This window comes from Vulpes lagopus, chromosome 24, assembly GCF_018345385.1.
Source record: "Vulpes lagopus strain Blue_001 chromosome 24, ASM1834538v1, whole genome shotgun sequence".
Taxonomy (NCBI): domain Eukaryota; kingdom Metazoa; phylum Chordata; class Mammalia; order Carnivora; family Canidae; genus Vulpes; species Vulpes lagopus.
Window position 1 is genome coordinate 8,174,114 of NC_054847.1, and position 132,529 is coordinate 8,306,642.

Consider the following 132,529-nt stretch of genomic DNA (forward strand, 5'->3'; position numbering starts at 1 on the left):
TATTAAAAAAATGAAAATACGCCCAAAATGAAATGAAAGTCATTTGCTCCCCACCCCCATGATAGCAAACCAAGACCTAAATATAGTTTCAACCTATTCCAGAGCTTGAACTTTTAATAATCTACAATTTCCTGATTGGCATAGGTGAGGTTATCTGTGTGGTAAAAACCCTGCCAATCCCTCTGCCCCCCTGCAACTGCTAAACAAGGTGCTCTGGCCTGAAACAATCTTTTCTTTCTTTTTGTTAATAACTCCCTGCCCCACCCTCCTTCTTATAAAGACCTTCCATTTTGTGCCACTCCTCTCAGCTCCCCTCCACTTTCTTGATGGGATGCTACTCAATTCACGAATCAATGAAGTCACCTAGAGGGACACCTGGGTGGCTCAGTGGTTTAGCGTCTGCCTTTGGCTCAGATCATGATCCTGAGGTCCTGGGACTGAGTTCCGCATTGGGGTCCCCATAGGGAGTCTGTTTCTCCTTCTGCCTGTGTCTCTGCCGGAATAAATAAATAAAATCTTTCAAGAAAAAAATAAAGCCAATTAGATCTTCAAATTTGTTCTGTTGAATTTTCACCTTTGGCAGTACATACCACATTTTATTTATCTATTCATCCATCAACATACTTGAGTCACCTCCACCTCTGAGCTATTGTGAATAGTGCTGCTGTGAACTGTGAAGTATCTTTTCAAGACCCTACTCTTAATTCTTTTGAGTAAAATTATTAATTTTTATAGCTTAATAATGGAATTGTGGTCATGTTACTAAAACAAAGCTCTAATCTCTTAGAGACACAATCTCAAGTATTTATGGGAGAAACTGTTAGCTAGGATGCAGTAGGAAGTCACTCAAATAGAAGAGGGCAGAAAGCTACTGGCAGTAGAGAGGAGGGGAAGGATCAAAGCCAGGAATGAATGTGTTTTGTTTTGCAAGGCCAGCAGTTCCAGCCAAGGAGACTTCCAACTAGGTGTTCCACTTGACATCCCCTTGCTAGACAGATCTTGCCTGAGAGCCCTGTAGGTGAGCCAATTTGAGCCAGACTGGAGCTGAGGACTTGCACAGAAGCCCCCCAGAGCTGACTTGAAGTTACCTTTAGCTCATTATAATACTAAGATCTCCTCCTACGGATGAAGCTTTCCATCATTTTATGATGTAATGCACTAGCGTGTTGACACACCACCCATATGCAACTGAACCAAGAGTGCCTGTGGGAGCTCCCGCTCCCTAAGACACTGCATAGAAGCTTCCTGCGACACAGGAGACAGAGCTTTGAGAGCTATCTCCCTGTCTCCTTCACGAGTAATCAAAAGTTCTTTGCTTCCACCACTTCCTTGGGTATGTTCAATTTGGTGCAACCCAAGCTGTGAACCCCCTGAGTTAGTTACATAATGATACAAGAGGTTAGATTTGCATTAAATCCAGCAGAGGTGCTAGAGGGTAAAGCTGAAACAAAATTGGACAATGATAATAATTGAAATTGGGTGATGGGTAGGTGAGAGCTCACCAGCCTACTCTCTACTTTTATGTTTGCTGGTAACTTTTCATTAAAAGAAAAGTTTAGGGAAGACTGGGTGGCTCGGCAGTTGAGCGTCTGCCTTCGGCTCAGGGCATGATCCTGGAGACCCGGGATTGAGCCCCACATTGGGCTCCCTGCATGGAGTCTGCTTCTCCCTCTGCCTGTGTCTCTGCCTCTCTCTCTCTCTGTGTCCCTCATGCATAAATAAATAAAATCTTTAAAAAAAAATTTAAAAACAGATATGGAAATGGATGTAGAGATATATATTTATAGCAAAATAAAACACAAACTAAATGTAGATAATAGGGGTTTGTTAAATAAGTTATGATACATTCATATTACAGAACACACAAAACAGCCTTTTAAAATAATTTTATTGAGTATATGTTACTTACAGGGATAGATATTTACAATATATTGTAAAATATTAAAAAGCAAGTCTATTAAAATTATGTGCAGTGTGTTTCCACTTTTGTTCAAAACAGCAAACATAAAGAAGGCTGTCCCAAAATGTTACCAAACTGAGTAGTGGGATAAAGGGTAATCTTTTCCCTTGTCTACTGGCATTTCCTAATTTTTCTATCATGAGCATGAATCACTTGCTTAGTGAAAAATATTTTTGGTTTTTCTGTTGTTTTTTTTTAAGATGTATTTATTCGTTTGAGAGAGAGAGAGAGGGCAGGGGGAAAGAGAGAGAGAGAGAGGCAGAGAAGCAAATGACCTGCTGAGAGTGGAAGCCTGCCTCGGGGCTCCATCTCACGACCCTGAGATCATGACCTGAGCTGAAATCAAGAGTCACACACCCGACCAACTGAGCCACGCAGGCGCTCCTAGTGAAAAATATTTTTAAAAGAAGGTGTTATACCTGCATTCATAGCCACCTTGGCAATTTCATCAGCTTCTCCCAGGTATGAGTGTGTGTGAATGTATGTCTGAGTGTATGGTTGCGAGTGTGTGAATGTGTCTGAGAGTGTGTATGCATGTTTCGAGACTCCTTAAGTGTCTAATAAATAAAATCAATGGATGGTGTTTGGGTGACAACTACATTTCTAACCAATGGATTATTCATTTGTGCATAAATAATCTCATTAGGAAGTGTCAGCAAATCAAGTCATATTTCTGAGGCAGGCAGATCAATCCCTCCCTCAGTTAAGACCCTTTGGTCAGTCACATACCTTAATCTCAGAAGAACCTGAGTCTAGTGAAAGTGTGTTCCACAGACCCCTGAGGGGTTGTGAGGACAAAACCACTTTTCAGCATAATATTAAAATATTGTTTGCCTTCTCACACGCATTTCATCATGAGCATACAGTGAAGTTTTCCAGAGGCTGCATGAACATGACCTCACAACAGATTTAATATATAGGCAGGGGTAGGAATCCAGCTGTCCTGGAGGAAGCCCCCCTTAAATAGATTTGCAAATGGGCTTACTGTTGCTATTTTTCAATGAATTAATAAATATTTTTTAAACATCTCGGTTTTAAAGTCTAATTTTAGTAAATATCCACAAATATATAATCCACGGAAACATAATCTCTTTGGAGTCCTCAACAATTTTTTTTAAAGTGTAAAGGGGTTCTAAAACCAAAAGTTTTTGAGAGCCATTGTCTTTTTTTTTCTTTTTCTTTTTTTTTTTTTTTTGAGAGCCATTGTCTTAAATGAACAAATAACACAAAAGAAAAGATTTCTTAATAAGAAATCAAGGTTATGTCACAGGACACAATGGTGGGGCTAGATAGCTTCAGGATGGGACTGCTGATCAGAACAGCCAATCAGTGATTAGAGGGCTGGAACTGCCAGTCCCAGCCCAATTTCTGGGGAGGAAGGGGCTGGAGATGGAGTTTAGTCATCAATGGCCCATGATTTGATCACTTGTGCTTGCCTCATGAAAACTAGATAACATCCCCTCAGCCATGGGGTCCAGCAGCTTACAGACTGGGAAACTCATGGAAGTGCCCGGAGGGTGATGCTCCTGGAGAAGGCACAGAAGCTCCGCACGCACCCCTACTCCTTGCCTGATATACCTCTTCCATATGGTTTTTCCTGAGGGGTCGCTCCTTTATGATAAAACAGTGAGTGTTAAATAAAGTGTTTTCCTGGGGCACCTGGGTGGCTCAGTGCTTGAGCGTCCACCTTTGGCTCAGGTCATGATCCCGGGGTCCTGGGATCAAGTCCCACGTCGGCTTCCCAGCAGGGAAACTGCTTCTCCCTCTGCCTGTGTCTCTGCTTCTCTATGTCTCTTATGAATAAAATTTTTTAAAGTGTTTTCCTGTGAGTCATTCTAGCAAATTCTAAAACCTACGAAGGAGGTTGGAAGAACCCCCAAATTATAGACAGAAGTACGCTGGTCCCTGGGGCTTGCAACTGGTATCTGAAATGCAGACAGTGGACTGAGCCCTTACCCTGTGGAGTCTGCGCCAACTCTGGAAGTTAGTGCCAGAATCGAATCGAACTGTTAGATACCTGGTTGGTGTTGGAGGATTGCAGAACTGGTGGGAGAATAAAGCAAATGTGGTGTCAGGAATGGGGTCACCCGACTGTATAACCCCGGGGAACTATCCCAAGGCCTGGCCTACAGTGAAGGAAGTGGCTGGCCGAGGAGGAAGCCTGGTGCTGGGGCACTGAGCCTGGCCTGGCCCTGCAAGCTCTGCTACACCAGACCAGGCTCATGGCCTCTCTGGGCCTCCTGTGTGCAGTGAAGAATTGAGGCCCATAATCTCCAAAGCCTCTTCACATCGAAACCAGGTTAGTGCCAGTCTACAATTTGATAAAGCCTCCGAACCCAGGTCATTGTTAATAATGCTTGATCAATTGTTGGCAAAAATCCATTTTTGAAAAAAAAAAATTAGCAACAGTTCTTAAAACCACACTTTTTAAAGAACTGCATTCAGTTAGGGGAATTTTTTTCTTCTAAATAGGCTCAGATTCAGTTAAGTGTCTACTGGGTTTTCTTTTTTCCAGGGCAAGCTCCCTTATTTGCTGCCCAGCCATAAATCCAACCTTCTAATTTGGGTATTAATTTGTCATCCCTCCCCACTGTGGTTCCCAAGGCTTTGGAGCCCAGAGTCATTTGTGACTTTAACGAAGGAACCATTGCTCCTTCTCTCCTGGATCATTAATAAAGAGGCTCCGGCAGGTGGGGATCCACGGCTGCCTCTCCCCCGCTTGATGGATGACCGCTGATCTTTGCCCTTTGCTGCCGCCCCTCTAAATTTCTCACCCACACGAGCATACTCCTGCTGGAGCCAACGAAGCCATCATTTTTCAGGCAGCTTCGAGGAGAGGCTCGCCTTCCCAGCCACACACTTTCTCTGCACCTGTGCTCACGAGAGCTTCCATCACTCACGCACCTCCTCTCCCCCACAACATCCCTCTGTCCTTCCCTCTAACTTCTGATGGTGTAAATGCAGGCGGTAACTGGCCGGTTTGGAGAAATCCGTGTGCCAGCTTGCACTGACACCCACTGCATTCTCCTTCCTTCGTCTGATGGTAAAACCGCACTCAAGGGGCCCCCTTACTGGAGCTCTGGGTCTCCCAGCCTTTCCAAGTGACCCCTGCGGCAGCAAGGACCAGGGACAGCAGCTCCTGAGTTCCCACAGATGGGGAGGGACACAGGACTAAGTGTGAGATCAGGTGCGATAATAACCAGCACCCGAGACTCAACCCTGTCATGTTTTCATGCCACAGCTCAGAGTAGCAAGGGAGAGGTCAGCAGAGGATAACCAGGCTGGGGCGTTCAGAGAAGACTTCTCATGTCTGATGTAGTTTTAAAATACAGGTGAGGTCGGGTGGGGTGAGATCCAGAGCCGACGGCCAAGAAAGAATTCTTGAGATGTCTTTCGTGCAAAATGATGGTTTTATGAAAGCCTGGGGACAGGATCCATGGGCAGGAAGAGCTGCTGCCCCAGGAATGTGAGGGGTGGCTGATTGTATACTTGGAAGTTGGGGGAGGTAAGGAAAAGGGGAGTTTCAATAGGATTTTCATATGTTCTCTTTTTAAAGATTTTATTTATTTATCCATGAGAGACAGAGACACAGGCAGGGGGAGAAGCAGGCTCCATGCAGGGAGCCTAACATGGGAATTGATCCTGGGTCTCCCTGATCATGCCCTGGGCTGAAGGCAGCACTAACCCACAGAGCCAGCCGGGCTGCCTGGATTTCCATATGTTAAAGAAGACTCCTGGGGTACTTGGAGGCCTTGCCTTTGCCTAGTTGAGGTTGTTCTTCCCTCTAAGCAAGGCACTAACAGTAAGACAGCTGGGAGCTTCCCAGGGAACGTGACACTCTACCCCCTTCAAGTATCTGTCAGTGGGCTGCAGGTTATAGGGACATTTCATTGTATCTACATTTCTTTCTAGAAGCTGGGTTATTGATAAAAATGCTTGGTTCTTGAAAATTAGTAAGACATTTGTAAACTGAGGGAGACTCCTGTCTTGCAGGATCGTGATCTCTAAGTTAGCTGTTTGTTTTTCTTTTCCTTAGCTTTAGGACAGCCAAGATGCCTGAGGAACCTCACACGTATCCCACCCGGGGGTGTGAGGGGGGAGAGGTTGTTGTATGTCAGCTTCTGCTTTGTCCTCAGCTGTCCTTCTGTTCCTTCATCAGGTCTGCCTGGGTTCCCTACGGGAGGCCTCCTCAGGTAATGGCCAAGGTGTTCATCTGCCCAAAGTGAGCTTCTACCCACCTGCTGGAAGACCAGGGGTTGGGGAGGCTTAACAAGACTCTTACAACCCAAATATTGTCACCCTAAAGCTCCGGCCTATTCAGCTCAGGGGGTTGCCAATGGGGAGGCACATCCCCGGGCCTAACATCCCGGTTCTGGGAGCCGTCCCCATGTATCCCAACCAATGTGAGTTGGCTCCTTAGTAAGTTCCAGGTAGAGACCACATACACCACATGGAGTTTTCACACAAAGCAAACTTTATTTGCAGCAAATAAGGAAATAAAGAGGAATAGCTTCCAAAGCTGGGTCGGAGAGCAGCGTCTTTATTTAGGGTTTAGGATGAATACTCAGAAAGGGGAGCTTTGTCTTGGCACATAACTGTGGGCGGACAGTAGGGTACATGTACTTAGAATGCTTTGAATGTTAATAGAGCTCATGCTCCTCCTGGGGCGAGGCTTTAACATTATCACGAAGCAGAGGCAGCTGTCACGGTAACAGTTAAGGGGAAGGAGTTATGGGCTTGCTCCCCCTACAAACCAGGCGGGGTCTTGGGCTTGTTATCCAGGGTTAGGAATGTAGGGTCCTGCCTACTTTTGAAACAACACCAAGAGTTTTTGTGTTTTGTTTTTTGTTTTAATTTGATTGGCATATTTATTTTTTTATTGGAGTTCAATTTGCCAACATATAGCATATCACCCAGTGCTCATCCTGTCAAGGGCCCCCCTCAGTGCCCATCACCCAGTCACCCCAATCCCCTGGCCACCTCCCTTTCACTACCCTTTGTTCATTTCCCAGAATTAGGAGTCTCTCATTTTCTGTCTCCCTCACTGATATTTCCCATTTTCTCTCCTTTCCCTTTTATACCCTTTCACTATTTTTTATTTTCCCCAAATGAATGAGACCATATAATGTTTGTTCTTCTCTGTGGACTTATTTCACTCAGCATAATACCCTCCAGTTCCATCCACGTTGACACAAATGGTGGGTATTCATCATTTCTAATGGCTGAGTAATATTCCATTGTATACGTAGATCACATCTTCTTTTTTTTTTTAATTTTTATTTATTTATGATAGTCACAGAGAGAGAGAGAGAGAGAGAGAGAGAGAGAGGCAGAGACACAGGCAGAGGGAGAAGCAGGCTCCATGCACCGGGAGCCCGACGTGGGATTCGATCCTGGGTCTCCAGGATCACGCCCTTGGCCAAAGGCAGGCGCTAAACCGCTGCGCCACCCAGGGATCCCAGATCACATCTTCTTTATCCATTCATGTGTTGATGGACACCAAGGCTTATTCCACAGTTTGGCTATTGTGGACATTGCTGCTAGAAACATCGGGGTGCAGGTGTCCCGGCGTTTCACTGCATCTGTATCTATGGGGTAAATCCCCAGCAGTGCAATGGCTGGGTCATAGGGCAGATCTATTTTTAACTCTTTGAGGAAAACCCAGAATTTTTAACCATTCATTATTTTGTCTCTGGTGTGGTTAGGCTATTTCCTGGCCTGGTAGAGACTGTGAATTGTTACACTCCCTTTGTTCCCTTAAAATCCGTAAATACTTAGGTTTTTTGCATTTCTCTAATTCTGACACCTCCTCAGGAAGTTCTGCAAGAAGCGTGCTTAGGCAAGTAGAGCCTTAGGACACAAATCATGGGAAATGGCTGGGGTCTATTTTGTGTCACAAAACCTATATCTTGACTTTAATGGGGGACCCTCACTCTTTCTGCTTAGAATCTGCTCACCACCAGCTCCACCAGTGGCACAGACTATAAGGTAATGACTACATACAGCACATACCTAGCAACACTGCAACCTGGGTTCGCACAATATGTAATCTCCTCAGTTTGAGGCCCTAGGGGAGTCTGAGCACAACAGATATAATCATCCCAGAGGGCAGGAGGAGGGACTGCCCCATGTTCAAAGCTGGGCCTCCAGGAACCCAGGCATACACAGGTAAGCATGCATGTGCACGTGCACACACACACACACACACACACACACTAGCTGGGTTAGGTGCCTGCCACTGCACTCCCATAGTATGATCTGTTCACTTGTCCAACACCCCTCCTCACTCCCACAATCCTCACCCCAGATGCTGTCAGCCTCTGGAGGGCAGAGATATGTAACGTTCACACCTGGATCCCAGCCTTCCCCACAGCCTGGCTCGAAGCAGGAGTCTGGAATGCTGCTGAGGTGAAGGGAGGCGTGGGGGGAAGGGGGTGGTGCACGGTGCCTCGGCCCCCTTGAATGTCTTCCCTGGGCGGAAGCACAACACATGCCAGCAGCACAGAGCTGGGTGCTCCTTCTTCATGGATCCAACAGCATGGGCGGGGGTTTGGGGGGCCGCATATTGGCAAGGGCAGCCCAGGCTCTGAGGACAGACACAGCTGGTCCATTCCTGAGATGAGTTGCTGACCCTTCAAGCCTTCGCTTTCTTAGCTGTAAAGCAGAGGTAATATGATGACTTTCAGGGTTCTTAGCAGGAGGTGAGAGCACCAAGTCCCATGCCTGGCAGGTAGTAAATTCCCAATGAGTGGCATTTGTCGTTGTCACTTTAATTCTATCCTGGAACATACAACCTGTAAAGTCCTATTCCATCATCCAATGCACAGTATACAATTCCATCCTCATCCCTCTGACCAGTTACCTGAGGGACAAATTGGACCTTTTCAGATGCTCTGGAAGTACGTGAAACTTATGGTTGCCAGATTCACCAATAAAAACAGGATACCCAGTCACCTTTGAACGTCAGATAAATGGTAAATACATGTTTAGTGTATCTCAAATATTTCAGGGAACATACTTAGACTAAAAAAGTTGTCATTGTTTATCTGATACTCAGAGCTAAGTGAGCACCCTACATTTTATCTATCAATCCTGGTGAAGCTCTCATTTGATGGGATCTGATCTTTGCCAGGCCAATTGCACCTTATTTTGAAGGCTCTGATCCTTTCTCCATGACAAGAGCGTTCTGAAGCTATGGTGAGAGATTTCCCAACTCTTTTGTAGCTGGCACAGGGAGGAATCAAAGTGCATTAGAGTATAAACAAGAAACTTCCATTTCCCTGGTACCTGCCACTTGCTGAGCTCACTCACAACCTCACCCACATTCCCGCTGGGGAGCAGCTCCCATAATGACATCACAGCTGGACTCCAGGATTCTGTGGTCATTTTCAGTTAATTAAAGCAATCTCATTCTGGCTTTTAAGGCTCAGTCCTATTCATTTTAGAACTTGAGTCTCATTTTCAATTCAAAGAACTCCCCGCCCTCCAGCACAGGCCATGTTCATAGGTCTTGCAGCTGGGAAGCAGGGGCGTAGGGTGGAGGTGTTGACTCACCCCCTACTTCCCAATGTTTGCCCTTCAGGTTTGAGTGAGAGAAAGAAGGAAAACAGGTGTCCCCTGCAGGACTGCCCTGGGAGGCTGTGGCCCTCTCCCAGAGTGTAATGCCGCTCCAATTAGGAGGCGTGGTGCCCCATGTGAGAGGCACCCATCGCCCAGCTGAACCCCAACTATGAGCCTCCCTTCACATTCCTCTCTGACAGTGCTTCTGGCTCATGCTACAGAGGTCCTGGCCAGCCAAGCCCCTTCCATCTGCTCTCCGTGGGGCCTGTGACACAGCTCCTATTTCTCTGGGGTACTTGAAGGGGGTGGAGTTTGCCCCATGCCCACAGGCTGCCCTCACCAAGCTCAGGTCTCAATATTCTGCAGCATCAGACACTACTGTGGGTCAGGTTCCCCAGAAGTAGACTCACAAATGAGCATTTGTGAACAAGTGTATTATTGAGAAATGCTCCCAGGGGCAACCTGTTACAGAAGACGGGGGAAGACAGGCAGGGAAGGGGAACAGTCAAGAAAGGATCTGATTTCATCTTGTAGAAGAAACTCTAGGTCCAGCAAATTATGGTTTTGTCAACCAAGGCTGACCCACTACCCATATTATGTGACCTGTGAGCTAAGATTTTTTTTTAATATAAAATGTAAAAACCTTCAGCCTCAATAGATTTTGTCTCTTGACCCGTAAAGCATAAAGTAGTTACTATCTAGCCCTTCATGGAAAAAGTTTGCTGATTTCCTGGATACTGCATAGCCTTTGGTTGGATCCTGGTTTGACAAACTGCAAAATGCTTTTAGGGGATAATTAGGAAATTTTTACCATGAACTGGTGTTAAGTGATATTAGAAAACTTGTTGGAGATGTATGCTTAATTATTTAGGGTTGAAATATTGTGATGATTGTAATTTGCTTTAAATACTTCAGTAAAGCAAATGAGGCACATATGGTAAAATGTTAATGATTGTTAAGTCTAGGTGATGGATGTCATTACACCGTTCTCATTACTATGCTTGAAATTTTTATAATTAAAACTTATGAAATTAATATACATCTTCCTCTTTTTCACTTTCCATATCTAAACCATTGCCCAAGTCCTGGCTATTTCACTCTCTACATGGCTTGCAAATTTGTCCCTCTCCATCCCAGCTACTGGACTTTAAGCCCAGGCCTTCCTCAAAGATCACAGGGTAGGGGCGCCTGGGTGTCTCAGTCAGTTAAGCATGTGCCTTGGGATCAGGTCATGATCCAGGGGTCCTGGGACCGAGCCCAGTGTGGACTGGATGAGCTCCCTGTTCAGAGGAGAGTCTGCTTCTCCCTCTGCCCTTCCCTCTGCTCGTGGCCTCTCTCTCACTCACTCTCTTTCACTCTTACTCTCTCTCTCAAATAAATAAATAAAATCTTTAAAAAGAGAGAGAGAGAGAGAGACCACATAGTGGTACAGAATCATTGTACATGGGAATAAAACAACAAACAGACCCATATATATAATTCCTTCTTTCAGCAAATACAATTGGCCCTTGAACAGTGCAGGAGATGGGGCACTGACCACCCTCCCTTAGCAGTCAAAAATCCATGTATACTTTTTAACTCCCCAAAAACCTAACTACTAGTAAGCCTACTGTTGACCAAAAGCCTTAGTAATAACAGAGTCGATTAACACATGTTTATGTATTCTATCCTGTATTCTTGCAATAAAGGCAGAGAAAAGAGAATGTTATTAAGAAAATCATAAGGAAGAGGAAATACATTTACAGTACTGTACTGTATTTATCAAATAAAATCCACATGTAAGTGGGCCTGTGCTGTTCAAACCGTGTTGATTGAGGGCCAACTGTATTCATTCAGTGCCCGCTCCCTGTCAGGGACTGTACTCGGCCCTGGGGAGGCAGCAGTGAGTCCCCATGGCCGTGCCCTCCCAGACAATCTCCAGGCCTCAGAAATTCCCCACTGATCACCACTCATCACACCAGCTGTTCGTGATGATGTCACCAAACCATCAAGAAAGGGTTTGGGAGAGCCTGGGTGGCTCATTTGGGTAAGTAGCTGACTTGATTTCCACTCAGGTCATGATCTTCAGGTCGTGGGATCAAGCCCCACATCCAGCTCCACACTTAGTGGGGAGTCTGCTTGGGATTCTCTCTCTCCCTCTGCCCCTGCCTATGCGCTCGTGCTCTCTCTCTTTCTCTGGAATAAATAAATAAATTTTTTAAAAAAGAAATCTTGGAATTATGCCTAGAATCTCTCATGTAAAAAGACAGGAGCTTGTATTACCCACTCCAGAAAGATATCCATGACATCATTCTTCATTCTTTTTTTTAACTTCAGCTACTGAGAGTGGTGCTTTGCCACTGCCCTGAACGGCTGTTCTCAGGGGTCACTCTGCTGGGGCTGAGATCTCGGGCTTCCCTCTGTGTCGCCCAGTGCATATACCCAGTGGTGTGCTGGAAGCTTTACAAACCAGCTCTCCAGAAAGGAAAGAAAAAGCTCTGATTTGTACATTTGCCAATTTCTGTGGCATAGGTACTCCCATTCACACCAAAGTACCAATGTGATGTCTCTGAACACAAAACTAGGGAGAGGTACACAGCAGCCCATTAGCAGGATTTCTATGACACAACAGTTACAACAGCTGGAAATCATCTCAAGAGCGGACTAATAGCAAAATATAGTAAAATAATTAGAAAGCAATGAGGTTTTTTTCAGTATGGTTTACCTTTTAAAAATATAGTTTATGTCATTAACGTTTACATAATTTAATTTTTAACACTGGCTCAATTTAACAACAACTTGCTTCCAAAATTCCTGAAAATGTAACAACTGGCTCTCATGGTACAAGCCTCTCCAGCCCCTTCTGCTCCAACCAGGGCATCAACCCAATGCTTTGGGGTGGAATTGACCTGGGGCTGAGTTCACTTGAATTAAGTCATCCAGGCACAGCCTGGGTGGCTCAGCAGTTTGATGCCTGCCTTCAGTCCAGGGCCTGATCCTGGAGACCCGGGATCAAGTCCCACGTCAGGCTCCCTGCGTGGATCCTGCTTCTCCCTCTGCCTGTGTCTCTGCCTCTCTCTCTCTCTCTCTCTCTCTCTCTCTGTCTTTCATGAATAAATAAATAAAATATTTTTTTAAAAAGTCATCCAAATGCAGCACCTCAGCCTCCCCATCTGAGCCAGCCTGAGGAGTGGCAACAGCAACTTGCCACCTGAGCACCCGGGTGACTTCCCCACACGCGTGTCCTTACCCCCTCATCTGCAGCCATGGGTGGCGCCCCACCACCTTTCAGGGCTGTGCGAAGGAACTGCCAGGGTAACATGCGGGAGCTATGCAGAGACCAGCACTTCTGCTATAATGCGTTCCTAAAAAATCATGGGTTCTGCAAAATTGCACACTAAAATGGCTTTTTTAAAACACGGTTTATGAGAAAAACAGGATTCAGAGACGACAGACCACTCCAAACCTAGGAGTCGTTGTAACCAGAGCACTAATAAAAACAATAAGAGCCTAATAAAAATACCCGTGGTGTTAAATCCCCAGCTGCATGAGCACGCAGGATCAGTGCTCATGGAACCCTTAAGCCCTGGGGCTTGAGCTTCATTCGTCCTTGGAGAAATGGGTCCTTGCCAGCATCTGCTCCCAGTAAAGACTATTTGCATCAGAATTAAAAGTCTGATCCAGGGTATAGGCTGTTTGGCCCACCATTTCTTTACATATGCGGAAACGTCTTCCAGTTTTGCATGGCACTCACAGCTTCATTAGCTTTGTGGAAAGTGTGGGTTCTTCAAGCCACCAAACCAGCCATTATCTGCACTAAAGGAAGCCCTTCTGTGGGATTTTCATAAAGAAGAGGAGATGGAAGTTCTCTTTCATGGTGGAGGCTCTCTTTCATTGTAAGAAAGCTTGCCCCATCCACCTCCACGAGTCTTCAACCCTTAACCTACCAAGAAAGATCAAGTACAAGCCCACACATTGTACTGACATCGTTCTATTTACCAAGCTCCCTCTACTAACTCACATCACAGAAATAGTTGCTGAAGCACTGCTTGCTTCAGTGATGGCTTAGAAATAAATAGTTAATCAGTGGCGCCTGGCTGGTTCAGATGGTAGACATGCAACTCTTGATCTCAGGGTCACGAGTTCAAGCCCCACACTGGGCATGGAGCGTACTTTAAAATAGGAAAGAAAAGGGGTACCTGGGTGGCTCAGTGGTTCAACTCAGGGCATGATCCCGGAGTCCTGGGATGGAGTCCCGCATTAGGCTCCCCACAGGGAACCTGCTTCTCCCTCTGCCTATGTCTCTCCCTCTGTCTCTCATGAATAAATAAATAAAATCTTTAAAAAAAATAAAAATAAAGTAAGCAAGTAAGTTAATCAGAATAAAAACCATTCCCCTCCTCAAAAGCCCACAATTCCTACTGAGCCCTCCAGTGGAGGTGGGCTGGGGCTTTAGGATTATGGAACCTACAACATAGCCTTCTTTACTTAGCAAGATTCATTCCTCATTACGCAAACCTATATTTAGGATAGCGCATTTCTTCAGGGTAAACACTTTCTCTGCACCTGTTTGGCATAAAGAAAGAGAAATGAGTCATTCATTTCCAAGAGGCCGCTCAGCACCATGTACCATTTCCAAACCCACACACATACACACTTACACAACCCTTCCCAAGCTATAGTTCTTCACCTGACCAGGAAAAGTCATAAAATCAAAACAAAAAGACCCAAACTTCAAATCCTTAAGAAATAATAAAAATCCCCAATGCCCTTCAGGGGGGTTTCCAGTTGTTGACCATTTCCATTTTGTAAAACCCTCTCTCCTCATTACCAATTCAATTTAACAAATGTTGGTTGAATAATTACTATGTCCAGCCCTGTGCAAGAAGCTAGAAATCCAGGGAAGAAATTCTGTTTAGAGAGATGGGAATTTCTAAAATTCAATTCAGAAAGACTGCATTAACTTCTTTTTTTTTCAACTTTGGCTACTCAAAGTGGTGAGCAACCCGGGATGTTCTCCCAAGGGCTTGGACCTGCATTTTCCTCTTTTCAAAGATAAGAGGGGAGACAGGCATAGAAATGAATCACTGTGCAACTATAAAAGAGCAACATCCAAAAATATTTATAGGTAGAGAAGTAGGACAGAGAAGGGACAAATTTACTCTCGTGGTCAGGTCTGAGAGGCCAGGGATGCCTTCCTAGAGAAGGTGATATTTGAGAGGGGTTTTGAAGGATGCATAGGAGTTTCCCAGTTGACCTGAGATTGCCAGGCCATTACAAGTAAAAAGAATTACAAGCACTAGAGAGATGACCTAGAGGGCCATTGAAAGAACTTTCAACAAGCCTCCTCAGAGGAAGAATCCCCAGGTGCTTTAAAGCAGGGCCTCTCAACCTCAGCACTCTTTAACATTTTACACTAGATAATTCAGGAGGGGGTCTGAGGGTTGTGCTGTGCATTGTAGGATATTTAGCAGCATTCCTGGCCTCTATTCACTAGATGCCATTAACACTGACCCACAAATTGGAACAACCACAGATGTCCCCAGACATTGCCAAATGTCCCCGAGAGAACAAAATCGTCCCAGGCTGAGAATCACTGCTCCAGACATTATTCCTACTATGACACTGGCATAGAAACTTGGGCAGAGGCGATGCTGTGGAAAAGTAGAACTGATAACCTCTTCAATGGCCACACACCTGTGGCTTTCCAAGCAGTTCATAGGCCAGGTGAGGAGCTGGCCCACCGGCTCTGGCTGTCTTCACTGGGTCAGGGAAATTGACCGAGTTGTGCATATCAAGGACAGGCACTGAGGCCAAGACAGGCCAAGGTACTGGGACTCCCGGACCACAGCTTCCTCTCGGCCCTCCTCCCACCACATCAAACCCCCCGAGTACCTGCAAACAACTCCATTTAAGAAAAACAGTTGTTTAGGGGAGCTGCCAGGGAATTGCAGCGTGGGGGCCAGACGTTAAACTTGCCATCCAGGTGTCCCCAGCAGCTCTGTGCTCTCTGAGTAATGATGGTAACTGCCCTGGGCAGTGGCACCGCCTTCAGAAAGCTCGATGTAAGGAGAAACAGCCTCATTATTTCAGGGGCTCATCTCCATCTCTCGTGGGGCAACTGGGGTCCTTCTGCATAACCTATCAGGGCACAGTTCTCAGCCAAGCATTGGGAAGAAGTGAGTGGCCCTGGCTGGCAGCAGGAGAAGGGACAGAGGCCTGCAGATGAGCCAGCTCATCTTGATTCTGAAGAGTCCTGGATCAAGCTGCAAGGATTCCAGGTCCACCTGACCCAAGTGATCCAGTTTGATTCGTGTGGCTGTAACTCTGGGGCCCCGGTGCCGCCAGCCCTGTGTTTCCTCTCAATCTACCACACCCAAAGCTCTCCCCAGCTACAAATACCACTTACAGTTCCTGGAGCGCCCCACATCCCCACACCTTTGCTGGCACTGATTCCTCCTGACCACTGTTCCTACTTACCTCTACATCTGTCTGCCGAACACCACAGGGCCTAAGGACTCCATCCAGAGACCCAGCCTCTCTTGGCCACTTCCTTCAGGCAAAATTGTCCCTTCCCACCACTCCCTGAGAGTAAACAAGACTCCTTGTTTACCATCTTCTCCTGCGAAGACTGTGAGCCTCTGAGGGCCAGGTCTTCCTCCTCCTGACTGCAGGAACGAGCACAGTGCAGGCTACAGAACAGGTGCTCTGGTGTTTGCTGAATGGAAGAAATCACTACATTTCACTGTGCCTCTCTGACTCCACGGGGAAACAAGAAGGGTATGGTCCTATCCATGCCAAAGCTGGCCCTCATGTGTCTGTGTGTGTGTGTCTGTCTGTCTGTCTGTGTGTTTATCTGTGCATGTGGCTCCTCCCAGCTTCTGCTGCATCCAGAGTTCCTACTCTCCTCCAGGGCCAATATAAGTAAGTGACTCTTTCTACCTGAGGAGTGAATGGCTAACAGCACACATGTCCTCACCCCAGGGAAGAGAAGCATCCTCCTAGAGCCTCCAGCACCTTCACCCAGAGGTGTCAGAGGTGTATGTGAAATGTGGGGTTCTCTGGACTGAAAGCAAGGTCTGGCTGGCTGCCACTTACTATTTCCTACCTTATTACAGAGAGTGAACAGGCTGCTTCCTGCAGCAGACAGGATCTGGACATATGTTAATAGCCTTGGGAAGAAAAGTACAGCTGTTTTTTCTGAGAACTTGGAGTGTTGGGGCACGAAGTCAGCAACTGTCAAATGATGAATGTTGAATGCTCCTTCTAAGAGCCTATCGAAGACTCAAGAGAATGTGAGACTTGCCCTTGAGTGACTGGTGAAATGGCAGCACATGTTTGAAAGATTTTCTGTGAGAGTTAGGTTCAGGGGATCCCTGGGTGGTGCAGCGGTTTGGCGCCTGCCTTTGGCCCAGGGCGCAATCCTGGAGACCCGGGATCAAATCCCACGTTGGGCTCCCAGTGCATGGAGCCTGCTTCTCCCTCTGCCTATGTCTCTGCCTCTCTCTCTCTCTCTCTCTCTGTGTGTGACTATCATAAATAAAATAAAAATTTAAAAAAAAAAAAAGATAATTAGGTTCAGGTGGTGAACAATCTACAGATGTAATGGTTTATATTTGAGGGATTTTTTTTTAAATAATTGATCCCCCCCTCTCTCTCTATTCTCATTACAAGAAATTTTGAATGAGAAGTATAGAGCTCCTTTGTAGGGCTGACATCCCTGGGAAGGAGACAACAGAAATAAGGCAAAAGGTCTAGTAATAACTCAGGACCTAGTGTCAGAGCAAAACTGATGAACGCTATGGCAGGGATTTCAAAGTGGCGCCTGGACTCAGCAACTTCTATGTATTCCATTGGTTCATACTTCCATGAGGTCAGGGACCCCATGTGTCTTAGTCATCACCAGCATTGCACCTCCTTATACTTAGTAGTTAATTCCTCAATGCTATGTGAGTGTCTACCTGTTTCATCTATAACTAAAGCCATCTCTGGCCGTAAGCTATGAGACATGGTGGAGGATGGACAGTGTGAGCAGTCTGCTAGTGGTGGGCCAACTTATCATGAATGGTCCTTGGCTCCTCCAGACCTAGTAGCTTCAGACATGGACACTTCCGAAAGGGTTTGTTAAGGCTGCCTGCTGATGCTCTGCCCCTCAAGATCAGAACCAAGGACAAAGTTCTGATAGGCAAAGAAGTAGGAAAAGAATATTCCAAACTGTGAAAGGGGACCATATCTATGCTTATAGTAGGACTACTCAAAATCAACAACACCCTTTTCCAAAGTTTTTTTAAGATTGTATTTATTTATTCATAAGACACACACACACACACACACACACACACATACATACAGAGAGAGAGAGAGGCAGAGACATAGGCAGAGGGAGAAGCAGGCCCCCTTGGGCAGCCTGATGTGGGACTCAATCCCAGGACCCTGGGATCACGACCTGAGCCAAAGGCAAATGTTCAACCACTGAGCCACCCAGGTTCCCCCCTTCCCCTGGGAATTCATAATCACAAACTTTCTTTCCCACAGATGTGGGGCTCAAATTTATACAACTTTAGTTGGTTCAGAAACACCCAAGGTAAAAAATAATAATAATAACTCAAAAATTGGTTCTTAGCTAACGATGCCCTAGGGGACTTAGGAGATGCAAATGCTCTGGAGTTGGATATATTATTAGAAAACCAAGTATTATAAACATGACCATTCCCTCCAAATGAATTCATTGATTCAATGTAATACTAATCAAACCCATAGCAGGTGTTTTTCTGAAAATTGATAAGCTGATTCTAAAATGCATATGGAGACAAACCATGACAGACTCTTTACAGGAAACAAACTGAGGGTTGCTGGAGGAGAGGTGGGTGGGGAATGGGTAACTGGGTGATAGGAATTAAGGAGGGCATGTGATGTGATGAGCACTGGGTGTCATACACAACTGATGAATTACTGAACTCTACATCTGAAACTAATGATGAAACTAATGATCTGTTGGCTAACTGAATTTAAATAAATTTTTAAAATCATATAGAATGCAAAGAGCAAAAACACTTTTGAAAAAGAAGACCAAAGCTGGAGGTCTTACACTATAGATATCAAGACCCTTTATAAAGCCATAGCACTTAAGACAGTGCTATATTGGCACAAGAATAGACCAATGGGGAAGCATAGAAAGCCCAGAAATAGACCTTCACAAATACAGTTGATGCCACAACTTATGGCAAAGATGGCACAGCAGTGCAAAATAATGCTTAACCCCTACCTCACACCATACCAAAAAAGCAATTCCAAATGGATTGTAGATCTCATTTGTAAAAGGTCAAACAACATTTCTAGTTAATAATATAGGAAAATGTCTTCATGACTTTGGAGTAAGCAAAGATTTTATAAGCAGGACACAAAAAACACCAACAACCATTAAGGGGGAAATTAATAAATTGGACTACATTACATTAAGAATTTCTGTTAAAAAGAGAAAAAAGTAAACCACAGAGTAGAAAATATTTGTAATGCAGTTATCTCTCAAAGTATTCATGTCTAGAATACGTAAGACATAAACAACTACCTCACGAAAGAGGATAGTTAAATGCCAATAAACACATGAAAAACTGCTAAACTCATTAGTATTGGGGGAAATACAAATTAAAACCACAGTGCAATTCCACTAATCACCCCTAAGAATGGCTAAAATGAGAAAGACAGACAATACCACCTTTTGGTAGGATAGGGAGCAAATGGAGCTCTTATAAGTCATTGGTCGGAGTGTGAAATGATGCAGCCACTTTGGAAGGCTGACAGTGTCCGCCAAGTCTGAACATATGTACCCCCCATACTCCAGCAATGCCACTCTCAGGTGTATGTCCAGCAAAAGTACTTTATCTGTGTCACAAGGATATGTACAAAAACATACATAGTGGTACTACTTGTGGCAGCCAAAACCAAGAACAAAAAAGAAGCATGACATGTCCACCAACTGTAGAGCAAACAGATCCATTGTGATCTAGTCCCACAATGGACTGCTCCCCAGCAGTGAAAATGCACACTATTGCTGCATGCGGTGGCACAGACGAATCCCACAAGATAATGTTGTATGACAACACTACACACCAAAGGGTACACACTGTATGAGTCCACGTATCCAAAGTTCAAAAACAAGCAAAATGAATTTGTGTCGTTAGAAGGCAGAATATTACTCACCTTTGGGAAGTAGTGACTACAAGAGATTATGGAGGAGATTATGGAAAGCTAATAATGCTTCTATCTCTTGATTTATGTGGTGATTACACACAGATCAAGAGTTTATTTTTTGAAGATTTATTAAGCTATATACTTATAAATTTGCTTTTTGGTATGACATTACACTCTCACAAAAAGTCCATTTAACAAAACTGTTTAAATCTTTTTGGAGAGATATGCCCTTGACCCATCACACACGGGATTGCCATAAACAAAACTCTTATAGTAAAGATCATTTGAGAATCCAAAGTTTTAAATCACACAAGGCAAGGACTTGCTCTGAGTAAGAGTCAGAAAATGACGAAGAAATCCCCCCAAAAAGGCAGGATTAGACTTCTTAGAACCTCAGATAATGGATAGAGATTATGAAATGCTAGGCCTGTGGTTCTTAAATTGTGGTCCCGGCCCAGCAGCATTCAGCATTACCTGAGAACTTGTCAGAGATGCAATCTTCCAACTGCTTCGCCAAATCTCACAGTGGGTTATCCAATACCTTATCCTGCTTTCCTGCTTTATGAGTGAATCTCACCTCCCAAAAAAGCTGGTAAGCTTCTAGACAGCAAGGGCCAAGTCAGCACGAACACAGCCATAGGGATCCAGGCTGGGGTGTCGCCTGGACAGAGCTATGGTCCCACCTTCTCAACAATCGTTGGCTGGTTACATGGGGATAGTTGGCTTGAATGTGTCCCCCAAAGACTGTGATCCAGTCTCCATCACTAAACCCCAAGAACCCAGCAGAGCTGGAAGAGATGAAGTCAAACAGGTCCCAGCCCCATCATTTGTGCCCTGTGACAACTGCTATGCCTTACATCCTCAGGGGTGGAACGGGATTCACCCTGGAATTGCCTCATAGGTTGAAGTAAGTTCAAAAAAATTGTATTTTTTTAAAGATTTTATTTTTAAGTAATCTCTACACCTAATATGGGGCTTGAACTTTCAAGCCTGAGATCAAGAGTCCCATGCTCCTCTGACTGAGCCAGCCAGGTGCCTCTGAAATTGTATTTTAAAAGCACCTATGGGATGCCTGGGTGGTTCAGCAGTTGAGCGTCTGCCTTTAGCTCAGGTCGTGATCCCGGGGTCCTGGGATCGAGTCCCATATCAGGCTCCCTGCGAGGAGCCTGCTTTTCCCTCTGCCTATGTCTCTGCCTTTCTCTCTCTCTCTCTCTCTCTCTCTCTCTCTCAGGAATAAATAAATAAAATCTTAAAAAGAAAAAAAGAGCCTAGCACAATGCTTGATCTGTAGTAAGCACTCAATAAATGTTAACAATTACTGATAAGAATTATTAGGAGTTCAATAAATGTGTTATTGTTGCTGCCACTACTGGATAGGAACAAATTAAAGAATATATCTGAAGGAGCAAACTTCCACAGGAATCAATAAAGATCACCCTTAAAGAAATATTTGAGCAGCCCTAGCACTATACCAAATGGGGACTTGATACAAATTAGAAAAAGTGTCCCCCAAGACACTTTATGGCCTTCTACCAGAAGATTGGTATAGTAACTCCCCAGATCTGCAATTCTTAGATTTCCACAACTGCTGTGTTTCACTCTGCACACAGTAGGTGGGACCACTGCAGGGGGTTCACAGTCCTGAGAAAGAGGTCAGAGTCCCTGGGAGTGGTGCTCCAGCCAGGCTGCCCACACCAACAAGAAGCACCAGGCACACAGAGAGAGAGAAAGAGCAGTTACCAAAGGATCAGTCCACCTATCTGTACAAGATTTTGTGTTGTTCTATTTGGATTATGTAACTTCAAGGGAGAAAAAACAAAAAAAACAAAAAAAAGGAAATGCAGGTGTCACTCTGTATATGTAGAATGTTCTTACCAATATTTTATACATTTAAAATCTCCTTAGGAAAAAAAATAAAAATAAAAATAAATCTCCTTAGGAAAAAAAAATTAAAAATAAAAAATAAAAAAATAAAATCTCCTTAGGAAAGTAGAAGCAGGGGATCCCTGAGTGGCTGAGGGGTTTAGTGCCTGCCTTCGGCCCAGGGATCAGGGTCCCACGTCAGGCTCCCTGCATGGAGCCTGCTTCTCCCTCTGCCTGTGTCTCTGTCTCTGTCTCTCTCTCTGGGTCTCTCATGAATGGATAAATCTTAAAAAAAAAAAAAAAAGTAGCTGCACCATTTAAAAAGAAAAAAGAAAAAGGAAAGTAGAAGCAGAGAATTTCTGGTTCTGGGAAAAATGGTGAAATAAGCTAATACAAAATCCTTCTGCCACAAAGTCATAGAAATTCTAGATAAACTAATACGAAAAATATATTTTTAATCAACTATTTTTTAATTTTCCCCATAAGTCAGATAAAACAGTAATTAGAAATCTCACTCCCAAATGGCACTTGGGAGGAAATACATTGATGAGAGAGAAGTAACAACCCAGAGGAGCAGGACTGGAAAGCTATGCCCTGAGCTGATGGGAAAAACATCCACCACGCAGGCAGAGGTAAGCGGCTGGCACCCATTTCCTTCCTCTCTGCTACACCCACATAATGAGGCCTCCTTATCTTTTCTCAGTGGCCAGGTTATAAATAGAGCTCAGTTTGGGTGAGCAAGGGAAAATGGATTGACATAGATCATCTGCAAATTTCCCAAGCTGGCCCAGCTGTCATTCTGCAAACTGCCCACCTCTCCCAGCCATGGAATGTGGCTTTAACAAATATTATTTCTACCAAAAGCAAAATTGGCAGCCACATACAGAGGGAAGCTTAAAGACCTCCCTGCACACCAACCCCCCGCCCCCCAAAGTCTCTTCCACTAGCCAACTGCAGCCTGAAATTACACCAACAAAGACTCATTGTTAGGAGTTAAGCATTTCAAAGGCAAATGGAAGCGGGAGAGCAGGGTTGGTTGGGGAGGTCTTCACAGTCTCTGGGTTCCACAGAAGCAGAGAGGGGAGGGTCATGAGGGGGGCCAAGGGGCCGCTGGGAGCCAATTCCGCAAGCTTGACTGCCTGACCCAGGTCTGTGGACGCAGACACCCTCTGGAAACCCTTGAGGCTGAGAGCCAGGGAGAGGCGTGTGAAGTCAAGGCTCAGAGTAAATCAGCAAAGAGAAAATTAAGAGGATCAATAAAAGAGTTTAATGAAACATAAACAGGTTCAGGGAGGGCTTAAATAAATTCGCGGTCAATCCATAGCAGGTTGTTAAGGAACATCCCTGACTCTTGGAGTTTGATGTTGCGGAAAACACCCGCATCCTCCTTGCGGGAGCTCTGGGAGCTCTGCCAAGGGCTGCATTCCTGGCCTGAGCTGCAGATACAGGAAGGGGGGATTTTCTCATTAATTCGTAATCAGGGGTCCAGAATGGAGGGTGAGAGGATGTCCCAAAAACTCTTGCAAGGCCAGCAACAGGCCACAGCCCAGGAGGCAGAGGGCAGACGGGACAGACATGCAGGACCTCATCTGTCCCAGGCACTTCCACCGTCCCAGCTCAGCAACCCCTCCCAGAGGGATACAGGAACCTGAGGTCACTGCTGTGCCATGACCCAGAAGTGCCCCCTCAGGAACTCTGCCTACCCCATACCGCTTGTCCTCTGATGCAAAGCCCCATGTTGACAGAGGAGCAGGGTGCCCCGCCAGTAGGTCCATGCTGGGGAGAAGGGTAAAGCCCCTCTGCTTTTGTGCTTCCTCAAACTACCAAGTCCTTGCCTCTCTTGTTTCCCAGCATCTCCAGAGTCTCCAAGACTCTGCTCAGAGGGGAGAAACCAGGCCCCAATGTGACAGCTTGCACCTGACTGTCTCGGACTCTCCTGCCACCCCCACCCTTCTCCCAGGTGGAAGGAAAAAGCCGTCCGTGTCTGCCTGGCTGGCTGAAGCTCTTCTAGCAAATCCTCCACCCTCACCAGAGCAGCAAGGCTCAGAGCCAACCACGCTAGACGGGAAAGGCATTCTCCCTTCACCAAAGAGGAAACGCTTTGGGCTGAGGCCACAGCGCTGGGCTCGAAATATGAAGCCGTAGGAAAGAAACTAGTGAACACAGCCCTGTCACATTCTCCCATAGTAAACTGTGTAGCCCACAACAGACATTTATGCCTTTGGCTTCCAAGAAAATGGGAGTGGAGCCTGCCCAGACAGTATGCTCTGGGGTTGGCTGGGTCCATGTGGACACTAGGTGAAGTTCCTATCTCTCTCTCTCTGTCTCTCTGTCTCTCTGTCTCTCTCTCTTTTTAGGATTTATTTACTCATGAGAGACACAGAGAGAGAGAGACCAGAGTCCTGATTCCCCTAGGCTGACCAAGTCAGGAGACAGCATGATCCCTCACCACACCCGCTCCACTGGGCCTTGGCTTCCACACTAACTGACATCCTCTTTCCAGCACAATCTGGAGCCCCAGTCAATCCTCCAAACATGCTCCCTCTGGCTCAGGTTACCATATACATAGCCAGCATTTCCTTTCTTCTTTGAGAAGAAATCCAGACCTGAAAATATTCCAAGGCTTTGCAGAGCTCTTTGAAAACTTTGTCCCCACTTTCCTCCTCCTGGTGACTCCCCAGTATCTGCACCAGCACGTCTTCCCCCTCCCGGGCCCCTGTTCTGGTCTCACGATGGCCGGACTCTCCAATTGCAGTCCAGGGTAGCAAGCAGCTCACAGGGCACATAAAAACTTCCCTAGCTTTTTAGGGATCCCTGACAAGACTCTCAAATAAAATGGGTATATAGTGGGCAGCCTCAGTTCATCCACGTGCAATCCTGAAGCTTTTTTCTTTATACTGTCCAGTAGAAATTCTGCTTTCTGAGTACCCAGCTCCTCCATAGTATTAGAAGGGCTCCCTGCGGGAAGAGGGTGGAGGAGGGAAGAGAGCTTGGTCTTCCCAAATAAATGTGTCTTTGGCCCTTCTGATCATTTCTCAGCCAGTGCTGGCTGCAGCAGTGCAATTTCAGGTAAATATGATCACAGATAGATATGGCTTTGCTCACTGATAATATGTTCAAGTCTGCATCTCAGCACTCAGGCGGAGGGCTGCAACCAGGCACTGCAAGCCCACCCTCAGGGAGGGGGTGCCGTGCCTCCCCCGGGCCTCTGCTAGAATGTGCGCTCCTGTACTTCCTGCGGTGAAGGACTTTTCTCTCCCAGGGCAGCCTACAGGCTCCTCTCTTAGCTAACCTCCAGATACTTTATGGTGGAAGCATGGAACCTCCCAGGTCCTTTCATGGCCCTCCCAGAACCAAGAGATGCTGGTGGAAGGCTGCCTCGCCCTCCTCAGGACGGTGAACCCCATTACAGGTCTCCATGCCCCCGCTTCCCGGGACACCTACAGTCGGCACCAGCCATTGGAAACAGACACCTGGCCCATGACCCCAAGTCACCCTCAAACCTCACAATCTCACAGGTAAATCTCTTGAGGCCTCTCTTCCCAAACACACACACACACACACACACAGCTTGGCTGGAATTAGGAACGAGGAGAGGCAAACAGCCCTGGCCCATAAAAAAAAGGAGGTCAAAGGAATGGTCACTGCCATTCTAATTCTGCCCCACTCCCTCCTGGGCTCCTACTCCCTCACTGTGGTCCTCAAAGGCAAAGGAGAAGAGCACTGTAGGAGGAGTCCTTTGGAACACTGTGGCTTCTCAGACAGAGCATGCTGGACTCGGGGCCTCTCCCTCTGTGCACCCCCACCCTGCCTGTGCATGCGCGGGCTCACTCTCTCTGTGTCAAATAAGTAAATAAAATATTTTTTTTTAAATGGAGTGTTCACCCTTTCTCTGGATGGTGGCCAAGGAAGGTCAAATGGCAGCAGAAAGAAGCGAGGAATACCAAAGGGATGCGGTGGGGACAAGGAATGGAGGCAGCACTTACTTCCCCAAAACCTGAGAGCTTGGTTTCCTCTGGATCCAGACACCTATGGACTTGGGCATAAGCAACAAGACACCACCTCGCTCGTAATGAGAGCAGTAGTGTGCGGAGCTTCTGCAGCTGAATCCTGGCTTCTAATCAGACCCACGCACCAGTGTGGAATGTTCCAGCAAGTTAGATAACTGTGGAACCTCCATGTCCTCATCTGTGAAATGGGGATAAGCAGAACCCAGCCCACAGAGTCGATGAAACCTCTAAATGAAGAGACGTATGTACAGAACTTAGCACAGAAAGTGGCATTTACTAAGTGGACAGCGACAGCCATCATCCACTTGGTCAGAGAGAGGACAAAGAGCCCCATCATTCTTCCTGCCTCTTGACAAACCTGCCCCTGCCTGAACGGCCCTGTAGTGGTACAGGAACAGGGCTGGCCAGCTGGAGAAGCTGTGTGGGAAGCTGGACTGTTTGTTTTCTCATCCCTTCGGTTAATATTCCACTTGTCTGCAAGAAGTAGGAAAAGGATTGCTTTAGAGGACTGCACTGCCCTTTCTGCCTCTTCCTTTGCCGCAAGGAAACTTCTGGTCTTTGAAAGGCAGGCTTTGTGTCATTCTCCAATTCATTTCCTTAGGGATTCACCCAGTTTTGGGGGGTAGTCTCACCAAACATCTGAAGATTTCCATTTCCTTTATTGCTTTGCCTCTTCCTCCTCTGTTTTTCATATTCCTTGCCTCTTTTCATGTCTAGCTAAAGTGAAGATTTGAGTCTTATTAACAGTCTGAACCTCCACCTCCACAGAGCATCTGGGTGTCAGAATATCATAACCTGGGTGTCACTCAAACCTTCTCCCTGCATCAGGCATCACTCACACGGCACCGCAGACCTGAGCCATGGTCGGTGAGAGTGAACATGAACCAGTGGTTTGCAAGGTGAGGGGTCCGGTCTTAAAGAGGTGGACAGGGACTCCAGCCAGGTCCACCACCCCCAGCCTTGATCCAGACCCAGATCTCTCCATAAGCACCCCCTGCCTAGGGGGAAGGAAGTGTTCCCTCTCTTTGGGGCCAATGCAACACCCACCGGGAGAAGGCAGCGTCTACCATGGGCATTTTTCAGTACTGTCAGTATTTTCAGACTGAGCCTGTGCCCTCAGCCATTTCTAGCCTTTTTAGCCAGGAGGCATTCCCTACCACGCACCACTACCACTCAGGTCTCCCTAAAGGCAGCCATTGGGCTCACAGGTCACAAGAAGACCTGTCCAGATGCAGCCCTACCAGACACATATGCTTAGGAGAAGACGGAAGGTTGCACTCTGCCCAGCAGCGATGGCCTTTCCAACCTCTCCAAGGCCATGTAGACCCACTCAGGAGAGGGGAAGGGAGGACAGTAAGGGAAGGAAGCAAAGAGAGAACTGAAGAGAGGCTCCTGGCAGCTAGTGTCAAAATCTGCAGGAAGTGCGGGTCCTTGCCACTCTCCACAAGCCCCAGTGGTCAGGTGGAAAGGTGGCTGACCCTGGCCTCTCCTCATGTATGCGGCCCTCCAGATCACCTTCTGCAACTCCCGGGCCCCATCTGGAGCCCCACTGGCATTTGGTCTAGTCCACAGACGTTTCTGAGGTGCCAGCACCGTGACAATCACGTCCCACCGTCCCACCGTCCCACCGCCATCACCTTTGTGCCAGTGGTGGAAGTCGGCACCCTGGAGGGCTCCTCAGCTCTGATTCTTGTCAGCAACAACCCGAGAGTGGCCAGACACGGCCTGGTGGCTGGAGGCCCTTCAGGAGGCTGGGCCTGAGTGTGAGGGCAGCAAACAGCTGGCCAAATGGGGATGTAGGGACAGAATGTGAAGGCCAGCTACTGGGCAGACCCACAGAAGGTGTGGGGAAGACCCCAGCAAAGATGCCTCCTGGGCGGGAGACTGTGCAAAGTCTCCCTTAGGAGATCCAGAATGAAACCGTGGACCACCACTACCTACTCCTCTGCCCATGACCCCTGAATTAAGAACCTTCTGGACTGAGTGGGGGGGCAGGTAAGCGAGCTCCCCTGGTGCCAGCTCGTTGGGCAAAGCAGCCAGCCAGCCCTCTGACAGGCTAGTGCAATCATTCTATTCCTTTGCTCGGTGTTATCTTGTTTGTTGGCTTGCTTGCTTTCTGTTTCCTTTCCCATTTTTGGCTTCCTCATTTACATCGTGTTCTACTAAGGATTATGTGCTTCAGAAGCTAAGGGAAGGGCCAGGAAGCTGGAGCAGCATAGGAGGTTTCAGGCTGCTCTGAAAGCGCCAGGGCCCTTCAGCAGGGTGGAATCATTTGTATCTAGCACCATCTTTGGGCCATTCCTTGGACCTGCAACTGACCGTGTATCCGTTCTACTTGCCTTCAATGTTTGAAAAGCCTTTTTCTTGACTGCTAGTTTAGGGAAAAAAGGCCAGTCTCACTTAGCCAAAAGTCTGAGTTGGAGATCATTTCTTTCTTTCTTTTTTTAAGTAGACTTCACACCCAACATGGGGCTTGAACTCATGACCCAGAGATCAAGCTGTTGCATACTCTACCAGCTGAGCCAGCCAGGCCATCCTGGAGATCATTTCTGAGTGAAACAATGTTTTAAATTTTTCAGAAGATTACAGTAACAGTTACTGGGCCAGGAAGCAGGCCCAGGACCCGGTCTAGTCTTCTAGGAAAGGGGAAGTTCTTGATGAGTAAGATGCGGTGAGTAGTTCAATCTTTGCGAACGCCTAGATGAAATCATTTTTACATGTGAAAGAAACTCTGAGTTTTGCCCTTAAGAAGAGTTCAGTGAGTCCACCTTTCCCCAGCAGCACCCTGCACAGCCTCTCACCACCCAGCACCTCCTGTCTTGGGCTCTCAGAGCAAAAGTCATGTCTTCTCACAGCTGTGCACTCCTTATGAGCCGGTGTTGGCTCTGGGCACACGTGGGGTTTCTCCTGCAAACATCCTACCTCCCATGGGAATCATGAACTCAGATGGCCAAACCCAACACTGTCATTACCAGGAATATACCCTTCAGAGAAATACACAGGTGTGAAATGCCATTGGAATACAGTTATTCATGGTCGTGTTTTTAATAGCAAAACATCGACAATAATCTAGATGCTTCTCAACAGGAGAATATAAAATGAACCATGGTACAGGACATAGCAGAGGCACTGTTCAGCACAGGACCCACGCAGGCTCAGCCTTCAAGACCTGCAGGTGGGTGAACCCCTGCTCTTCCAGGCTCCATCCAGTGGTTGGCATGGCCGCTGGAAATCAATGAGAACTTGTTGGCCAGAAAAACATGAAGAAATCCCAGAAAATTAGCAAGAGAAAAAGAAAAGAGGTTATCTGACTACCTCTCAGAGAAAGCAGAGGGACTCTAAGATCACACAACAAAAGCAGAAGCAAAAAGAAGTCCACGCAGACAAGAGAAAAATGATGAGTCTTTGGAAAGCTTAGGGGCTACTGTCAACTGGGCGCCCTACATTCTAGGATCCAGATAGAGCGAACAGTCATCACATCTGTTGTAGCGTATCCTTATGAAACTATTTTAAACTTCACCTTCCAGCCTGACTTAGTGTGATGCTATAAGCCATTCTTCAAAGAATAAAACGCTAACCATGAAAAAAACATGAGCTGTGGGACAATACATTGGAATACTAGGTAGCCATTAAAAAAAAAGAGAATAATGTAGGCAGCCCAGGTGGCTCAGCAGTTTAGCACCAGGGCATGATCCTGGAGACCCCGGATTGAGTCCCGCATCAGGCTTCCTGCACGGAGCCTGCTTCTCCCTCTGCCTCTCTCTGTTTCTCATAAATAAATAATTTTTTTAAAAAAAAGAGAATAATGTGAGAAGATCTCCAAGATATAGTGTTATATGAAAAAGATGCACATAGTAATGCTAACTAACATACAAAGGTGTGAGCACGTGTGTGTCAGGGTATGAAATGTATGCAATTGAATATTTGCAAAAGAGTACACAAGAAACCAATAACATTGGAGCCTTTGGGAAGGGGATCTGAGTGGCTGTGGACAGGAATGAGAGGGAGACTTTTGTACATTTCAACTTTTTTTTTTTTTTTTACATTTCAACTTTAAACCAGTTTTTTTAAAGATTTATTTGTTTATTTATTTGAAAGAGAGCACGAAAGGGAGGGGTAGAGGGAAAGGGAGAGAGAATCTCAAGCAGCCTCTTCACTGAGCACTGAGCCCAGTGCAGGGCTCTATCTCATGACCCTGAGACCACGACCTGAGCCGAAACCAAGAGTCACACACTTAACCGAGTGTCCCACTCAGGTGCCCTATAAACCAATTTATTTTAAATAAGTGTACTTACCTTTTGAAAAGTATTTAAAGAAATAGCTTCTGCCACATGGAGGCTGGCCAGAAGCTGGAAGGGAAGCACTCTGGCGGACTATACACAGAAAATAGAGAATATGGGCAGCCCGGGTGGCCCAGTGGTTTAGCGCTGCTTTCAGCCCACGGCGGGATCCTGGAGACCCGGAATCGAGTCCCACGTCAGGCTCCCTTCACGGAGCCTGCTTCTCCCTCTGCCCGTCTCTCTCTCTCTCTGTCTGTCATGAATAAATAAATAAAATCTAAAAAAAACCGTAGAGAATATAGTTTGTAGATAGATTAGCAAATTTCGTGCACTTCTCTGTACTCGCTTCTTTTGTTCTTCCAGGGCCTTGGTAATGTACTGTTGCACATTCCCGGCTGTGTCAGCCATGCTGCAGGATTCAGTTAGCAATACCAAAACTGCCAAGATGTGCTCTTGCCTTCAAAGAGTTCCCAGTTTCCTGAGGTCAAGAAATACATGTAACACCTTGCAGTTAAAAATTCAGATTACCGGGGTGCCTGGATGGCTCAGTTGGTTAAGCGTTGGCCTCTGGCTCAGGTCATGATCCTCAACGTCCTGGGATGGAGCCTCATGTCAGGCTCCTTGCTTAGCGGTGAGTCTGCTTCTCCGTCTGCTCTCCCTCTGCTCCTCTGCTCGTACTCACTCTCTTGCTCTCTCTCTCTCTTTCTCAAAGAAATAAAATCTTTTTTAAAAATTCAGATTATCTATTGCTATGCAATAAACTACTACCAAACTTAATGACTTCAAATAATAATTTGCTGTTATCCTCTTATATCCCAAGGGTTAACTGGGATCATCTGGTGGTTGCAGTCTGAAGCTGGCTGGATTGGAGTCATCCAAAGTTTCCCCTGGGCTGGACATTGAAGATGATGTCTTCACTCACATATCTGGCTCCACGGCTGGGTGCTGGCCCAACACCTCTCTCCAGGTAGCCCCTCCAAAAGGCTAGTTTGGCCTCCACACAGCATGGCTATCGTAGCTGGGAAAGGGCTTCTCCCAGAAGCTGAAGGACTTCTTTTAACTCAGAAGTCATGCAGAGCCTTCTGCTGTATTGGTCAAAAGCAAGTCACAGGGCCAGCCTGATTCAAAAGAAGAGGACTAGACAAGGCATGAATAATGGGAGGCCTGGTTCATTAGACGTCATCTTTGGAGAATGGCCACCACAAAACAAGATCCAGGGTACAATAGGAGCCTGGATTTGACCCTGAATGACTATCTCAGAGCTTATTCAAACTAGAGCCTTTTCATGCTTTTGGGAAAAAGTGCTTCTTGGAGGGTTATTATTCAGGACTCCAAATTTCACAGGTAGAAAAATGAGGAAACCAATTAGAAAGATTGTAAAACTTGCTCCTCACTTACCATATTAGAAAGATATTTGGCCAAAAAAAGAAACCACATCTCAGAATCAACTTTATCCAGCTCAAAACTGAGGAGCTTCTGTAATATTAAGGAAAAATCAGAAATCTCCCTGGAAGGAGACCTGGGTGGCTCAGTCATTAAGTGTCTGCCTTTGGCTCATGTCATGATCCCAGAGTCCTGGAATCAAGCCCTGCATCAGGCTCCCTATTCATGGGTTTCCTACTCACAGGGAGCCTGCTTCTCCCCTCATCCCTGATTTTGTTCTCTCTCTCTCTCTCTCTCTCTCTGAAATAAATGAATAAAAACCTTTAAAAAAGAAAGAAGAAAGAAAGGAAAGAAAGAAAGAAAGAAAGAAAGAAGAAAGAAAGAAAGAAAGAAAGAAAGAAAGAAAGTCCTTGGATGGCATATGTGGGGGAGGGGGCTTCTAAGTATTAAAGCCACCCCCCCTTCTCTCCACAAAGTGCAGATACACATACATACATCCTTTGAGAGAAGAACGGTTTTCTCAGCCTGTTCCCCACCCCAATTGCCCTGAAACAACACCATCATTCCTATGGGGTTCTTGCTCTATCTGAAATAGACCCAAATAATTAATAAGGAATTGTAAGAAATCTTTAAAATACTAGTGAGCTTCATCCTTAGACTTCATTCAGATATATGTGATATAAAAAGAATAGAATATAAATAGAAAAACATCTTAGAGAACCAATTAAAATAACATTTTTGAACAAGATTTAATGATATGAGTAGGTGATCACAATATGTTCTTAACTGAAGAAAGAAGACACACAAAACTCTCCACATTATTTATAAACACAGGTGGAAAAATTTAGTGGAAAATACACTGAAAACATTAACAGTGATTCTCTCTACTGGTAAGACTATGGGAGACTTTTACTCCCTTTTTTTAAGATTTTATTTTTAAATAATCTCTACAGCTAATGGGTGGCTCGAACTCACAACCTGAGATCAAGAGTTGAATGCTCTACCAACTGAGCCAGCAAGATGCCCCAGGAGACTTTTATTCTTTATACATTTCTATACTTTGTACAATAAATATACAGTCCTTTTATAACCAGGAAAAAATTCCACCTATGCATATGTATCTACTTTGATCTCTCCTCTCAAAATTGCTTTTCTCAATTCTCACATAAGAATTCCCCATAATTTCCCCAGTTTGAACTGACAGCTTGACCAGGAGCTGCTAGACAGCAAGCGGGATATTCTGAAGGCCTCCCCAGGCTGACAACAGTTTGGATTCTGCTCTAGTTCTTGGTATTGGTATAAAGGGAGTAAAGATGTGAGCTGCTCATGATCCTGTGGGAGGGGCTGGGGTTGAGAGGGTGGCATGGTGAGGAGAGCTGTTAAGGAGGTAACTTGAACAAAAGTCATTAGACTGCTAAGAACAGAGCCAAGGGAAAAACAGAAGACAACAGCAGAAGCATCCTTTAGGAAGCTTTGCAGTCATTCCACTCCATAGTCACTCTCTCAAAACTTGTACAATGCTGACCTCCTGCACCTCGCAATGGCATCTGTTCTTGTCATTATCAACATCATTATCACCATCGTGACATCATCACTGTCACCATTATCATCATCACCATCATTAGCATCACCACCATCACCATCATCATCACCATCATCACCAGCACTAACATCATCATCACTATCATCACCATCAACAGCAGCAGCACCATCATCATTGTCACCATTACCATCATCACACCTAGAATGTCATGCATTTAATTCCCTAACAAGCAGCTATAGAGGGATTATTGGCTCCATTTTAGAGATGAGAAAACTGAGGCTCATGGAAGTAAAGTGTCTTGCCTCACGTCAAATAGTGTAATCAATCAAACACAGAGTCTCTGGAACCACAGAGACAGCTGTTTGATTCTTAGCTCTGCTGCTTTCTGATTGTGTGACCTTGAGGTTTAAATAAAATACATGCAAAGAACTTAATCTCTCTGTGCTTTAGTCCCTTAATGTATAAAAGAGATAATAATAGCACCTACCTATATTAGTTTCCTATTGCTTCTATAACAAATTACCATAAGTGCACCAGCTTAAGACCACTCATTTTTTCTTTTATAGTTCTGAATATCAGAAGTCCGAAGATAGTCCTATGAGGCTAAGATCAAAGCATCGACAGGGCTGGTTCCTTCTGGAAACTCCAGGGAAGAATCTAAGCCTTGCCTCTTTGATCTGCTAGAGCCTGCTTCTGGCTCCTTCCTCCATCTTCAAAGCCAGTTGTGTATCCTCTTCTCTCCCTGACCTCCTGCCTCCCTCTCATAAAGGACCTTTGTGGTTACATCAAGCCCACCCAGATAACCCAGGATAATCTCCCCATAGCAAGGTCCTTGACTTCATGACATCTGCAAAGTCTCTTTTGCCATGTGAGGTAATATAATCACAGGCTCCAGAGATTAGTACGTGAACATCGTTGGGGAGCCATCATTCAGCCTAAGAAGGTTGTTAGAAGCATAAATGAGTTAATATACAGGGAACATTAGAGAACATAATTTGGCTAAATAGCTGCTGTTATTTATAAAAGTCCTATGCACACACACACACACACACACACACACACACACACACACACACTAAGTGATATAACTAAGATTGGATCCCATGCCAAAAGGAATCCCAGGATGTCATAGGAACCACAAAATCCCAAAGTGGAGTGGGGAAAATCACACGTACGGAAAAGTTTTGTTTGATTCTATAAAAACAAAACAAAACACAGCAGCACCTGTCTGGAGTCCTTAGTTAGGAAGTGCCTAGAATTTACATGTCAGTTGGTTTTGACTTCAGCCAAGAAGATAATACAAAATGCTGAACATGATCTTTGTATTACAGAAGAAACTGGGCTCTTCAGCTTTTATTGGGGTTCAGCTGTTTCCTCATGGCAGAAAGGAAATTGAGCTGTAAACATAAACAGAATCACAAATCATGTCCTCAGCTTTAATAGCAAGTAGGAGAGTTTCCTCCCATCTTTTAAAAGGACAAATAGGCTCTCATAATTTCTTCCCATCACTTGGAATTTCTGATGGTTTTAAGACTCTTAAAAAAAATGATTTGGTGCTTTAAAATATATACTATTTAGAAAGCAGCCTAGTGAAATAGAAGGAGAAGAGAATGTGTCAGAAGCCACCAGGCCTAGATTCCCATCCATGCCCTGAGCCAACACTTTCCCCAACCAAGAGTGGGCCCCTTCCTGGGCCTTAGTGCCTCACCAATAAAATGAGGGACATGAGATACCCCTCGAGTTCTGACAGATCATTCATGGGGTTGTTTCTTCTAAAAAACCTTCCCTTTTCCCCAGCCCCCCCTCTCTTTTTCTACCAGAACATAAACAGTTTCGTATTCTTTCTTCCATCCCAAGGGAGGCTCTTTATTTTGAAAACACTCATTTTTTTAAAGATTTTATTTGGGCGGGGGGTGGAGGGGAATGGGTGAAGGGCACTGAGGCGGACACTTGACAGGATGAGCACTGGGTGTTTTTCTGTATGTTGGTAAATTGAACACCAATAAAAATTAATTTAAAAAAATAATAAAATTGTGCTCTCCCCCCCAAAAAAAATAAAATAAAATAAAGATTTTATTTATTCATGAGAGACAGAGAGAGAGGCAGAGACAGAGGGAGAAGCAGGCTCCCCGCAGGGAGCCCAATGTGGGGCTTGATCCCCAGACCTGGGATCACACCCTGAGCCAAAGGCAGATGCTCAATGGCTGAGCCACCCAGGAATCCTCAAAATACTCATTATTTCTAATTTACACAATGGGTTTAGGTGGCTTGAATAGATAGCAGAAGAAATGTGAATTCAAGTTCTAGCTCTGTCATTTACTAGCTGTGTGATCTTGAACAAAATACTTAACCTCTCTATTTCCCCAACTCAAACATACATACAGATAACTCCTGCTCATCGGAATATTGTGAGGTTTAAATAAAATACATGCAAAGAACTTAGAATAATGCCTCTCGCATAGCAAGTGCTTAATAAAAACTGGCATTAGCCATTTTAATTATTATATAATGTTAGTATTCCTTTTCTTTGATAGATCTCCTAGATCCTACCTTTTGGTGATTTTAGACATTTTGGGGGTGCCAGATTGGTTCAGTTGGTTAAGCATCTGCCTTTGGCTCAGGTCATGATCCCAGGGTCTTGGGATTGAGCCCCAAGACAAGATCCCTGCTCAGTGGGGAGTCTGCTTCTTCTTCTCCCTCTCCCTCTGCCCCTCCCCTACTCCTGCTCTCTCTCACTCATGTGCTCTCTCTGTCAGATGAACAAATAAAATCTTTAAAAAAGAGAATATTCTTGGGCTCCCTGGGTGGCTCAGCTGTTTAGCACCTGCCTTCCACCCAGGGCCTGATTCTGGAGACCCGGGATCAAGTCCCATGTCAGGCTCCCTACATGGAGCCTGCTTCTCCCTCTGCCTGTGTCTCTGCCTCTCTCTCTCTCTCTCTCCCTGTGTGTGTGTGTGTGTGTGTGTCTCATGAATAAATAAATAATCTTTTTAAAAAAAGAATATTCAAATAAATAAATAAATATTTTGAAAAAGCCATTTCAAGGGTGCCTGGGTGGCTCAGTCAGTTGAGTGTCAGATTCTTGATATCATCTCAGTTCATGATCTCACAGTCATGATCTCAGGGTCATGATTTCAGTCATGAGATTGAGCCCTGCATTGGGCTCTGCACTGGGCATGCAGCCTGCTTAAGATCCTCTCTCTCTCTCTTCCTCTGCCCACCCCTCCATGCGCTATCTCTCTCTCTAAAAAAGAAAGAGAAAGAACGAGAGAAAGAAAGAAGAGAGAAAAGCCGTTTCAGAACACAGAAACTCCCATCCTAAAGCTCCTCTTCCAGAAGAAACAGAAGGAAAGCAAGATGAAGAGAAGGAGGGACAGTGGGAAGAAATATATTCAAATACTGCCACCAAATAGCCCAAGATCAAAGGGATTTAATCACAAGAAGAAAAAACACCATTAAAAGCTATAATTTTTGGCTTTCAAGAAATTATATTCATTTGAAAAGGAGCGTTGAACTTGTGTCTCCTTAAGGAGAAAAATAAACAGCTTTCTAGAGAGTTAGGAGATAATTTTACATGAAAATTGAGTTTGTTAAATGTCAGAAAAAGTAATTAGAATATTTGACTTCATCCTACAAATATGTCAGCAACTGGCCTAGAAGATTTTCACTCAATGTGCTGACAGTGAATTTGGCTACAATTGAAATGGGCAGAAAAAAGTCCCTGATGACATCCAGCCAGCAGCCAATCAAGCGGCAGAATGATGTCAGTGATCTCAGGGTGACCTGTCTAAGCAGAGCCCCACCCCCATCACCCTACCCCTGCACCACCCCCATCCCTGCCCCCCAAGTCTCTCTACTCCCCACACACACACAGACTCTCATGTGGCACTTCCCTTCCTCACAGAGGAAACCCACACTGAAAATGTTCTCTCTCTAGGCAGATTTGCATTTTATGGGTTTTTGTTTAATTTTAAAGTTAATACACGTTTATTACAATCCACATCTGATAATATGAGACTAAAAAGAATAATTTTATTTTAATCACTTGCCTCCCCCAACTCCATCCCATGAGCAAAGGGAAATGAAGTAAATATTTCAGGACCAGGAAGATACTTCTTTAGCATTACAAGCAATAACTATTTCAACCCAACTGCTCACAGCATCCATTACACTGAAATTCTAAAGCAGCACTTCCTCGAAGAAGGGTGCCCCTAGACCACGGAGGCAGAAGAGGCTCGGTTGAAAGGGAGAAGGCCAGGAAGGGAGTCTTTGCCTGCTACATCCACCTCCTGGAGATGTATAGTGAGCACTGTCATCCTAAAACCCAGAAGCTTTGCAATAAAAAAACAAAACACTTTATTTTATTTAACCAAATATCACCCAAAACATCTTGGAAATCCAGAATCCTGTGGAACACATTTTAGGCAACAGTGCATCCTAGATAAAATTGCAGGCCAAACAAGACTAATTCTTATGACAAGTATTAAATATACTTTTTCCAGATTTTTTTTAGACAATACTATACCACATGAAATGGACATCAAAATTGCGACTTTTAGAATGACAAAGAGAAGAATCACAATCTGGGCAGATGCTTTATCTACAAATTGAAAAGAATAAGCTCTAAAACTATTAGAATTAGAATTCAGTTAAGTCGATAGGATAAAAGCTAAATATTCAAAATAATGGATCTGAGATCCCTGGGTGGCTCAGCGGTTTAGCGTCTGCTTTTGGCCCAGGGCGTGATCTTGGGGTCCTGGGATCGAGTCCCGCATTGGGCTCCCTGCGGGGAGCCTGCTCTCCTTCTGCCTGTGTCTCTGCCTCTCTCTCTCTCTTTCTCTCATGAATAAATAAATAAAATCTTTAAAAAAAAAATGGATCTCCCACAGCTCAGCAACAACTAATTAGAAAAATTAAAATATTTAATCACAATAATAACTTTTAAAAATTATCTGGACATACTTTTAATTTAAAAAGGTTAACATTTCCATTAGGAAGATGAGGCTACAATTTATGAGTAATGCTCTAAAAAGGAATGCTTAAATAAAGGAACTAATAATGTGAATTTAAGTCAGGAGCCAAAGAAATTTGGAGCCAGTTGCCCTTTCCCTTGAAAAATGCTGTGCCTCTTCTTTGTGGCCTCCAGGGTTTCTCATGAAAAACATTCTGTCATTCTAATCATTTTCTCTTTTACAGATAATACCTCACCTCCCTAGCTGCTTTCAAGATTTTTCGGTTTTGTCTTTTTGTATTTAGTTTTTTTTTTTTTATGATGTGTCAGCATAGATTTCCTTGGGTTGTGCTATCTGTAATACACTCAACTTCTAGAATCTGTAGGTTTCTGTCTTTGGCCAAATTTGGAGAATTTTCAATCATTATTTTTCCAAATCTCTTTCAGCCCCCACTTTTTCCCTCTCCCCCCATGGTACAAATGTTAGATATTTTGTTACTGTTCCACAGGTCCCTAGGGTTCCTTTTGTTTCTTTTTGGTCTGTTTTCTCTCCTTTTCAGATCAATTTCTACTGTTCTGTGTTCAAGCTCACTGATTCTTTCCTCTGTCATATTTGTTCTGCTAGTGGGCACATCCAATGAGGTGGGATTTTTTATTCCAATTATTATATTTTTCAGCTCTGAAGTTTGTTGATTCTTCTTTATATCTATTTCCTTGGGAGACTTTCTAATTTTTTTGACTTTCTATTTTTCATTTGTTTCAAATATGTTTATAACTGCTTGTTGAAGCATTTTAATAGTGGCTGCTTTCAAATCTAAATTCTGTATCATCTCTGTGATGGTGTCTGTTGATTGTCTTTTCTCATTCAAGTGAAATTTTCCTGGTTCTTGGTATGAAGAATGATTCTAACTGTACCCTGACATTTGAGGTATTACCTAGAAGACTCTGGATCCTACTTAGTCTTCTTTTTTTGCAGGCAGTCACACTGTTTAGATGCAGCATGTAGGTGCAAGTGTAATGGAAGTTCCCTGCTGGACCCCAATGGCACCAACCCAGCAAAAAGTACAGCACAGACTCATACCACCTCCTCACCACCAGGTGTAGGGGAAGCTCACTGTTGCCAGGTAGGCACAGAAACCCACCAGCAACACAGAGTAGGGCTAAGGGAACTTGGAGGAGTTTTTCCCTTGGTGTTGTCTGGAATGAGGTGGGCACTATCTGGTCTTCTACCCTTTTCTCAGTCCTTTGACTAAAGTGAGTAGGCTTGCACGGGGCTTTTTCTATTCATGTCTATGGATGGTTGCTGGCTTCTCCAACTCCCTATCTGGGTGCTGGCTTCTCCAACTCCCCATCTGGGATGCATGAGAGGCAAAATGAAAACCCTAGGATCCCACTATCAAGTTATTCCTCAAGCCTCAAGATCCCTAAGTAGCCCACCTTGCCAGCTCAGGGAGGAAGACACTTACGCAGACAGCAGAGCACCCTGAACACCATGAGAAGGGAAGCCAAAAATCCTATAGGAGAGAGAGGGCCTCCACACACACAGTTAAATATACAAATTCAGACACTAACATGTCCCAGGTACCCTCAAAGACCTCTCTAAGAAAGGCTGTGGGACCTCAAAGTGAAGTCAGTCAGTCTTTTCAGAGGAAAGCACAGACTCTTTACTGACTTTTTTTCTCTCTTTTTTAAAGATTTATTGAAATATAGTTCACACGTCATACAGTTTGTTCATTTAAAGTGTAAAATTCAATTTTTTTCATATATTCATAGAGTTGTACATTTCACCAATTTTAGAATATTTTCATTACCCCCAAAGACATCTCATACCCCTTAATTATTATCCTCCAAAATATTCCCCCAAACCCCACTCCAAGAAATGACTAATTTACTTTCTGTCTCTACTTTCTGATTTGCCCATCCTAGACATTTCATATAAATGGAATCATACAATATATGGCCTTTTATGGCTGCTTTCTTTCACTTAGCATAATGTTTTCAAAATTCATCCCTGTTGTAGCAGGAGTCAGTACTTCATTCCTTTTCATGGCAGAACAATATTTCATTGTATGAATATACTACATTGTGTTTCTCCATTCATCAGTTGATGGATGGATATCTAACTCTATGTTTAACCATGTGAGAAACTGCTAGACTATATTACAAAATAGTGTACTATTTTGCATTCCCGCCAAGAATGAATGAGGGTTCCAATTTCTCCACATCCTTGGCAACACTTGTTATCATCTGTCTTTTTTATTATATCCATCCTAGTGGGTATGAAGTGGTATGTCATTGTGGTTTCAAATTGAATTTCCCTGATAGTTAATGATATCAAACATCTTTTCATGTGCTTATTAGCCTTTAGTATATCTCCTTTGGAAGAATGTCTACTCAGATATTTTGCCTATTTTTAATTGGATCATCCCTTTATTATTGAGTGGCGAGAAGTCTTTTTTTATATATTCTGGATACCAGACTATTTCAGAAGGATGATTTACAAACAGTTTTTTCCCATTTTGTGGGTTGTCTTTTCGCTTTCTTGATGGTGTCCTTTGATGCATTAAAGTCTTCCATTTTGATGGTGTCCAGTTTATTTTTTCTTCTGTTGCTTGTGCCTGTGTATCATATCTAAGAAACCACAGCCTAACTCAAGTTTGTGAATATTTGCTCCTATGTTTTTCTTCTAACAGTTTTATAGTCTTAGCTCTTACATTGAGATTCTTGATCCATTTTGAGTTAAATTCCAAATATAGTGTGAGGATCCAATTTCATTATTTTGCTTGTGGCTATCCAGGTGTCTCTGCATCATCTGTTAAAAACATTATTCTTGGGAAGCCCAGGTGGCTTAGCAGTTTAGCGCTGCCTTCAGCCCAGGGCCGGATCCTGGAGACCGGGGATCAAGTCCCATATCGGGCCCCCTGCATGAAGCCTACTTCTCCTCTGCCTGTGTCTCTGCCTCTCTCCCTCTCTGTGTGTCTGTCATGAATAAATAAATAAAATCTTTAAAAAAAAAAAAAAAGAACATTATTCTTTCCCCCATATAATTATCTTTGCACATTTGTCAGAAATCTGCTGACACAATGTCAAGCAATTTTTTTTCCTGGTTTGAGTGAAAAATCCAAACCAGAAATTGAAAGGTTTTCTGGAGAAGAAGATATTTCATTTGTGTCTTAAAAGATGAACTACAGATTAAGCTAAGAGACAGCAGGGAGAACTCACATGGGAGAATCAGAAAGAATGAAATATTGGGCTGAGGTCAAGAGCTGTGCTTTAGGATGTAAAGCGTAGAAGGCCCTAGTTCTCCCCTAAAGGTTTCATCACCAGTTTGAAAGCAGCAAAAAAGTGGTCCTCACAGAGTGTAGGAAAAAAGGAAGACAAGGAAAATGACAGAGGCCATAGCCGTTTAGATCTCCTGAGGATTCCAGATGAGAGCAAATCATCCGTCTTACCATAATCTTCCCTTATCTTCCCTTCACCTATCTTTCAGCAGTAAGCAGCCTGATGATTACTAGACAGAACTACTCCATGAGGAGTAAATAGCCTCACCTTCTAGACTGGGAACTCCCTTAGTCACCTCAACTAAAAAGGGGTTCTACTCCTGTAAAAATTAGTTTGCAGACTTCCCACAATGGCCCTTCATATTTGAGGAAGTCCCCCTGGGGGATCCGGATCAAGTCTAGTGGCTTGGTCACTTGTCATACCACCAAATACCTTCTGAGAGGTGCAGAGCCTGCTACAGGTTGAAGTCGTGTACAATCAAGCAGGCTGTGGCCAGATTGAGAACACCACTGTCCAAGAGATATCGGCTCAACCCCACAAACATTTCCCATAGATTTTCTTGTCAGGCAGCAATAGGGTTTTACAGAGAGCACACATAGCAGACCTTTGTTACATTCCCATTAGGCATGGCACCCTCTCCCACAGGCTCTCACTACCACACTGCTCCACCTTCCACAGACCTACCACCTTCATGCAACCTCACCTCCTTCCTGAAATCCATTATTTCAACATATGACCTACCCTGCCACTGGGCAGTGAAGCATGTATCCCATTCTGACTGCTCTTCTCACTGTGGGCAGCACCCCAGAAATTCTTGTGAATAAAATCTACCATGGACAAATCTAACCATTGTCTCTAAAGCCCAAGAGATCAACTAGAGCTTGACGTGACTTTCCCAGACACAGAAAAGCAAGCTATGAGAGCTGAAACTGTCCCTGAAGCCCCCTTTCCAAACATTAAAACATTTCCGACAAGAACCTTATCTCTCATAAAATAAGCATGTATTACTAGGTCCAAAAGGCCCTTCACCCCAAATTTCTCCAGCATCAGACTGAAAATGCATGCACCTGGAGTCACTAATGGTTGGGCACAAAGGCAGATGTGATTCATGAAAGCCTATTTAAATGCATGAGTAATGGAATACTATATGTCAATTATACCACCATTTAAAAAAAAATTGCATGGCCAATGGAAAATGATAGTGTAATGTAATAGGTGAACAAAAGCCAAATTTATAACAGTCCTAGTCTGAATATATCTAATGCCCTGAGGTTAAAACGGTCAATTTTATGTTATGTACATTTCACCACAATTTTTTTAAACTCCATTAAGAGATTATATATAGGGGATCCCTGGGTGGCACAGCGGTTTGGCGCCTGCCTTTGGCCCAGGGCGCAATCCTGGAGACCCGGGATCGAGTCCCACGTCGGGCTCCCGGTGCATGGAGCCTGCTTCTCCCTCTCTCTGCCTGTGTCTCTGCCTCTCTCTCTCTCTCTGTGTGTGTGACTATCATAAATAAATAAAAATTTAAAAAGAAGAAGAAAAAAATGAAGACTGGCACAGGAACAATACCATTCTCTGCCTGTCTTTAAAAAAAAAAAAAAGAGATTATATATAGTTTTGCCCTTTTCTATTTTTTTATATTTTCTATAGCAACTATATATATATATATATATATATATATATATATATATATATATATATACACTCTTAGAGGCTGAGAAAAGCCACAAGCTTTTCTGTGTCTGGGAAAGTCACGTCAAGCTCTAGTTGATCTCTTGGGCTTTAGAGACAATGGTTAGATTTGTCCATGGTAGATTTTATTCACAAGAATTTCTGGGGTGCTGCCCACAGTGAGAAGAGCAGTCAGAATGGGATACATGCTTCACTGCCCAGTGGCAGGGTAGGTCATATGTTGAAATAATGGATTTCAGGAAGGAGGTGAGGTTGCATGAAGGTGGTAGGTCTGTGGAAGGTGGAGCAGTGTGGTAGTGAGAGCCTGTGGGAGAGGGTGCCATGCCTAATGGGAATGTAACAAAGGTCTGCATATATATATATATGGTCTCTCTGTATCTACATCTATGTATCAATATATATACACATGTATTCAATATATAATATATAAATATATATGGCACACATGTACATATAAATTATATTCATATACTCTAATAAACATGTAGTACTTTATGAGCAGCAACATAATATATTCAACATACTATATTGAATACTGTGGAATGGGCATGTCCTTCAGAATAAGACAGACCTGTATTTAAATATTTGTTTCATCATTTCCAATCTTTGTTCCTTTGGTTTCTAAATCTCATTCTCCTCATCTATAAAATTGATATAATACCTATCTTGCAGATCTCTTGTGAATATAAACATAACAAATGCAAAAGCACAAACCACAGTGTCTAGCACAGAGTTGAAGACCAGCTATTGTTACTTTTTATAATGAGAAAAAATAAGCTCTATTTTTAATTGATGAATAAACAAATGTATGGTAAATGTGTATATGTTACCTGGTAATGGCTCCCACAGTCACTTCCTATTCATTAGTTCAATTACTGTCTATTGAATACTATCTGTAACATGAGGCATTGGTTGCTGAATGAATGTTCTGACACTCTTAGAGGCTGAGAAGAGAATACTCAAGGCCAGCAAGATTCAATGGAACTGGTGCGTTGTAGCCACAAGCTCTGGGGAAGGGAGAAATGAAAAGCATCTGACCAGGGAGATGAGACATCTGAGCCAGGTACCAAAGACCCTGGAGCCATTCTCAGGTGAATACTTGACTTAGCACCTAATTGGAGAGCTTTCCTTATTGCCTCTTTAGCTCATCCTTACCCCACTGGACCCAGGTTGCCAGATCCAACGTCACGGTGTACTAGTCAGGGCTGCATTTGGCTGAAAGTCACTATGTTTTTTTGCTAGGGCTGCGATAACACCAAGGACAGGGTGGTGTACACAACAAAAATTCATTTTCTGGGGCACGTGAGTGGCTCAGTCAGTTAAGCACCCGACTCTTGATTTCAGCTGAGGTCATGATCTCAGGGTTGTGAGTTGGAGCCCCACATTGGGCTCTGGGCTCAATGGGGAGTCGGCTTGAGATTCTCTCTCTTCATCTTTTCCTCCCCCTGCTCATGCTCTCTAAATTAATTAATTAATTAATCAATTAATAAAAATCTTTTTTAAAAATGCATTTTCTCACAGTTCTGGAGGCTGGAAGTACAACATGAAGGTGTCATCAGGTTTGGTTTCTTCTGAGGCCCCTCTCCTTAGCCTAAAAACGCCTGTCTTCTCAGTGTGCCCTCATATACATATTTCCTAAGTGCAGAGCCCCTGGTACCTCTCTGTGCATTCAAAGTTCCTCTTCTTATAAGGACAGCACTAAGGTTGGATTAGGCCCCCATATGACCCTTAACCTTAATTTTATCTCTAATGGTCCTATCTCCAAATATAGGCACATTCAGAGAGTTAGAATTTCAACATATGAATTTGAGGAGATACAATTCAGCCCATAACACCCACCAAAAACCTACCTTAAAATAAGGAGTTATTAAAAAAATAAATAAATAGGGAGTTATTGTCACAGGTAACAAGAAATCTAGAAGTAGTTGTTCAGGGCTACTACTCAAAAATATGATCAAGGGCCCTGCTTCTTCTGTCTTCCTGACATCCATCCCAAAGAGGTTTTCCACCTCAAGGCCACAAGATGGCCACTGCAGGAAGAAGCAGATGGTAAAGGGCCAAAAGTTATGCTGATTAGAGCATGACTCTCTTCAATATTTTCCCAGAAGCACTGCAAGGTGATTTCCACCCCCACCTTATTGGCCAGAATGTCACACAGCAACCGCTAGCTGCAAAGGAGTCTTGGAAAATGAGCCATTTTCTCCTGTGTTCATTGTTTCCCTGATGAGATTGGGTTTCCATTGCCAAAGAACAAAAGGAGAATGGCTGTGGTGTAAGGATGAGCAGTGCCTTGTGGCACCTGGGTGGGCCAGTCAGTTAAACATCCGACTCTTGGTTTGGGCTCAGGTCTTGATCTCAGGGTTGTGAGATCGAGCCTTGCATCCAGCTCCCTGCTCAGTGTGGAGTCTGTCTCTCCCACTCCCTCTGCCCCCCCCATACATAAGTAATGTATATATGTATGTATGTATGCCCCCCCATACATAAATAAATCTTTAAAAACAATAGAAATAGCAGTGCCTTCTCCAGTAAGGTGGTGAAAGTGTTCCTGCTATAAGAGTGGGCCTGGAAGTCCGGGAGGAAAAGTACTGTGTTGCTGGGGAAATACTGTGATTATTATTTGGAGAGGAAGCCAACTCCCTGTTCTGGGCATCAGCTGACATCTAGCCATTAGAGGAAGGAGGAAGCCACTACCCATAATCAGGAGGAGGTACTTAGGGATGCCTGGGTGGCTCAGTAGTTTAGCGCCTGCCTTGGGCCCAGGGCGTGACCCTGGAGTCCCACGTCCGGCTCCTTGCATGAAGCCTGCTTCTCCCTCTGCCTGTGTCTCTGTGTCTCTCGTGAATAAATAAATAAAATATTTAAAAAAAAAAGGAGGAGGTACTTAGAGCTTTCAAAGGCAATGAGAGAGGGAGGGGTGCAGCCAGAAATAGACTTTGGGGAGCAAGAGAAGAGAAAGTTAATGATAATCGGCAGCAAAGATGAGCAATTGAAATTTTATTTATTATTTTTAAAGATTTTTATTTTTAAATAATCTCCATACCCTACATGGGGCTCAAACTCACAACCCTGAGTCGCATGCACTACCAACTGAGCCAACCAGGTGCCCCAGGCTACTGAAAATTTAAAAGGAAAAGGCCTGAGGCACCTGGGTAGTGCAGTTAGTTGAGCATCTGACTCTTGGTTTCAGCTCAGGTCCTGATATCAGGGTCATGGGATCGAGCCCCTGCATCAAGCTCCATTTGGAAAGGGAGAATACAAATCCCTGGGATTCCACAAAAATGAAGGACATGTGCTGGGCTTTCACAGACCAAGGGCTGATGAAGGGCTGAGCCCAGGGGTCTGTAGGTCCCAACCATTATCCAAGCTTCATAAGGGAAGTGGCTAGAAAAGACATGATTTCTGAGTGCCTAGATGCTAGGCTCAGTCAGCTGGGCATTTGCTTTCAGCTTAGGTGGTGATCTCAGGGTCCTGGGATGGAGCCCCATGCTGGGTTCCCTATTCGGCGGAGAGTCGTCTTCTCCCTCTACCCCTCCCCCCACTCATACTTTCTCTCTCTCTCTCTCTCTCTCTCTCTCTCTCTCAGATAAATAAATAAAATATTTTTTTTAAGAAAGAAAGGACATGATTTTTTTTTCTGAGATTTCTTTTCCACTGGTACCTGACCTGGATAAAGGGTAGCCACCATATATAAAGACAACCCCAAATCTGACCTCTCCAAGTGACCTCTGTCCCAAGAGAGAATCTTCCAAGGATCTGCTTGCAGGCAACTGCCAACTTCCCTGCCAGCTGTGCACTCCCCATATCTCTTCCTTGCTCTATATTTTACATAGCATTTATCACCATCAGCCTACTATATATTTTACTTATTTATTTGCTTATTGTTTATTTCCCTCAACTCAAATAGAAGCTCCACAAGGGCAGGGATTTTCGTCTGTTTTCTTCATACTATAATCCAAGCTCCTGGCACACAGTAGATGCTCAATAAACATGTGTGAATCAGTGACATTAACTTCCAATACAGTATTCGGTGAAAGCTGGTGAAGTCTATACAATGTGTCCCTAAGGCATTTGCCTTTTAACATAGGACTCCATGAGTTTATGTAACATGCAGACTCAAATTAATTGAGTCTTTAAGTGATGGCATCTGAAACAAATTGACAGACTCATCTGGGAGATACTTAAAAGCAGACAGAACTTCCTGACCCACCTCCATCACCCCTTGGAGTCAGCTGTTTGCTCCCTAGAGGAGAGGTGTGCAGGGTGCTGAGTGAGCTGCAAGAGTAGGGTCAGCACCTGGGTCCAGCCTCCCTGCGCAGGGACCTGGCCGCTTCTCCTTCAGGGCTCATGAGCCAGCCCAGAGCTCTGGGTCAGAGCCCCTGCCTAGTGAGGGGCCACACTGTCGCTCTGGGGGAGTTTATGGCATTATTAATATGGAAATATGCAACGGAGCTGAAGCAAGCTGCTCGCCCTTTTATTAATAACAGTTATTCACAGCCCAGGAGTCAAAGGCGTTTCTGCTTGGATGCTCATTAAAACTGGCCCCATAAAGAGTAAGAGAAAGGCAATAAATCAGCGCTGAATGCAACCACCTCGTGTCCCTGGAGGTAGAGGTCTGTACCATCAGAAAGTGGGGTGACAAGCAGAGAAACTAACCTCTGTGAGATCCTGCTCACCGAGCAGTAAAGTGGACAGACAGGCCCACAGTCATCACCTCTGGTTCATCCTGGTCCCGCTCCCTGCTCCTGAGGAGGGAGATCTAGGACTAGGTCCCGTCATAGTCACATTCCCTCCAACAATGGAGGTGAGGAAAGACAGAGGGAAAATCTGGAGCCACCGCAGAAACCTAGACTCCCATAGGTCCCAGTAACGCTGGAATGAGAGGCTCCGGGTTAATGCAGGGAAGGGTGAACACAAATCCAATATGTATACACTTTCTGAGGAAAAATGGGGGGACCATTTCCTTGACCTATCTCAGAGCTGAGGAAATAAATAACACCTATGTGGACTTTACTGACAAAAATGTGTTGTCATTTATTTTTGTGATTTTTACCACATTTCACACTCCACATGTGTTGAGTCTTAACTCTTTGTGCCACCATAATGTTTATTATTATGACTACTATTTCTATTAGAAGAGATTCCTCTAATTGCCAGAAACGCCAGACAAGATTACTTAGAAAGTTAATCCAAAAACACATAAATGTTTCCAAATGATAACAGAACATGGCTCAGTTACCTATGGCTATGTAACAAAAGACCCTAAAACTTGGTGTCTTAACACAATGAATGTTATTTCTCATGATTCTGTGGGTTGCCTGGACTTGGCTTCCTGACATAGGAACTAGATCTTAAGATGACCTGTGCAGAAGCTACAAGGCCTCTGAAGGTCTGGGTCAAGGAGTTACGCTGTGTCATTCCTACCACACTCCACTGGTCAAGGTCACAGGACCAGCCCGGGTTCAACGGGAGAGGAAGCAGACTCCCCCTCTTGATGGGAGAGGTGGCATGTGTACAGCGTGGCTGTCCATTTGTGCAACTACATACCCTTCAACAAGCAGACCCACTTTCTCCCTGGGTGACCAGGTTCTTACCACCTAGACTACATAGGCCTCGATAGGAAAATGGAGATCCTGTCAGATCTGGTCAGATCTTTCTGATCCAACCAAAGGCACCTGGGTAAAAGAGCCTTCAAAAATTCCCTTCTGAGGGGCACCTGGGTGGCTCAGTCAGGTAAGCATCTGCCTTCAGGTCAGGTCATGATCTCAGGGTCCTGGGATTAGCGGAGAGTCGGCTTCTCCCTCTGCCCCGCCCCCTCTTGCTCTCTCTGGCTATTTCACTCTCTCTCAAATAAATAAATAAAATAAATAAAATCTTAAAAATCCTTAAAAACCTTAAATAAAATCTTTAAAAAATATAAAATAAAATTCCATTCTGAGGCTGTGAGTCTGTGGCTTCCACTACTTCATGCGTTCAATTCAAAATGTTTTAATTTACTCTTTGAACTTCAAGACATTTTTTAAAAGGTGAAAATCTATCTTCCTTCTGCCACTAAGTCTTAAATTTTAAACTACTTTACCTTCCACAGTGAGGTCAGAACCAACAGACTCAGCTGAATTTGTTCCTCAAATTTCTGTTGGCCTGCATTTTTCCATCATAAAGGAAAGAGGACCATTTGGATCAAGAGTCAAAGAAGAAGATCTTTTCTTGATGTTTCTGTGGGAGGGCATGAGACTGACAAATGAAAAGGGAAATTGCATCAGACTGTAGGAAAAAAGGTTTCAGCACAGGATTTTTGAACCAAACAAACATGAGTTATGCAAGATGATGGGGGAATAAATGACCCACCCAAACAATAAGAAAGTTCTTCTTTGAAAAGTGCCCTATACTGGGCCAAGTGTGCAACAAAAACAACAAAAATCTTCCTTTTTGAAAACAGAAAAAAATTTTAAGTATCATAAATGCAAGTTATTTTATACAAAATTCCAAATGTTGTTGAATAAATTTATTCATGAAGCAAACCAAAAGTCCCTGAAAATTCCAAAACTTACTCACATAAATCACTAGCCTCGTGCTCCCCTGTACTATTGCTTGAGGGCTTGTTTGGTTTGAGTTTTCGGGGGTTTTTTGTGGTTTTTTATTTCTTTTTTGCTTTTTTGCTTTATCTTTACATAAAATGTCATCAAAGCATCAAATAAATTTGACCTGTAAGTCCAATGTGTCTCATGCCCATAACCCTGGCCATCTGCATACTCACTCTGTGGACTTCTCTAGAACACCTGGAAGAGTGCAGACAATAAGAATGAGTCATGACTAGCTGGACTCTCACTATGAAATACAAACTGCATGACTCTGAGTGTCTTTTACTGACACAAATATATAGCAGGATCTCAACAGTAATTTTCATTTTGGTCCTTCCACCTCTGGAGCCAGTAGAAACCCCATCCTGTTCTGTTTTTGTTTGTTTGTTTGTTTTGTTTTGTTTTTGTTTTTGTTTTTAAGATTGATTGATTGATTTGAGAGAGAGAGTGAGCACAAGCAGGGGGAACGGGCAGAGGGACAGGGAGAAAGAGAATCTCAAGTGGAGTCCCCACTGAGCATGGAGCCTGGTTCCATCTCACAACCCTGAGATCATGACCTGAGCCGAAACCAAGTCAGATGTGTAATGGACTGAGCCACCCAGAGGCCCCCGCCCAACCCTGTTCCTTTCCCACATCTTCTACACAAAGATGCAGCTTCCCTTAAATCTGTATATTGTTACTTGCAGGAAATCTCTGCCAAAGCTGTATTACAAAAACTCACCTTACATACCAGGTATTTTATGCACTTGTAATAATGTTAAGGGCTGCTCCCTCCAATACATTTCCCCGGCAATAATCACTTTGCGTTCTGCAGAATGCAGAGAAGAAACGCTTCTCCTCACTCCAGAGAAGAAATGGAGAGCTCTTTCTTGCTAGCTCACCAAAGGTGACTTCCACATCAGAGCTCTCTCTCGCTCTCTCTCGCCCCTCAGTCCCTTGTGGACACATTCACAGCCACTGTCACATGGACGACACAAGACCTGAAAAGCCCAAATCACAATTGTCTTGGAGCTGCCAGTGACTCTGGAGATCACCAACTCCATCTCTCTCATTGCAGAGATGAGGAAACAGACCCACAGAAGAAAAGTCACTTATTGGTGTTTGCACACAGGGAAAAGACTAGAACATGAGGCTCCTAACTCCTGAACAATTCAGATGGACCTACTCTGGATTCCACACTAGCCACAGAGACTTGGCAGTGAGTGATCTCTCTGATCTCTTGACTCTCTGGCTCACCATGCAAGCCCAAGCCTTCCATCTGTCACTCTGCACCCCTTCCCTGGATATGGCTCCCATGTGTCTAGTGGAAGTGTCCACAAGCAGGGCCAGCTGCACAGCTGTGGAACCTGTGTGGTCACTCAGGGCCCAGAGCCTACAAGGGCCCTGCTGGGTTTAAAGTTCTTTTGCCAGCATCTTGAAATTCTGGGCAGTGTTTGGTCAGGGCCCTGAGAGGTACATAGCCAATCCTGCGCACGGTGCATAACACTGAAACAGTCAGCCCTGACTACCAGCAAGAGACACAGAACTCAAAACTCTTCTTGACATATTGAGTGTGGGCAGAACACATGCAGCCACAGTGACCTCCCCCATATTTCTCTTCCAAGGAGGATGAGCAAGGAGATCAGTAAGAATCAATGCTAAGACTCTCTGCTCCCCATGCTGTGGGTGGAAGGAGACAACCCTTGCCCTGATCCCCGACTTCCTATCTGTGAATCTACAGCAAGTGCAACTTGGGTTAATTAACAAACCTCTCTGTGGCCTTGTTCTTTCTTCTCTTCAATTATAAAAGCAATAAATGCTCATTATAGAAAAACTGGAAAGTGCAGGAAAACAAGAGGAGGAGCACCTATAACCTCATTATCTAAGTACAGTACTATGAACACCTCAGGGTTCTCCTCCAGCCTTCTCTCTTGCCTATATTCTGTACTTGCCTATATTCTGTATGTGAAAATATGCAAGGAAAGCCTACCTTCTCCCCCCTCTCACCAAAAAGAGGATTGGTAATCTCTGGGGGCTTCTGCTGCTGCTAGCCTAGACAGCCAATGGAAGGAGCAGACAGCTGCTAGCTGACTTCAGGGACGGTGACAGAAGGTGGGCATTGCCCATCCACTGTGGCTCCCAGGGGGGCTTGCCCTTTCGAGATAGAGATGGAGCTTAAGAGAAGAATCCAGACAAGCAACCCAGACACTGCAGGTGACACAGACCCTCTGTCACCCCAGGAGCATCTGCTCCACTAGTTCTTACTCCAACAAAGACAACCAGGCAAAGGAAAAAAAATAGAGAAGGAGAAAGCTTCAGTTTGGGAAAGAGGTGGTCAAGTGCTAAGTAGACATGAGTCGGTGGGTCACGTGTTCAAACCATAGCTCTCAAAGATTAACAGAGAAGACGGCAGTTTCTAAGACAAGTATCCCTCCATGACCAGTGGCAGGGACCTGTATGGGGCTACTGGTAGGAGCAAGGTGGGGAGAAGGCAGGAAGGAGCTGCAGGTGGCCACGTTCCCAGCTGCCTCCAAAGGCTAATGGCATCTGGAAAACACCTGCTACATTAAGGAGGCTTTCACAGAGTATATATAACTGCATATCCTGGTTTTTCATGCAACATTATATCACAAATGGGTTTTTTTTTTTAATATTATTTAGAGAAAGAGTATGCATGTGAGTAGGGGGAGGGGCAGGGGCAGAGGGAGATGGTGACGGAAAGAATCTCAAGCACACTCTCCACTGAGCACAGAGCCCAATGCAGGGCTCAATATCACAGTCCCAAGATCATGACCTGAGCAGAAATCACGAGTTGGACGTTTAACTGACTGAGCCACCCAGGTGCCCCACAGAAGTGATTTTCTATCTTGTTAAATCTTATAAGCTTCATAACTTTCCATTACATGGATGTATCACAATCTATTTGGCACTGCAATGAACATCTTTAAAATTAAGGGATTTTCAATATTTAGGCTTATTTCTTTAGATTATAATCCTAGGAAAAAGAATAATTAGATGAAACATATCGTACATTTTTATTTTTAAGGCATGCAATACACTGCTTTCCAAATTACACCAATTTATAATCCACAGCAAAAGGTGAGGGTCCTATATAAAGGCAAAAATGTACACAGGATGTTTGTTCTCTCCTGGCTATGCAACATTCAAATTTGCTTCCCACCCAGACTCTTGACACATGGTGAACTTGGAAAAATTTTTGCTGCCCATCTCCCTTTTGTTCTTGCACATTTTCCAAGCCTGTTTCTCTGGCTCTGCAGTCAATCCTGTGTTACTCAGTGGCCTTCCAAGAAACAATCTTTTCTGCTTAGGGTAGCCAGAATCTGTTCCTGATGCTTCCAAGCAAGAACTCTGACTGATAAACCACCATCAGCGAACCTGTGTCTGTCCTCTCCCCAGTACCCCTCAGAGGCAAAACAGACCCACTCAGGGAGGCACATATGTACCAGGGGCAGCTGTGAGAAGGTGAAGGGAGACCACAAGCCCCGCCCCATCCCAACGCCCAGAGGAAGCCAAGGATGACCTCTCCTTCGCTAGTGGCCAGGTGTTAGCTTTGCTGAATGAGATCCAAAGCACAGGGAAGGGGCTGAGTCAGCCAGCCCACGCGGAATTTGAGGAGGCTCAGGGTGGGGGTTAGAGGAGGAGAGAGAACTGGCTACAGAGAGCTCAGCAGAGACCCGCAGGAGAAAGAAATCTTGGATTTGGAAACCAGCTAATGTTTGGCTACAAGGAGTGTGATATAACCCAAGCCTCTTTTCTCCCCCAAGTCTTCTGAAACATATCTATGAAGCTTCTATTTCTCGGCGCCCTCCTTGTGATTAGCACCTTAAAAAATGAGTCTTATTTTACTTATGCATAGAAGTGTCATCATCATTGTCCTTGTCCCACACCAGTGCCTCCCAGATCTGGCCTGAGGCCTTCATATTCCCAAGAAGCTGAGTCCATGTTCAGTCCTCTTTTCAAGCTGGAAGCCCATTGGCCCCTCAGAGGCCACATCCCATCTTCATAAAGGCCCAGAGCAGCTGAGGTGTGGTTCCTGGGGATGAAGCACCCTGTACAGGGCACTCTGTAAAAAGGAGGCATCAGGAAGGACCTGGTCCTGCTGTCCGTCAGTCCCACAGTGTTGGCTGGCATAGCATTTTAATCTGAATTAGGTGCCAGTATTTGAAACTCAGCAGCTGCTCCCAAAACTCAGGAGCTGTGGCAGCTCTGGGCCGACATGTCCTCATGGTGATAGCCATCCAGAGACAGAGCCTGAGTGCTGTGTTTGCCTCCAGGCCCCTTCACCCCCCAGCCCCTCCAGGGCCCTCCCCTAAATTGCTCCTCAGCCCCCAGGCCTGCCTCTGGGGGAGCACTGGGGTTCAGTGACAATGCAGGCATAGACACACCAAAGTTCCTACCTTCTGCACTTACACTTTTTATAGTCTACTTTTTTCACTGCTCATCATCACAGAAGCAATTAGTAATGAAGGAAAAGCAACCAAAAAGCAATCAGCATTATCCCGATGGGAAATTTAACCGTGACCACAGGCTGAAATACTGTGAAGCCAAACTTCACTCGGCACATGAACGAATGAATGAACTGTAACAAAGAGAGGTTCCCATGGCAACGGGGGCTTGGGGCTTGGTGGTCAGTTTTGCTGAGGCTGGTGTTAACCACTCAGTGATTAGAAAGGGTGGAGGGGGAGTGGGGGATGGAGCAAAGCCAAGGAGCAAATGTTAGCTACAAATGTGAAAAACCTTAGTTCTGTTGTGAGGTCTCCTCTGTGGGCGGCTTTATGTTTGGCAAAAGTGGACGGTTGCTTCTAAACTGTGACCTCTGGATTTTTCATCCAATTTCTCTATTTTCCCTTCCTTTCCTCCAGAGTGTATGGAAGCAGTCCCCTATGTACTGTTTCAAGTAGCTCTTCACACCCGTATACCATTCATTCATTCAATAAGCACTTACTGACCTCTACGATGCGAACAAAACAGACACAGTCCCCTGTGGAGGTAAACTATAGACACAGGATCACACCAACTGTGATGGCTCCTCTGAGAGGAAAATGCAAGTGACTAAAAAGTACAAGGGTAAGGGGGGGGGGACCTGCGTGGCCCAGTCAGTTGAGCGTCCGACTCTTATTTTCACCTCAGGCTGTGACCTCAGGGTCATGAAATGGAGCCATCAGGCTCTGCACTGGACATGGAGTCTGCTTAAGATTCTCTTTCCCTCCCCTTCTACCCCTTTGCCCCCACTCTCTCTTTCCCTCTCTTAAAAAAAAAAAAAAAAAGACAGTTATAAACCGAGAAGAAAGAGTCCTTGTATGAAAAGTGGCTGCAGGGATCCCTGGATGGCTCAGCAGTTTGGTGCCTGCCTTTGGCCCAGGGCGTGGCCCTGGAGACCCGGGATCAAGTCCCATATCGGGCTCCCGGCATGGGGCCTGCTTCTCCCTCTGCCTGTGTCTCTGCCTCTCTCTCTCTCTCTCTCTCTGCGTCTCCAACAATAAATAATATTTAAAAAAAAAAAAAAAAGCGGCTGCATTTCCCAAGATCGTATGGCAAGATCATGAAGGGCGCAGTTAGGCCGTGAGCTAAGCTGTGCAGCCCAGGACAGCAGCCTGACCCCGGCCCTTTGGAGCATTTGGCCCTCATGCAGCCCTCCGCAGGGGGAGCACCCAGGGGCCGGCCATGGGCGGCCACCGTCTCACTTAGGAACTGGACTTGTCATAGTCTGCCGTGGTCTGCCGGTCTCTCCTTTTACCTAGAAATACCCAGCACTGCCCAAGCACCTCCTCAGTGCTCAGTACCTGCAAGCTTTTATTTACTGAGTGGCATCTTCATTCCTATCAATAAAGAACCCACACACATACTAAAACACCCAAGGCGGTGGTTCTCAAAGTGTGGTCCCCAGACCAACAGCAGCAATCCCTGGGAACTTGTTTGAAATGCGCATTCTCTGGGCACCTGGGTGGCTCAGTCTGTTAAGCCTTGGACTCTTAATTTCAGCTCAGGTCATGATCTCAGGGTCAAGCCCCAAGTCGGCTCCACACTCAGCAGGGAGTCTGCTTGAGATTCTCTCTCCCTCCTGCTGCCCCTCCCGCCACTCATGCACGTACACTCTCTTTCAAATAAAAAAAATCTTAATAAAAAATAAAAAATATTCTCTCTCCCTCTACCCCACCTCCATTTCTTTAAAAAAAAAAAAAAAAGGACAACGATTAAGCCTAATTTACAATGGAAGGGCCTAGAAGTTCTCTGTGAGGAAGGGCCATTTCCCTGAGACTGGAGGATGAATATGAGGAAGTCAGGAATGGCCTTGCACACAGAAGAGCAAACACAAAGCTTCCGAAGTATGCAAAACATGAGCACATTGTAGGAACTGAACAGCCACTGTGATGCTCAGTAAACAAGGGAACAGCGGCCACCAGTGAAGCTGGAGAGAGAGGCAGAGGCCAGCTTGCATGTGACTTTATAGTCTACTCAATGCTTTATCCCAAGGGCAATGGAGCATTTGAAACAAAGTGGCTGTATGGAGAAGAGATTAGAAAAGTGATCACCACAGGTTGAATTAAGTAGTAGCAGGCAGGGTGAAGAGAAGGGAAGGATTTCTGTGATGGGGGTAAGGGGCCAGGGGAAAGAGTATTCAAGGCTGACTCATAGTAATTAATTTCTTAAAGTGTAAAAGTCTCTTAAATATATGAAATGATGCTCAACGAGGCTCACAATAAGGGAAATGTAAATTAAAACCACACAGAGATACCAACTGTCCCTTATCAAAACAAAAACCTGTGAACTTCACAAAACTCAGTGATGATAAAGCTATGGAGAAAAAACATTCTCTTACATTGCTGATAGGAATGCAAAATGGCACAATCCCTGTGAAAGGGATTTGGGCAACATCTAGGAACATTACATATGCATTTGTCCTTTCACCAGATATCCTACTTCTATCCCAAAGAAACACCAATAAAAATAAAGAAAAAAAAGATCTTTGCACAGAACTGTTAATTACAATGGTATTTGTAACAGCAAAGGCTGAAAAACCCAGATATCCATCAACAGTTAAGCATACACTTCCATGTCACTCAGAAATTCCATTCCCAGATATTTACCCAAGAGAAATAAAAGTACATCCACAAAAAGACCTGCGTGGTAATGTTTACAGCAGCCCTAATCATAATATCCAAAAACTAGAAACAATCTAAATATTAATCCCCTGGTGAATGGATAAACTACGGCACACCCATATAATGGAATCCACTCGGTAATCAAAAAGGAGCAAACAACTAATACACACAAAACATGGATGAATTTCAAGGGCATCATGCTAAGCGGAAGAGCCAACACAAAAGCTACATGCATACATGGTATATATACAGCTCCATTTATATGAAATTGTGTAAAAGGTAAGACTAGAGCGACAAAGCGGACCAGCAGCTGCCAGGGGCTGGGATTGGGGGAAAGACCCAACTACATAGAGACACAAAGGAATCTTTAGGGCTGGTAGAAATGTTCTACATCTTGATAGTGGTGGTGGTTACATGATTCAATTCAAAACTCATTGAAACTGTATGCTTAAAACGTGTGACTTCTATTTTATTTAAATTACACCTCAATAAAGGTCCGGGTTTTTTAAGAAGAAGGTATTCTAACTGGTATTTTGAAAGGTGCTAGGCCACCAGTTCACTATGCTGAAAAACAATAATTAAAGGAAAAGAATCAAGCAGTCCAGTTCCTGTACAGGCTATATTTTGGGGCGCAACCTCTACCGTGGTCCTTTTAGATTCTGCTAAATATCAGACTCATGAGCCAACAACAGGCCTCTGGGAGGCCACAGCGCAGGAACACAGAGGGCCAGAGGGAGGCATCAGGTGCTCCTCCTCCATGGACACGTCCTCACAGCAGTCCATGCGGCAGACCAAGGGCCACCCCAAGATCTGGCCTATCCCCAGGGAACAGTGCAGTGCTGAGGAAGGAGACCTCCCTAAGGCCAGCGCAGGAGCCATGCTGGTATAGAAAGCTTGTGACCCACAGGAAGCAGTATCTCTGGAACAAGTCTATAGACAAGAGTTTCCTGGGTCCACACAAGAGTCCCTGTACTCAAGGAATCTGTGGTTTATAGCTCTCTGAGATGACCTGCCCCTCCCTCAACACCTCCATGGTTAATTAGGACCATGATGGACACCTGGCCCAAGGGCAGCCATTCTGCCAGCTGACCAGCACCCAGCCAGATTCACTCTCCCACTCACAATTTAATTAACCCTACCTCACACCATACACAGCAAAATTAATTCTAGAATTCACCTATAGTGAAAAGCAAAATAAAGCTTCTAGAAAAAAAGAAACAGTGAATCTTTCATGAATCTCAAATACATTTTAAACAGGTAACAAGGGACACCTGGGTGGCTCAGCGGCTGAACATTTGCCTTCGGCTCAGGGCGTGATCCCAGAGTCCTGGGATGAAGATGCACGTCGAGCTCCCTGTATGGAGCCTGCTCCTCCCTCTGCCTATGTCTCTACCCCCCTCTCTCTCTATCTCTCATGCATAAATAAATAAAATCTTTAAAAATAAAAAATAAACAGGGAACAAAAGGTATTAACCACAAAAGAAAAGACAGATCTGATTATAGTAAAGTTAAGAATGTCTGCTGAGAGTCACCATTAAGAAGGGAATCCTCTTACACTGTTGGTGATAATGCTGGGGCAACCACTCTGGAAGACAGTATGGAGGTTCCTCAAAAAGTTAAAAACAGAGCTACCCTACAACCCAGCAATTGAACTATTATGTACTTATCCAAAGGATACAAACATAGTGATTCAAAGGAGTATCTGCACCCCAATGTTTGTAGCAGCAATGTCCACAATAGCCAAAATATGGAAAGAGCCCAGAAGTCCACCAACAGATGAATGGATAAAGATGTGGTATATAGGGATCCCTGGGTGGTGCAGTGGTTTAGCGCCTGCCTTTGGCCCAGGGCGCGATCCTGGAGACCCGGGATCGAATCCCACGTCGGGCTCCCGGTGCATGGAGCCTGCTTCTCCCTCTGCCTATGTCTCTGCCTCTCTCTCTCTGTGACTATCGTAGATAAATTTAAAAAAAAAAACTGAAAAAAAAAAGATGTGGTATATACATATATACAATGGAATATTACTCAGCCATCAAAAAGAATGAAATCTTGCCATTTGCAATGACATGGATGGAACTGGAGGGTATTATGGTTAGTGAAATAAGTCGCTCAGGGAAGACAAATACATGATTTCATTCATACGTGGAATTTAAGAAACAAAATAAAATAGATGAACATGAGGGAAGAGAAGAAAAAATAAAACAAAAACAGAGAGGGAGGGACACCTGGGTGGCTCAAGTGGTTGGGTGTCTGCCTTTGGCTCAGGTTGTGATCCTGGCGTTCTGGGATTGAGTCCCACATCGGGCTCCCCACAGGGAGCCTGATTTCCCCTCTGCCTCTGTCTCTCATAAATAAATGAATAAAATCTTAAAAAAGAGAGAGAGAGAGAGAGACAAACCATAAAAGACTCTTAACTACAAGAAACAAAATAAGGGGGATGCCTGGGTGGCTCAGTGGTTGAGTGTCTGCCTTTGGCCCAGGGCGTGATCCCAGAGTCCCGGGGTCGAGTCCCACGTCGGGCTCCCTGCATGGAGCCTGCTTCTCCCTCTGCCTGTGTCTCTGCCTCTCTCTGTCTCTCATGAATAAATAAAATATTTAACAAAAAGAAAAAAAGGAAACAAAATGAGGGTCACTAGAGGGAAGGGGGATGGGGCAACTGGGTGATGGGCATTAAGTAAGGCACTTGATGGAATAAGCACTGGCTGTTACATGCAACTGATGAATCCCTAAAATACCTCTGAAACTAATAATATGCTATATGTTAATTAAACTGAATTTATATTTTAAAAAAGAACTACCTTTAAGAAAGTGAAAAGACAAGTCACAAATCAGAGATATTTGTGACACAATTATCTCTGAAAAGACTCATTTCAAAAATATACAAAGAACAGGGCAGCCCAGGTGTCTCAGCGGTTTAGCGACGCCTTCAGCCCAGGGCATGATCCTGGGGACCCAGGATCGAGTCCTGTGTTGGGTTCCCTGCATGGAGCTTGCTTCTCCCTCTGCCTATGTCTCTGCCAGTCTCTCTGTGTCTCTCATGAATAAATAAATAAAATCTTAAAAAAAAAAAAAGACTGGCACACCTTTACAAAAGAGGGTACCCAAATAGCCAATAAATGTATGAAAAGGTGTTCAGTGTTACTACATATCAGATTAATGGGAAAAAATGGCGGGGGGGGGGGGAGACCAATAAGATACCATGACACACCCACCAGGATGTTTTAAAGTAAAAAGACACCAGCAACAAGAGACGATGAGGATGTGGAGCTCCTGGGACTCTAAGGTGCCATCAGGGGCACAAATCGTACAACCACTTCATAAAACAGCATCCACTCAAGTCCAACTGGCCTTTATGCTATCTATGATGCAGAAACTCCTCTCCTAGACCCCTCAAAATATATACAAGAATATACACAGTAGCTTTGTTCATAGTAACCAAAACTGGAAACTCAAATGCCCACAAGGTGAATAGATTTTAAAATCAGTTTAGTTTATTCATGCTGTGAACAACATAATAGAAAAGAAAAAAGAGAGAGGAATGCTGCCCCACACAACATCATAGGTGAAGTCCTTAAGACCTAATGACCAAAAGAAGCCAGACACAAGATAAATATTGTTTGAGCCCACATATACAAAGTTTAACAGAACAAACCTGCAGTGATAGATATCAGAACCCCAGTTGCCTTTAGGGGGGAGGGTCTGGACGGGAGGGGACACGAGAGCTTTCTGGAGAGCTGGAAGCATTCTGTCTTGATATCTGCATCATCATGTGTAGTAATTAATCTGTAACACTCCGCTGTGTTAAATTTAATATCCATGTTAAGTCGAATCTAATCTCTGTTAAATACACACACTAAATCTTAAAATTTTAATCATTTAACTAAGACAGTGTGTGACTCTGAGAATGCATGCACGGTAAGTGACAGTGAGATCACATAAAATTTTTTTTTTTTTTAAAGCAAGAAAGGGGGCAGCCAGGGTGGCTCAGTGGTTTAGCGCCACCTTCAGCCCAGGGCCTGATCCTGGAGACCTGGGATCAGGTCTCATGTGGGGCTCCCTGCATGGAGCCTGCTCCTCCCTCTGCCTCTATGTCTCTCATGAACAAATAAATAAAATCTTAAAAAAAAAAAAAAAAAGGCAAGAAAGGGACAACAGTGTGGATGTTCCTCAAGAAGTTAAAAATAGAGTCACGCTACAACCCAGCAATTGTGCTACCCCAAAGATACAGGTGTAGTGAAACGCCAGGAGACCTGCACCCCAATTGTTCATAGTAGCAATGTCCACAAGAGCCAAACTGGGGAAGGAGCCACGACGTCCTTCAACAGATGAATGCATAAAGCTGTGGTCTGTATATACAATGGAATATTCCTCAGCCATTAGAAACGACAAATACCCACCATTTGCTTCAACGTGGATGGAACTGGAGGGGATTATGCTGAGTGAAGTAAGTCAATCGGAGAAGGATAATCCTCACATGGTTTCACTTATACGTGGAATATAAGAAATAGTGAAAGGGATTATAAGGGGAAAAGGAAGGGAACTGAGTGGGGAAAATTAGAGAGGGAGACAAACCACGAGAGGCTCCCAGCTCTGGGAAACAAACAAAGGGTTGTGGAAGGGGAGGAGGATGGGGTAATTGAATAACTGGGTGATGGGCACTGAGGAGGGCACTTGATGGGATGAGCGCTGGGTGCTATACTATATCTTTCCAAACTGAATTTAAATTAAAAAAAAACTTTTTAAATTAAAAAAGCAAGAAAGGAAAATAACCAAAATGTTTAACCAAAATGTTTAACAATAGCATTAAAGCATTCATCCATCCCATGATTTTTCTTTTTTAAGATTTCACTTTTAAGTAATCTCTACACCCAACATCAGGCTTGAACTCACAACCCCGAGATCAAAAGCTGCATGTTCTACCCACTGTGCTAGCCAGGTGCCTCCTATGGGTTTTTCTAAAATATCATTAGAGCATCATTTGTAACAAAAAACCTAAAACACCTTAATACCTATGAAAGGGATAAAGATTAAGTTGCATAGCCACACTATGAACAACCATGCAATTTTAAAAAGTGGGGGGAGGGGGTGCCTGGGTGGCTCAGTTAAGCAGCTGACTTTGTATTCTGCTCAGGTCATGCTCTCACAGTCCTGGGATCAAGCCTGTGTCAGGCTCCCTGCTCAGTAGGGAGTCTCTTTGAGGATTCCCTCTCTCCTTCTCCCTCTGCCATGTGCTCACACTATTTCTAAAATAAATCTTGGGATCCCTGGGTGGCGCAGCGGTTTGGCACCTGCCTTTAGCCCAGGGCACAATCCTGGAGACCCGGGATCGAATCCCACCTCGGGCTCCCGGTGCATGGAGCCTGCTTCTCCCTCTGCCTATGTCTCTGCCTCTCTCTTTCTCTCTCTGTGTGACTATCATAAATAAATAAAATAAATAATATTTTTTAAAAATAAAATAAATAAAATAAAATAAATCTTGAAAAAAAAAGAATGCAACAAATCTTCACGTCCAGACATGTCACTGATAAAATATTGATACAAAAAAGCAAATTGCAAATAAAATATATTCTATGAACAGATGTTGCTGAAATTAACAAATATGCTTATATATTTATATTTGCATTTAAAATGTTATTAAAGAATAATTATTTTAATTTTCATACTCATGAATTTTTGGATTTTTATAAGAGCAGTACTACTGATAATTTTTTGAACTAATGAAAATATTTAAATAATACGAGTTAATACAAAGAAAATATACTGAAACCAAGAGTCACAATGTTTCTAAATTTTCAAAGAAGCAATTTATAAAACAGAATGTAGAGTATGATGCTATTTTCTGTAAAATTTAGAACCACACAAAGATTAACAGTAGGTATTTTTAGATGTTGGTATTAAAAAAAAAGATAAAATGGTAACAAGATAAATTGGTAAAAGTAGGCAAAATTTTTAAACAAAATATAAGCTATAGTACTGACAGTGTGGCAAGACAGCCATTTTCACATACACTGGGACAGCATTTCTGGAAAACAATTTGAAATTGTGTTCTTATCCAGAGTCTTAAAACTATTTATAATCTTAGCCCAAAAATATGATCTAGAACTTTATCCTCAGAAAATAATCTCAGAGATGCAATCAAAGATTGTACACCACGATGTTCATAACACTATCATTTAACAATTAAATTCGAAACTTTGTATGGAGTTCCAATGTGACTATTTACAATGTAGAACAAAATTTATGTACAACAAAATCGGAAAACTACAAACTAAAATTTTAACAATGGTTCCTTCTGGGTGATTGAAATAAGATTTTTATTTTTTACAGGCTCCTATATTTTTTAAACTTACTAGTGACCCTCTACTGCTTTTTAATGTTGGGAAGAGAAAGGAGTTTTCCAAAAACAATAGATAAGCCAATAATCATTGTTTGTTTTATGACTTCACTCATATGAGGGACCTAGAGCAGTCAAATTCATAAAGACATTAAGTAGAACAGTGGGTGCCTGAAGCTAGGGGGAGGGAGAATGGGGGAGTTAAGAGGTATACAGTTTCAGTTGAGGAAGATTCTGGAAATAGATGATGGTTATGGTTGTACAACAATGTAACTGTATTTAATCCCACAGAACTGTACACTTAAAAATAGTTAAAACAGTAAATTATGTTACATACCTTTTAACCACAAGTAAAAGAAAAGTGCAGTCCAAAGACTTTGAATAGCTTCTGCAGACTGTTCCATGTCTTTTCAATAAACCTTTTTTAAATGGTTTATAATTCTTGCAGGTGAAGTTTTCTAACTAATCATAAGGATCAGAGGTACAATCTGCAGGATATTTCAGGAAGAAAGCCACCCCACTGTGCCAAACACATCAATAATCTTTGCATTACAGAATTTATGTGGATCTTTCCTATCAGTTCCCCAATCAAGTGAGGGAACAAAGACAGCTCCAAGCTGTCCAGTATACATAGAAAGCCTGATATATATACATATACATAAATATATACATATGCTTATATGTATATAAAAGCAGAGAGTTGAACATTGATCCTCACCCCATTTCTTGTCTCTGAGACTCTCCCCAGTAACATACAGTACATCTTTCCCAATGTCTCCAACGTGAGGCCATGGTTGACGCCAATCTAGACACTGAAATGGCCACATCCCCTGATCTGAATCTAGCAGTTTCCTGAAGGTACCGGATCCTTCAGCTCTTCCCTAGGGTCTCCTCTGCAGCCCTTCCTACCCATCTCCCTACAGAGGTAACAGCCCACGGTTACTGCAGCATGATATGCAAGGCTCAGAGAAGAGAGGCAAGATGCCAGACTGCTGTGATACTCTATTCTCTTTGCTTCCAGAGAGGCTTATAGAAAGGTTTTGGACATCTAAGGGGTTAGCATTCTGTTTTATCTACTCTCCATAGGCCGCAAAGGGTAACACTTTTTCCCTTTGCTGAGATAAAATATAAATTACATACTTCATCTATTCCATTCAATCTCAAAATGTCTGTTGAGCTTTTTTACATGTCAGGTCCTAGTGCAAGAGCCTGGCATTCAATGATAAGCAAGACTGAAAGCCTGCCCCAAAAGAACTCAGATCTAGTGCAGAATGCAGACAAGTAAATGAGCAAGTACACACAACTGTTAACTCAATGTCATACAAGCTATGATAAAGTGTGAGACATCATGGCACTGGGGGAGGGGCCTGGAAGCGAGCATCATGGGCTTAGCTGGTGACCAAACTCTCACCATCTGGCTCCACATCTCCACATGGCCTTCCTGTGTTGCATTTGCCAATATGTAAGAATCTTTATTACACAGCTGAAATCACTTAGTATTTTCATTTATTCTTTACTGCATTTTTTTAAAAGATTTTATTCATGAGAGACAAAGGCAGACACACAGGCAGAGGGAGAAAAGCAGGCTTCTCGTAGGGAGCCTGATGTGGGACTCGATCCCCAGACCCAGGATCACTCCCTGAGCCAAAGGCAGACGCTCAACCATTGAGCCACCCAGGCATTCCTCCTTTACCGCATTTCAAGAGTAAAATTACTTGGGCCGCCCAGGTGGCTCAGCGGTTTAGGGTCGCCTTCGGCCCAAGGCCTGATCCTGGAAACCCAGGATCCAGTCCCATGTCAGTCTCCCTGCATGGGGCCTGCTTCTTCTCCCTCTGCCTCTCTCACTCGTGTGTGTGTCTCATGAATAAATAAATAACAATCTTTAAAAAAAAAAAAAAAGAGTAATATTACTTGCTTAGCTCATTAGTTTCTCAACCTTGGCGCTACTGATATTTAGGACTTGACAATTCTTTGCTGCGGGCTGTCCTGTGCAAGACAAGAGGTTTAGCAGCATCCCTGGCTTTTACCCACTGGGTGCCAGTAGCCCATCTTTCCCCAAGCTGTGTTAATTTAAAAAAAAAAAGTTTCCAGACATTGCACAAGTCTCCTAGAGGACAAAACTGCCCCCAGTTGAGAATCACTGCTCTTCTGTTACCCACAAAGGCTGAGGAACCCTACAGGCCTCTGAATGTTGCCCCTTTGAGTTGTCACAGTATGCTTCTCTCCTGAGTGGTCAGCAGAGCTTCTATGAACTCCGACCAGCCATGGCTATGCCCCCAGAAGCAGTGAGTACTATTCCGGGATGTGGAGGGAGGAGCAGGCAAGCAAGCAGAGAGCACTACTGCCCAAAGCCACAGATGCCAGCCCAAGGTGTGAGCCCTCAATCCACTGGGGTGCAGGCAGCCTTTGTTTGAGAGCAGGCAAGTGATGAGACTTGAAGAATCAGACTTCACAACGTTGTGGCAGCAGGGTACTGGGTAGATCAGAGGAATGGCAGTTTGGAAGATAGGAGACTAATGGGGTCTTGAACAGGCCTGGCAACCAGTGATGGCATTTAGATCTAGGAACGTGGTATAGACTAAAAGTAGAAAAAAGGCATGAAGGAAAAAAATTCCTCTCAGGCACAGGTGGAGAGACAGAGAAGAGCTGAAGCTGGCTCCCATGTGTTGGGCCTCAGTGGCCCAAAGGTGGAACATATGAGAAGGGCTTGGGGCCAGATGGGCTGAGCTGGGTGGGAACCACAGATGGGCTGGAGGATGGCAAGCTGGCACCCCTGTGCTCCAAACTTCAGTTTCTTCCTCTATAAATGGCCAACACAAACGTTACCGAGCAGACTAAATGATTTCCTGTGAGAGCCCCGCAGCACCCAGCATTTGGTGTTGCCTGCACAATGCCACCAACAAAAACCACAAGCATTAATTTGCGAAGATAAATGGCGAGATCAGTTTCAGCTTTTTATTAAGATATAATTTGCCTACTACAAAACTCATCCTTTTAACGAGTATAGTTCACTATTTAGTATATTCACAGGTTATACAACCATCACCACTATCTGCTTCCAGAACATGTCCATCTCCCCAGAAAGAACTTGATACCCATTAGCAGTCACTTCCCGTTCTCCCCTCCCCATCATGGCAACCACTAATCTACTTTGTCACTGTAGGCTTCCCTAGTCTGGACTTCCATGTAAGTGGTGTCATAGAGCACGTGGTCTTTTGTAACCGGCTTTTTAACTTGGCATGTTCTCGTGGTTCATCTATGCTGTGGCACATACTTATACATCAGTCCTCCTTATTGCCAAGTAACACTCCATGGCAGGGACCTACCACATTTTGTTATCCATTCACTAGTTGATGGATATTTAGATGGTCTCCACTCTTAGGCTATTATGAATAATGCTGCTACGAATACTAGTGTAGCCTTTGTACAGACTCGTTTAGAGAGTTTTCGAATCTCAAGTATATACCTACTAATGGAACTGCTGAGTCATATGGTACCTCTAGGTTTAATTTTTTGAGGAACTGCCAGGTTGCTTTCCAAAGCAGCACAAAATGGTGATCAGAATTCAAGGCTAGAGCACAAGCAGATCAGCCTGGGTAGTTGGTGGCCGAGAGAAGACAGGCTAAGGAAGAAAGAACTGAAATTCCTCTTTCACTTGTCCGGGCCTCCCAAGTTGTTGCAGGACAATGTGTCAGGACAGCTTCAAAAGTCAGAGGCTGTGATAAATGTAAAAATACTCTGACAAAGCAGAAGGTGACAAAAATCCTTTTCTAACGTCATAGGAAATTATAAGATCCAATTATAAAGTTATAAAATCCAATTGTAGTATATTTGTTTTGATGCCAGTAATGTAAAAGGTGCAGCTGAAGGACAGAAGCTTGACCATGGAACCTGAGCCGCTCCACGGAGCCTGGGGAGACGATAGCCATCTGGGGAGACGACAGCCAAAGGAGCTTGAGGCAACGAACGGACATTCACACAGCCATTAGCTAAATGATCATACTTCTGATCAAAAGTTAGCAGCAGAATCCACAAATACCTCAAAAGAAAGTTTTTAAAGTCAGTAGGATTATCTAGGATAAACCCCAATCCAAAAAATATATGTGCATCCTTAAGATTTTTTTTTCTCAATTTACTACAATGCTTATATAATTCTTTTGTAATCATAAAAGTAATGGAGGTCTACAAAGAGAAAAAGCAGAAGATGACTTTTTTCTCTTGTAAGACATACATTTACCCATGTAAATGGGTCATAAAACAATGGTATGCACATTTACATATTCCCCAAAGTGTCCTCACAACTCCTATCGTACCTTTGAACACTAGGTACACCTATTCTTTCCTTCCAATGTGTGTAAAATACACAAGAATCAAAGTCAAAGTTCTTCAGCAATCAGCTCAAAATATGCCTGTGCCAATCCTATTGCCTTTTGTTTTTCCTCAGTGAGGGTATTTTGGAAATATTTATTTCCAGACTGTTTTCAGTCTAAGGAAAGGTTAGAGTTCTTTGGTGACCCAAAGCAGGTCACAGCCCAACCACCCAGGTACATGTTTGGTCAGTTTTGTTAGACAAGCAAAGGAAGTATCCAACTCTTGACCTCAGCTCATGATCAGCTCATGATCTCAGGGTTGTGAGATTGAATCCTGCATAGGGCTCCACACTGGGCATGGAGCCTGCTTAATAGTCTCTCGTCCTCTGCCCCTCCCCCACTTCCCTTTCTAAAAAAAAAAAAAAAAATGAAGTTATGTCCTTGTCCTCTGACAGGTGGGATGGTAGTTAGGCATGCAAAGCCTCACTGAGCCACACAACCCTATTGGACTTATGTTTTTCCCTACTAATGCCCACCCCCCTGCCAAGACTAGTCCCTGAAAGACTGCCAGCCAAGCTCTGCCAGCCACGTATGAAGAAGGACCCTAGAGCCATCCTCTGATCCTTTGTTCTTTCTCTTGGGGATTTAAAAATTAACTTCTGGGTACAAAGCCGCCTGAAAGTTTACTGATATTGGTCTTTTTTTTTTTTTTTTTTTTTTCACTGATTATGGGTCTTTCTCTTAGCTGTGTCAGTTCTGGATCCAATTAAACAATGTCTTATTAAGGCAGAAGGGCCAACCCACCAACTCTGCTCTCCAAACAAACGATCTCGCAGTCTTCCCCCCAGAAAGCAAAAACAAACACCCTGCCCTCTGCACCTCCCAACTAAGAAAAACGCTCTGGCTTCACCTCAATTGCCAGGGTGAGCAGAAAGTTCATCAGTGGAAGATTTGACAGCAGGGACATGGCAGAGGAAGCTGAAGTCCCCTCCTCACTTCTGAACTGGTCTCGCTGGCAGGTCCAGCTGGTACATCCAGCTAGCAAGGCCAGCATTCTGTCGCTGAAACACACAGCTGAAATGGATGAATGCAGAACTCCAGCCAGAGCAGATGGCTGTGGGTAATGTTAATTAATATTAAATGACACCAGATGATCGTAACTGATTTAAGAAACAGGGTAAATAAGGGGAAAAAATCAAAATCACAAAGTAACAAGCCCAACTTTCTTATCTGGGGCTACTATGTATTTTCATAGATTTATTTTCCTTCAGTCAAAAGCCTTTAATTCTTTGCGGTAAATAAAGGATTTCTATGGCAGTGGGAGAGAGCAGTGTACACAGATCACTTTTCTATTGGCCCCAGCTCCTGTTTGGGACAGATCTGACCTCGAGAGAATGAGAAGAGCATCTAGCTCCCCTCCTACCTTCTCTTCATTGTCTTCAGCCACCTCCAGGTGCTCACTAGGCTGATTATTGTCCAGACCTCTCCGCTTCTCCCCCAAACCTTCTCCCTACTTCCAGAAGCTCCTCTGCAATCACAGCCAGAGATCCACTCTATCCAATCTCAAGGACTCCCTCAGCTCCACTTAGGGCCCCAAGTTCTATTCCAAAAAGTACAGCCACCTGTACAATATCTCCTAATCACGCTAAACTCAACACTTGCCAAACTGACCTTCTCATCTTCCCACTGAAACTAGCTCCCACTTTCCTACATGTATTTTTTTCAACTCAGGCGTCTCTTAATTCTCAATTGCTCTTCCCTTGTCTTAGTCCATTCAGGCTTCTCTAACAAAACCACCACTGACCAGGTGAGTTAAAACAACAGATCTGCAATCAAGGCGTCAGCTGATTCAGTGTCTAGTAAGGACCCACTTCCTGGCTCACAGACCACATCTCCTAGCTCTGTCGTCACATGGTGGAAGGACGAGGAGGCTCTGAGTCCTTTACATTCAGGCATTAATCCCATTCTCGTGAGCGCTTCACCCTCCTGACCTAATCACCTCCCAGAGGCCCCACCTCCAACACCATCCAATTAGGGATTAGGCTTCATTGTATAAATGTGAAGGGACACATACATTCAGTCCACAACATCCTCGGTCCCCCCAACCTCAAGTTGACTCCTTCCTTTACAATGCACTGCACCTGCCATCTAGTCAGGCCCACTATCAGCCACCAAGCTGACCTTTGGTCTCTCTATTGGTAATAGGACAGCCAGGATACAAAACCGCAGCTGTCCAACTCCAAAGCTCCTCTCTCCCTGCTTAAAACACACACACACACACACACACACACACACACACACACAGTCCCCCAATGCCTATCAAAGTCCAAGCTCCTTAACCTCTCAATTCAGATTTTCTAAACCTAACAGTCCAGCCTTACCAGACTGTCTCCTGCAATCAACTGTGTAACATCTCCATCCCTACTAAATTAACACAGGCATACCTCATCTTATTGGACTTCACAGATACTGCGTTTTTTTATAGACTGAAGGTTTGTGGCAACCCTGTGTCCAGCAAGTCTGTTGGCCCCATTTTTCCATCACCAATTGCTCACTTCGTGTCTGCCACATTTTTCTAATTCTCACAATACTTCAAACTTTTTCATATTTGTTACAGTGATCTATAGTCAATGACTGAAACTCACCAAAAGCTCAGATGATAGCATTTTTAGCAATAAAGTATTTTTTAATTAAAATATGTAATCTTTTAGACATAATACTATTGCAGGCTTAACAGACTAAAGCATAGCATAAACGTTATATAGGCACTAAGGAAAAATTCATTTGACTTGCTTTATTGCGATATTCGTTTTACTGCAGTGGTCTGGAACTAAATCCACATTTCCAAGGTGTGCTTGTACCATTTCTGCTTTGGTTTCAATTCTGCCCCCCAAAAATGATCTCCTCCTAGTTCCATGCATATCTAAATCCTACCTCTCTCATGAACCGGTTCACATTATACCCAAATTCCTATAGCAACTGTTCACAAATTATTTAGCAATGACGTTGTTATTATAACATCTTGTCTGTTACTAACCTCAATTTTAACTCGTGGTAAGGAATTCAGATTGCTGAAGGGAAAACAAGTGGATCGTCTCTTCAAAAGCTAAACATAAAATCACCATTTGGGGATACCTAGGTGACTCAGTGAAGTGTCTGCCTTCAGCTCAGGTCATTATCTCAGGGTCATAATCTCAGAGTCTGTTTCTCCCAGAAACATGCTCTCATTCTCTCTCGCTCACTCTCTCAAATAAATAAAATCTTAAAAAAAAAAAAAAATCACTTTTTTACCATAGACTCCTAGGTATCTCTACAAAAGAAATGGAAAAACCTACTCATACAGACTTGCACGAGGATGTTCATAGCAACATTATGAAATTAGATCTTCCTCATTAGATAAATAGTGAAATATGGAATACCCATACAAAGGAATACTACTTAGGAATAAGAAGGAACAAACTACCAGCACATGCTGTGGCATAGATGAACCTTGAAAACATTACGCTAAGTGATAAGACACAAAAGACCACATGTTACAGATTTCATTATATGAAATAACCTGATAAGGCAAATTTATGGAAACAGATTAGGGCTGGGAACTTCTAGAAGATAAAAAATTTTCTAAAACTGATAGATGATGATTGTGGCACTACTGTACAAATCACTTGATTTAAGTCTTTATCTGTAAAGTGTACTTCAATGAAGATGTTAAAAATTCCAAAAAATTACAGTAGTTGCTCAAATAGTAGTTGAATGTACCTCTTACCCATTTGTATCCTTCTCTCCACCTCTCCCCTGCAACTAGACCCTAAACATCGTGAAGGCAGACCTAGCTTCCCACTCATTTTTTTTAAAGAAAGATCTTATTATTATTCATGAGAGACACAGAGACAGAGAGAGGGAGAGGCAGACACACAGGCAGAGGGAGATGCAGGCTCCATGCAGGGAGCCTGACATGGGACTCGATCCCAGGATCACACCCTGGGCTGAAGGCAGGCACTAAACCACTGAGCCACCCGGGGATTCCCCACCCCACCCCCCACTCATTTTTTATGCTAATTTTTAAAACAAACTGCATCTAACCCAAAGCTACACAAACACTGTGTTCATAACTATCGGTGGATTGGGTTTTGCCTCATCAGGCTATATATAGTGAGGCCACCAAAAGCATCAATGGAGAAATGGTGTATGTGGATGCAGAGGCAGAAGAAGTGTTCAAATCACGGCTCCTCCAGTTCATAGCTATGAAATCCAAGGCAAGTGGATTGCCCTCTCTAAGGGTGCTCCCCATCTAAAATGAGGACAACAGTGATAGCTACCTCAGTTATATGGGGATGAAATCAGATGGTCTGGATAAAATGTGTAGCCCAGAGCTTGGAACATTTATTAAGAGTTCACTGAATGTTACACACACACACACACACACACACACACACACAAAGACACTCATACACAAACCAACACAAATGCACACACACCAGGTAAATCTCTTTCAAACAGGAAACAACCTTCAACAGCAGAGAAGACAATTAGGATGGCTCCACCTTCTTCTTGTCATCCAACAGGTAAGAGCAGCTCTGGGACAGATCTTCTCCCTCCCAAGCCCAGCAAAGTTTCTGTGACCAAAAATACCACTATATTCATTTAACCCAAACGGCTACACGTTGCCCACGACTTTCAACATTTAGTTTGTCTGACCCTCCATCTGCTGACTCCCATCCTGCAAGGTGGGATTTTACTTCCTGGCCCCCTCAGTGTTTAAAAGGGCAACGTGGGATCCCTGGATGGCGCAGCAGTTTGGCGCCTGCCTTTGGCCCAGGGCGCGATCCTGGAGACCCGGGATCGAATCCCACGTCGGGCTCCCGGTGCATGGAGCCTGCTTCTCCCTCTGCCTGTGTCTCTGCCTCTCTCTCTCTCTCTGTGTGTGTGACTATCATAAACAAAATTTTAAAAAATTAAAAAAAAAAAAGGGCAACTTTTCCAGTTCTAACTATGAGAGGAAGTAACAGGTCATGGGGAAACCAGAATATGTGTTTGTGTAAGACCCTCCACAACCGATTCTCTCTCCCACTATCAATGGTCCAGTTGGTGGCTCCTCTGTCAGCTAGATGAGGACAACCTGGAGCAGATCACCCAGCAAACCTGCAACAGATACAGTGTGAGTGAGAAATAAACTCTGTAGTATGCCTAGCAGTTTTGGAGGGTGCTAGCTCAGGATAACCAAGGCTCCCCTGACAAAGTCACAGGCTCTGAGGCTGTGAAAATATGTATTTTAAAGGTCTTACCCGCCCAAAAGCCTTCTAGACCCTCTTAATTCCCCTGGCTTCCATGATAAGTCACTCTCCTTGCTCTCTGGCAGTCTCTAACCCTTTCTCCTTAACCCTCATGGTCTCGTCCTCTGCCTAACCCACTACCCCCGCTCCCCCCCACCCCCCACCTCCCCCACCCCCCGCTGTGAACCAAGGTTTTGTCCTCACCTTGTTCGTCTTCTCATTCTATATGCTCTCCAGGGTGATCTTACCCACTCTCTCCTGACCCATCTACCACACACACGGTAACCCTACCCAAGCTATCCCAGGCTGGCTCCAGGCTTCCCTCATGCCCAAAGTCCTACTGGCCAGCTCCATCTCATGCTCTACAAGCATCATAAACCCAACACATCTAACAGTCCTCTTGCACCCCCTACCTGGGCTAACAGCACGTGAACTCAACTTAGTCTTCCAGATCAGAAACCTGACAGTTAAGCTAAACTCCCTCTTCTCCTCTTCTTGCCCGCACCCCCGGTTCATTGAAATCACCACTCCCATTAATTTCACCTCTTAACTGTTTGTTACTTTTGTTTGAAGGGGAGGAGCATTTTTGTTTAATGTTTATTACGGTGACTGGTGCCAGGCATACAGTGATGCTCCAACTGAAGAGCACAGTTCAGTCCAGACCAAGAACCAAGAAAGCCACGATTTCTGAGTACATGTTATAAACTATGCCAAATGGCATCCTGCAGATCCACCTCATCTCTTTAGCCACTTGTTTAAGTAAAGGACTCGAAACACTGCCAAAGAAGCTTTCGTTCTTTATTAAATTCTCTTAAGCGTTACCAATATTATTATTCAAGTTTAAGACAGGGCATATCTTATGAAGTACTTATGGGTTCTCTTCTTATAAATAAATTTATAAAGAAAACATCCACTAATTCATCTCTACTTTCTCTAAGCTGCTCAATTTTCTAAAATTGAAAAGAACAATTCTGGTGTACTAAAACCAGAGCTGAGGCTTTTCAATATGCTCAATTACAATACTTTTAATTTAACTGAGTGGTTGGTGTCTTTTGATCATTTTAACTATTACACAGCAGTATGTGCTCATCACCCCTGTTCTTCAGCCTCAAAACACCTTTAGAATTTATTCTCTACATAGAAGAAACCATTACCAAGCTTACTGCAAACGTTTGATCATATAGTTTAAAAGCCTTTTATGCTCAACCCAGACAGTGCTGTAACTGCTCATTTTAGATGACTGCCCTACACACTTCCAACACCCAAAACCCCTTTCTTCTTTCTATAAATTCTTCTGCAGAAAGAGTGGTCAAGAAAATTGTTCTAAAACCCAAAAATGCATAGGAATTTATGCTTCATTTCTACTTCTTTCCTCAGGATGGAAAATCTGGTCAGTCTTTAACTTGGCCTAATCATGGCTCTGATAGCAATGCCAAATATTCTAATGCACAGAAAGCCTAAACTGGCATCAGGCATGAGAGGATGATACTTCTAAATACTTCCTATTATTCTGAAAACACTAGCACCGTCCTTTCAGTGAGCTCCAAAACACTGTGGGTTAAGTCACCATTTTAAATCGTTTCAATTCAATAGCGAAAATTACCTGGCAAGTATTCTTAGCACTACCTGAAAACAAGGTGGGGGAGGAGGGTGCCAACAAGGTTTATGTGACTTGCCCAAAACTGTAAATCTAAAACCTGACTGTTGGGATAGCTGCCAACAACCTGAAATTGCTTACTCTAAAAAACATTACCAAATCAGCTGATCTTTTTTTAATCCAAGGTTTCCTCTTTTTTTCCCTCAGACAAAGCACAGCATTTTTCTCTCAGAACATACCAGTCAGGGTATTGCTAATTAACTTGACTGGGTGGCTTTATAGTCTCAGGCCAGACGGTCTAGCTGGCTGCTAGGAAAAAGGTTTCATAGCTTAAAAATATATTATATGAAGTGTTAGTTCACGATGTGTGTGAAAACGATTTCTAAATTGCTGCAAGAGCAGAATGTTAAGGCAACATCAGAAAACAGAGGTGTTGTAAAACACTAAGCCCTACTCCCCACCTGGTAAATAGAGCTAAATGATAAGATGTTACTCAATCCCCTGATACAAAAACGTCCCAAAATAATCTGTTGAACTTGACTTTGCAATTTCATCTTTTATATTTTGATGGCAGTGAGAGAAACCCTGGGGCTTTAACTCCCTTGCAAAAAAATTTCAACATCTGATTTACTCACGAGGCTTAAAATAAGGAAGGAAAATATAAAATAAGTTGTCCTTTGCTTGGCAACCATCCTTTTTAATTACCTATTTCTATACTGTATCCAGGCTACACCTGGGTATGGATGGCTAATTTGGATATAGAAAACACCAAGGGTCACTTCTGGAAGAAACACAAGACAATAAACTTCTCCATCAGTACATCAACAGCATCAGGGTAAGCAAGAAAAGGACTTTACCGAGAGCTTGACATTTACACTTTTTGACAGAACTGAAATACACTGAATTACAGAGCAAATTCACTGAACAACAAAGAAAAATCTGTCCTTGTAAAGGCTGTTTTTTTTTTTACCCCCAAAAAAGTGGTTCAATTTTGATACTTACACCACACACTGGTTAAGAAAATAAAGCGCGGTGTTTAGCAACGGGGCAATCCTAACTACCATGAGGTGCACAGGGCTCACCCTCACCGGCAACCACTAAGGTCAGCAGGGCCAGGCACAAGGAGAGCCACCTATTTCTCTGCACAAGCCGCCGCGGTCTCCTTATTGAAGCCCCGGATGGAGAGATCATAGACCACCTCCTCCACTTTCTTCACGTCGTACTTCAAGCCATCATAGCGCTTCCTCAGGGAGTCGTTTTTCAGGTTGAGAAGGCGGAAGCCAGAATCCAGCTCATTGATGAAGGTGGAGATGTGGAGGGGCCGAGAGTAGTCTCCAGCAGTCACACTGTTCACAGACAGCCTCGACTACACGAGGGAAGGCAAAAAGGGATATGTTACAACAGGGCTCTTTAGCATGTCTTCCTCGCAATCACAACTAAAACACCCTCAAAGCCATGCAACTTTTCTACACCATCTTCCTTAATTATGTTCTGACAATTGTTTGGTATTACAAAATTATTTCGTAACTCAAGAAACCATCCCCTTACTTTTGGAAGTTTCTCTGGGTACAAGTTTTCATCGATAGGAACAAAGGCTCCAATGGACACCTTTATAACAGCCTTTTTTTGTTCTTTAAAATTATTTTTGGGGGATACCTGGGTGGCTGAGCGGTTTAGCGCCTGCCTTTGGCCCAGGGCGCAATCCTGGAGTCCCGGGATCGAGTCCCGCATCAGGCTCCCAGTATGGAGCCTGCTTCTCCCTCCTCCTGTCTCTGCCTCTCTATCTCTATCATAAATAAATAAATAATCTTTTTTTAAAAAAGTAAATAAATAAATAATTTTCATAGGGGAATTTCTCCAAAGAGACATTAAGAGAATATAGGCAAAAATAATATGTGGCTATAAAATTAAATAGTTCTCCAAAACAATGTATGTATTTACACATTACTAGGAATATATACATTCTGCCAAAACTTTGAAAGGAAGAAGTATTACCGTGTTTTAAAATTCACAAATCAGGGGTGCCTGGGTGGCTCAGTCAGTTAAGCGTCTGCCTTCAGCTTAGTCATAATCCGAGCCCGGCTGTAAGCTCCCTGCTCAGCAGGAAGTCTACTTCTCCCTCTTACTTTGCCCCTCTCCCCGCCACTTGTGCTCTCCCTCGCTGTCTCTCTCAAATGAATAGAATCTTTAAAAATAATAATATAAATAGGGCAGCCTGGGTTGCTCAGTGGTTTAGCACCACCTTCGGCCCAGGGCCTGATCCTAGAGACCCGGGATCGAATCCCACGTCGGGCTCCCTGCATGGAGCCTGCTTCTCCCTCTGCCTGTGTCTCTGCCTCTCTCTGCCTCTCTCTCTGTCTCTCTCATGAATAAATAGTCTTTAAAAAAAATAGTAATAATAATCATATAAATAAATAGAAATTCACACATTAGTTAAGTATGCACAGCTAGCTCACTGTTTGAATTGGCCTTTTTCAGATGACTAGCAAAACGTAACACACACAAGGTACAATGACAAATTGGTGGTTGATAGCTTAGAAAATATTTCCTGCATTTTTGTACCTATTTTAAAAACTGACAACGAAGTGGGAAGATCAAAAAAGCAAATGGCAGGGGCACCTGGGCTGGCTCAGTCAGTGGAGCATATGACTCTTGGCCTTGGAGTTGTGAGTTCAAGACCCACATCAGGCATGGAGCCTACTTAAAAAGAAAATTTTAAAAAAATTAAAAAAATTTAAAAAAGCAAATGGCAAATCACTAAGCTTCTTACCAATTCACTGGCAAGAATTAGAACTCCTGAGAGATAATCTTCTACATCCAGATGAAATCCTTTCTCCCGATCTGGCTCAACTAAAAAATATACCAAAGTAAAAATAAGGTCATGGTGTGAACAGAACCAGGTCCTACAAATATAAAATACTACATACATAATTTCTCCCAACAAAAGAAGGAAAATAATCTTTTACAATTGTCTTTTGAATGTGTTCATACTTCTGGCAACTAGGCCGCATTGTGGATTTCTGAGCTCTTTAGACAGCAATTTTTCCTTTCATTCTTCTCTTCAAAGAATAATACCAACGAGAATATTATCTAGCTGTATCAGAGAACATCTTTGTTTTTGGACAAAACATGCGGCAGCATTTAAAGGAGGAGCCATAATATTACAAGTGGCTTTCAAATGGTTCACACATACACATAAAGTGAGAAGACTGAAAAACACAGCAAAATGTTAAGTAGAATCTAAGTGTTGCGTAAACAGGTATTCACTGTACTATTCTTTCAATTTTCCATAGGCTAGGATTTTTTAAAAACTAAATTTCACAGACTTAAAGAAACACTCGTGTACAAAAAGCCACTACATGTGTTTACTTTTTATGTTTCCAAGTCATTAGTTTTCCATTTAGTTCTCATTTGTTTTAACAGAAAGTTCAAGCAAACAATAGCTCCCCCTCAACCAAATATTAAAAGAAGACACTTACTGCCAAGAATTTCTGTAACCGCTTCTCGAGTCACTAGTGTTTCTGATTCCAAGTACACAACAAATGCTGCCAAGAAGACCAAACGCTGCAACACAAACCTCCAGTGCTCATGAAATCTGCATGGATATAAGCTCGTTTAGGTTGAGGGATCAGGGGGCCTTAAAAAAGATAAGTTTAGTACAGTAGCATACATTTTAGAAATAAGCTTTTTCAAATCAAATCTATGTAAAACACCAACGTGTAAAGCATGTAAGAACAATGTAACACTTAAATATATCAGATGGATTCAGTATGAGTTTCACAAGCTCAAAGTTGTAACAACTACTTATGAGAAGTTCGATAAATGAGAGCCATGACCCAACTTTAATGAATATAAAAATATTTACAATGTAAGTTTATAGATGACAAGAATGACTGTATTTTTTAGAAGTTTAATCAGTAAGAACAATGATACTGCTCTGAGAAAAATTAAAATTGGCAAGTACAGTTTGATCAGAACAGCAACTGTGTATCAGCCTCAACACCTAACTTACTCTCACATTTTGACTTGAGTGTAGCGTATCAAGAAAATCTAATTCACACATGTAATAAAAAACTACCGTTTACGATCACTAAGCTGATAAGACTTAAACTTTCAGGATACTGCAATTAAACTGAGCTAGGAGCCCCAAAAAAGAAATCGGAAATTTTACACCCCCAAATACTTATGCTATGCCTCCTGAATTTCAAATATGGCAAATTCAAAAAACTTTTGCAATGCAATTTGAGTCCAACAAAACCTTCTAAGGGCCAAATCACCCAGAGGTCAGTCAGCCTCAGAATGACCTCCAAACTACATGATCTCTCAAGATCCTGTCAATTCTATTGTTCAGTGTCTCTATACATTCATTATTACCTTACAGCAGGGGTCAGCAAACTTTTTCTGTGAAGGGTCAGATAGTAATATTTTAGGCTTACCGAACCACATTCAGTCTCTGTCACATATTCTTATTGGGGTGTTTTTGGCTTTTTTTTTTAACAACCCTTTAAAATATAAGCAGTTCTTATCTTCTAAAGGCGGCGGGCCACAGGTAGTTTGCCAACCCCTGCCTTAAATTATCTTGTAAAGTTGTATTATCCACTTTCTACATATGTGTCCTATTTTTTTGCCCACACATGTATTAACAGAACGTCTTTTTCAGTAGGAAAACAAACACAAGTAAAGACTTTAGGTTCTTATTCACCGTATTTCGTCAATACCCAAATGCAGCTTTTTCCAGTTTAACGTCTATGAAATTAGGATGTATTTTACAATCTATAAACTTCATAATTACGATTGGCAACAAATTTTCTTCCCTAGTGGTACATAAAATGGTAACTCTTAAAATTAATGGTGCTACAGATTCAACAAGACACAGCATAAAATATTAACTAAATATGCTACTTGGCAGTAAAATTCAAACTCTGAGGTAATATTCAATTCATTTAAATAGTGCTACCGAATCCCATAATTTAACAGCATAAATATGGTTCATCCAATTTCACAAGTAATTTAAACACACTAAAGAGATATTCTTTAGTTTATTGTCATACAATGACTATTTTCGTTTTCATTCCTTTTTCATGGTAAAAATTCTACATGTTCCTTAGGAAAATTCTCAAAGGAAGGAAAAAAATAAAATCACCAATTTTGTCGCTATTAAAATACCATCACTATTAATAGTCTGATTCTTTTTGGTTTTTCTACATAGATGAATTTTTACCTAGTTCTAAGCAATCATTCAGTACATACAAAGGTCTGCATTTTTATTTAAAACGTTACGAAATGGGATCCCTGGGTGGCTCAGCGGTTTGGTGCCTGCCTTCAGCCCAGGGCATGATCCTGGAGTCCCGGGATCAAGTCCCACATCGGGTTCCCTGCATGGGGCCTGTTTCTCCCTCTGCCTCTGTGTGTGTGTGTGTGTGTGTGTGTGTGTGTGTGTGTGTGTCTCATGAGTAAATAAATAAAATCTTTAAAAAAAAAAAGTCACGAAATAATGCTATTTTTCTTACAAACCTGTAATACTGTTCAGCAGGGAACTTGGTCTTCAAAGATGTTAGATGTGTTTTTACTGTACCAAAATGTTCTCGAGCCTTCAAACACCTCTTTGGAACTGATCACAAAAAGATAATCAAACATAGTAATGAAAGATTTATCAAATTTCAAATACAGTTCTTCCTTAATAACCTATGCAGTCTACTGGAAATAAATCAACTTAAAAAAAAAAAAATCTCATGACCAAATGCAGGGTATGCATCTCTACTTTTCAACTGGCTCCCAATATGTCATTTCTAGTTTCCCTACTGATTTACTAACACTGAAATCTAGACAAAAATTTGCTGAAACGGAATACTTCAGCAGACAAGTCAGTAATCTATCCTAAATGTCATCCTTAAAGGGCCATGTACCTGCTGCTATTCCTAGTCAGTTCTTAAAGGATGCCTAAAATTGGACAGCTTTGAGCTCCCCATATTTTTTCAAAAAGTTGTATCCAGTATTCTCCATCTGACTGACCAAGTCCATACCACTGAGAAAAATGACTTGCCTCTCACACTTGTCAGTTACATAATAACTTTCACTGAAGATATATTTTAGCTCTTTCAGCTGTGCTGACTGCATCTTACAATGAAGCCTCCGTGTCTGAACTTGTGTCTGATCTCCGTTCACGTGGCTACTATAAACACATTACACTGGCCATTTCTTATCTGCAAATGCATATTAAACCATATTCAATGAATGAAAGATTGGGCTTAAAAGCAAGAGAGCCAGCCAGATAAAAGATACACAAGAGAGCTACAAAACTGCTACAATTACCACATTATAATCACATTGTCATGTCACCGTGTTAAAGTGGAAGATCAACCGTTAGCACACAGAAATCTATAAACCTACAGAAACCTAACTCACCTGCTTCTCCCGTTTTTATTCACCGTATAACATGAGGGACATTTTTCTTAATAAAATGACACAGACTTGAAATGTCTTCTGAACGGAAATTAACTATTTACGTGAGAGACCGGTAAATTGGATTTTTAAAAACCCTTCAGAATCAAAAGAACTTACTGTCCTGAAAACCAGCACCCTGATGGACCCCTTGCAGTAGAGTTAAGATCTCTCGAGCTGTTTGTTCTAAACTCTGTACAACTTTTCGGATTTCCTAGAGAAATCAAAAATCAAAGTAACAGATAAAACTCCACATCATGATCATCACAACCTCAAACCAAATATACCAGACAGCACAGCTTAAACACCCAGGGCATCTTCACCCGCATTCAGAACTCTGACAATCTTTACAAGGACTGGACTGGTGCCGGGAACGTCCAGGTTGGAATCCTGACTCTGCCACTTCCTTCCTCTGGGAGACCTTGGGGAGGTCATTAAAGCCTGAGATTTCTCCTGTGACCTTCAAAGGATCGCCGCCGCCCACCCCAAACAGCCCACGGGGTCGCTGCTCCAAGAGGGAGAAGGCGCCTGAAGGTGATTTGTAAACGGAAGCAAGCAAGGCCACACAAACACCGGGTGTTCCTCCATCATCTCACGAGCAGTCACTGGGCAGACACACGTGCGATGTAAACACCGGGCACCCAACCAGACCCCAGCCCTTTCCTTCTGGCAGTTGAGAGCCTCACTGGGGAGACGCGTTTAAAAAAAAAAAAAAACATACGGACCGCAGGGGGGCGGGGGGGGGGAGGAACAAAAAAAAAAATTCAATGTGAGTGCGCTGCTAGGAAACACGACAGGGAAAGGACCGTTCGGACTGGGACATCAAAGACAGGAAGAGGAAATGACCAGGAAAAGAAAGCAAAGGTGCGACTTCCGCGAAAAAGTCCCGAAACAAGAAACTACCTGCGGAGCTGGAGGGATGAAAGCAAAGTAAACTGAACGTGATACAGGACGGAAGATGGCGAGAGCGAGATTGGGGGGCGGGGGGGGTGGGGGACACCTGTGGGCCACGAGGGCCCGGACCACTAGTCGAAGTGGGGCAAGAAGCCACGGGAGGGCCCTGAGGAGGAAAGGCCACGTGTGCTTTGGAGCCACAACAACAACAAACACGTGAATCGCGTGCGGCCTTGCCCCGGGCACTGACGGAACCTCCGACACAAACAGGCGCCCAAACGGAAGCCCTGACGCTCCCACGAGGTGGCCGCTGGGCAGGACCGAGCCCGGGGCGCAGGAAGCCAAGACGAGGCGGCGGAAGGGCGGGTGGAGCGGGAGCGACCCACCCCCGAGGCTTCCCCGCCGCCCGAGGCAGGGCGACGAGGAGGGGCCGAGCGAGGCGGCCCAGCAAGCGCGAAGAGGAGAAGGGAGGGGAGGGGAGGGGGGAGAGGGGGCTCGCCTCTCGGATGTCCTGCTCCGCAGCCAAAAAGCCCTGCAGCTCCACGAAGATCTCGCTCACAGACATGGCGCCGGCTGCACAACGATCAGCCAGTGCGGCGAGCGCGGCCGCCCAAGCGCGCTCCAGAGGCCGCCAGCGCAGTCAGTCGCAACACCCGCCACCGCCGCCGCCGCCGCCGCCGCGTCCCCCGGGCCCTGCGCTACGGACGTCGCTGGGGTCCTCTGAGGTCCGCGGCGCGCAGGACGCCGGGCCGTCCCCCGCGCTGCCTGATGCGTCGCCCCCACCCCCGGCCCGGAAGCCGCGGCGCGCGCCCAGGGGGAGGGGCGGAAGGGAGTGGGCGGGGCTTCCAGCGAGGCCTTTTCGGACAGGCATCGCCGCGGACAGCCCGCGCCGTGGGGAGCCCGCAGGGGCGGGGCCGGCTTGGCGGCGGGGCCGGGGGAGCGCGGCTCCGGCTTCCGGCTTCCGGCTTCCGGCTTCCGGCTTCCGGCTTTGTTCTGTGCCGAGGCCGCGGCGAGGGAGACGCGTTCCGGGGCCGGAGGGAACGCGCGCGCGCGCAGGCAGGTGCGGGAGGAGGTACGGAGATTGCCGTTCCCGCGCGGAAACGGGGGAAAACGGTGTTCGCAAAAAAGCACACGGGAAACAAGAGTGCCCGGGGCCCTGGGGGTGGGGGTGGGGACGGGGACGGATCGCGGGCGGAGATGCTCAGCGTGTTCGGTGCCCGACGCCCGACTTCCGTGCGTGACGCGATTGTCTGACGGGGCGGCAGGAAGCTTCTGTGCCTCTCAGCTGGCGCCTCCCATTCCAGCTCCCCTGGAGGCGGGCGCCCTGAGGATTCCTCGTCCTTGCAGTTTTCCGTACCTCGACCCTCAGACAGGACTGTCTGTGCCGGCGGCGGGTCCACCTGGAAGGAGACCCCCGGAGCGGCGGGTCCGGGCTGAGGTCGAACGTCTGCAACTCGGTGGGCGCAGGCTCAGCGACTAACCGGGAAGGGTCATTGCGACAGCGGAGGCTGCGGGACCACAGGACTCGGATAAAGACGGAGAGTTGGTGGCGTGCGCCGACGGCGAAGGCGGGGCCTCGGGGCTGCTCCCGGTCACCGCGGCCTGGTCGTCTCGGTTGTGCCCTACCCCGCCTTCAGGACGCCCACAGCCGGCAGCCCCGGCGCTGCCCCTCAGTCGAACCGTGTGGATTTTACAAGCGGTTGCTTGTGGAACGGTTGTTTCTGCACCAGTCTTTTTTTTTTTTTTTCTTTTTCTTTTTTTTTGATATTTACGTATTAGAGAGTGAGGTGGAGCGCCGCCTTCCGCCCAGGGTGTGATCCCGGAGACCCGGGGTCGAGTCCCGCACCGGGCTCCCTGCACGGAGCCTGCTTCTCGCTGTGTCGCTCATCCAGAGCGAGCCCAGGAGTGAGCGCGGGGGCGGGGGCAGAGGGAGAGGGAGAGAGACCCTCAAGCCAACTCTGACATCCCAGGACCTGGAGACGGTGACCTCAGTGGAACGCAAGAGCCAGTGGCTGACCTGGTCACCCAGGAGCCCCTGGACTGGTCCTCTCTTTCCAGTTCAAGAGTCCACTGGCCGTTGGTTGCAGGAAGGAAGATGGAGCTTTTCTGGAAACGGAGTGTCTCGTGTCTAGAAGTTGTATACGATTCCACGGTAGGATGCACTCTCCACATGAACTAGGATGATTACTTATTCCAGCCAGATAACATTTGTTTGCTTTGTGTGGGAGGTTATTCTAAAACTTCATGGGAAGGACACTATATCTTCATTATACTCCTGCAAAGTGGATATTAGCGTTACCTTATAAAGAGTCTGCCAGGGATCCCTGGTGGCGCAGCGGTTTAGCACCTGCCTTTGGCTCAGGGCGCCATCCTGGGGCCCCGGGATCGAGTCCCACGTCGGGCTCCCGGCATGGAGCCTGCCTCTCCCTCTGCCTGTGTCTCTGCCTCTCTCTCTCCCTATGTCTATCATAAATAAATAAAATGTTTTAAAAAATAAAAAGTCTGCCAAATCACTTTTTTCTAAAAATTGAAGTGGTTTTAAGCATCCTCTAACAGTGTCTTTTACCGTCTTTCATGCTAGAATTAGTAACACCTGTCTCTAAAAGTTCAGAGAATTATAAATGTGTGCAAACGACTACTTTCTGTCTTACGATTTTGAATCTTCTAGGTGCATCATAGAAGGGGAATCGTATGATATTTGTGTTTTTGTAACTGGCTTACGGCACCTCCAATAATGACTTCAAAGTTCATCTATGTTACCATGTGTCAAATCTTACTCCTTAAGGATGAATAATACTGTTTTATGTATATAAACACATTTTGTTTATCCATTTGTGCATCAATGGAAATTTGAGTTGTTTCCTCCTTCTTGGCTATTGCGTATGATGCTGCTATGAACATAGCTGTGCAAATATCTCAAGTTCCTGCTTTCAGTGCTTTTAGGAATATGATGTGAACCTTAAAACTAAAACTGCCAGGGAATCCCTGGGTAGCTCAGCAGTTTAGCTCCTGCCTTCAGCCCAGGGCGTGATCCTGGAGCCTGGGATCGAGTCCCGCATCGGGCTCCCTGCATGGAGCCTGCTTCTCCCTCTGCCTGTGTCTCTGCCTCTGTGTGTGTGTCTCTCATGAATAAATAAATAAAATCTTTAAAGAAAAAAAAAAACAAAACTAAAACTGCCAGTTATTTTACCAGCAAAAGATGGATTTGTTCGGGAATAGCAGAGAATTGCAATCCAGGATGAACAACCTGTGGCAAAACTATAGGCAAGTCTACAGAACAAACGAAAGGAATGCTCTTGTAGAGGAAAATAAGAAGTTGGGAGGGAAAGAAAGTCTTTCTTCCTCCTACTAGATTCCTAAAGTAGCATCCAAATGGTCAGGTTCTTCCTGTTAGATGTGCAGTTGCCCACAGTGGTAGGGCTTCCGAGTTCTCCCTGCTAAACTTCCCAACCCCATTTTCATGAGGTTTCCCTTTATGAGTTTTCACAATAACCAGAACTGGGTTAATTTCTAGGATTATTTATTTATTTATTTATTTATTTTTATTTATGAGAGAGAGAGCATGCAAGTGTGAGTGAGGTGAGGGGCTAAGGAGAAAGGAGTAGGAGAGAATCCCCAGCAGACTGTGCTGAGTATGGAGCCCAACTCCAGACTGAGTCTCACCACCCACAAGATCATGACCTGAGCCAAAACCAGGAGTTAAGCACTTAACTGACTGAGCCACCCAGGTACCCCTGTAAGCTCTTTTTTTTTTTTTTAAGATTTTTTTATTTATTCATGAGAGAAAGAGAGGCAGAGACACAGGCAGAGGGAGAAGCAGGCTCCATGCAGGGAGCCCAATGTGGGACTCGATCCCTGGACTCCAGGATCACACCCTGGACCAAAGGCAGGTGCCAAACCGCTGAGCCACCCAGGGATCCCCTAAGCTTATTCTTTTAATTGAACTGTAGTTGGCTTACAGTATTAGCTTCAGGTGTTTGTACAATATAGTGAGTCAGCATTTATATACATTATAATACAATTGCCACAATAAGTCTAATTATCATCAACCGGGCAGCCCAGGTGGCTCAGCGGTTTAGCACTGCCTGCAGCCCAGGGCCTGATCCTGGGGTTCCGGGATCGAGTCCCATACCAGGCTCCCTGCATGGAGCCTGCTTCTCCCTCTGCCTGTGTCTGTGCCTCTCTCTCTGTCTCTTGTGAATAAATAAATAATTTAAAAAAAAAATAATTATCAGCCACCATACATAGTTATTGCAATATTGTTGACTATGTCCCCTATGATGTACTTCACATCCCCATAACTTATTTTATTATAACTGTTAAGTTTGTACCTCTTAATCCCCTTCCCATATTTCACCCATCCACCGGCAGCTCAAATTGAAACATTGTAAAATAAAATCTAAGATAGCTCTCCAGATAGCGCTTTATATATTTACATTACAGAAATGTTCTTTCTATTATAAAATTGTTTCCATCTTCTTTATTTCTACATAGTAAAAGCAGAGTATGCTCCTAAGGGGGGCTGAATTACCCATCACCCAACTGAGAACTTTTCTCTGGTGCCAGTCATTCAACAGACATGACATGACAGACATGTCAACAGACAACAGACATTCAACACCCATTCACTGGGTGAATGAATCAATTCTACCCAATTTCCCTGCAGGATAGTTCTAACAATCGAACTCTGTTTTAATGTATAAGTGTCTTTTTTGGTAGGGTGGGGCAGAGGGAGACTCTTAGGCTCCATGGCCAGTGCAGAGCCCAATGCAGGGCTCCGTCTCAAGACGCTGAGATCATGGCCTGAGCTGAAATCAAGAGACAGATGTTTCACCGACTGAGCCACCCAGGTGGCCCTAAAATGTAGACATTGTTCATGTGATTTTATTTGTGGAATGAACATGCCATATTCATTAACCCAGTCAGTCTCTTATCAAAGGCTGTTTTGTTTGGTTCCAATTCTTTGTTATAAATAGCATTGTGATAAATGTCTTTGTAAGCCCTTATCAAGATTTAAAATAATTTTTAATAGATCCTATTTTTAAAGTTCATGATGTATTTTGCCAAATCACTATCCAGAGGGATTAAACTAATTTCCACTCCCCTGGCTGCACTCTTCCCAACGTGAGTATTAACACTGCAAACATTCTAGGCTAATTTCAGGGTGAAATTACACCTCCTCTTATAGCATGGAAAACTACGTAAGGGGTGACACACTCCTGCAAGGACAGAAAGGGGTAGAAACTGAAGATTGGTTGGGTGTCGTTGCCTGCAGTCCAAGAGCAGGAGAAAAGGGTTAGGGAATCAGAGAAAGAGGGAGAATAGGAGATGGCCCTTGGGCTCACAGGCTCTGTCAAGATTTCCTTGACGCTAAATCATGCCATGGCCAGGTACCAGCCTAAAGCCCATTAGGATTATTCAAGCTGCGGAGTCCTAAACTAGTTCCCCTGCTCTGCCTCACCTTTCTGCAGAAACTCCGATAAAGGCTCTGGCTCAGGCTTTCCCTCAGTCCTGCATCTGCCTCCTGGCTAAACCTGGTGCTTCCCCCATGTGATCCTCTGCAGGGCATGGTGTGCCCTGTCCTCGTTGGAAATGTAAGTGATAAATTATATCAATGACACTGGCCTCTCCATGTTGTCACTATCATCTCTTATAAAATCCTGTGGGTACAAATAGGACAGAGCCCAAAAAGGGCTGAGCAGACATGTGCTGGTGCTCCCTCCCGGTTCCCACCTGTCGCTTCTCCTGCAGCCCTCAGCAGCTCCCACAAACCCTCTCCTCCCAGGGGCACCTGGGTGGCTCAGTTAGTCAAGCATCTGCCTTCGGCTCAAGTCATGATCTCAGGGTCCTGGGATTGAGCCCTGCATTGGGCTCCCTGCTCAACAGGGAACCTGCTTGCCTCTCTCCCTCTTCCCCTGCTTGTGCTTTCTCTTTCTCTCTCACTCTCTCTCTATCCCTCTCTCCCTGCCCATGCCCCGTGTCAAATAAATAAATAAAATCTTAAAAAAAAAAAAAAAAAAAAAAACCTTTCCTCCTAAGGCTCAGCTCCCTGGATGTTCAGCACAAGCTGACTCGCCCAGCTGCTTGCCCAGCTCTGCCACCTGCTGCACCTCGTATCCCAACCACCAGCTCTCCACATGCCTGGCTCCAGCCCATAGATGGGGACAGGGGCATCATGAGAATGACACACCACCATTCCATTCCATGGAAAGGTGGCATGGGAGGTCAGTGGGGGCAAAGGAAGGAAAAAACACCCAGTGAACACACACTCAGCAGCCCACCCAGGGATGTGTAGAAGTGCCTGGAGGCATTGTGGTTGTTAAAAATGACTAGGGGTGCTCCCTGGCTTTGAGTGCTGGGGGTCAGGTGCCAAAGCAGCATGTACAGGACAGTACAGCTCAGGGAAGAACCGCCCCACCCAAAGTGTCAGTGGCTTCCCCTGCTCTGCATGATAAAAACAGAAAGAAGGAAAGGAGGGAGGGAAGAAAAAGGAAGGACTGATGGACAAATACGTGTAGCCACCTGGGCAGGAGGCAGGCCAGCTGCTAGCCTGATCATTAGTGTCCCTGCTGCACAAGAGGGTGCAGACTCCCCCCAGGAGACCAAAACCATCCTGTCACCCAAATTCCTGTTTTGGATGAGGAAGCTGAGGATTTCCCCCAGGCCCCTGGGTCCACCCACTCAGGTGACTCTTAGGCCCCGGGCAGCAGAGACACAGCAAAATGATATGTTACCCAACAGGGCCAGAGCGAACATCAGCAGGAACCGTTAACTGAGAGTGGCTGACACTTTCTCAGAAGGGAAAGAAACAAAAGCAGGTCTGGGCTGGGCCACAGTGAGAATCTGGGGGCTGAGACTCTGTCTCTGCCTTCTCTCTCTTTTTTTTTTTTTTTTTTTAAGATTTTATTTGTTTATTCATGAGACAGAGAGAGGCAGAGACACAGGCAGAGGGAGAAGTAAGCTCTTCACAGGAAGCCCAATGCAGGAGTCATTCCTGGGTCCCCGGGATCACCTGAGCCAAAGGCAGATGCTCAACCACAGAGCCACCCAGGTACCCTTGTCTCTGACTTCTATGGTCTGGGGGGCCTACTACCCTGTGGAGGCCCAAGAGCTCCTCCAGCCCCTGCCAAGACAGGCCCCGCAGCCCCGTGATTTCCTCAGAAACCATTTCAGACTACTAACCACGTTAACTGTATTTGCTTCCTAGGGCTGCCATTACACAACAGCCACAAACTGGGTGGTTTAACACAACGGAAATCTATTTTCTCACAGTTCTAGAGACTTTACAAAATCAAATTCGAGATGTTTATGGGGCCGTTGTCTCTGTGAAGGCCATAAGAGAGAATCCTTTTTCACCCCTTCCTAGCTTCTGGTGGTTGCCAGCAAGCCTTGGTCTTCCTTAGCTTTCAACCACATCACTCCAGCCTCTGCCTCTGTCATCAAGTGGCATTTCTGCGTGTGTGTGTGTGTGTTTGTGTATCCAAATTTCTTTTTATGGAGACACTAGGTATTGGATCAGGGCCCATCTTATCCAGCATGACCTCATCTTAACCTGATTATACCTGCAAGGGCTCTGTTTCCATCACATGTATGGGGGGGAAAGACTTATACTTACCTTGCGGGGGACACAATGCAACAGTGATCAATCAACCAGTACAGTGATCAATCTCCAAATCTCTACTCCTGTTCCTCCAAGTGTGATCTACGGAGCACGTGGATTGGCCAGCGGTTTTGTTACAAAGCAGATTCTGATTTGTAGGGCCCAGACAGGGCCTCAGATTCTGTGTTTCTATCATTACAGACTTACTGTCCACCATTCCCACATGTACACCTGGGCACCAGCCAAACTCAGCCCCCACTGATAAAAATACCTGCCACCACTATCCCCCAGACCAGCTCTGTTTGGACTACTGCGATAGCCTTCTGTCCCTTCTTTCTCTGTGTAAAAAACAAAATATGGGGTAACTGGCTGGCTCAGTTGGTAAAGCACACAACTCTTAATCTTGGGGTTGTAAATTCAAGCCCCATGCTGAGTGTAGATTACTTAAAAATAAAATCTTTAAAAACAAACAAAATACAGCCAAGTAAATTTGAAGATCTAATTGGCTTTATTAAACGATGCATGAATAGGGCAGCATCCCATTTAGCAAATGGAAAGGACCTCCATAGTGCTACAGAAAAGGAAAGGTTTTTATAGGCAGAGAGGAGAGGGGAAGGGAATTATTAGCAAAGAATGTGTTGTTTTAGGTCCTGTCACCCTTCTTAAGGGGAATGGAAGGGATTGATCATAAATACCTCCAGTTTGGCAGGTCAAAGTTTACATTGGGGTGGAGGGTGAAGTGCAGTTCGGTTAAGTATTAAGTCTTGGTTTACCGACATGAGGCCTTAACATAAGTGACTGAATTTGGGGCCTGCATTTTTCTTACTCTTTTGAAGATTTTATTTATTTATTTATGAGAGATACAGAGAGAGGCAGAGACACAGGCAGAGGGAGAAGCAGGCTCCCTGCGGGGAGCCCGATGTGGGACTCGATCCCAGGACCCGAGGATCATGACCTGAGCCAAAGGCAGACGCTCAACCACTGAGCACCCGAGTGCCGCTGCAGTCTTCGTTCTAACATCTGCAATTCACCCTCCACCCTAACTGGAGTACTATTATTACCAACCAAAGCAAGGCCACTTCTCCGTGAACTATAGACAGAAACTGTACGAGGTGGTGGCCTCCCAGGGCCACTTTATTTGTACAAACAAGGAGACTGCAAGGAATGACTTCCAAAGCCTTGATTGCCTGAACAAGGAGAGGCAGGCCCCTTGTATTAGGCCTTGGCGAGAATACTCAGGGTGAGATTTTTACCATCATTATGAGGCTGAGGCACTTTCTGATTCATCTGTGCAGGCATTATCCTCAAATGTTTCTTTTCCCGCTACAGCAATACCTTAGTTCATTTTCAAAAAGTAAGATTGACAGGCGGAAGCTCCTAGGAGTTTTCTTGAGTTCAGGGGGTTAGGCCAGGGACAGTAGTTAAAAGTCATTAACAGCCAGGGCTTTGCTTAAAACCCTCACGTCTGGGATCCCTGGGTGGCGCAGCAGTTAAGCGTCTGCCTCCGGCTCAGGGCCTGATCCTGGAGACCCGGGATCGAGTCCCGCGTCGGGCTCCCTGCCTGGAGCCTGTTTCTCTCTCTGCCTCTCTCTCTCTCTGTGTCTCTCATGAATAAATAAAGTCTTTAAAAAAAAAATCTTGAAATAAAACCCTCGCGTCTCCTTGTGTTTGCAATAAAACCCAAGCTTTAAGCCTTCAGGTAAGAGCCGTGGAACTCCCCCCCCCCCCTCCCGTTCTCTCTGCGCAGCTCTAAGGACACTGCGCGGGGGGTCCCCCTACCTGCACCCTGAGCTTCCAGGTGCTCCCACGCGGCTCCCCAGCCTTCAGGCCTCTACTCAAACACGGCCCGTCCCGGGAGGCCCTCGGTGGTCACCAGCGTGCCTGTCCCGCACGGGGCTGTGGCTCCCTGCACCGGCCCCCCAAGCAGCCTCTAGACCTCCTAACGACAGCAACACGAGGGCGCTGTGTGGGCTTTAAAAAGTGCCTGCGTGAAAGGAAGAAAATAAACAAATAATTAAAGAATGATCAGCAATACCTCAAGGGCACGGATGTTGTTTGGGGCTTATATATTTTCAAGCCTCTCCCAGAAACTGGCCGCACGGTAGGCGCCACCAGCTACCGCCCGCCGTTCCGGAGGCGGCAGGACTGCGGGGCTCGCCAGGCCAGCAGGGGGCGCCCGAGCCCGCTCCGGCCCCGCCCAGGCCCCGCCCCCCCCGCGCCTGCCGCGCATGCGCGCCGCCTCCGCTTCCGCCTTGGAGGCGCCGAGGGCGGCCGTTTCCGGCGGCGCCGCGTGGAGCCCTCCGGCTGGGTGGCCGGTCGCCATGGCGGCGTTCGCAGGCCCTGCCAAGCCGTTCCTGTCGCTGGACCCGCAGCAGGAGGCCAAGTTTCGGAAGGAGGTGACGCAGGCTCGCCGGCGAGCGGCGCAGGTGGGCAGCCCCCGGGCAGCTCGCGCCGGAGCTGCGGGGGGCGGGCGGCCGCGGGCCCCGCGAGCTGTGACCGCTGACCGGGGTGTCCCGGGGGCGGGCGGCGGGGCCGGCTGCGGGGTTGCGGCCTCGGAAGGGCGGGGCTTGCCGAGTTCCCCGGGCTGACCGGCGACGGGCCCGTGGCGGCAAGTCGCACTTGCCTCTCCCTGAGGCATGAAATACACGTTTGGGAAAGGGAGGAGTCGCCGCTCCGGACGGAAGGGCCGGGGGGGGGCTGCGGCGCTGGGGGGGGGCGGGGCACGGGTCCGCGCGGCCTGGAGGGGGGGGCGGGGCACGGGTCCGCGCGGCCCGGAGGGCCTCTGGCTCCTCTGCTGCCGTGGACGTGGGAATACAGGGCAGGTTTCTGATCTTGGGTTTCGGCCTGAGAAGCAGGGGTTTTTGCACATCGTGTTGCAAGGTGGCGCGTACGTTATCATCATTGAGAATTGCGTTTGTCTGGTCTCTGTGTCCTCAGCAAAAGGAGAAAGAAAAACTGACCCCCGGCGTGATCTACGTGGGCCACTTACCTCCAGCACTTTATGAGACCCAGATCCGGGCCTACTTCTCCCAGTTTGGCACTGTTACAAGGTTCAGGCTGTCCAGAAGTAAAAGGGTAAGACCGAAGTAGATGGTGGTATTTCTTACAAGTATGTAAGTTTTTACCGCTTACAGAGGGTGGTCCTGTATTAGCGTTTCGCGCAGCTTATTTCACAAAGGGAGGTCGGGGTCAGCCCGGGTGGCGCAGCGGTTTGGCGCCGCCTGCAGCCCAGGGCGTGATCCTGGAGACCCGGGACCGAGTCCCGCGTCGGGCTCCCTGCATGGAGCCTGCTTCTCCCTCTGCCTGGGTCTCTGCCTCTCTCTCTCTCTCTATGTCTATCATAAATAAATAAAAATAAATCTTTTAATAAATAAATAAATAATAAAATAAAATAAAATGCCCTAGTAAAAAAATAAAATTAAAAATAAATAAATAAAATGCCCTAGTATTTCTTATCCTAAGCAAAATAAGATTTTGTCTGTGTTCCTCCCCCTTGTTTTTCCATTTGCCTATTTATAATGGTTGCGTAACATGTGGGTGAGGTATTTTAAACGTAAGTACGCTGGAGTATTTAACGGCTATTCAGTAATCCACCATTTTTATAAAATGTCAACTTGATTTCATACTTGTTTCGTAAGTAGGATTGAAGTCACTTTTGTACCCTTCCCCAATCCTCTTCACTTTTTCCCCATGTCCAGAGAATTCATGAATCCAGTGATTTTTGTTACTCTGTTTTTTTTTACTACACGTTCATGAAAGAATATATATTGTATATTTAAGTCAGTATTTTATCATTCTTTAACTCGATTTTTTCATTAACAATCTTTTGGACTGTGTTTGCATAATTCGAGTACATTTGTTGTCATCGCTGTGTTCTTTTGCTTGAATATATATATATTTTTTAAGATTTCACTTATTTTTTTTTATTCATGAGAGACACAGAGGGAATAGCAGGCTCCGTGCAGGGAGCCTGATGTGGGACTTGATCCTGGGACTCCAGGATCACGCCCTGGGCCGAAGGCAAGGGCTAAACTGCTGAGCTACCCAGGGATCCCTTTTGCTTGAATATATTAAAGTATCCCCCTTTTTATTGAATGTTAGGGTTTTTGTTTGTTTGGGGTTTTTTACAATTTTTCTGTTACAGGTGAAACTGCTAGGAACATTCTTTGTGCTGGTATAGGCATATTTTTCTAAAACAGTATTTTTCAGATTTTGGACCCATTATAAGAAATAAGTTTTATAGTACAAGCCTACACACACATATATGTGTGTAAACATAATTGAAATAAATCATAGAAGGCAGTACTTTTCAGGTTTTTTTCATCTTCTCACTAAATTGATTTTGATGCTTTTTAAGATTTTATTTATTTATTCATGAGATACACAGAGAGAGAGGCAGAGATATAGGCAGAGGGAGAAGCAGACTCCATGCAGTGAGCCCAACCTGGGACTCGATTCCAGGACTCCAGGATCACGCCTAAGGCAAGCACTAAACTGCTGACCCACCCAGGCGTCCCAGTTTTGTTGCTCTCTAAAAGGTTGCGTTTTGGGTTTGAAAACTACTGCTTTAAGAAGATTCTCAGAGCCACTGAGTATAGAATCATTGAGATTTTTGTACCTACCTTATTCTGTGACATTTAGTATCACATTATGTGTGTGTTGGCCATTAGAACGCGATCTTAGGTGAATTGCCTGTTTGTGTGTTTTGCCCTTTCTTAACTGTCTTTCCTGAAAACTTTTTTCTCCATTTTCTGGGACATTATTTTGGGTTTTTTTGTTTGTTTGTTTGTTTTTAATTTTTATTTATTTATGATAGTCACACAGAGAGGCAGAGACACAGGCAGAGGGAGAAGCAGGCTCCATGCACCGGGAGCCCGACGTGCGATTCGATCCCGGGTCTCCAGGATCGCGCCCTGGGCCAAAGACAGGCACTAAACCGCTGCGCCACCCAGGGATCCCCGGGACATTATTTTGTAATGAGGGATTCCTGGGTGTCTCAGTGATTGGGCATTTGCCTTCGGCTTGGGATGTGATTCCGGAGTTCAGGGAAGTTCCGCATCGGGCTCCCTGTGTGTCTTTCTTGAATGAATAAACGAAATCTTTAAAAATTTTTAATTAAAAATAAATTTTAAAAATATTTTGTAAATGTTTTCCTAGATTGCAATATAGTCATTGTTTTCCCCAGTTTAATGTTTGAAAATATTTAGGGCAGATAGAATAGTGTGATGAACATCCTATTGCCTGGATTCACCTGTTAACATTTAGTTTCATCTCTGTTTGTCCTCAAGAATATATTTTTTTGTTTTGCTGAGTCTTCTGTTTTTTGTTTTTTAAAGTTTCATTTATTTATTCATGAGAGACAGAGAGAGGCCAGAGACACAGGCAGAGGGAGAAGCAGGCTCCATACAGCAAGCCCAACCTGGGACTCGATCCCAGGTCTCCCCTGGACCAAAGGCGGCGCTAAACTACTGAGCCACCCAGGCTGCCCTTGCTGAGGCTTTTGAAGAAAGTGATAGTCGTACTACTTTAACACTTCATTGTAAATTTAAGAATAAGACATTTTTCTCCATAACCACAGTATATAATAGTCTATGATGTACTTCTCCCATCTGCATACATCCCCAGTAGTCCCAAAATGTCTTTAGCTATTTTTTTTCCCTACCCATTCTGGAATCCAATTAAGGTTCATGTATTGTATTTGGTTCTAGCTCTCCAGCATATCTAGAACAATCCTCTTGCCCTTTTTTGCTTGTTCTTTCTTTTCTTGATACTGGCTTTTTTGAAGATTTCAGGTCAGTTGTCTTATAGGAAGTTTGCTTCTTAAAGAAATGCACTAAAATTTACCATTTCCAGCATTGTTGTTGCATGATAAAGTTGCCACCTTCCTGACTCACCCCAATTTTGACTGTTTGCTCAATACTTCAACATTCTGGGTTTACTTAGGTAAAATACGTAAAAGTGTTTGGCTCTTCTTTTTTGTTTATTATTTATTGTAATCTCTAAATCCAACATGGGGCTCAAGCTTACAACCCTGAGATCAAGAGTCACATGCTCTATCAACTGAGCCAGCCAGGAGCCCCTGGCTTTTTTGGGTTTTGTTTTGTTTTCTTTGTTTTAGTCACTTGATACGTATTTTCACATCTCTTTTCAGAAGGTTTATATCCTGTGATACAGTAATTGGATTTCACAGCTTGTCTCTTCAACTCTACCATTTTCCCCTCTCTATTAAAAGATGGAATTATAAAGGATTTGGGGACATATAAATTTTTACCAAAATCCTCTTTTTGCAGATAGCTAAACAATGTGCTAGTTCATGGCACCACTAGTGCTAGAAATGTGCCTCCTGGTCATTGAGTGCTTTCCTATTTCCATAATTGCATCACCGGTTTTGATCCATATCAAAAGATATGTTTAATGCAAAATTATGCAGTACTGCTTTTGTTGCTAATAATTGGAACTGTAAAGGAGGAGAGTTGTTCTACTACCATCCTAGGTTCTCTGGCCGGGGCACTGTAAATTTATGTCCTGCTTTTGGGCAAATGGCAGGGGGCAAAGAGCTTTTCTGTTATCTACTACTTCCCAGTTGCCTTCAGCTCAAAATTATCCTTATGCCAACATAGCATATTTGGAGATGGCATATTTTGTTACTACATGAACATTTGTGTACTTGACGTTGTGTGGAGTGCTTATGAATTATTTACACAGAGAGGCAGAGACACAGGCAGAGACAGAAGCAGGCTCCATGCAGGGAGCCTGACGTGGGACTCGATCCCTGGTCTCCAGGATCACATCCTGGGCTGAAGGCAGGCACTAAACCGCTGAGCCATCCAGGGATCCTGAATTATTTCTTCATAGCAAGCCTGTGAGAGTGGTTCTTTTGTCCCCATTGAATAGAATGAAAAAACTGAGGCTTAACAGTACTTACCTAATTGTCACAGCTGGGATCCAAACCTGGGCTTTTGGACTCCAGAACCCATGCTCTTATTATTAAAATAGGTGAGAAAATCCACGTTATAATGTGCTGAGGGCAGGAATCTAGAACGTGTGTTTCAGAAGATGTTGGCAGTGTCCCTTTACTATCAGTTATGAAGATGAGGGGCACCTGGGTGGCTCGGTGGTTGAACGTCTGCCTTCAGCTCGGGTCACATCCTGCGGTCCTGGGATCGAGCCCCTGGTCAGGCTCCCTTCCACCCCCCCTGATCGTGCACTCTCCCTCTCTGTGTCAAATAAATAAAATCTTATAAAAAATTACAAAGATCATTCATTGGCATGAAAATGAACACATCATTTTATTGATTAACTAGGCAACACTGAGGAGAGTTAGTTTCTTCCCAGTTCTTATGTATAAAGTGAGATTAGGACTACCTGTATTCTTTGCAAAGCATTGCACTATCTGCTGGGCATTGTTAATACATGAATAAGGTGGCTTTCAATGAAATTGGTAATGTATAAAGGACTGTGGGCCCTACCAGATTTCCTTTGTGTAGTAAATTCCAGCTGCAGTAGTAATGTATTAATCATGTAATCAAAATTCCAGGGATACTTCAACAGCATGTTCAGACATTTTGGATCCTTTTGTTTTTCTTTCTTTTTTTTTTTTTTAATGTATTTTATTTTCAAATATATTTTATTTCTACGTAATCTCTACACCCGGTGTGGGGCTCAGACTCACAACCCTGAGATTAAGAGTTGTATGCTTTTCTGATTCAGCCGGCCATGGATACCGGATCTTACCTATTCCTGATACAGTCCCTGCACTGTGCATTGAAGTTAGAATTAAAGGTGTAATGTTAATAGACAATAGGGCTAAATTAATGGCATTTTAGAACTTTGATGATCTGGTAGAATTTAATCAACTGTTTGTGGTGGGTTTTCCATTGCAGACTGGAAATAGTAAAGGCTATGCCTTTGTGGAGTTCGCATCTGAAGATGTTGCCAAGATAGTTGCTGACACAATGAACAACTACCTTTTTGGTGAAAGGCTTTTACAGTGTAAGTGCTCTTCTCTTACCGTGGGACTGAGTGGACGCCTGGTGCTGGTGCATGGCTGTGCTGTGAATGACAGATTGCTTACCTGCTTGGCTGTCCCACTTCATCTCTGGGATGATTCTCTTAAGTATTTAAGTGCAAAGATACGAGTGCATTTTCTAGACAGATTCTAGTTGGAATTTTAAAATCTTGTAGAGTAAGAGCTGTTTTTATTCTAAGATGGAATTGGGACAAGGTACTACATTGGAAGAGCAGCCAACTCATCACTAATGGGATATGGAAGGCTTCCTTAAAGAAGCATCATTTAAGTTGAAATCTGAAGATGAGATAGGAATGAGCCAGGGGAAGGGAATTACCATCCCTGGCTTGATGAGATAGCATATGCATAGCGGGAGGCAACTAACAGTAACTTATTTGGTTGTGAAGGAATGTGAGGAGAATAGCAAGAGGTCAGGTTATTAAAGGCCTTAAAAATCTGGGAGTTTAGAATATATCCTGAGGGTAGTGGGAAGCCATTAATAGGTTCTAGATAAGATAACATTATAAAGATGGGGCACCTGGGTGGTTCAGTCAGTTAGGCATCTGCCTTTAGCTCAGGTCATGATCCCAGGGTCCTGAGATCAAGCCCCACATCTGGCTCCCCACTCAGTGGGGAGTCTGTTCTGTTTATACTCCTCACCCCCGATCATGCTCCCATGCGTGCGTGCACACACTCTCATCTCTCTCTCTCAAATAAGTAAATAAAATCTTTTTTAAAAAAAAAAAAAAGGATGACATTAAAGGCAAGAAATCACATTTGAGAATCCATCTAAATGACATTGGCTGCAGCTCTTCCACAGGCGAAGCCATAAGGAGTAGAGAAACAACACCAGATGAGTCTATCTTGCAGAAAGTGGAGCTGCTCACTTTGCATTCCCAAAGCATCCCTATCTGCAGTTGGGTGCCTCTGGAGGCAGTTAAGTTTGCCTTCTCCGTGCCATTTGTGGAGTGTTTGACCATACCACGTGCCCAAGCCACACACGTCAGTTCATGTAGCTGACGAGCTGCCCAAGTATCCTCTCTCTCTCGGTTCCTGTTGCTGTGACAGAGAATCCCAGTAGCCTCATTGAGGTCATGGGTTCATTTCACACATAGAAAGCATGGCTCTTCCCAAGAGGAAATGGACCAAATAGGTGACCTAAAATGTGTCAAGGGTCCACATGGGTAGGATCAGTGCTGTGCTGTATCTGACTTTGAAAAACCACAGAAAAGATCCTGAACTCTGATAGGAGGTTAGCCACATTGTCTTTTTTTTTTTTTTTTAACAGAAGTGACGTATTTTTTAGGTGAGCCCAGGAAAATACTGATAGGGAGTAGAGAAGTGAGACCAAAGCATTGAGGGTAGATTAGCAAGCACATTACTTCTTAGGGAGCTGGGCTCCATCCTGCCAGGTAACACGGGAGACAGAATTATTCCGAATTGACAGGCAAGGGAAATAGGGAATTTACCTACCAACTCCCCATCCGTTATTGTTTGAGGATGATGCCAAGGGTTTTGGCCTGCCTTGCATATGGTCCCAGTGTGCTTCCATAGCTTAAAAGTGCCCCTAAGAAGAGAGCTGGAGATAAGCAGTAAGCTGGCTTAGTTCTGGAGAGGTATGCAGAGGAGATGAGCTGGGGAGTAATTCCTTCTGCTACAGCAGGTCACACAGCCTGAGATCCTAGTAGCTTCAGGAATCCCAGAGACTTGCCACCACCAAGACATTCCTTTTATAGGACTCATCTTGTTCGCTAACCTGTTTCTAGCTCCTGGAACAGTTCTTGGCATTTAATAAATAAATACGTAATAATAATTATTGGCTATAAGCCTTTCTTTTATTTTTATTTTTTTTTAAGCCTTTCTTTTAGATTCCCACTTTGTTGTTTCAGTCTTTTCCCTGTAAATGGGAGACACATCCTCTTGATTATGATATGAGGGGAATGACAGTGGTGAAAACCTTAAAATCTTCCTTCCAGTTGGTTGAAAACTTTTTCTTTCTTTGAAATATAGGTCATTTTATACCGCCTGAAAAAGTACATGAAGAACTTTTTAGAGAGTGGTATATTCCATTTAAAAAGCCATCATATCCAGCAGTGAAACGGTATAATCAAAATCGGACACTTCTTCAAAAGCTACGGATGGAGGAACGTTTTAAAAAGAAGGAAAAATTACTCAGGAAGAAATTAGCTAAAAAGGGAATTGATTATGATTTTCCTTCGCTGGTAAATATTCTTTCACGAAATGTTTTTGTATTTTTTTTTCTTGGGGGTGGGTTTTGTACCTCATTAGTTGTAACATGTTTATGGCTTTATGCATAAATGGTCTAGCCCGGTGTTTATCCCATGCTAGGCTTTGCCTAAATTTTGAAACATTGCATTGTGGGTTCTTTTTTCCCCCTAAAGATCTTATTTATTTGAGAGAGCACAAGTTGGGAGGGCAGGAGGGAGATGGAGAAGCAAACTCCCTGCCCAGTGGGGAGTCTGCTTCTCTCTTCCTCTCCTCTCCTCTCCCTACTCAAGCTCTTTCAAATGAATAAATAAAAATTTGTTAGAACAAGATCCTGTTAACTCCATTATGCAGAAAAGGAGACCATTGAAAGGGGTTAGCTCATTTGCAAAATTCTCGTGATTTGAAATATATAACAAGACGACTTGAATGAAAATGAGTTAGCAAAGAGTTTTTATCCAGTTCTTATTTCCTTGCTGGTTGAATAAGGAGACCTTGTGGAGTCTTTCCTCCTCGTCATTAGTGGAGGAGAGCTGTGTGGTTTTTACTGCAAAGCAAGAGTATAGGTCATTAAGGTGTGGCCAATATAGGTGAAGACCTTTTTTCCCTTGACTAAGTCTTGAGATTGATTTGGAGTCTTCTATAGGCCCTCTCAGCTTATTTCCAAAAAACTACTTAGTTGGTGGGAGATGGCATCTATTTCTGAGTTTATTAGATCTTTTAACCTTATCCAGCAACTGGAAATTTAGCTACCCTCCCTGGGCCCAGTTCTAGTAATTGCTTTTTTGCTCAAATCCCAAACATACTGTACGTGTGAAAAGAGCATGTGTCACTGTTCCAGGGACCCATGGGAACCACGTGGGAACTGGGACAATGAAGCTGGAAAACAGGCATGCCAGAAATGCCCCTCTGCTTGCCCATTTGCTGCTTTGTGTGGAAGCAGCCCTGCTTCATTATCTAATTCTGAATTAGGGCAGCCCAAGGTTTGGGCCCCATTCAGCCTTCATAGCCCGAGCCCATTCCTTAGTTAGGCCCCTCTTACAGTTTTGCCCTTAAGGTTGTGGTTTTGCTTTTTAAGTTAAAATGCTGTGTTATTTGGAGAAGATTTACTGATAACGTGTAAGGATCTAATGGTAATTTAAAAATGCAAATATGTGAGACTACCAGTTCATTTCTTTGTTTGTTTAGATTTTACATAAAAAGGAAAAAAATGCTTCAAACACTGGTCTTCAGAAGCCTACAGATAGCCAGGTAAAATTTTAATTATCATACTACATGCCAGACTTATTTTTGTATATTTTTTTATTAGAGTTCGACTTGCCAACATATAGCATATCACCCAGTGCTCATCCCATCAAGTGCCCATCACCCAGTCACCCCATCCCCCCGCCCACCTCCCCTTCCACTACTCCTTGTTCATTTCCCAGAGTTAGGAGTCTCTCATGTTTTGTCACTCTCTCTGATTTTTCCCACTCATTTTCTCTCCTTTCCCCTTTAATCCCTCTCACTACCTTTTATATTCCCCATATGAATGAAACCGTATAATGTTTGTTCTTCTCCACTTGACTTACTTCAGTCAGCATAATACCCTCCAGTTCCATCCACTGAAGCAAACGATGGGTATTCATCGTTTCTAATGACTAATATTCCATTGTATATATAGACCATTCTTTATCCATTCATCTTTCCGATGGACACCGAGGCTCCTTCCACAGTTTGGCTATTGTGGATGTCGTTGCTATAAACATTGGGATGCAGGTGTAGGGGTTTGTTTTGTTTTGTTTTTAAGGTTTTGTTTATTCATGAGAGAGACAGAGAGAGGGGGGCAGAGAAAGAAACAGGCTCCATGTAAGGAGCCCGACATGGGACCCAATCCTGGGACTCCAGGATCACATCCTGGACCAAAGGCAGACGCCCAACTGCTGAGCCACCCAGGCATCCCCTACATGCCAGATATTGGGGAAAGATAAATGGGGAAATAGATTCAAGATTTATTTATTGCTGATAAATAGGCAGATGATGAAGTTTCTCTCTTAAAATTTATTGAAGGTCTTATCGAAAAAGAAGAAGAAGAAAAAGAGTTCACGTACTACTACCACTCCTGAGAAGACCGTGGATAGCCAGGTAAAAGTCTACAGTATGCTGGGAAGTGAGGTATTACAGAAATGATTTGAAAGAGGAAAAGCTGGGGCACCTGGCTGGCTCAGTTGGTAGAATGTGGGACTCTTAATCTCAGGGTCATGAGTTCAGGCCCCATGTTGGGTATACAGATTCCTTTTTTTTTTTTTTTTTTTTAGATTTTATTTATTTATTCATGAGACATAGAGGCAGAGACACAGGCAGAGTGAGAAGCAGGCTTCATGCAAGAAGCCCGATGGCAGGACTCGATCCAAGGACTGCGGGATCACGACCCAAGCCAAAGGCAGATGTTCAATTGCAGAGCCACCCAGGCGTCCCTAGAGATTACTTTTAAAATAAATTAGTAAATAATTCTTCTAAGATTTTATTTGCTTAAAAGAGGGAGACATAGGGCAGCCCTGGTGGCGCAGCGGTTTAGCGCTGCCTGCAGCCCAGGGCATGATCCTGGAGACCTGGGATGGAGTCCCCCGTCAGGCTCTCTGCATGGAGCCTGCTTCTCCCTCTGCCTGTGTCTCTGCCTTTCTCTCTCTCTGTCTCTATAAATAAATAAATAATCTTTTTTTTAAAAAGTTCATTTAAAAAAAAAAAAAAACGTGCTGAGTGAGCCACGGTATGTTGTGGATTTGATTTTCACTCCTAACCTGAGACCCACTCCTGCGGTCTTGTGCTAACTTTTCACCCCTAGATACTTAAGGATGCACCTCTTAAAAAAAAAAAAAAAAAAAAACGGAGACACAGATATGAGAGAGAGACAGGGAAAGTGAACACAAACATTGGGCAGCACGCACCCCGCCGCCACCAAGCAGGGAGCCCGACTTGGGGCTCCATCACAGAGCCCCAGGGTCATGACCTGAACTAAAGGCAGAGACTTAACTAAGTGAGCCGCCACCCAGGTACCCGTATTAAAGAAAAGGAAAAGCAAGTTTGTGCTGCTTTCATTTTATTAAAATTTCAGGTTTAACCTTGTGTTTGTTTTGGTAAGTCCTTACTGGTGACTGAGCAAATATAGTGAGGTTAGCAAAAGTTATTGTGAATTTATTGCATTGTAACTAATTTTAGCAAAGTAACTATGTCAGTAGGGGGAAATGAGGCCACTGTCTTTATAAATGTAAGACAGTTTTTAACCTAATACCCTATAATGGGGCATGTTACATTCTAGTTCATTGTAAACTTCCATACTAAGTTTGATAAGCGCCAAACCTCTCTTATGTGCAGCTGTATCACTGAAAGGAATAAACATGCCTAGAAAACACAGGACAAATTGTAAAAGTACAGGGCAGGTGATAAGGGGGGTGGGAAGGTTAAACCCATTCCTAATACCTTCCTATGTTTCTGTATTATCACTTGTTACTCGTTGAATCCAGGGCTCCACACCAGTTTGTACACCAGCATTTTTGGAGAAACGAAAATCTGAAGCAGCTAAAATAAATGTTGATGATGAAGATAATGAAATAGTTTTTAAACAGCCCGTACCTGGTGTAAAAGAAGAAACACAAGAGACTCAAACACCTACATGTTCAAGGAAAAAAAGACGAAGAAAAAGCAATCAGTGATTCTAAATGTATATTTCTTCTGGAAAATGTGGTTTTATTGTGAGGGCTGATTCTTTGTATTTAACTAGCAGTGGAATGCAACCATTGACCAGATTCTTGGAGGAAAAACTGTCAGTTCAAGTCCGTACGGAAAGCAGTCAGTAGCTGGCTTACCTGCCGTTGCTGAAATGCACAGATGCATAGTTTACAGTAGCTGAGCTCATGCTGCCTCTTTGTCCTGGTCTCTAGATTCCTTTGCGGATTCCAGCTATCTTTAGTTAACTTGCCTGGATAGAAAAGTCACCATTTACTGCAGTTTTTGTTGTTACCATCAAATAAAATAAAATCTTGTTTGACCACATGGTTCTCTGTTAGGCGTGCACCTTTAAACCATGAGGGCAGTTCAGTGTTGTATGGTTGGAATTGAAGTTCTAATACCTGGAGAGTGAGAGGGCAGTTCAAGTATATGTATGTGATCACTTTTACCACATGTTTATTTTTGGTGGGATAGCAAGATTTAATAACGATATTTTTGTGTCTGTATCATAGATATGGAATTGTATTTGAAGAATCAGTGACCAGAAAATAAACTTTTTCTACAATGTGTATGCAGGTGGAAGTCGAGTATCTTTTTGTTTTTTAAGTTTTAAATTCCAGTGTAGTTCACATACAGTGTTATATATAGTTTCAGGTGTACAATATAGTGATTCAGCACTTCTGTACATTACCTGGGTGTTCATCACAGCAAGTGCACTGCTTAATCCTTCTCACCTCTCCCATCCCTCCAACCCCTCCCTTCCCCTCCAATAATCATTGGTTGATTCCCTATTGTTAAGAGTCTATTTCTTGATTTGCCCCCATTTTTTTTTCTTTTTGCTCTTTTGTTTCTTAAATTCCACATATTAGTGAAATTGTGTGATATTTGTCTTTCTCTGACTGACTTTGCTTAGCATAATAACTCTAGTTCCATCCATGTTGCAAATGGCAAAAGATTTTGTTCTTTTTTATGGCTCAGTAATACTCCATTTTAAGGACTTGAGTGTCTTGGAGTAAATAGGTTTTTGCTTTCTCAAGTATTTTAAATATCCTTAAAATGTGTTTCTCTTTAGCTAATCTAGATTTATTTAAAATGCCCATTGCCACTAAACATTTTTTTTCTTTCAGGTATTTGTTAAATCTTTAATAGGTAGTAGGCTAGGTGCTCTGATATAAAATGCAAATGAGAACTTATTTCAAGTATATATGAAGAGCAGATTTTACCTCTAGAATGATACCTGACATAGAATATGTCCAGTATGTATTTGTTGAATGAATAACAACTTCCCCTTTTTAAGCCATTTCTCAACATTGTGGATCTGGAGGTCCCTCTGGTTTCCCCTTCTGGTAAAGCACCAGGGAAGCGTGTCATTGCAGCCTCACATTTATCTCCCAAAAGGGCACATGCTCTCACACTCACATGTTTATATAGCAAGATGAGTATTTCCCTCTTCCAGACAGCTACCCATCCACCTCACTTAGGCATGGTACATTTGTCATCACTTAATGTGTAAATTAAACTTGGAGTTGGGAGGGAGGCTGATTCCATCTTTAGCATGTCATGGCCATGGTTATTTGTAAGAAGTAGAGCTGAAATTCTGTGATTTTTATAAAGAGAATCTCCTATGGACTAGATTAGGATCTTTAAGAAAATTCATCAAGGTGGTGTGATTTTTGATTTTCAGATTTTCTAGTGAGAAAATCAGATGAATTGAGTGGAAAGTCTCGGCCAGTAAAATATAAAATTTTGTAATATGGAGCAAATAAGCTAAAAAGGGTACAGGGATGCCTAAGTGGCTCATCAGTTGGGCATGCCTCTGGCTCAGAGCGTGATCTTGGTCCCAGGATCCCGTCCCACATCAGGCTCCCTGCTGGGCACCTGCTTCTCCCTCTGTGTGTGTCTTTCTCCCTCTCTTCGTACGTTTCAAGAGTAAAATCTTTAAAAAATAATAAAAAGTACAATTCAAAAGTATAATCTATATGACTGATTGTAAAAATTGATTTTTTAAATGAGAAGATAAGCATTTGAGTATATGGAAGCAAAAGTATGTGTTGCTATTGTATATAATCAAAGAGCTAAAGGAAAAAAGGAATTGATCCACAGAGAAGGCTCAACTAGAGTCAGATCATTTCAGGCTGTATATCTGCCATAGAGAGGCAAGTGAGCAAACCAGTGTGAAATGAGGTTTTCTGTTGCCAGGAGTATTTGGAATATAGTGCAACCATGTCCAAGGCAACTGGTAACTGTGACTGGAAACTGGAACCCTGGCTGATGAATGGCATGAACTGGAAATTCAGATTGACTATGCTGATCGGAATTACAAATTATCAGTGTCCTGCCACAAAGGCTCTTGTTCCAGGACTGACTCCGGGAAGCTGTCCCCATGCTGTGACTGTGATGCAGGTGGCTACTATCCTTTAGTTCAGAAGTGTGTGTATATTGTACATAATTTTTTTTTCACTTTAGTAGGCAGAAATAATCCTGCAGCCCAAACCGGACTATGTCATGGGCCGTTCTGTGGACCACCTCTGGCCCTGCCTGTTGTGATTTTACGTTTTCAAGGGGAAAAAAAAAGTTCAGAGCAAATGAAAATTACATGAAATGCAAAGCTTAGTGTTCCTAAATAAAGGTTTATTGGAACACAGTCACATTTATATGTTGTTTATGGCCGGTTTTGTGCTACAGGAGTTCAGCACAATAGAGACCCTATGTGGTCCTCTATTTAGCACTGCCCAGGACTGCACCACGAATTGTAGTGATGCAGTCTCAGATCGAAGTACTTTGAGTGCTACATGTTTCGGGGGTGCCACAAATTTTATGTATTTTTATTAGCAGTTCATATCCAAAAGTGGACTTCAAATGTCATACTGAGGATCACAGTGGAGTGCAGATTATGGTGGGGTTTTTTAAAGATTTATTTATTCATGAGAGATAAGCATCTGCCTTCGGCTCAGATCATGATCCTGGGAGAGGCAAAGACACAAGCAGAGGGAGAAGCAGGCTCCATGCAGGGAGCCCGATGCAGGACTTGATCCTGGGCCGAAGGTAGGCCCTAAACCACTGAGCCACCCAGGGATCCCCCAGATTATATCGTTATCAAATTAGCACAGCACTGTGTTTTGCAGTGATGCTCCAGCTGTGCCCTTTTCTCTACATCTTTCCTTCTTCCCAGCTGCTGCAGCCACAAAAGTCAAGCTATGCAGTTTCAGTGAGTCCAAGATACACCCCGGATGTGGGAGGCACTGTGCCAGGACCAAGGGGGAGGCTTTCCGAGTTCTTAATGCAAAATTTGAGTCGGTATTCCTTTCCAAGAGGGATCGTCAGCAGATAAACTAGGCTGCCCTCTACAGAAGAAAACACAAAAAAGGACAGTCTGGAGAAATTCAAAAGAAAAGAACCGCTGTGCAGTCAAATTCCAGAGGACCATCACAGGAGGAATCCGAAATCTGAAGTTAGGAAGACTCAAGGAGAAGCAGCCATCAGGACTGCCAAGGAAGCAAAAAGAAGCTAAGCAGGCATCTAAGAAGACGGCGGTGGTGCTGCGGAGGCTCCTACGAAGGCAGCACCTCAACAGGAGATTGTGAAGCCTGTGAAGGTCTCTGCTCCCTGAGTTGGTGGAAAACACTGAGTTGACACATCAGATTTTTAAATAAACTGTTTTAAAGAGTATAGTGTGTGTTGACATTAGCAGATTAAGCATTCATTATAGCGTCCTCAGCTCACAGGACAGCAACAGCCGAAAGTGTCAGAATATTTTGGATGGAGTATCTCAGGATGTAATTTCTTGTCCAAAAAAATAAGAATGAGATAATAACTAAAGTTCCCAAGTGACTTATTTGTTACCCAAGCAAGGAAAGCCCTTTACCAGTGATGAGGTAATTAAATTCTGTTTGCAGCAGCTGAGGAAATGTGTCCAGATAAAATAGACTTTTTATTTTTAGAGTGTGTGAGCAAGATGTGGGGGTAGCAGAGGTAGAGGGCGAGAGATGATCTTAAGCAGGTTCCACACTCAGCATGGAACTCAACAGGCTCAATCTCACAACCCTGAGATCATGGCCTGAGCCAAAATCTAGAGTCAGATACTCAACCGACTGAGCCGCCCAGGCACCCTAAAATAAGCTTTTTAAAACTGTTGGCCTTTTGGGGCACCTGGCTGGCTTAGTCCATGGAACATGCGACTCTTGATCTTGGCGTTGTAAGTCCAAGCCCCACGTTGAACATAGAGTTTACTTAAATACATACATATTATTGGCCTTTCAGTGAGAACAGTTGCGTGAAGAGTTAAAGGAGCAACATCGTGTAGTCAAAAACAAGGCAGATGATTTTGAATAAAATTTTCCTTAGCTCCTGAAGACTTAACCGATGTTACTGATAACTGCTCAGTTGATTATTCAAGAAGTCAATGCCAATTTGAAGTGCTAGAGTGACCAATTCATCCCAGTTTGTCCAGAACATTTCTGGTTTAATACTGGAGGTCCCATGTGGCGAGAACCTCCCTGGTCCCAGGCTAATTGGAATGGTTTGTCACCCTAGAAATGACTAAAGAATTAGACTCTATAGACTCTATGAGTAGTCAGTGTGGAGCAACTATTAACAAAAAAATTTTTTTTGTTAAAGATCTTACTTATTTGAGAGAGCAAGAAAGAGATCATGAGCGGGATGAGGGGCAGAGGGAGCAGACACACACACCCCTACCCCCCCCCACCCACCGCTGAGCAGGAAGCCTGATGAGGCGCTTGATCCCAGGACTCCCAGGATCATGACCTGAGCTGAAGGCAGATGCTTAACTGACTGAGCCACTCAGGTGCCCCACAAAAATATTTTCAAAGTTGAGAAAAAATTAATACAACCTGAAGTGGAATCTTCCAAGATGTGCCACAACCACAAGGTGTGGTGGAAAACTATGTGTGCAACGGAAACAGGCTTCATTGAACAAACTGCATTTGTAAATCTCGTTCCAGATCAATGTTAACAAATGAACATTTGCAGATTTACAGTTTGCGAAATGATAAGGTGTTTAAAGCCTGTTCACTGGATTATTCATCAGCAGGAATTTATCAGAAAATATGTGAACCCATCGTGTATTACTGAACCAATAGGGTACCTGACGTCCTTCATTTATTCTTGTGGACTTAACCATCCATGTAATTTTTGACAGAAAGAGAAGCTAAATATCCTGACTCGTCTTACCGCACAGCAGTTGGACGGTGTACTAGTGATAAAGTTTTATTGAGACTTTCTGAATTCAGGGCCAAAGCTGCAAATTTCTGAATGAAAAAAAAAAAACCTCCCTCAACCATTACTGAACATTGAGTAGCTTTGACTGCAGACTTGATGAATTTAAGTCAATAAATTAAACTTAGAATTCCAAGGCAAAGCACCACTTGTATTTGAAACGTAGATGGCACTTATGTCATTTTGACGATTAACATTTCAATGCAGGAAACATCACACTGATACCTGCTGTGCTGCCAAAAGTTCATAAAAGTGCAATCTCCGTACCCACACAAATTTGCAGTAGATCTATTTTCCAACCTCAAACTACAATTCCAGGAGTGTTCTTCAGACCTCCAATCAAGTGGAAAGGAGATGTCTGTATTTCTTTTTCTTTTTCTTTTTCTTTTTTGATGTCCATATTTCAAAATCCATTTAACTGTGGGATCGCAAACTTCTGTGTTTTTTTAAAATATATTTTATTGGGCAGCCCAGGTGGCTCAGCGGTTTAGCACCGCCTTCAGCCCAGGGCCTGATCGAGTCCCACGTCAGGCTTCCTGCATGGAGCCTGTTTCTCCCTCTGCCTGTGTCTCTGCCTCTCTCTCTCTCTCCCTCCCTCTCATGAATAAATAAATAAAATCTTTTTTTAAATATTTATTTATTTATTCATGAGAAACACACAGAGAGAGAGGCAGAGGGAAAAGCAGGCTCCCTGCAGGAAGCCTGATGTAGGACTCGGTCCCGGGACTCAATCCCAGGACCCCGGGATCACGCCCTCAGTCAAAGGCAGATGCTCAACTACTGAGCCACCCAGGGCCCCCAACTTCTGTCTTAACTGCAGGTGATTAACTGAAGTGTAACAAAGGACATGCTAAAGGGAAATAACAAGATGAGAAGCTAAAAGAATTCTACAAATGCCTTCCAAGGGAGGAATACCCTCAAAATCATGTTTGGGGATTGATATCAGCACTTGACAGTGTCTATCTTTGTGCAAAGACGTTTCAGAAAGTGAAGTATGGGGACTCCCGGCTGGCTTAGTCAGTGGTGCATGCGACTCTTGATCTTGGGGTTATGAGTTCAAGCCCCATGTTGAGTATAGAGAATACTAAAAAATAAAAATTTTTTTGAAAAAATGAAATACAGAAAATCTCATTCCAGATCAATGTTAACAAATGATGAACATTTACAAATGACTTGGATGTTAGGAAGCACTGATTTCACGCTTTCTGCAAAAATTAATTCAAAATGGGTCATAAACCTAAATGTAACTAAATGATTTTTAGAAGAAAACATAGGACAGGGACACCTGGGTAGCTTCATGGTTGAGCGTCTGCCTTTGGCTCAGGGTGTGATCCTGGGGTCCTGGGATGGATCGAGTCCCACGTCGGGCTCCCCGCTGCATGGAGCCTGCTTCTCCCTCTGCCTATGTCTCTGCCTCTCTCTGTGTGTCTCTCATGAATAAATAAACAAAAATCTTAAAAAAAAAAAAAGAAGAAGAAGAAGAAGAAAGAAAACATAGGACAAAATCTTTATGACCTGGTGTTAGGCACAGGCCTCTTAGACATGACACCAGAAGCCTGATCTATAAAATAAAAAAATTGATAAATTGAACTTAATTAAAATTTGGAATTCACTCTTTTAGTTAATATACTGTTAAAAGAATGAGAAGACAAAGGATACACTGGGTGAAAATATTTTCAAAGAACTTTTTTATCCAGAACAGACCTGTCAACACAATAGCTCAAATTGTCCCAGGCCCCCCAACTTATGCCTTCTGACTGCAAAAGGGAAAGTAAAATGGTCTATTTTCAACATAATGTGAGGTATGTGATAATACTTAACATTTACTCAGTATTTCCATGCGTCAGAGCAGATATCATTGTAAGAATTTTAAATAGGGGCACCTGAGTGGCTGGCTCAGTGGTTGAGCGCCTGCCTCCAGCTCAGGGCGTGATCCCGGGGTCCCAGGATCGAGTCCCATATGGGGCTCCCCCACAGGGAGCCTGCTTCTCCCTCTCCCTCTGTCTCTGCTGTGTCTCTCATGAATAAATAAATAAATATTTTAAAAATAAATAAATAGGGCAGCCCAGGTGGCTCAGCAGTTTAGCGCCGCCTTCAGCCCAGGGCCTGATCCTGGAGACCTGGGATGGAGTCCATGTCAGGCTCCCTGCATGGGGCCTGCTTCTCCCTCTGCCTGTGTCTCTGCACCTCTCTCTCTCATGAATAAATAAATAAAACCTTTAAATACATACATACATACATACATACATAAATATAAAGAAAATATAGTAACTTATTTAATCAGAAAAACAACCCTAATGAAGTGGGTCTTTTCAGTCTAACAGAGGGGAAAACTGAAGCCCAGAGATTGTATATGGTGAGCGAATGGATAAGGCCGACTCAAGCCCTTCAGGTTCCCCTCCCACGGGCGGAGCAAGAATGCCACGTTGTGGGTGGCAGTGGAAAAAGGGAAAGGTGCAAAAGTCCTGAACCTACGAGGCCTGCTGGCTTTTGAAGCGGAGAAAGAAATGGGGCGCTGGGGCAGGCACAGGAGGCAAATTGGCGGGCATTGAAAGCACCGTGACAGTAGGTGGCAGTAGGTCCCAAACACTCAGAGTCTACGCTCCACTCCTTTCACTTAAAGCGACAGACAAGAATGCAAGATAATTAAAGGGATTTATACCCTAATGTTGGCATATTTTTTTTAAAGACCTTCCTGAGAAGCATCCTTTTACACACACGCACACATCACCACCGCCACACCGCCACCAATTTCTAGACCATTAGAGAAGACAAACTGCCACTATCAAATGACTCTTGGTCAACTGGGTGTTAATAATGTCCTTTGGACCATTGCTATCGTTGAAAAATATATTTACCAGAGGATTTCACCTCCCTAACAACACAAGAGACTGCTGACGTGATGCTTGAAAGCTTTTAGTTTATGAACTGCCTGCATTATGACTAATGAAGTTATAAGCATAGCTTAGGGTAATTTGTGGGTATAGTTTTATTAATTTGCTGTTTGCAGTGGATATGAGAATCAGATGGCTCTATTGAAAAAGGAAATTTCGTGCAAGAGACCTTTGCTTTTTTTTTTTTTTTTTTTTTTGCTTTTTTTAGAAACTTTTATTTAAATTCAGTTAATGTATAATGTATGATCGGTTTCAGAAGCAGAGGCCAGTGATTCACCAGGGAGAGCTTTACTTTACTCTCAAACACAATCCTTAGTCCATGGCATGTGGATTGTTTCCTATTTTGTATTCTCTGTGCTCATTTAGGTTTAATTTAGTTTATTTATTTGAGAGAGAATCCATGCTGAGCGTGGAGCCTGACACGGGGCTCGATCCCAGGACCCTGAGATCACGATCTGAGCTGAAATCAAAAGCTGGACGCTTAACCAACTGAGCCACCCAGATGCCCCACTGTAGGTTTTATTTTTTGTTCATGAGGCCTGCATTATAAGCACAAAGTCAACACTGGGCCTAGAATACGGGGCATTTTTCTCTTTTAATTAGTAAATCTCGGCATTTGGAAAGTTTTTTTTTTTTTGAAATATTTTTCAAGGGATCCCTGGGTGGCGCAGCGGTTTAGCACCTGCCTTTGGCCCAGGGCGCGATCCTGGAGACCCGGGATCGAATCCCACGTCAGGCTCCCTGCATGGAGCCTGCTTCTCCCTCTGCCTGTGTCTCTGCCTCTGTGTGTGACTATCATGAATAAATAAATAAAATCTTAAAAAAAAATATTTGAAATATTTTTCAAGTTATACCCAGGTGATATACTTCTAACCTTTTTCCTCTTAAAAACAAACAAAACCAAAACACCAAAACTGTGTGGAGCATCGGGGCTTCTGTTGGGTCAGGAGGTGCAGCCCCACTGATCCAGAGACCGTCTCTCGACGTATCTACCATTTGCTCCCCTCCCAGGGGCCGGTCTGATTTATAATTAAGTTGCTTACCACGGCCCTCTGGGCCTGCTGTGCTTCTGGTGGTGTTAACAGAAGGAAATGAATCTGCAGCCGTATTGTGGAAGCTACTACTCTCTGTGTTGATAAGGGACCAATTTTAGAACCTCCCGTTATAAATAAATCCTGTCAACTCCCTGATGCCCAGGAAAAGAAATTCAGACATTTGATACTTGCCAAACATAGTTTCCGTAGCAAATGTGCCGGGAGTAACGCTGCTGCTGTCCGGCAGCTTCATTCACAGCCTCTTCTGTGATTCGAGTATTCCAGAGGGAAGTGCCGTGATGCTGGTCTGGGGGGAAGCGGGACGTTTGCAGAAGAACCAAGGAAACAGCCAAGTTGTCCATCTACAAGAGAAACTATTCGGATGCTTTTGGCAGTGATACAGGATAATCACAGGCAATTTTTTTCTCCTGAAGGAATGTGCAATTTCTTCTATTTCTGCTTTAACACTTAGCTAGATGATAAACACCGTGGCGGGTTTTTTTCTAATTAGCGTTTGAAAAAAACATATCAGTGCCAGTGCATCCCTGGTATAAAAAATAAAAAAAATAAAAATAAAACCAAATAAAAAAATGTTGAGTTTAGTAAGTGCAAATTGTGTATCTGTTTCTTACCTTGCAGATTTGTACTTTGCCTGATTTGATGTTAAGGTAGAAGCAGCCCTATAAAGGCATAGATTGCTCACCTGGCTCATTGTTTATGATCTTCTGGTAACCTTTTCCTTTTTATTTCTTCAATTTGATTACCTGAAGAGGTAATATATAAACAACTACAAAAAGTCAGGAGATCCCGGGTGGCTCAGTTGGTTAAGCATCTGCCTTCAGCCCAGGTCATGATCCCAACATCCTGGGATTGAGCGCCAAGTTGGGCTCCCTGCAGGGAGTCTGCTTCTCCCTTTCCCTCTGCCCCTCTAACTACCCCCGCCCCCCACCGTTTGTGCTCTCTCTCTCTCTCTCTCTCTCTCAAATAAATAAAATCTTAAAAAAAAATTTTTTTAAGAACCATACATGTTCATACCTGCTATGTGTCCAGCACTGGGGATTAGTAGTGAACAAAAATCCCTGGAGATGTTCTAGTAAGACAATTCTAGTCTTACTAGTTCTAGTAAGCAATTCTCTGTCTCTCTCTCTCTCTCTTTTTTTTTTTAAGATTTTATTTATTTATTCACGAGAGACACAGAGAGAGAGGCAGGGACACAGGCAGAGGGAGAAGCAGGCTCCCTACAGGGAGCCCAGTGTGGGACTCGATCCCGGGGCTCCAGGATCACGTCCTGAGCAGAAGGCAGACACTAACTGCTAAGCCACCCAGGCATCCCAAGACAAGCAATTCTCAAAGGAGTAAAAGAAATACATACTTATGGCAGGAAATGGTAAGTGTTGTAGAGAAAAATCAAGAAAAGGGGACAGGGACTTGTAGGGACAAAAGAGGGGTCATTTTAAGGGGGTGGTCAGGAAGGCCTCGCTTTGAAGGTGGCGTCTGGGCAGCGACCACTTAAGGAGGGGAGAGAGTGAGCCCTGCAGATCTTAAAGGAAAAGCTTTTCAGGCGGAGGGAACAAAGTGCAAGTGCAAAGGCCCAGGGGTGAGAGCAAGCGTGTTTATTCCAGAATCCGCAAGATCAATGTAGCTGGAGCAGAGATGGCAGAGGGAAGCGACAGGAGATGAAGTCAAAGTAAAGAGATGCCAGATGCGGCAGGACCAGGGAGGCCATTGCAAACCCTTGTCTGTGAGTGAGATGGGGGCGCTGGTGGATTTACATCACGTTGGTTGGACCAGGGTGGTAGCAGCAAAGAAGTGCCCACGTTCTGGATATGTATTCAAAGTGGCCCAAAAGATCTGATAATTTTGATTTGGATGTGAGAGAAATAGAAAGGAGTCAGGTTTGAAGTGCCTGGGTGGCTCAGGCAGTTGAGTGTCCGACTCTTGGTTTCAGTCAAGTTGTGATCTCAGGGTAGTGGGATTGAGCCCTGCATTGGGCTCTGTGCTCAGCACAGAATCTGCTGGAGATTCCCTCCCTTCCTCTCCCTCTCCCCCTCCTCCCGCTCAAGCTCTCTAAATAAATAAATAAAGATTTTATTCATTCATGAAAGACACACAGACAGAGGTAGGCTCCCCGTGGGGATGATGCAGGACTCAATCCCGGACCCCGGGATCACAACCTGAGCTGAAGGCAGACACTCAACCCCTGAACCACCCAGGTGCCTCAATAAGTTTTTTTTTTTTTTTTTTTTTAAAGAAAGAAAGGATTCAGGTTTGGCAACAGGAAGAACAGAGAGGCATTAACTGTGGGAAGAAGATGCTTGAAGAAAAGGCGGAGCGCAGGAGTTACATCTGAGCCATGAGCTGGAGGTGCCTGTTAGACATCCAGGTGGAGATTCAAGTCTGAAGTTCAGAGGGAAGTTCTGAGCTGGAGAGAGAAAGGCTGGCTACGTCCCTGAGGCTAAATGGGCTTTCACGGGAGCAAGTGCTCTGGAACATTCCAATGTTTAGGGATCAGGGCAGCAAGCAGAAGCCAGCAAAAGAAGGAGAAATAAGTGGAAGGAAACCAGGGCCAAGGGGTCCTTGATGTCAAGAGAAAAGTGTTACTAGGGAGACAGAGTGACCGTCTGGGTCCCAGGGCTGCTGGACAGGTCAAGTAAGATGGAGCCTGGGCTGGACCATTGGCTTTAGCAGTGTGGCAGTGACCTTGGAAAAGGATATCTAAGCTCATTTCCAGGCCTGGGATTCTATAATTATCCTTTTAGTTTATGCGAGCTATTATATTTGGAATTAAACAATTAAATAATAAAGGAAGAGTCCAAGCAGGCTAAAGCGGCCTCCTCGCCAGAGGTAACGCGACACCTCCCACATGAGGGAGCCAAGGGGGGAAGCGTGAGGCCCTCCAGCTGTTCTCGACGCTTGTGTGTCCTGGGACAGTACGCAACTCCCTTAAAGAGTCTGGCTTTAAGACTGGAGTCAAGATTCAAACCCAGTTTAGCCTAGTTCCATCTTTTCCTTCATTACATTTTTATTCCTTTTTAGAAGAAGATGTTTCCAGCACTAAAACTTCTGGAAATTACAAATTGGTTCCTTCTTCATCTTTTGCTCTGCTTTACAAAAATCGGACACTGTCCTATAGCATGTTCTTTTTATTTTCCTCCTCATATTTTTGTGCTGCTGATAGGTCTGAAGGCATCATTCCTCTAATCAATAATTTCTATATTTGAGACATTCATGGAAAGGTCAAGAAAGAGGATCCGAAGAGAGAGGACAAGGTGACAAGGACCCAGGCTTGGAGAAGACCGTAAATTTGTTGTTGAGTTTTAGCCTGTCTCAAACTTCTCCTGTGATGTTCAGCGTCCAACCTTGTGTAACATCTGTGATTCCTCCTATCCCAGTCCGGGGCCTGCCCGCAACCATCCTCCATCCATCCTTGGCCCTATTCTTGCTCCTTGGGGAGTCCTATGTACGCGCTATGAACTTGACCACAGATATTATCAATGGTATATCACAGTTTAATCAGTGTTCTCTTTCTTTTTTTTTTTTTTTAAGATTTTATTTATTTATTTGACAGAGAGAAAGAGCACAAGCAAGGGGAGGGAAGAGGCTGGGGGAGAAGCAGGATCCCCGATGAACAGGGAGCCCACGCAGGGCTCAATCCCAGGACCCTGAGATCATGACTCGGGCTGAAGGCAGCTGCTAACCAACTGAGCCACCCAGGTGCCCCAAGAATGTTCTCTTCCTTGGTACATAAAGTGATGGAGTGTCTTACAATCCACGGGGGCTCGGATTCAATGATCTATGCCCCAGCCGCATGCAAACCATCCACGCCGGCCCCTGTGCAGCAGTGGGTGCCCCTTCATGTGCCCGCGGTTCCCTGCTTCTATTTCCCATCGTCGCTCTCAGCACACCATTTTTTTCCCAAACAATATTAGCTACTTATTATGTTCTTATTTCCTGTGCTTGTACAATGGAAGTATTTCTCAGCAATTCATGTTTCTTATTTGGAAATGGTACTCTGTAAACTAAAGGCATTGACTCTTATTTCTTTTCTCCCTTGATTAATTTGTTTCCTTCCCAGGAAATGCAGTTGACGTGCAGTACATCAAGCCAGGGCCCCGGCGGTGGAGGGGACAGGAGACCCGAGGGGGGGGGTCAGGGATCTGGGTCCTCCTCTGGCCATGCAGGAACTCGCTGGTTGCCATGGTCCAGCCCCTTCCTCCTCTTTGAGCCAAGGCATTTGGATCAAGAAAAGAATCTCTGAGGTCCATTTTTTTTTTTTAAGATTTTTATTTATTTGATAAAGAGAGAGCACAAACAGGGGGAGAGGCAGAGGGAGAAGGAGACTCTCCACTGAGAAGGGAGCCCAAGGCGGAACTGGATTCCAGGACCCCGAGATCACGGCCCGAGTCAAAGGCAGATGCTTAACCGACTGAGCACCGAGGGTCCCCTCTGAGGTCCTTCTTGCCCTAACTTCTAGATTTCATTTGAATCTGCCAGAAATCCTCACTGCAAAAGAAGTTCCCACCCACGCCCGCCTGCCCTGTGAGGGAGGGCTCTGAGACCACTCAGGCCTGAGCACCCTGGGGCCCCCCCTCACCCCATGACCACACCCTCCACCACCCAGGTCTCCTGGTCACAGATCCGTGTCTAACATCCAGGGAGCTATTCCAAGGTTCAAATACTGGGAGCACGACGAGGTGTGAGAAACTGAGGGCCACACCCCACTGTGATGGCAGCTTACTTGTCTGCCTGTCGTGCTAGGACTTGTTCAGCTCCTTGCCCACCCTTACTCCTCCTCCACGCTCAGTGATCAACAGCACAGAGCAGATGCCCAGGAAGGGCCCAGTGACTGAATAGTCCCTCTGTGGGTGACTAACCCCAGGGGAAGTGTGAGAGATGCCCAATCAGCTGGCTGGGAAGGAGAAGAGGAAAGGAGGAGACTGTCTGAGGCCACCCAGGATGGTGGGGAAGACCCAGGATTCAGAACACCGAAGGCCAACACGATGAGAAGTGATCATGACACAGAAACAGGACTGTGGCAGATGCCCGTTGTATTCCCCAGCATCGTTCCCATGTGCACCAAAATTTCGACAATTTTCCTGGAGTTAAGCACCTCTCCCCACTGTCAACCCATGTGATTTGAATGGAGTAACTCCTGGGACACCTGGGTGGCTCAGTGGCTGAGCATCTGCCTTTGGCTCAGGTTCTGATCCCGGGGTCCTGGGATCGAGTCCCACATCGGGCTCCCCACAGGGAGCCTGCTTCTCCCTCTGCCTGTTTCTCTGCCTCTCTCTTTGTCTCTCATGAATAAATAAATAAAATCTTTTTTTTAAAAAAATGGAGTGACTCCAGCCTGAGGTCCTGAGGGGACTGCAAGACCTGGGGCCCAGGGGCAGGCATGCTGAGGGCTCTCCCTAAGACACTTGCTGGAGCGGTTGAGAACAGGCACTTTTTCCGCATGGCCTCTGAATTCCCAGCATACTTCCCTAGAGCTGCTGGTGGCCCCTTTGTCACCACAGGGAGCTCCAGCCTGAGAATATAGCCAACCCAAAAGACAGCTGAGCCAAGAGACAGAAGGACACTTATCCAAATCCCTTGATCCAGCCAAGCTCAACATCCCCTGGACTTTTCAGTAAGCTGAGCCAATAACTTCCTTTCCCCCCGCACCCCAAATGGTGCTAATAGAAGCAACAGATTTTTAAATTTTTTAAAACGATTTTATTTATTTATTTATTCATGAGAGAGAGAGAGAGAGGCAGAGACAGGCAGAGAGAGAAGCAGGCTCCATGCTGGGAGCCCGCCGTGGGACTCGATCCCGGGATCACACCCTGGACTGAAGGCGGCGCCAAACCGTGGAGCCACCCAGACTGCCCGCAACAGATTTTTCTTTTATTTATTTATTTATTTATTTATTTATGATAGTCACAGAGAGAGAGAGAGAGGCAGAGACACAGGCAGAGGGAGAAGCAGGCTCCATGCACCGGGAGCCTGATGTGGGATTCGATCCCGGGTCTCCAGGATCACGCCCTGGGCCAAAGGCAGGCGCCAAACCACTGCGCCACCCAGGGATCCCCAGATTTTTCTTTTAAAGATTTTATTTAAAAGAGTGAGAGAGAGCACAAGCTTGGGGGGTGGGTGCGGGGAGAGGGAGAAGCAGACTCCCTGTTGAGCAGGAAGATGGGTGCAGGCCTCAATCCCGGGACCCTGGGATCATGACTTGAGCCGAAGGCAGACGCCCAACTGACTGAGCCACCCAGGCGCTCCAGATTTTTTTTCGTAACTTGCAGATTTGAAACAATTGCAGGTGTAAGACAGTGAAGTCTTACCGTGACACACGGCAGGGGAAGTTACAGTGCAGAGAAGGGCCCAGGAGCAGTGCGAGACAGAGCGGGCCTCCGAAGCCGGCCCTGGTCCCTGCCTGGCCGGGGCCGCGAGGGGTTGGCGGGGCAGGGGCTGCGGTGGGCTGAAGAACATTCCTCTCATCTCCATGAACTCAGGAAATAGAAACCTCACCGTGTGTGTCCCCCGGTCAGCAGGTGTTGCTGCCTTCACACAGCGCTCCCCAGTCTGAGCAGGCCGACGGGCTCTCCGGGGGGTGGTTGACACCTGTTTTGCTAGTAAAAGGCAAGGAAGCCCATCCATACTCTTGCCACCCCCAGTGTGGCCGGGGTGGGGGGTGTGCCCCCCATTTACATTGTAAACATGTCTTGCATAATTCAGCCCCTCTTCCTGCTGAAGCGTTACCCACAGCTGCCTGCTAGATGGAAACTATGGCCAACAAATCACTGAGCAGGTATGTGTCAGTGAAGAATTTCCCACTAACCAGCAGGGGTGCTGACCCTTCATTTTAACAGCCCGGGGTGGGGGAGGCCATAAAAGTCACTTGTGCAGGGTGTGTGGGGTTGCAATTAATTGTTCCTCCCAGACGCTCCATGTGGCAGGAAGCAGGGGCTTTCTCTGATGTTATAATGAACTCACACTCGTTCAGCAGGTGCACGCCCTAAGCAGGCAACACGTGGCCCAGTGGGCAAAGTTTTTGTTTTTCCTTCCAACAGCCGTGTTTGCAGAGAGGATGAAAATGCCTTTTCTGCTTTCCAGTGCATTGAAGCCCCTTCCCCACATGTTCCTTAGAAGCAAAACGGGCTTTCATGTCACTTTATTTATGGCAATTGTTGCTGGGTTGACACTATTTAAAGTACATTCCAGATGCTGGGAAGCTTTCAACATACTCACCTCACGTATGGATCTATAAACATATGTGTGTGACAATGAGCTTCATTTTTTTTCTAATGTCAAAGTATCATACAGACCAGCGAATTTCGTCTCAGGTTAAGCAACTGCTTTACGATCACAAAGCTTGTATACAGGTGTGGGAGCGCTCCCTGAGTCTGCTGGACAAATCTTATGTTCTGTCCACTTTCTGCCACCTTCAATCGCATAAATGAAAGATTGGCAAATTTTGAATCTGACTCAAGAACAAAACTTTATTTATTTTTATTTTATTTTTAAAAATATTTTATTTATTTATTCATGAGAGACACAGAGAGAGAGAGAGAGAGGCAGAGACACAGGCAGAGGGAGAAGCAGGCTCCATGCAGGGAGCCCAACATGGGACTTGATCCCGGGTCCCCAGGATCAGGCCCTGGGCTAAAGGCGGCGCTAAAACGCTGAGCCACACAGGCGTCCCAGGAACAAAACTTTAAACCTTTTTTCCCTTTTTTGGTATTCAAAAAGCACTTACTGTTCTTTTTAAAATTATTATTATTTAGATTTATTTATTTATTTGAGAGAGAGCACATGCGAGTGTGTGAGCAGGGTGGGGGCAGAGGGAGAGGAGGGAAAGAATCACAAGCAGACTCCCCACTGAGCGTGGAGCCCAACATGGGGCTTGATCTCACGACTCTTAGACAATGACCTGAGCCAAAATCAGGAGTCAGACGCTTAACCAACTGAGCCACCTGGGCACCCCAACTGTCCCTCATTTAAGAAAAATCAGCTTTGGGGCACCTGGCTGGCTCATTTGGTAGCGCAGACAACTGTTGATCTCAGGGTTGTGAGTTCAAGCCTCATGTTGGATGTAAAAGCTTACTAAAAATATATATGTATAATGAAATAAAAATCAAAGAGGTTTAAAAAAATCAGCTTAAAAATTCAGCTTTATTGAGATATAATTTACATACAGTAATATTTATTTTATTTTAAAATTTTAAATGTACAGTTGAAAGAATTTGGACAAATGCACACACTACCACATGGAGATACATAATATTTTCATCACAAGCAGCCTCGGTGGCTCAGCGGTTTAGCACCGCCTTCAGCCCAGGGCTCCGGGATCTTGGAGACCCGGGATCGAGTCCCACATGGGGCTCCCTGCATGGAGCCTGCTTCTCCCTCTGCCTGGGTCTCTGCCTCTCTGTGTGTGTGTGTCTGTCATGAATAAATAAAATATTTTTTTTAGGGATCCCTGGGTGGCGCAGTGGTTTGGCGCCTGCCTTTGGCCCAGGGCGCGATCCTGGAGACCTGGGATCGAATCCCACATCGGGCTCCCGGTGCTTGGAGCCTGCTTCTCCCTCCGCCTGTGTCTCTGCCTCTCTCTCTCTGTGACTATCATAAAAATAAAAATTAAAAAAAATATATTTTTTTTAAAAAAAGGTTATTTTCATCACCCTAAAAGTTCCCTCATGTCCCTTTGCTGCCAACTTCTCCCCCTTCCCCTGGCTCCTCGCAACCACTGATCTCATCTCTGTCCCCACAGTTTGCCTGTGCTATAATTTTATAGGAATGGAGGGGCACCTGGGTGGCTTAAGCATCCAACTCTTGGTTTTGGCTCAGGTCATGATCTCATGGGTCTTGAGACCAAAGCCCATCTTGGGCTCCTTGCTTAGCAGGGAGTCTGCCTGATATTCTCTCCCTCTCCTCCCACTCCTTCTCTCTCTGTGTGTCTCTTAAATAAATTTAAAAATCTTAAAAAAAAAAAAATCCTCGGGATGCCTGGGTGGCTCAGCGGTTAAGCGTGCCTGCCTTCGGCCTGGGGCATGATCCTGGAGTTCTGGGATCGAGTCCCACATCAGGCTCCCTGCATGGAGCCTACTTCTCCCTCTGCTTGTGTCCCTGCCTCTCTCTCTCTGTGTGTCTCTCATGAATAAATAAAAATTTTTAAAAATAATAAAAAATAAAATTTAAAAATCCTAAATCTTATTTAAATGGAATCATGCAGCACACACTCATTTGTGTCTGCTTTCTTCACAGAACCTAATGCAGTCAGGCTCATCCATGTACCAGTAGGTTGTCCTTTTTATTCTGGGTAGTATCCTGCTGCGTGAATGAAGACAGTTTGTCCCCTTACTAGCTCATGGGCATTTGGATTGTTTCCAGTTTGTTGTTAATAAAGCTGCTCTAGAAACAGATCCATAAATACAGAGAACCAACTGATGGTTGCCAGAGGGAAGGGGGTGGAGAAATGGGCAAAATGAGTGCAGGGGAGTGGGAGCCAGAGGCTTCCAGTTAGGGAATGAATATGTCACAGGAATAAAAGGCACAGTACAGGGAATATAATCAGTGGCATTATAATAGCATTGCATAGGGGCACCTGGGTGGCTCAGTCAGTTAAGTGTCTGCCCTCGGCTCACATCATGACCTTAGGGTCCTGGGATCGAGCCCTGAGTCAGGATCCCTGCTCAGTGGGGAGTCTGCTTGAGATTTTCTCCCTCTCCTTCCCCTCATTCGTGTTCTCTCTCTCAAATAAATAAAAAATTTAAAACTCTTTAAAAAATAAATAATAGCATTTTATGGTGACATACGGCAGCTTTACTTGTGGTGAGCACAGCGTAAAGCTACTGAATCACTACTGAATCACTAGATGTTGTACACTTGAAACTAAAGTAACATTGTGTGTCAACTATACTTCAATTTTTTAAAAAAGTCTCAGAAAAAAGGTAAATAAAAAATAAAGCTGTCTAAACATTCAGGTACAAGGCTTTGAACGAACGTGTTTTCATTTCATTTGGGTACATACCCACATGGGATCTCTGGGCATATGATCAATGTATTTTAACTCTGTAGGATGGGATCCCCAAGTGGCTCAGAGGTTTGGCGCCTACTTCCAGCCCAGGGCATGACCCTGGAGTCCAGGGATCAAGTCCCACGTCAGGCTCCTTGCATGGAGCCTGCTTCTCCCTCTGCCTATGTATTTACCTCTCTCTCACTCTCTCTCTCTCTCTCTCTCTGTCTCTAATGAATAAATGAATAAAGTCTTTTTTAAAATTTATTAATTAATTATTTATTTATGATAGTCACACACACAGAGAGAGAGAGAGAGAGAGAGAGAGAGAGGCAGGCAGAGACACAGGCAGAGGGAGAAGCAGGCTCCATGCACCAGAAGCCCGACGTGGGACTCGATCCGGGGTCTCCAGGATCGCGCCCTGGGCCAAAGGCAGGTGCTAAACCGCTGCGCCACCCAGGGATCCCAAATGAATAAAATCTTAAAAAAAAAAACTCTGTAGGAACCTCAGACTGTTTCTAAAGCAGTTTAATATTTTCAACAGCATTGTATGATTCTCAGTTGCTCCCCATCCTTGCCGATACTTGGCATGGTCAGGCTCTTTAATTTTAGCCTTTCTTGTGGCTGTTGAGAAATCTCTCATTGTAGTTTTGCCCACAAAAAGTGGACTCTTGGGAGGACAAACCCCACACCTGGATTTATTGTAAAGCTTAGTTTACTAAGGAAACCCATTACACACCTGTCTGTTACCAGGAAGACTAGTCCAAATGTGTAGCTTCTCTGGTTTTGCAAGGACAGGGCTGATTCAGCTCTTACTCACTGGGCCACAGTCTTGATTTCAGCCTCCCTGAACCCCCCCAGGCATTCCCTCAAGACCCTGGTCAAAGAAGAGATATACTAACAGGGTGTCAGGCACATTCCCAGCATTGGTGATCAGGTCCCAGCCCTCACAGAGCTTGCTATCCAGCATAGAAGATGGATGCCTGAGAAGCAATTGTAAAAGAAATATGTGTTATGAAAAGCAAGAACAGTATGGACATGTAACAGGTGGACTTAACCCAATGCCAGAGAGCAGAAAGGCGCTCAGGGCATTCTGGGAGTGGGTGAGCCTGAAAAGGAACACAGAGGCCCAAGCTCACTGCAGTAGGGTAGGACTTGGGCCGCTGCATTTTTTTTGCCCCATTGCCCAGGCTGTCTCGATGCCTACCAAAGATTGGGAACCACGGCCTTCGAAGAATATTGCACAGGGCCGCCTCTTCCACAGCACAGCCAACACAGCCCCTCGCTGACAGAACTTGATACCTAACATAGCTTATCTTTTTTTTTTTAAGACTTTATCTATTCATGAGAGACACAGAGAGAGGCAGAGACATAGGCAGAGGGAGAAGCAGGCTCCCCACAAGGAGCCCGATGCGGGACTTGATCCCAGACTCCCAGATCATGCCCTGAGCCAAAGGCAGATGTCCAACCACTGAGCCACCCAGGTGTCCCCAGAACTCCCTTCAGACAGACTTCCCCTCTGCCTGTGTCTCTGCATCTCTCTCTCTCTCTCTCTGTGTCTCTCATGAATAAATATATAAAATCTAGGGGCACCTGAGTGGCTCAGTTGGTTAAGCGGCTGCCTTTGGCTCAGGTCATGATCCTGGGGTCCTGGGATGGAGCCCCATGTCTGACTCCCTGCTCAGCAGAGAGTCTGCTTCTCCCTTTCTCTCCACCTCTCCCCCATGCTTGTGCTCTCTCTCTCAAATAAATAAATAAAATCTTAAAAATAAATAAATAAAATATTTAAAAAATGATTCTCTCTCTGCCTCTGCCCTTCCCCCAATTTGTGTTCTTTCTCTTGCTCACTCTCTCTCAAATAAATAAATAAAATCTTTAAAAAAAAATCAGTCTTCCTGCAGCAAGGAAATGGTGTTGAAAAAGACAAAGAGCCAGGTGGGTGGCTTTTGTAGTCCTCCAGGTGGGAAGCTCTGAGAGAGTGAGCAAACCTCTGGCCTACTTTTTCATCGGGAGACAGAGGGTTGCAGGAAGGGGGTAGTGAAGAATTTGCCTCTGAGTACATTGAGCACACTGAGCGCCCAGAGGAAACATGGACTTGACCAGGGCCGAGCAGTGAGGGAGTCACGGAGCCAGAAGGAAACCGTGTCTGGCCAAAGATGTGCTCTGGTCTCTGCTTTGAGGGCTGAGGACCCCACCTGTGGAGGGGGTCATGGACAAGACTAGGGGTCATTCTTGTCTCCTTGGCTTGGAGGGTGAAGCAAATCCTCACGGCGAGGGAGTAAATAGTAGTTAGTTATCTTTTGAAATAATTCTGTTACAACATCACTCAATTAATTCAATCTTAACTTACAAATTGGTTGATCTTGTGTCTCATCTGGGTGCACAGAGCCTCCCCTCAAGTCGCTCAACGTTTAGTGAGTCAAGGTTGCTGACTGTCATTTCCAAACAGTGTTTCCATAGGAGACTGTTTCTTCGACACGCTCTCAGGTCTCAACCTATTCATCTGTAGCCTCCTCCTGCATAGACCCAGGGACGCGAAAGGGCAGCCATGTAGCCAACGTCACAGCAACTGTCCACAGCTACCTGCACAAGGATTGATCAACAAAGGTTCCATCTCCCGGGATTCCACCAGGACCACTGCTAGGGCCTCGGGCCCTGAGTGGCTCCATCCTCAGCCGTGTCCCAAAACACGCAGGCACTGTTTTCACCCCCACTCTCAGGGCAGACTGAGATAGGGGTGGCCACACCAAGTCCCCTGGGAAGTTGGAGCGGTCATAAAAGTGTGCCAATCAACTGCACAGCTCCTAGCTCACCAGAGGTGTCAAGGGGCCAATCAACTCCGAGTGTTCCCAAAGACAAAAATGTGCATTTATTGGGAGAACAGAAAGTGGAGCTCTGGCTAAAAGCACTTTGCCTTCAACAGCAACTTTTTAATCCCTTTGTCTGGTACATGAAATCAGTTCCCAGAACACAGGGGTTATTAATAACTATGGGACCTCTTCCCAGTCTCCAGATCAATTGGCAGAAGGCTCTTCTGGATGCTTCTATTATTTATAGGTAGGAAGTGGCCTCTCCTTTAAACCTGTACAATTTTTTTTTCCTTACCTGACTTGGGAGTTTGCACAGCACCCCCAGAATCTCCCCCTTACCCAAAAACCAAATCCACGAGGAGGCCTTGTCTGGCCTTGCACCTTCCTGAGAGAGCTCAGGGCGGCTGGCCGCTCGGCTTCTGGGGAGATGCTCCTGCTGTCTCGGCGGACTGCAGGGGGTCCCTCTCCTCCTGGCTGGCTCCTCACTGCCAAGCGTGCTCCTGAGTGTTCACGGGGACCCATGGAGCCGGCCTGATTTAGAATGAGGTCACTTTGAGCTGCTTCCTCTCCTCATGGTTGGTGGAGGCCTCAGAGTCAGCTGCCCGGCAGGGACTAAAGGCCCAGGTCTTAACCCGGGGACACTGGGGGTAGACGCTTCTGCGGGAGGAGCTCTGGTCACAGCAGCCCCCACGGTAGGGGCAGCGTCGTAAGTGCAGGACTCCCTCCAGGGCTTGCCTCCCACTCGGCCAGGCCCGTGGCTCTACCAGGATCTCCGTTCAGGACCGTGGCCCTCTGACTCTCCCCTTCCAAGCTCCACCTCACCCGGCAGCCGGCCAGAGACGGTGCACTGGCATCCCAAGCCCAGCCTGGTGCATGGTGCAGTGAGATGGGTGGGCCTGGGGTCCCCCACACCCCCGGCGCCAAGCCTGTGAGCTCCCCTGTGAAGAGTCTGGAACAGGCGCGCCTGCCCTGTGGGGCTTAGAGATGGTGAGGGCAAGGCACCTCCCAGATGCAGTGCACAGAAGGCAGCCACCACGTGGCCACCAAGAGCTGACGTCATTTCCCCACACCCCTGCACCCCCTCTTCCCCAGCCTGTCTCTGTTCACGGCCTCCACGCTCTCAGACACTCCAACCCAGAGACAGAGCAGTGTTCTTCTACGTCTTTCACTGGTCTGGTTTTTTTTTTTTTTTTGTCTCTGTTGTGGTAAAATAGACATAAAATTGGCCGCCTTAACCGACCATCTCTAAGTGTGGAATCCAGTGGCCTTAGGTGCATTCCCAGCGCTGGGCAGCTACCTCCAGACCTCTTCCATCTTCCCAAATTAAAACCCCATTCCCATTAAACAACAACCCTCCTCCCCCCTGCCCTCCATCCCTGGCAACATCCTTCTACTGTCGCTCCCCACGAGGCTGGCTACTCTCCGTGCCTCATGTAAGTGGCATCCAAGAGCATCTGTCTCCTTGGGTCCAGCATAATGTCCTCAGGGTTCACTCACGTTACAACGCGTGTCAGAATTTCCTTCTGACTAATATTTAAGGCTAATATTCCATTGTATGCATTGACCAAATTTAAACAATCCATTTGGGCACCTGAGTGGCTCAGTGGTTGAGCGTCTGCCTTCGGCTCAGGGTGTGAGTGACCGGGGTCCTGGGATCGAGTCCCACGTCGGGCGCCCTGCGTGGAGCCTGCTTCTCCCTCTGCCTGTGTCTCTGCCTCTCTCTCCGTGTGTCTCATGAATAAATAATAAATGAAATCTTTAAAATAAATAAATAAATAAATAAACAATCCACTCATTGGTCCATTTTCCAAAAGGGTTTTTGGAGGGGAAATTAATGCATAAACACACATCACAGAAGAGTGTCTCCTGGCCCCTCGGTAGCCACCTTCTACTTCCCCCTCCTGTCTGCGCCCCCTGCCCAGACTCTGCCTTCTGGAAGCGTCCTGCACACACTGCCAGAGGGGCTGTCCCTAAGGCAAGCCCTCTCTGTCGCTGCCTGTGGCCTTCCAGGAGCCCACGGCCGGGCCCAGCTGCCCACTACAGCGTGTGTCCCTGACACCGAGGCTGCTTTCTCCCCAAGAGGCCTGAAGAGACCTTCTCCTCGCCAGAGTCGACCTCGATGCCCCCTCATTAGACTGGCGTCCGGATCCTTCCCGCCACCCTTCCTCGTGCTCCTACAGCACTGACCCCGTTCTGACCCGGCCCTGGGGCACTTGGTCGGTTACTCTCCCATCTCTCCTGAGGTAAGTCAGCCCCTGGCAGGCGAAGAAGCTGCTTTATTCTCCAGCGTGCTCGGGTGACCTGCCCAGAGGCCAGTTGTTGCCGCAGGGAAGAGGGAGGAGGCGTGAGTGTCTCAGCCATGCCGCATCCTGGGTACTGTCCCCAGGAGCTTCCACAGATATTCCACAGGCCCCCGGAATCTGGTCACATGCTGAGGTCTGCCCAGAAGCTGCACCCCACAAGGTCCACCTCTGCTTTCACCCTCCTCTTTCCCAACTATCTCCTCCAACTCTGCCTGTGAGGCCCTGGGAGGCTTTGCCAGAGGATGAGACATGAGTTCACTTAGTTGCGGGGCCCCAGGACCCCAGTGCCAGAATGTTCATTCAGGTCATCATGGCCTCCCCTTGTCTGGTGCCTGCTAGTCCTGAGCGGCTGCTCAGACTCTCCCAGCTACCAATCCCCCTTCCCTGGGGTTCAGATTCCCCCTTTCTCCATGGAAGGATGCTGGCTCTCCTTTGTCTCTTGCTCTTTGCCTTCCTAAATCTTGTGGGCATCTCTGATCATCATTTCCTTTCCCAGTTTCTTTGTCTTTTGGATTTATGCCTATTTTGGTCCTGTCACTAACTTTTTGTGATGTTTCTGGTAGGAAGCAGAGATAAATTCTGCTCTTGCAGCTGCCATATCTAGAAACGGAAATGGTGGGGGGGCAGGGAGAAGCACAATGAATATTTGGGGGATCCAAACAAGTCTTGGCAAGTGTCTCCCAGTGCTAAAAGCCTTCAGTGGAGCCCGCAGCCCCCAAGTGTCAGCATCAAATTCAAGAAAGCAAAAAAGAAGGAAGATTTTTTTCCTTTATTTTTGTTTTTTATTGTTTTTAGATTTTTTCCTTTAAAGAATTTATATACATATGGCAAAGTGTTAGGAGTGTTTATTTCTGCATTTCTGGGACTATGGCTGATCTTTATGTTCTTCTGAATACTTCTGTATTTTTCCAGATTTCTGAAAACAAGCACTATTTTATAACTGAACATTATCCAAACCCCATAAATCATTGTGAAAATATTCCAAGTGAAAATTAAATTGGAAGGCAATTCGAGTTAGATTTAGAACTTAGAACACTGAAGTTTCGGATTCAGAATTTAGGCCAAAGATGGAAAATGTTTACACCAAAGGTCAAAGAGACACAAATCAGAAAAATGATGAAATGCATCCTTCCAGCCCCTCTCAATAAACTGCAAATATTTTCAGGGTGCCCAGGGGGCTCAGTCGGTTAAAGCATCTGCCTTCAGCTTGGGTCATGATCCCAGGGTCCTGGTGTTGGGTTCCCTGCTCAGCAAGGAGTCTGCTTCTCCCACTCCCTCTCTCTCCTGCTCATTCTTGCACTCCTTATCTCTCTCTCAAATAAATAAATAAAATATTTTTTAAAAAATTACAGATATTTTCAAGAAATTGCCAGTGAGACAGGGAGTCATATACTGCTACTGGGTGTGTACACTGGCAAAATGCTTTTGGAAAGTAATTTTTCAATAGTATTAAGAAGTTGAAAATGCTTATACTTTTTGATCTAGTAATTTTACTTATGGGACTTTAAAGTAAGGAAAGAATTCTAAATGTAAGAAAACTTTCTGCACCAAAACATCAGTTACAGCATTATCAGCAATGTCAGAAATGGTAATAATGTAATCTAAATGCTCGACATTAAGGGAATAATTTCATGAATACTATTTGTGAAAAGTTTATTACAATATGACCAAGTGATTGTTTGTTCTTTTGTTTTTTGTTTTTTTTTTGTTATCAGAACTCTTTTATTTTTTTTATAATAAATTTATTTTTTATTGGTGTTCAATTTGCCAATATACAGAATAACACCCAGTGCTCATCCCGTCAAGTGCCCCCCTCAGTACCCGTCACCCATTCACCCCCACCCCCCGCCATCCTCCCCTTCTACCACCCCTAGTTCGTTTCCCAGAGTTAGGAGTCTTTATGTTCTGTCTCCCTTTCTGATATTTCCCACACATTTCTTCTCCCTTCCCTTCTATTCCCTTTCACTATTATTTATATTCCCCAAATGAATGAGAACATATAATGTTTGTCCTTCTCCGATTGACTTACTTCACTCAGCATAGTACCCTCCAGTTCCATCCACGTTGAAGCAAATGGTGGGTATTTGTCATTTCTAATGGCTGAGGAATATTCCATTGTATACATAAACCACATCTTCTTTATCCATTCATCTGTCGATGGACACCGAGGCTCCTTCCACAGTTTGGCTATTGTGGACATTGCTGCTAGAAACATCGGGGTGCAGGTGTCCCGACGTTTCATTGCATCTGAATCTTTGGGGTAAATCCCCAGCAGGGCAATTGCTGGGTCGTAGGGCAGGTCTATTTTTAACTCTTTGAGGAACCTCCACACAGTTTTCCAGAGTGGCTGCACCAGGTCACATTCCCACCAACAGTGCAGGAGGGTTCCCCTTTCTCCGCATCCTCTCCAACATTTGTGGTTTCCTGCCTTGTTAATTTTCCCCCAAGTGATTGTCTTTGAAGTAAGTGAAAACAGATAAACCCAATATTTAATATATAGTCTGCTGATGGCTATCAAGACAAAAGTAATCTAATACTGAGAAACGGGAAAAATACACTAACATTTTCATACTAGTTATCTTAAAAAAAATTTTTTTAAGTTTCTCTGGTTTTTTGGGGGGGTAATCTCTACAACCAAAGTGACGCTTGAACTTGCAACCCAGAGAGCAAGAGTCGCATGGTCTTCTGACTGAGCCAGCCAGGTGCTCCCAAACTACTAATCTTCAAATGAAGGGGAACAGAAAAGATTTTGTTTTTTTCCTATTTTTCTATATTTTACACATTATCTATTATTCAGTATTATTATTCAGTATTACTCTACAATTGGAAAAACAACAGTAAACCTACTTTTTAAGGAAAAAATAAGCCAGTTGTACTGTATTTAAGTGTTCCCATATTTTCAGATCAGAGATTTCTTTTAGAAATGGAATTAAACTGAGCTCAGCTTGTGCAATTCTTTATTATTTTACTGGTGAAGAAACTGATTTAAAGAGGACCCCTGGGTGTCTCAGGGGTTGAGCGTCTCCCTTAGGCTCAAGGTGTGATCCCGGGGTCCTGGGATCGAGTCCTGCATCAGGCTCCCTGCATGGAGCCTGCTTCTCCCTCTGTCTGTGTCTCTGCCCCTCTGTGTCTTTCATGAATAAATAAATAAAATTTAAAAAAAATAATAAAGAGGACAATGGCTCTGCCTCAACTCTGCCTCCTGGGCCCTTGTTTGCCCCCAAGTCCACACTGCCTCAGAGAAGGAGGGAGGCACGGGTATAGGAGGACCCCTACCAGTCACTTCATAACTTCTTGGTGAGTTAAAGAGGACAGAGATCAAGGTGGCTGTCCCTGGGGGGTGATGGCAGTCCACACTCTTGTGGATGAGAATGGGGTGGGGATGTGGTGGAGTGGGGGAGTTGCACTTGGGAAGATGCTAGGGGTCCTCATCTCAATTAGGGGGCCCCTGGAGCCAGTCCCTTCCCAGGCACAGCTCGGGCCACATGCTCTCCAGTAAGTGCTGATGCTGTGCCAGCCTTCCTTCCCCTCCTGTGCCATCTCAGGGCACTCAATTAACTGTACTTCCTCCTTGGAGTGCTGTCCTCTATTTTCCTCTACCCTTCAAGATAATGGCTGTCCTATGAATTACATTGATATAAGGCAGATTAGCAGGAGAAAGTAGAATTTTATTATATATGTATGGGGAGTCTACATAAACAGAGATTCCAAAGATGGTCAGGCAAGAAGAGGTATATGTGTCATTCTGGACTAAGGAGAAAGGGAAAGGGGCCTGGGACTTCGAGGGGAAGGAAGGTCCATTTGCAGGATGAATGGAAAGAGTAAATATTTGGTAAACAGATGTTTGCTGGGCACATTTAGAAACAACGACACAAAAAGAGGACTTTGATCAAACAGGCTCTGCTAGGTTCCTCCCTGCCTACCACCCCTAGTTCATGTGATACTGTTATCCAAAAAGATAGCAGTTTTCCCGAAGTAGGTCTCTATCTAAATTCTTTTAGGAAAAAAAATTCTTTTAGGCATTTAAGGGAAGGCCTTCTTCTTTTTTTGTTTTTTTAATTTTTAATTTCTTAAAAATATTTTATTTATTTATTTATGAGAGACATAGAGAGAGAGAGAGACAGAGACACAGAAAGAGGGAGAAGCAGGCTCCCTGCAGGGAGCCCGATGTGGGACTCGATCCCAGGACTCCGGGATCACGACCTGAGCCAAAGGCAGATGCTCAACCACTGAACCACACAGGCATTCCTCTCTCTCTCTCTCTCTCTCTCTCTTTTAAAAAATATTTTATTTATTTATTTATGAGAGACACAGAGATTGGGAGAGAGAGGCAGAGACACAGGCAGAGGGAGAAGCAGGCTCCATGCAGGGAGCTCCACGCGGGACCCGATCTGAGGACCCCAGGATCAGGCCCTGGGCCGAAGGCGATGCTAAACCGCTGAGCCACCCGGACTGCCCCATCTCTCTCTCTTTTTAAATAATTGGTCTAAAATAATACACAGGCCAAAGACACACAATTTTGGGGTGGCAAATATTGCTTCCCTATAGTCCAGCCGCTGAAATTTGTCTGAGAAGTCCCACAGTCCAGAAGCTGAGTTGGTAGATTGTTTTCTCCCATAGAAATAGTCTCTTAGTCCTGACAATAGGTCAGTTCAGTTAAACTTATTTCAGGAGATGGTGATGCAAGTGTAATCACAAAGTTAGGCCTGTAGTTCAAGTAATCAGGTATTAAATAAGAGGCATTTCTATGAAAATAAGAGAAAAACAATGGTTAATGACAGCAACAAATTATAAACCCACTTTCTGAGTTCTGAAGGTAACCAATCAAGAAGATTTTTAGGGATGCCTGGGTGGCACAGTTAAGTGTCCTGCTCTTGGTTACAACTCAGGTCATGATCTTGGGGTTTTGAGATCGAGCCCCATTTTGGGTTCCAGGCTCATTGTGGAGTCTGCTTGGGATTCTCTCTCCCTCTCCCCTGTACTCCCTGCTCTCTCAAATAAGAAAATAAATCCTAAAGAAAGAAAAGATTTTTAGATGTTCAGCTTGAGCATCTTTATGGGGTGAAAGTAGGCAGTGGCAATCTGTTAGATTTCCCTGGTTTGGAGTCTGAATGTCTCTGATGTTTTTTCTGAGTGGCCACACAGCAACTGGCAGTGAAGATTATCCATACAAGAGCTGCTGTGGTGAGGAAACCCACGAGACAGTGCATAATACATAGCCCTCGCAAGATCCAGGGAGTGCACTCCAAAATCAGCCAAGAAACACCTACCCACAAATGGGGTGCATCCCACATTTTGACCTGCCAAATTAGTGACCACATCTGATTTTTCGTATATGCACATTAACAGCTTTAGCTAAGACAGGGGTCTCTTGGAGCCAAACTAATATCTAAGAGGAAATGTGTTGTGTGGTTGGGTATTGTGGGATGCTTTTTTTTTTTTTTTTTCAGAGTATCTTATTGCAAAGAAATTTTCTTGAGGTTGGTT

General features: G+C 44.6%; 3 protein-coding genes and 1 pseudogene across 4 annotated transcripts; 3 read left to right on the forward strand and 1 right to left on the reverse strand.

The window, feature by feature from the left end:
* Positions 1–73,079: 73,079 nt before the first annotated feature.
* On the reverse strand, positions 73,080–81,958 carry TSN (translin). Of its 2 annotated transcripts, XM_041739656.1 has the most exons (6): positions 81,727–81,939; positions 80,454–80,547; positions 79,407–79,503; positions 77,372–77,487; positions 76,663–76,742; positions 73,080–75,258 (listed from the first exon to the last, which is right to left on the reverse strand). In XM_041739656.1, exons 1-6 carry the CDS (start codon positions 81,790–81,792, stop codon positions 75,025–75,027), a joined length of 687 nt encoding a protein of 228 aa, XP_041595590.1. In that variant the 5' UTR covers positions 81,793–81,939; the 3' UTR covers positions 73,080–75,024. The 2 variants fall into 2 exon arrangements, with proteins under 2 accessions (XP_041595590.1, XP_041595591.1); XM_041739657.1 differs by lacking the exon at positions 76,663–76,742 and having other exon boundaries at positions 75,039–75,258; positions 81,727–81,958.
* Positions 81,794–84,326, forward strand: LOC121481955 (translation initiation factor IF-2-like). Its single transcript, XM_041739658.1, has 2 exons — positions 81,794–82,299; positions 82,532–84,326. Exons 1-2 carry the CDS (start codon positions 81,996–81,998, stop codon positions 82,705–82,707), a joined length of 480 nt encoding a protein of 159 aa, XP_041595592.1. The 5' UTR covers positions 81,794–81,995; the 3' UTR covers positions 82,708–84,326.
* A 6,759-nt stretch (positions 84,327–91,085) lies between these two features.
* On the forward strand, positions 91,086–103,338 carry NIFK (nucleolar protein interacting with the FHA domain of MKI67). Its single transcript, XM_041739266.1, has 7 exons — positions 91,086–91,253; positions 91,765–91,902; positions 96,711–96,819; positions 98,846–99,057; positions 100,250–100,312; positions 101,111–101,185; positions 102,565–103,338. Exons 1-7 carry the CDS (start codon positions 91,149–91,151, stop codon positions 102,751–102,753), a joined length of 891 nt encoding a protein of 296 aa, XP_041595200.1. The 5' UTR covers positions 91,086–91,148; the 3' UTR covers positions 102,754–103,338.
* A 1,654-nt stretch (positions 103,339–104,992) lies between these two features.
* Positions 104,993–106,397, forward strand: LOC121482118 (annotated as a pseudogene).
* The last annotated feature ends 26,132 nt before the right edge of the window (positions 106,398–132,529 follow it).

Excerpts from the sequence above, each read along its gene's own strand:
- LOC121481955 (XM_041739658.1), top strand. The coding sequence starts at position 81,996 with ATGCGTCGCCCCCACCCCCGGCCCGGAAGCCGCGGCGCGCGCCCAGGG. Across the intron at positions 82,300-82,531 it reads GCAGGCAGGTGCGGGAGGAG|CTCCCCTGGAGGCGGGCGCC; the intron begins GTACGGAGATTG and ends CTCCCATTCCAG.
- NIFK (XM_041739266.1), top strand. The coding sequence starts at position 91,149 with ATGGCGGCGTTCGCAGGCCCTGCCAAGCCGTTCCTGTCGCTGGACCCG. Across the intron at positions 91,254-91,764 it reads CTCGCCGGCGAGCGGCGCAG|CAAAAGGAGAAAGAAAAACT; the intron begins GTGGGCAGCCCC and ends CTGTGTCCTCAG. Across the intron at positions 101,186-102,564 it reads AGAAGACCGTGGATAGCCAG|GGCTCCACACCAGTTTGTAC; the intron begins GTAAAAGTCTAC and ends CGTTGAATCCAG.
- TSN (XM_041739656.1), bottom strand. The coding sequence starts at position 81,792 with ATGTCTGTGAGCGAGATCTTCGTGGAGCTGCAGGGCTTTTTGGCTGCG. Across the intron at positions 79,504-80,453 it reads GGGTGCTGGTTTTCAGGACA|TTCCAAAGAGGTGTTTGAAG; the intron begins GTAAGTTCTTTT and ends TTTTGTGATCAG. Across the intron at positions 77,488-79,406 it reads CCTGCTGAACAGTATTACAG|ATTTCATGAGCACTGGAGGT; the intron begins GTTTGTAAGAAA and ends ATATCCATGCAG.